Here is a 128,476-nt window from a genome sequence, read left to right as displayed (position 1 = left end):
CTGCCAGGCTGTAATAACTCCCCAGGCTTGCTTACTTTGCTGCATTAGAAGACCAGATGATAGTGAATAGAATACACATTTTATTAATCTCTTCCTGCCTGTTCCAAAGAACGCATCTTATTTCAAATGATGCATCTAGGAACAGAGGACTTCCATTCTCAATTAATAACAACAAAGAAAACCCACCTGTGCTGGCAAAAATCTTTCAGTGATCTTATGATCTACTGAGTCTGTATAAACTTGAACTGAACAATAAAATGCACAGAAGAAAACATTGGCCATGTTTTATATAAAGCTGTGTATATAAAATCTGTAGTGAAAAGGGAGTAACACTGCTTTTGAAAATGCCTGTATCGAAAGCTCAAACTCTATGAGGAGTTTGTCCATATAATTCATATTATAGTTGTAACTGTATTCCAAAATGAGGTAACTGAAACAAGGACTATATAGCTTCATTTTTTTATTTCCAAGATTACATTTGATATCTGTTTAAATACAGTTCTAGTTCAGTTATCAGTTTTCACTTGAGTTAAACTAGTTTCTCTAAACTTCTCCTGTGTTCTAATGAACTAAATATCTCTGTGGGAATACTAACTATGTCCTACATCACACTTTCAATATTTTCACTGAGATTTGGAAGAAAAAGAGAAAAACAACCCAAGACTCCCAGCAAGTATAATCATCCAGGTAATGGAGTTCAGGAGTATTCAATTAGGTTAAAGATAGTACTGCCTTTGAAGATAAGTCAATACTTTCATGTGAAATGCTATATTTTTTACATCAGGGAGGGATAGAGTTTTTGAGTTAATTTGTACTCCTCTTAACACATAGGTTACCATAAACTTCAGGGTTTAAAGTTTCATTACTTGCAACTTCAGACAGTCCCATCTCAGCTTTTAGAGATGATGGAATGTGACAAGTACACAGTATGCACAGACAGCTTGAACAAACCAAACTAATTAAAAAAACCCTGAATGTTACAATAAAAGTCTGCTATGCCATATCAAGTCACTATAGGCATCTAAGCTGAAAGTACTCACTAGATTTTTTTTTTTTTACTACACAAGCCACAGACTGATTAAAAAAGTCAGAATTAACTAAATAGCCCAAGTTTATCTTTTTGTACTTTGAATATGACTTCTTGCCCTAGGTAATCTCTTAATATCTCCCTTTCTTTGCTCATTTTTCTAACATAGCTCTGTTTTCATAAGCCATTAAGCCACTTTTTAATTTATGTGAGTCTTTGAGACAGAGCATTTATCTTGATCAGTGACAAACAGGAAGGCTACCTAGCAGCACAGTATAGAAAACTACCAATAATACATTAGCTGCAAGCATTACTACCTTTTTTTCTGTGCAAGACTTACAGACTAACATATTCTTAAGTACAACCACAGGATAATTTCCTCTCTCCTCAGAGCTAACTACACTTTTCAGGTAGAAGTAGACAAACAATATCTTTTATTAGCAGGAGCATACATATCAGAACCACTCAGCTGTAAAACCTCAGAATCAGGATTTTCAGCATCCAAGACAAAAGAGCAAGTTTACAAACAAAAAAAAAAATCCCTACACTAAAATAAACAAAACCCTCTAACCTCCTTACATTAGGTAACAATACCTTTTTTAATAGCTTACCATTTGAAATAAGTAACAACCCCCTCTTAATAAACTATCCCATCCCATCCCATCCCATCCCATCCCATCCCATCCCATCTCTAAATAGGCACAGCTGAAATTCAGGGCCTTGGTTTCTGTCACTTGTCTCTTTTATTCTCATCAAGCAGATTAAGTTATCTATTTAAGGTGGTTTTTTTTCACAATACCACTTAGAAGACAAGAGAAGCAGTAAAACAAGGTAGCTGTTGTACTTATCTGCTGTTTAGATGCCTCTATACTAAATGGGTAATGTAGATTAGAATATACCTGTAAAACATATGGAATGTACTTTGGTTGTGATGAAAAGAGAGTTGGTATTTTCATTGCTGTAATGTTCTTGTATAACTATGTTAATTGTTTAAAGTACTTCAATTTTAAAGAACTTTTAAAGCCCTAATATTTTTATTATGAGCTCTATCACTGTTACAGAATTCATATTGCACTTTCCTATTTTACCATCCAATGGTGCTCAAGAATACAAGTGGAACTAAAATTGAAGAACAACCTAATTCTGTTCTTTGCCCTCTCCCAATGGTTGCTACCCCATAGCAGGGAAAACGGAATTTTGTGTAAAACCGGTATCCAAGAGCTATAGCTTACAGACTGCCATACTAAGGTCAACCATTACTTAACAGGCAGTGTTACAAACTGTATTAGGCCAGAAGATACTTATCCGTGGCTCAGTAGCACTTCCCCCAAGGCTGGGACAAATAATCAGGGTGGAATTATTTCTGCTGAGTTAAGTCTACCTATGCTTATGAGTCAATGAGGTAGCTGATGGACATCACTGAAGTGATTGAAGTATCTTAGGTGCTTTCAGTGAAGCAGGTGCTGTTAGTAATCTGTGTCTGAGATAAAGAAAGTGCTTCATCTGCTCTGGGTGTCAAGATGGTGACCCAGGTGGTGTTTTTAGTTCTCTTCCGTGGAAGACTTTTGTCTTCCATAGACACTGATGTGTACATAAATTATATGGAGTGAAAAAATAAAGGATTTTTTTTGTCATGGGAACTCAGGTAGAGTGCAAGCTCCCCTTTTGTTTCTCATGGATGGGGAAGCTGTGATTCACTTCTTTTCCTTATTCTATTTTCTACCAAGCAAGTTTTTGTACCACTGTGATAGACTGGAAGGAGAAAGCTATATGTGAAACTGTACTCAAAAGGACAGGAAAAAAAAATAAGGCCCTTACTACTGGTATCAAAATAAAAGCATTTGAATAGAAAAATAGATCTGGGAGAGTTTTTCTACATGTTAGTTTTCTTTTTAATGTAAGCTGTATTTATGATTATGTGGCCGTATTGCAATTTTTCTGGTGTCTATCTCTCTAGAACAAGGGCACTACAGTTCCTTTGTTCTGGGTCAACCAGAGCACCCTCCCCTGGTTTCCCATACTTCATGGTAAACACTGCTGTGTTTGTGGCAGAGGGAAATGTTGTGTGATAGGATAAATACCACTCCTTGTAGAGTGGTGTTCATCTGTTAGTATTGGGTATTAATTTTCTTACCTATTTGAGGAGAGACTTTTCTTTCAGGTAAGTGCTCAGCCTTTTTAGGGAACTGCTAGAGAAGAGAATAGGAAAAAGGATAAATACCTAGCAGAAACACAATGATCATCCTGTAGTGTGTTCTTAACATCTTAGGTGTAGCTTTCAATTGAGGCTTTTGTTAAAACAACAATGCTTTTTTTTAAAGCAATATTTACCGTATACCTCAATTTTAAGTCAGGCTTCTTGCTCAGGAGGAAGAACTCTTCATTATGTTCCTTGCATATGAACAGATTAAATCCATCTCTTTTCTTTCCCTGTGTAATTACCATTGGATAATTACATAATTTCAATATCTATGGAAAAACTGATGTTGTATTTCTCTTCTCCTCAAAACCTAGCATTAACAGTATAGTTTGCAGTGCAATTAGGGGTTTTGCTAGCCTGGAAATGTAAGGTGTTACATTGTGGTTTTGGGAGTCATGTTTTGGAAGAACAACTGTATAGCTAGTAATGATGCTTAAAATAAACGTGCAGGACTCTTTCAAGACTATGCAATTTAGCCATGTTAATAATAATTGTAAAATGAATGCAAGTCATCTTTATTCCCATACCTGGTGCTGTGAATTTTACATAGAAGTGGTCTTTGGAGGGAAACAATGCAGAATTAGTGATCTGAATACTATGATTTTTGTATAGGTTTGGTTTGTTTGTTTTAAGTATAGTCTAACTAGTATTGACCTACTTTCTGAAGTTGTTCTACTTTAGCATTTTCTTCTTTCGACTCTTCTCCAAGTCTCCCTCAAATCTGAAAGTCCACATCTAGTTCAGGTATTACAGAAAGAACAATATGTAATAAGTCACAGCAGATGAAAACTCAGTCCTAATTTCTTGGTAGGTAAACTCTGTGTGAAGGATTGCACTGGCAACTTGCCAAAATTTTAAGGCCTACATCTAACTTGTGATAAAGAAACTGTGTACAATAGCATTTATTGTACCTTCCTTATTAGAGGAACAGTTGTTGCTTGTTTTAGTCTCGCTAGCAACAGAAGCATGAAATTTCGCTTTGCCCGTGACTGATTCCTTGTATTCCAAGTCCAGCCAATCTTTTCTCAAATAGATTTGAAGAGAAGTCCTGGGGAATTGTCAACATCAGTTACAGTCATGCAGAGTCTGGTCCTATAATTGGATGCCACTTTGTTCCTTTATGAAAAACTTCAGAGGATTGCTCAGGTCCATGAACTCAAGCAGACAATTTGATGTTAGATTTGAGAAGAATTACTGTACTGACTTATTAGGACCAAATTTTGAATTAAATGCTTTTTCTTTGATTTTTTTCTTTGTCCAGAGAGCATTCTAGAATAAGGCAAGCATGTTGAGTTAGTGTGGTGGTTTTGGCTGGGGTAGAGTTAATTTTCTTCCTAGTAGCTAGTATAGGGCTATGTTTTGGATTTCTGCTGGAACAGTGTTGATAATACAGGGGTGTTTTAGTTATTGCTGAGCAGTGCTTACACAGAGTCAAGGCCTTTTCTGCTTCTTACACCACCCCACCAGCGAGTAGCTGGGAGGGGACATAGCTGGGACAGCTGACCCCAACTGACCAAAGGGATATGCCATACCACATGCTTAGCATATAAAGCTGGGGGAAGAAGGAGGAAGGGGGATGTTCGGAGTGATGGCGTTTGTCTTCCCAAGTAACCACGTGACGGAGCCCTGCTTTCCTGGAGATGGCTGAACACCTGCCTGCCAATGGGAAGCAGTGAATGAATTCCTTGTTTTGCTTTGCTTGTGTGTGTGGCTTTTGCTTTACCTATTAAACTAAAACTTGTTGGGTTTTTAACAGACACAGAACTTGAGTTTTTCTTTTTTTGTTGTACTCAGGTCATCATTTGTCACACTGCCATGAGATGCCATCAGGCAGAAATGACTAGTGCCTGGGTTCCCTTTATTAGAATTACTGCTTTAATTACAGGATTGTCAGATCTTATTAAGCAAATACAGGTGCTGCAGCTGACAGATCTTATGCCTGTGGTTATCATGCACTTTATCCATGTATAGCCTCAGCCTGGTTACATTATATTACAGGTTCAGCCCTACCTGATGCTAAATCAAGGGGTTCAGAGTTGTACAAAGCAGCCTGAAAATTCACCAGTGGTAATGACTAGGAGCTTTGAGAGGCCAAAATTAAGACTGGAGTCCTGTCTCTGTATGCTGAGTGAGAAGCGGTCATTATCATAGTCCTTAGGTGACTAGGACTGTGACTGAACCAGAGAGTTCAGACTGTGAGGAAAAATTAGAGAGGAGGAAACCAAGGCATTAAAATTAAGAAAGAGAATGGGTTTACAAAGCTACTAATGGACTGTTAGGTTCCCATTTATACTTTGTATCATTTCTCTATAAATGACTGGGAGGAGATAATGCAGGATATGTCTAGCAGAGGTGGTTCATGACTTGCATTTATTTCAGCAGAGCTCTCTATGAACACAGTGATTGATGGACGAAAGCTGAGTTCACAAGTTTTGATCCTCAGCATGCAAAGCACACCAGGTGTAATCTTGTTATTAAACCAAAGCAAATGCATGTTGGAATACCTAAACTGAATAAAAATAAGTAAAAACTGTAGCTGGTGTGCAAATCTCTTCTTAATAATCTGGCTTGTGTTTTGATATGGCATATACAATTAGTACAGTAGAGCAGTATACAATTAAAGGCAATCCTTTATTAGTCTAATAAATCTTTAGAAGAATAGTGATTTTTTTTTCTCTTATAAATCACTGCCAACTGTGGGAAATGGAAGGGGGTGATAAGAGGGCTTTCTGAAAAATAAATGTGCTTAGCTGGCCTGCTAATGTTGAACCACTTCTTTTCAGCTGCATTGTTAAAGCCATGGTGTTGGAGAGGATGTACTGTTTTTTGGGAGAGTCGAGGGTGAAAGATGGTCAACACCTGTGGACAAGCAGGCAGGTACAATCTCGCAGGTTTTTATTGCAAAGCACTTTGGGCAAGCATGGTGGGGAGCTGCTGGTTCCTGACTGCAGGCGAAAGTGCTCTTAAGAGTGGTATGGGGAGAGGTATTTGTCTGGGGTTTATTTGGGCGAGGGGAGAAGGAGCACCAGGGGCAGGCACGCGGAGAGGCAAGAAACCCCATTTCCCTCCAGAAAAGAGAAGTGTGAAGACACTGGCTGCCCGGGGGAACGCTCTTTCCCGTTTCCTCCCCCCGCGCCAGAGACGGCGCTACCCCGGGGCCGGGCCGGGCTGCTCCTGGCCCGCCAGCCGCCCGCGGGGCCTGTTCCTCCCCGCGGCCGCCAGGTGGCGCCATTGCGCCGCGCCGCAGCGGACCCGGGAGCGGCGCGGCCGGGGCGGGCTGGGTCCGGGGCGGGCGGCACTCCCTCCTTCCTGGGGCTCGCAGGGGCGAAGCGAAGCTGGCACTTCTGGGGTTGGAGTGGGGGGATACTCCTCTCTGAGGAAGGCGTGGAAAAATGCTATGTCTCCCAGGGAAAGGGCCGGGGTTAGGCAGCCCGCTGTAAGCACCGTCTTGAACGATGAGCAACGGGACAGCACGACGTTTGCTGCTTTTGGGGACGCCAAGCACTGAGCTTGCTCTCGGGGCTGTAGGGCTGCCTCCATGGAGAACTGACTTCTAGTGTCTCAGGAAAAATAAAGCCTGCAGGGCTCTAAATGCAGGCTAAGCCCAGAGCTAAAACACAATAATGCCTTTTACCAGCAGCTTTTCCACTTCTAAAACTGCCATCAGAGTTACTCAGCTCTCAGTTTGCGGCTGGGTGCAGGTTGAGTTATCTGCTGCGCTGGCTTCCTGATAGCTTGCAACATCTTGATCAAGCTCCCCAGAACTCGGTCTCCTTCATGAGGCTTTTGAAGAAAAGCTTTGATGGTAAAGAAGCATGGCACAAAGTTGAGAAGATACTACAGGCTGTGGCCCAAAAAAGTCAGGAGACAGGAGTGTAGGGTTTTATAAGCTGTTTAACCTGTGAGGTGGCAACTGCTGGTGCAAATTGTCCTTTGGGGATGCTGTTGTAATGCATTTAGTAAACACTGTCAGCATGCTAGGAAAACTGAGGCTCAGGAAAGCTTTTCTCAGAAACAACTCTCTCAGTATCTCTTATCTGAAGGACATAAGAATAAATCTTAGTACTTCTCTGTAAATGGATTTTAATACAGCAAAAACAAGGCAAGATTGCATTTGAAAACTTTTTTAAACTCAGGCAAAAGTTATTAATACATTATGCTTTTTTAATTATTTATGCTGTTTGTCAACTTTTTGCATTTCACTTATTTCTGTACCATCACCAAAGTGGTTTTAGATCAGACATTCAAGAGATTGACATTTTTGCAGATTGTAGGTTAGCTTCTTGTCAGTTTAATTATGCCTGAACAGATGCATATGAAGCTGAAATGCTGAATTTGGTCATGAGTGAACGCAGTTTTTTGGCCACTAGGTCACATACCATATTTCTGGTATAAAACTCTTGTGTAAGTGTTTTTAAATGATATAATCTTGTTTTGTGAATTTTGCAAAGTAAGCATAAGACTGAGAAGGATCGACTGGCTCACAACAGTTCATTCTACCAGTGGCTGGGCTCAGGTCTGGAGAGATAAGCTTTATTTTTCCTTTTTACATCTTGTTCTGGGGGGAATTTGAAGAGGTGTGTCTTTAAAGCATTATTGTAACATCGCTTTGCTGTTAAGTTGAAAAGCTCCACGAGCATATCCAAACCTTGCCTCTGCTGTGCCCTACTGTGCTGCTGAATGTATCATTTTTAGCAACTTCTGAGTGACTTGGGCTAGCTCTGTCTCTGCTTAATGAGAGCAATTCTTCGACTAATGCATTCACATCAAGAACAGATCTGATGATACAAAATGTTCCTGAATGTTAACACTCTTGTAGGAGTACTATTACCTAGGCAAAATAATCTTTCAGTTAAGACATGAAGAGTATACCAGTGCTAGTTCCTTAAGGCTTGCCCTTAAAGAGAGTGACCAGTATAAAATACATCGAGCTTGACAAGATTATTTCTGCTGTGTTGCTTTTCTAAAACCTTTGAGAGTCAACAGTCCAGATCTTACAAAGTCTTTAAAAAGCTGACGAAGAGCTTTTGAATACCTTATTCCATAAGTTCTGACCAATATAAGTTCTACCTGTTATTACTTACTAAGAAAAACTGCAATTATCTGATTACACTAAGAACAAGTCTTAGAATAAGCAAATATAAAGTTTCTCAGTGTTTACATCCTTGTAGCAGTAATATTTTTCACCTATGCCTCTGTAGTTTTATATGGAGTTGAAGGGCTATATAGGCCATATACCTCTCATTATCTTACATTAAGGCTATAAATGCCCTTAAGAAGTCTAAGTTTTAAGAGCCTGAGAGTTGAAGGTAGACCATACTTAGGGATATCAAGCATGGCAAAGCATACCTTGTTAGCAAAAGGTATTTACTTAAAAAGGCTAGGTGGATTACAAGTTGAACTGTATGAAAGCTAAAGCAAACAGGGTTGTTCTGATTATAGTGTGAAGTAGATATCAGTGTTTCTACAGAGGCAGTATGAACTTTTGCTTTCTATCCCCAGCCATGTACCTGATTCCACTAGTTCAGGTATCAGTAGCCAATGTGTTGTTCCCAATATTATTTTATGCAGTCCTGTGTTTAATGCTACAAAGTGGTGGTTGCCAGGGTTAACCAGAAGAGTGGTTTCTTGTGTTTGGGCAAGCACAGCCTTGGACTAGGAAACTGTAGCAATTGCATAAGGTTTTTTGTTTGGTTTTTTTTGTTTCTTAAAATGAGTTGTTTTCAAAGTGAGTTACGTATTAAACTATATTGGAGGGTTTTTCCCTCCAAATGATAAATTACCATAGGAAAATGCAACTTTGTACCTGTTTCAATCTATCAACAAAAAAAAAAAGATTGCTCCTGTATTTTGGCTTTATAAATAAAATAAAAACTTCCCTGAACTTCACAGAATACTTTGCACATACTTTCTGGTAACAGCCTCTTCCCTGGTCTAAGATCAGAGCTTCAAGTGAGCCAGAGAATGAAATGAACAAAAGTACCATACTGGTTTAACTAGACTGTTTTGAGGACCACTCAGATCTAGAAAGCATCTTCTTGCTTTTGTGCTTGCCAAATTTAAAGACACACCTGAGTGGAATGTTACTGCTAAGCTCTGCTGGACCTGAGCCAGCCAGCTCCCAAGACTGTTATCTCCTGAGCTGAATTCTGAATGCAGGGATCTGCATCTGGAGAGTTGAGTAGCTGGGATGAATGAGAGGAGCTAATTTCCTCCTGGGGGCTGCAAGAGTTTGGGAAGTGCGGTGCTGGCATGCCTGAGTAACTGCATCTGTGTCAGCTCAACCCAGCTGAGTTTAGTAGCTCTGACTGAGCACTGCCTGTGCTACAGTTTAGGTGGTGTTTTGCAGAGCCACACAGTACTTGTAGTTTGCCCAGCTTCTCATTATCTTTCATAATGAAGAGCTATAACTATCTTGACACTCACACACACACACATATATATATTTATGTAGTTAATGAGAGTCAAATAAGCATCAAGTTCAGAGTGTTAAAAGTAACTATACTCAAGTGGCAAGCATTTCCCTCCCTGGATGGAGTTTACAAATAATTTTTGTTAGTTACTCTCTTGTGCTAGTAATTGGCTGAAAGATAACAAAGATGTGTAAGGAGTGTATGTCTGTGGACTCCTGAATCTTTTTTGATAGGTGAAGGATTAAGAGGTATTTCTAGACATTATTAACCACTTAACTTTAGTGAACAAAGGATTCTGCACACACTGGAGGTGTCTGTATTTCTTCGTCAAGCTCCATGTGTGCCAGACTATCATCTCCTGCTACATCAGGGATTCTGCTTATTCTCTTCTGCCTACAGTTTCAAAAGAGGAGGATACCTGGTTGACCTGCATACCCTGTGATTTTTTTAAATATCTGCTGCGCAATTTTCTTTATTAAATATTTGTATTGTCTTTGTCAGCATGGACAGGTAAGTCTTATTCTTGGAGGAGGAAGAAAGGGATTTGCCAACATTCCTTTGGTTTAGTTATGATCTACCGGTCTTACAGATGGTCTAACTAATAGCGAAAACTAGTCAGCAAGTGCTTATGCCTTGCTTGAAGCATACTGATAGTGTTGTCTAATAACATTCAAGAGGGATGATAATTTCCTCATGCAGAACTTGAACATAACACTCAAGGAGTCTCATTTTTTTTGCTTGTTTTATCCCAACCATATATGCTTTAATTGAATTAAGTAATTTTTATTAGGGCATCTGGAGAGAAATCTGAGTGTTGACACAAAAAGCTAACTGCCATGCCAGGAAACATATACTATTTCAAAACACAGTTAACAGTGTAAATCGCAAATATTGTCTTTCTAGTAATTGTTTTCAGTAAACGTTTTGGGATGGGAATATAAAAGGATAAAGAAAGTATAACTATGTAAGTTTCTTCTGCAGAAGTTGTAAGTAGCCAGTGATTTTTTTCCAGGATTTTCCTTATCACCCCAGGTAAGGTGGTGGCTATTTAAAATTCCTTGGACTTTTATGCTGGCCAAAACCTTGCGCGTGTACATTAATCATCTCTGTTCTGCTTGTTTCCATTTAACTTTTCTAGTGCAAGGCTTTTATTCAGACTAACCTGTTCTTTTGTAAAGCACAAGCATGTTTTTGGGAAGAAAACAGATTTTCTGTATGGTCTGTGCCACCGTGGACTTCTGGTCTCTCCTATTGCTCTATGAATTGCTAATGAGATAAGCCTCACTGTCCAAGATCTAACAGAGGAAGTGAATGAGAAGAAATTATTTACTTCGCTAACTGGAATTACTGTTTACTGAAAGGGAATCGAAGAGATAAGAATTCCACCTTTTTAGACAAAAGACATGCAATTGATATGACTTGCCAGAAAAGTTCTGAAACTGGAAAAATCAGGCTTAACAGCTGAACATGATGAGAAAACTATTAGTGATAAGAAGGCACATTTAATCTCTGGGGACTTTCTTCCTCAAATGTTTTTTGTCAGTAGTCGATTAGGCATTGCAGGCAGACAGGTTTAATCAGTACGAAATAAACCTTGGCTATTTCTTCATTGCTGATCTTCTACAGACTTTGGTAGCTATCAGAATACAGATGCATGTGGTGAGTCTGGACCAACTACTGCAGGAAAACTTGTCTGGTTCCATATATGTGGAAAGACCTACGACTAGGAGATCTGCCTACTGATTTTATTCTCTTTATTGGGGTATTTCGCATTCTTACTTTTGATAGAAAAAGTTATCTTAAGCGTTGGCTAAAATTTTTATTTCATGTCTGTGTAGATTCTTTTAAGATAATGAATGTGATAGTCTAGGTCTCATTTGTTAAGCTTGAAGCAAATAAAAAAAAGCTTGAACCAAAATTTCTCATTTTCCTACATTATTTGCTTGAAACAGTAAAGAGAAATAATGGAAATTACTCTTAGTGCACTGTTCTCACTTTTGTTATGCTCTGTAATGAGATTGTCTTAGTAGACTGGGAGAGGGAACTCTGGTTTTGCAGCCTTGTCGTTGCAAGCTGGTGATTTGGTATGTCTGAGCAGGATAGAAAAAGTAACATAATGTGAAGGAATGATCCCAACTGCTGTTGGAGGTCTGCTCTCTTTGCTGCAGCCTGTATGTCAAAAGGAACATGAGCCAGCTCGTAAGTACTTTTTTCCTTTTTTTTTTTTAATTAAAAAGTATTCTCAGTCCATCATCTCTAATGTTCTCACTTTGGGCTTTTTGACCCTAGGTTTGCTTGTTGCTCTACAAACAGCACCACCCCAAATAAGTATCTTTTGCTGCTTATAATGTCTGAAATTTATCAATGAATCCTCCTTGAATTTTCTTTTAAATACTGAAGTATACTTTTGAAAGTTTTATTTTTTAGTACTGGAATTGAATTCTTCAAGAAGATTTCAGTACACATATTTTTATATATATCTACTGAAAAACTATGTATAGTTGTGTTTTAGTTTGAGATTCCCTCAAGCAAAAAATGGATATGCTTGTAGTTGGAATTGGATGTAAAAAATTTGTCTTTTACAGTATTTGCAAACTGAGATCATAAGGATGTTCTACCCTTGTGGTTCTGATGTTACATTAAAATGAGATAAGCATGTAATAATTGCTGCTGCAAAATCATTATCTGACCTTTATTTTAAAAGAACTGTCTTGTTAGGAGCAGAACTAAATGGTGGCTATGCAGCTATAGGAAACAATGATCACTCTACTTTGTAATTGTACACTACAATCAGAAACAGGATTCAAAGTTCAAACTTCAAGGCTAGAACCCCATACAGAACAAGAACGCATTAGGAAATGCTTCCTGTCTAAGCTTATTCTAGTGATGTTGGAAATGCCACAGTAGGTGTGGCTTGTATTGCCAGCACACTTGCATCAAGTTATCCAAACCTCCCACAAGTAAGTCTGAGAAATGTTACTTGAAGGTAATTTCTAAGTCTCTCTGTAAGTCTTCTGCTTTCCTGATAAAAGCAGTTCCCTTTGAAATCAACATAGACTTACAGAGTGTGCGTCCGAGAGCAGAAGCTGGCCTGTAAATTAAAGCTTCAATTGCCTTTGAATGCGTTTTTCCAATAAAGCAGACATCAGGTGATTTCTGTGGTGGTGTACTGAGAGTCTGACACCATCATGCTAGGACAAGTGCAAGAAATTCAGAGTAAGTCAAGCTTGACCAGAAGGCACTGCTTAGTAAATTAAGTGGGGTTCCCCATTATCAGGCTATCATGAGCAATGTGGTTACAAATACAATGGTTCAAAATTTCTCTTACAATCTCTGAAACTCATAAGTACTTGAAAAAAAGAGCTCCTTATGTGAACATATGCCTGTAACAAATTCAGGAAAAGTTCAATAGAAAATTTATGTCTATAATTTTGGTTACAAATTAAGAGCTTTTATAAGCTCTTAACTGAAAATGCAAATGAAAAAGGAAGATGAGGTAGAATTAGTGAAGAAGGACAGAGGAGAGAAATATGCTAAAGTTCAGTCAAAAATGTATGCAGCTCTTTGAAAATGCACTGAAAAATTAAGTAGAGACTGGCAGTGTGCATGGAGGATGACTTGTAACTGCATTCAGAAAAAGTGTGGAGAGAGTTATTGCAAAGAAAACTTAGTGACATCCTCTTACCTGAAGCTACATGTGGCTAATAACAGATCTACTTTCCTCTGTTCTCTGTGCTTACTGGAACACCAGCTCTCCCTCCTGACACTTGCATGTGGCTTCTTCTGCTGAGAGGAAACAACTGGGAATTGCTCGCTTGGATGGAGGATTTCTTAAGGGCATTTGCCAGCATCACACTTGTTTGATCTATTGAGTCTATATTTGGACTTTTCAGAAGTAGGAAAAAGGCAGGCATACCTATTTTATCTTCTTTTATGGGAAAAAACCTCACTAAATAGCAGATTAGAGATCTATTCAGTGTTGCTTTTCTCCCAGAATTGCAAAGCTAGGTGTTTGCATCCACACAGGACGTGTGCCCCATCGTTACAAATCTCTCATATAATTCATTGAAATGTTGGAAAGCAAGAGGGATCTTATTTGGAAAAATTGAAGTTTCTAGTATGAGTTTCGGCAGTCGTGCAGAACATTGGAACCACAGAAAGCTTGTGTTGCACAGCAAGCTGTCACTCATTCTGCTCCACAACACAATGAGAAATCTCCCAGCTTTGGTATGTTATGAGTAATAGTGCAAATCATTGAATTAGACAGTCTCGTGGGGCAAGGTGGCCTTGCCCCAGAATGAGCCAGTGTTTCTGCACTAATACTGTTTTGATATTACTTCATTTGTATGCTTGCTTAATTTAGAACATTTAGGTATAATCAGAGATGTATTACAGTATTTATTCTGTAGCCTATTTCTTATTTTGGATGATAGCTATCTCCTTATGAGATCAGGGATAAAACGCTACAGGCTTGGGGAAGAGTGGCTGGAAAGCTGCCCAGAGGAAAAGGACCTGGGGGTGCTGGTTGACAGCCGGCTGAACATGAGCCAGCAGTGTGCCCAGGTGGCCAAGAAGGCCAATGGCATCCTGGCCTGTATCAGAAATAGTGTGGCCAGCAGGAGTAGGGAGGTGATCGTGCCCCTGTACTCGGCACTGGTGAGGCTGCATCTCGAATCCTGTGTTCAGTTTTGGGCCCCTCACTACAAGGACGTTGAGGTGCTGGAGCGTGTCTAGAGAAGGGCAACGAAGCTGGTGAAGGGTCTGGAGCACAAGTCTTATGAGGAGCCGCTGAAGGAACTGGGGTTGTTTAGCCTGGAGAAGAGGAGGCTGAGGGGAGACCTTATCACTCTCTACAACTACCTGAAAGGAGGTGGTAGCGAGGTGGGTGTTGGTCTCTTCTCCCAAGTAACTGGCGATAGGACGAGAGGAAATGGCCTCAAGTTGTGCCAAGGGAGGTTTAGATTGGACATTAGGAAAAATTTCTTTACTGAAAGAGTGGTCAGGCCTTGGAACAGGCTGCCCAGGGAAGTGGTTGAGTCACCATCCCTGGAGGTATTTAAAAGACGTGTAGATGTGGCACTTAGGGACATGGTTTAGTGGGCATGGTGGTGTTGGGTTCACGGTTGGACTTGATGATATAGAGTTTCCATTTCAACCTTAATGACTTTATGATTCTATGTACTGTGCTCCTATACTTTTTTCTACTGATGCAATTAAATAGCCTTGTTAAAAGGCTTTGTTACCTAAATTCTTTAAGTGGTAAATATATTTGTTTAAATGTTTATTACAGACCTACAGCAAACAGGCTAAATATGGGGGGAGGGGAACCACTTAGTTTCAAATTCAGGCTCTGTGCTTTTGAGGTCAAGGCTTTGTGCATATATCTCTAAGTGTAAATCCTACCCCTCCTTCTCTGGTTTCTCCTTTATTCACTCTTCCCCTTCATTCACTGGAATAACTTATGCTTCTGGAATAAATATTCTGGAAAAGCAACTGCGTGGAAGTTTTGTGGTCACTTTGAGGCCAATTTCAAAATCGTTTTTGCAAAGCTTTTTCTTGTGCAGTGTGGTATTCCATCCATTTTAATAAGGAAAACTAGACTTGCTTCAATTTCACCTAAAAGGAAAGCTACCAGATCCTGGAGGATTGTTTGTAACTACAGTATTTCAGTAAGTTTTCCAAAGGAGTACAAAGCCAATAGTTTTACCAGTTACTCTTGTAATACAATGAATCTCACGTAAAGCCTCCACAATAATTTGAACAGAGTTGTCTCTTCACATATTATTTACTCTTAATTCCCACAGGAAAAGAAAGAACAAAAAAGGAACAGAGGCCTTGTCCCTCCTGGTAAGTATAGTGTACTTCTCTTAAATTATCTGTGAAGGGGGACCGGTTCTGGCAGAAGACTGCCAGATGGTTGCACTGAGCTATGCAGTTCATACAGGAACAGTGTTACTCAGCTTGGAAGGGACCTTGGGAGCTCTCTAGTCCAACCTCAGTCTCAAAGCAGTCAGCTGTGAGCTCTGAGTGGGTTACTAAAGTAACCCAAGGGACCTTGGAAAGGGATGGAGACTGCACAGCTTCTCTGGAGAACCTGCTACACTGCTTGGCCATCTTCATGACGGAAAAGGTTTTCCTTCAGTTATGTCAGAACCTCCCCTGCTTTAATTTAAGACCCCTGCCTCTTGACCTCCTGCTGTGTACCTCTGTTAAAGTGCCTTATTCAATTGTTTCAGAATGATCAAAAGTATTAAGGAGCCTTATTCAGCCATTTTACTTTGCAGGTATTGGCTGCTACTGGGTGCCCTTCCTACCCCACGGACATCTTTTTTTCAGTCTGAACAGACCCAGTCCTCGCAGCCTCTCCTAACAGGGCATGTGCTCTAGCCTCCTGACCCTCTTGGTGGCCTGATACTGGAACAACAGTGATTGCTAGAGATGGGCTTTTTCTCAAAATAAGCCTGTTGGGGGAGTGGAACTTCCAATTCTGTTTGTACAAGACTTAATAATCTCTCTTGTGTTTCTGTAAAAATGGAGCTGTAGGATTCTGGGTCTGCCTCAAATGCTGGGGTTAATTTATAAGTTACCTTGTTTGTCAAATAAAGCACGCTTCAGTTTGAGCGTTCTGGCCCGTAGCAGGAGCATTCACTGTCCATGAAGAGCCCTTGTGGCTCAGGTCTGAGGAGCGCTTGTGAGGGCAGGAGCATACAGTCTATCCAGAGCGTGGCCTAGAGTCTTGGCTGGAAAATAATGAAACGCAATCCAGATCAGAGCCTAATTCATACTGTCATAGCTCTGCTGTGTTGGGAGAGTCCGAAGAACATAACTGAGCTCTGGAAAAACAGCAGCTAAAGACAAATCCAAGGTTTCACTCTCAACGCTTCTGAGCTCCTTGAGGCTCTCCCTGATGAAGGTGAGTCACATGGAGACTTTGTGTTCGAGGAAACAAAAATGCATGCCCTAGAAGCAAGTCCTGCTCTTTGATACAGCTGCTGCTGCTGGGATTTCTCATCTGAGTGAGTTGTTTGTGCTTCAGGGAGAGGCAGGTGCCCTGCCGGGCTGGCATGGAGGTGGGGGATGTGGGTAGCACTGCTCTTCACAGGGAAGTGCACCCTGTCAAAACTTAACCTGGGAATATGCCCTGGGTAATGAAACAGTAATGGTGTAACGCCTGGTGCTGGGCTTGGAGCCTTTTTGGTGTCAGATTGTCAAGTTACAATATTCATGTAGGAAATGCACTAGGACTTGTCATTGACTTGCATTACAATTTTGTAGTTTTTCTCCCTTCCTCTTGATAGATAATATTCTTTGCTAATTGCTTGTCATCCTTTTTTATCACGATTTTTTTGCCTTTCTGTGTCCTGCTGATTCTTTTTCCTGTGGTTTTTCTTCAAGCCTGCATGCTGTTCCCGGTTTCCCGGGCGGGCCTTGCTGGGAGATGAGGCTCTGCGGGCAAGGTGTGAGGAGACGAACGGTCGCCTCCCTCCGGGGATCAGCTGGAAACGACGACAACGGTGTCCCGAGAACTACTGGATTTGCCCCCGGTGACGAAACACCGCGGCGTTCACCACCTTGTTCCCGTAACCCTTCACTTCACGCCCGCTCGCAGGGCCGGGCCGGGGGCGCTGTGCCGGGGAGGCCGCGAAGGAGGGAGGGCAGGAGGGAGGGAGGGCGGGCGGGGCGGGCCGCCATCCCGGCAGCGCCTCTGTGGCGGAGGGCGGCCCGGCGGGCGGGCGGGCGCTGCCCGGCAGGCGGCGCTGTAGCCGCCTGCGCCGCTCTCGGCTCCTCTCGGAGCTGCGCTGCGAGGAGCCGCCGTGTGTCCGCCATATTGGCGCCCGCGCCGCAGCCGCTGCGCGTTGTTCCTCCATCTCCTGCCGGCGCGGCCGAGCGGAGCCGAGCGGGGGAGGGGACGTCGGCGCCGCCGGGCGGGAAGCGGGGCGAGGAGGCCGCGCGCTGCCGGGAGGAGACGGAAACGAGCGGGGCCCGCGTCCCTCCGCGCCCGCCCCCTGCGCCACCCGCCATGGCGAGGAGGCCCGGCGGCCCCTGAGCGAGGCGCACACGCACACACAGACCGAGACTAGCCCCCTCCCGGCCCGGCCGCCATCAGCGGAGAGAAGCCGCCCGGCTCCCGCCTCCGCCGCGACATGGAGGCCGTGAAAGCCTTTAACAGCGAGGTGTGTAACCCCCTCCCCGCTCCTTCCCCTCGGGGTCGGGGAGCGGGCGGGGCCGCGGGGCCCGGCGCCTTCCCTGCCCCCTCCCGCTGCGCGCGCCTCGCCGCGGGGAGGGGGCGGGAACCGGGGGGGCCTCGGCGCGGCGGGAGGGTCGGGGGTGGGGGAGCGCTCCCGCAGGCAGCCCCGGGGCCCGGGGGCTTCCCCCCCGTGTTGGGCGGGAGCGGGCCGTTGTCACCGTCCCTGGGAAGCGGGAGGGGGGAGAGGGTCATGGAGACGCACACGCCCCACACACACACACGCACGCACACACTCCTGCTTCCGCCGTGAGGCTGGGGGAGACTGATCGGAGAAGAATAGATCTGGCGGCGGGCTGAGGGGAGAGGAGGGAGCGGGAGGAGGCCGAGGTGGAGGAGGCCTCGTTCCTGCGCTTGGCGTGCGGTGGGGCGGGTGATGCCCGGCCAACTTCACGCAGCGGCCGGAGGCGGCTGCGCGGGGCGGCGGGGGAAGCCTCCTGGATCGCCAGGCGCGGGGTCTGTGCTCTTCCCCGCGTCCCTCGCCTCTTCTGCCACGCTCTTCCTCCCCGCTCGTTAAAACGTGTGCCCACACCCCGCCGGTGCGCACTTTAACGCCTCGTGGAGGTATTTTTAAAATCTGGAGATGGGAATACAAAGGCCTGGAGGCTTGTCTCCGTTTGAGAATAGTATGTTCGCTGTGGTCAGGATGGAAGCAGACCTTCCGTGCGTGCTGCACAAAGCTCAGGTACTGCACCAAAGCGCTGTGCTGAGAGGGGGCTACGGCACCCACAAACACACACTTACAGGCTGACGTATTGATTCGGCATCTGGCTTCTCTTTTGTGCCGGTAGTTAATGCCTATTTTATTGTAAGATAGTTCTTGTGGCAACTCCGCTTTGTTCCTCTTCATTGCGAGTGTTTGTATGGTTTGTATTTTGAAATTAATGTGAGAGCAAGGGAAATACCTATTTTTTTTATCGGAAGTCGTATGTCTTAAAAAAGTAGATTTTTACTTATATGAACCGTAGAAAGTATCAGGTCTGGTTACAATGTATACTTCTACAGGCTGCTCACATATTGAAGCTCTGGGTTGCCCTCTCGCTACCCCCAGTAGGGATGTGGTACGGTTTTAATGATTTTAGGTAATACAGTGTTGGTTTGGGTTTTTAAAATGTTAGTTTGATTTGTAGTGGAACAATGCGCCAACCATGTTGTTTCTACAAGCCACGATAAGATTTTAAAATGGGCAGGTACTTTCTAATAACTCAGCAGCAGTTGAACAGCCATAACTGATGTGCAATTCTTTATGCAATTTGAATTCTGAAGTGGAAGAAATCACACTGTAGCCACTAGAAGAAAAATAAATACTAGAAACTATTTTTCCCCCCCTGTTTTATTTTTTGATTGGCTATGTGCTATATTTTTAAGTGGGGAAAAGGAAGAGTCTAGTCACAAGAACAGAAAACTGTAAGTAGATTAGAACCTTTTTCTCGTATATACCTACTAGTGTGAGCAGAAGTCTTTCATATTGAAAAACAACTTCTGGCTGACTTGCTGAGCACTCAGGTATAAATACTGTAAAAATAATTAACTCTGAAGACTTAAGATGAGAACTGTACTGAAGAGGAGAGCTTTAGAATATGCCTTAAATCTTCTAAATGCTTGAAAAACAGTAAACTTTGGGTTGTCGGAAAAGAAAATGCACAAGATCAGGCAATGACATTAATCAACTTATTTCCTATGGTATAAATAGATAGCACCTATGAATAGACTTGTTTTTATGACTTCTTTTTCAGTTTTGTTTTAAGCTATGTCTCTGTATTTGAATGCTGGGCCACACTGATAGGAAGATTTTAAAGATGCTATGACTAAACCCCTGATCTGGAAGTAAGTGGTATAAAACTTGCTACGTTTGGGGAGTCCTGAGTGCTAGCCACTCTCAACACCTCTGTACCCAGTGCAGAACTTAACTTTCCACCTTTGTCTCTGGTATAGCTGGCCTTTACACATTTCGCATTTTAGAACTGTGAAATGATTAATAAATATTTAAAGTAGCTGAAGTGTATGGATCTGTAGATTGTAGTTTGTGCTGTACATAAATGCTTTTGATTAACTTACAAAATATTTGTTCTTTACTTCTAAAAATCCTTTTCTTTGTTTATATTATGTTTTAAGGTCATGTTATACTCCAGAAATGATATCAGAGTTCTGTTCTAGAGATTTTTGGCTTAAACGAGATGTAAATTAAATTTAGCAGCAGATGAGAGAGACTAAATTTTAGAAAAACTTTCACCATACTTTTATCCAGTTCGCATTCAGTTAATAATTTTACAACAGTTTGTGTAACTTACTGGTGAAATCCAGACGATGCTTTAGAAAGAACATTCCAAATACATTTAAACACTTAAGTTTGCTGGTTGGGTACTTCTGGGGTTGGGGTTGGTTTGTTTGTTTTTTTAAAAGAAGGAGTTGTGTTTGGATTCTGCAATGAACCTAAAATAAAGGCAGCTGTCCATCTAGGTAATACAGCTTACTCCAAATGTGTGTGTGAGCTGAGCAATATCCTGTATTATAGCTATCCTATATGACAGTCAGAATTGAAGTGATTAACATAGGCGTGTCATTAATTTGATTAGAAAGAAAGATCTCAAGTTTATTTGAACTCTGACTGCTGGAAGTAACGCCGACTATTGTGGAAAGCTGTTCCACGTCTAGCAATGATACGTGGCCTTGTAAGTGCTGTAATTAATCGTATATATAAAATTAGCCCTAACATTTAAAGTCTTGGGAAAGATAAATTTAAAGATGAGAAATAATCACACTCCTAAATAAAACATGCTCGGTATCGTTTTCATGTAATGCTTGATGCTTTATTATTTGATTAAAACTGCTTGGCAACTGAAAAATACAATATTATACAACGGACTTAGTATACCGTTGAGGTAATTGGCCATGTTTTCTACCACACAATTTATCATTTGCTACAATTGACATCATGAAGGCTAACCATTGCAGAATCATTTTCCTCCAGGTCTCAGTTCAGGCTCTGAGCTTTTTCTGAAAAGCACAACATCAAAGTCAAGAACAGGTCTTGACAGAAGAAAATGACTGAAATGTTAAAAATTCTTCATACGTCCTATAAAATGTATTTTATTAAAAAGGAATTGAAGTGGACGAGAGGCAAGCACACGTACCGTCACTCAGATGGTAATGGTTTAATTGCAAACATATAATTAAAACTCAGTATTTGTTATGTAGTCAGTTCAGCGTTAACGTCTTGCTGTCAGCTTCAAATCTAGCCGTTCTCACATTGGTTTCAGGTACTGTACCTGAATTGGTTTTGGGTGCTATAGTCCCCAGAGTTGTCTTGCAATACTTGCCCTTTTTGCAGTGGCAAGCTTCGTATTTCCAAATTATTTTTTACTTTATGATGTGAAGAATGTATGCAGACAAGGAGACCGACGGATACTTTAATTCTGAAACACATTTAATTCTTTTTTAATTTATTTTGATATGAATCTGTAGAATAAACGTAAATATGTAAGTAGTTGTAGGACTAGAACTTATTTTAGGGGAAACGGAGATCATGAATTAGTTTTAAATACAACATAAACTGGATATTTGAAGTAATACTCTGTTCAGCCATGTTAACTGCATCTTTAAGTATTGAATAACAGGAATCTTGAAAGGACATTTATTTAAGTTTTAAAAGGCAAACTCAGCTTAGATGCTTATTTCTTTAAAAACTGCAATAGTAATTCATGGATCTAGTTCAATTAAACATAGCATTTCTATGCATTTAAAGTTTCTCAATATCTTTAGTCACATACAGGCACACACCTCTTCATGTATGAGCTTCGTTAAGTCTTGCTTAAGTCCATGATGCTGCCCTTACTGTTTGGTTTTTTTTTTGCATGCTCTTTATTTAAACACAAACCAACAATATCTCATGCATAAGCTGTGCACGCTTTGGTAAAATAACTGAAAATTACTTGTTCTTTATAAGTTGCTAAGACTGGCATCTGCAGTTTTGAACTACAGCCATTTAGGTTAGCAATGGTAAAACCTACTTAGGGCAGTTTGATAGCTTAAAAAAATCTGAAAACATGCCTAGCTGTAGAATTTACATTGTTGAATCCAGTGAACAATAGTTGTTAGCATCCAGTGCTACAAATTTGAGCTGAAATGTAGTGGAAAAATTACAGTTTTTGTATTTGGCAGGCAACACAATATATATTATATTGGAGAGGCAATTGTGAAAAGGGCGATTATATATTTAAAAAAAGAGAAGAAAGAATAAGGCAAAGCTGCTCCCTTGAAGCCCAGGAACAAGAAGGTCATGTGTCTTCCAATTCCTTTCAGAAATGCCATGTTCATTTGAATGTGTTTTGTATAAAAAGTTTAATTCCTCTTCTCTGTTGATTGGGTGCTGATCTTTTAATATACAAGGGAATTGAATGGAAAACTCAGTGTCATCATGGAGATGTGGAATATGCTCCGTCTTAAAAGTGTTTCAAGATGAGGATGCACATAAAGATTAAGGTAGTGATTAGTTTGCTGAAAGAGTGATGTGGGTTCCTATGCCTTTTCTCTTGTTAATCTGAATGTCTTCTAGGGTGTGAGAGTCACAATTAAAACTTCCACACCATTGCTAGGCTGGGGTTCAGCTGTTACTAACAATGAAAACGGTTGTCTTCGCATAGCTCATCATAAAGTGGAGTCACAGTGAGCTTTTGGTGTGCAGAATGGTCGTGAGAGCCACGTAAGATGATAAGAAGCAATATTTAAAGTGATCATTGCTGCTTTTGGGTTAACTGGTTCTTCTGAAATTTGTCAGTGGTAGGGGCCCCATAACAGTCACTGATCATTTTCTGGCAGTGCTGTTGTCTATATACTCTATTTGCATTTCATTGTCTGTTGGTCACTTTTATAATGATGTTTCTTTAGAAGGTCTGTTTTGAGTGCCAGAGGGGAACAGTTCAGTCGACTACAATTTCAGAAATCTGACCCTTGGAAATAACCCACATTTTAATTACTGAGCATTGGAGTATAGGTGCACAAAACTACAGACGTGTAAATCAAATATTCTGTTTTAGACTACTTTATTTACATGGCATATTCTAAGTCACCAAGGTGGCTTTTTCACGAAAGAATGCCAGTTGATGCTAAAAAAAGCTCAATGGTATGCCTCATGAAGATGCTAAGTAGAGATTGATGCTGAATAACTGGGGAGAGTGAAAAAAAGGATGCTCTTTGAAATGAGGAGCCAGGGCAAGTAGTGATACTAGCATTTACATATGAGGAACGGTGAAACGGCGTATAAGCTACTCCCTGGCAGATATTTTTCTTAGATTCTGCTGCACATTTCACGTTGGCTGAAGCACCTGAAACATTTGCAGAGCTTTTTTCCTAGCTGCTGAGAAAATGAGAACACTCGTGTCTGTTTCCTCTTCTCTCTCACTAATATTTTACCAGTCATAAAAAAAGTGCAACCTTCTTTCATATCCTCTGCTGTTTTGAAGGGTTCTGCAACTACGATACGTTTAAAGCTTTCTTCTTTTTTGTTTATCTGGTATCACATTTATGGTCTGATATTTGTAAATTTTGTTGTAGCAAATTGGGATGAAAGCTTTTGGTTTAACTCTATTCTTATTTTTCAGAAGAAAAAGTTAACTCAGTGATATTTGCATGTGCATGTGGACACACATACATCTGAAGAGTTGTCTCTCTTTCATTAACTCTGGGGTGGACGTGGAAAAAGTCTTCAGTTTTATTTTGCTTTATAATCCCATAGTGTTCCTCAGAGAAAAAACACCGAACTTTATAAACTATATGAATTCCCTTAAGATACAGCAAAGTATGTAAAAATTTGTTAATTTCCCTTTTGCTGTCAGGAACATTAAGAACAGTATCAGTGAAATGTAAATATTGCACTCTGTTGCGTCCCAGCAAGAGTTGAACTTCGCTGACTCTCAACTATTTGCTTTTTTGTTAAAAGGGCATAGGGAAAGAAAGCCCTTTTCTCTTCAAGATACAGTAAATATTAAATTGATGTTCACCTGATTAAATGTCTTCATGTGTGCTGAATAAATATTTACAGTTTTAATATCACATTTTCAAAGACTGATCTGACCTCAGACTTTCACCAGCCACAGAAACTTGACTTCTGGCCTTGTAAAGACATGATCATGCAAGTCTGGGTGAAAGGCCCAAAATGTTAGCGTTTTTATTGTGCATATCTTGCTCAAGGACCTAATTTCTTTCATGAAGTAGTATAGGACAGACATTGATAATTTTTCTGCCCTTCGATACATACACTTTAAATTGCTTCTTAAACTGTGGTCTAGATTAGATCCCTATGAGCCTGGGAGGGTAATGTAGATCTCCGGATTCTACTAACACTCTTGAGTTGTAACTGGGTAGTATGAGTATCGATCCTGCTTGCTACTCATTCAGAGAGTAGTGAACCATTTTGTAGTTTAAAACAAATGCACTTCTGAACTCGCATGACTTCAGATCCTTTGATTTTCACTAAGACCATGTCTGGGGCTACAATCTTTGGCAAAGTACTTGAAATTATCTTAACAAGTCTTATTTGAGTTTGCCATCAGCAGTGTGTTTTCCTGTGGTAGTTGTAAAAGTGGAGTCTAGTAATCCAAATGGCTTTCTTACAGGGGGGAAAAAAAAATCAGAACAAAAGTATTTGATAAAGCAGGTCTTAAAATACGGTCTAGACACTTGATTACTTTCATGAGGATTGTTTTCACTTTGGAAGAGGCCCACTTTTTTTCTTGTCTGTAAAATTGGTCCATCATTCTATCTGTGGACAGCCACCAAGAAATTTATCCCAAGTGGCTGATTCAGCCTTGGTTAGAGCCCACGTCCCTGGCTTCAGCAACTGCTGGTGTAACTCCGTTGTGAGGCCTGGTGTGTAATTGTCTGTTCACGTGTGCATCCAGAGTTCAGTGAGCTTGGCTTTGAACTCAATAACAGTATTAGTCCTTGTTCCTGTATCAGAACTTTTCATGAATTGCAAGTGCATTTCTTTACTTCCATTTCTTCGCTTTTTTGGAGCTACTTTTCTGCAGTATTTCTCTGGGACCATTGACAGTAGCAGCAGTCAGTTAGGTAATTTTATTAACCTTATTCAGCAGCTGCTTCTACACAGTGGGGTACGTGTTCTTTAAGAGAAAAAGAGGATCTTCAGCTACTGCTGTACTAGTTCTTGTCTTCACCTGTCCTTGCCAGTTGTACTTTCCAAAAGGAGACTTTTTTTTAAATAGAATTTAAAAAGGAATTGTTAAAATTTGGAGGAAGTAAGAGGAAATGAGTGCATTGCCACCATGACCCTCTGTTTATTCCCACCATAAACGTGTATTTCTTGTAATAGCCTGCTCTTTGTGCTGTTAGGCTTTTGGCAAGTGAGCTACCATTTGTACAAAAATGGCAACTAAGGATATACTACAATTTATCATTTTCTTTCCACTTTTTTTACAAGAGTTTGCCTACAGAGCTTACCTGGTTTTGTTGGGTACAGTTTTTGATTCTATGAGGGGTTTTTTGTTGGGTTGGTTTTTTTTTTTTTTAAAGTTCCAAATGAGTAATAGCAGATTGCTATCTTTTCTCCTAGCTTTGTGATTATACAAGCAGGTAGCTGATGGGCATTTTTCTGATGCTTTGACATTCAGAAATACAATGCACGTGTTTAATATAATAAAATACACATGTGGAAGGTAAAGCTTGGCACCTTTGTTACTGTGTTTGCTGTTGATGGTTTTTGAGGGTTGGCAGAGAGTGCTCTGGTTCCTGGTTACAATGAGGGCACAAAAGAAGATGTGTAAAAGTGGAGGGCAGAGCTGAGATCCAGGAGGCAGTAGTAGCAAGGAATGATGGTTTGGGTGGATGGTGGCTGAGCAGTAAGAGAGTGTAGCGTAGCAACAGCTGAGAGATTGAAGGCACCTGTTTTGGTAGCTTCAAGCTTGTTTATTGTGGAGTTCTGTCTATAACATTAGTTTTCAAAGATTGGGGTAAATATTCTTTTATAAACACTGATGACAGCTGCACAAGGTGTTTTAAGCAAGGCAGTGAGCAGCTGTCTTATATGCTTGAATTGGAATTTATAATTGCAATAGCATGCATTTTTGGGGAAGATATTTCAGGAGATCCATCTTTTTGTGTTGTTTGGCCTAGGGTTCAGTGTCTCCAAATACTCATTCATTTGGAGTTGAGTAGTAAGGGTTTCCTTGTTTTTTTGGATTTTGGTTTTTAGTATTTATTAGTTACTTTCAAAAACTGAAGTAGAATTAATTATGTGTGTCCTTTGCTTTCCATCCCTGTTATTCTACAGCTTGTTTTTTCCTTAAAGAAGTACAAAATACTGTAAATTGCTGCTCATTATAAAACTGTTGGTTTAAAAATCTTGGCCTCATGGCATGACTTCATGGAGCTCTCTTGACGGTTAATTTAGAAATCAGTACAATAGATAAAAATATAATTCTAATATTTTGATATTAATGTGATTGCAGTTGTAAAAAGAGAAATAATCATACTTATAAATGTCTTTGGATTTTCCAGAGGTTAAGTCCAAAGAGGTTATAATGTATTAACCAGATTGTTGGAAGCCTATGGAAAGATCTGATCAGATTGAAGTTTTTCAGAATACCGAATATCCTATACATATTAACAAAATAGAACTTGTTCACGTGAAAAGGAATAGGTTATTCTCTGAATCTGCTCTAAATTACAGCTTCAGATAACATGTTGATCTTCACAGCTTGGTTACCAGATATGCAGTAGTAGCCACTGCTTCTTAATTTTCAGAAGTGTGAAGTGGAACACTTAACAGGAAAGGAGAAACATTTATATAACAAATATATTGGTTGGAGAAATCCACCCACTATAAACCATGATTTTTAAAAACTTTTAAGTCATGAGGTTTCATTGTGAATGCAGGGAATTTTAAACCATATCTAAGGAGAAAACGTTTTGAAATCAGTAAGACAGGACAGCTTTTGTTGTAAGCCCTAAAACCAGTTGGCAGAGAAAATGTGTGAGTCTTCAATTTTCATAACCTTTAGGATCTGTCCCTATATTTCATATCTCAGAATTGTAGAGGTGTGATTGTATTTAGACTTCTCTAAGGCATTTAACTCTGTGCTGCACCACACTTTGCCAAACCAGTGCCTTGCAACAAGAACAAAGGGCACTTCTGCAGTGCGGGCAGCCCACGGGCTCGCCTCTGGAAATCTGCAGAGACTGACATTGTGCCTGAAGCTGATCGATTTTCCTGTTGGTGATCTAGAATTAGCTATAAAATCATGATAAAATGTTCATGATGGAAATTAGCCATATGTCAGGAACGATGAGAAAATTGCAGAAAGTTAAATACCCCTGTTATATTCTTTGTTTTCTTATGTGATATGCTTTCAAAGATCATCTGGACTTTTTGATCAATCTTTCCTTTCTGTTGTTGGGAGTTTGGGCTTTGGTAAAGCTCTCAGTCTTGCCTAGCTATTTTATGTGGTCCATTTAGTTTTTTCTAAGCTTTTTGTTCCCATGCAGTAAACATCCTAAGTTACTATGAAGAGAAAAAGGGGAATTGTATTTTATGGCTTGTAGAGGGCTAGGAGCAAATGAAGTATGTTCTGGAGGCTATTCCGAACTAAACATCTGTTGCTTAGTTGCATGCAATTCAGGAGACTAGAGTTGAATCCAGGTGGTTTCTTTAAATTCCAGTTTTATGTTCATAGTCTATTTGTACAAAGCAGGCTGTACCAACAGAACTTAGAAGCTTTCTGTGAAGGTAGTAATGAAGAGGGTTTAGAGGAAATTGTAAATAGGCTGTAATATGCTTTTTGGCTCAAATATATGAAAACTAAAATGGAATGTTGTCATTCCAACTCAATAAATTCAATTTCAATAGGTTCAATAAATTTAAAAGTCATAATTGTGCTTCCTCAAAATGAAAGGGGTGGAAGAAGGACTGAGCAAAGGCAGGGATGGTAACACCTGACTTCTTCGTGCACTAAAATGTGATGGGGTGGAGGGACTGCCGTATTACCTTTGCATCTTATTTCACTTAATTGCTTATATGCTCAGTTAGGATGAATATTCAGATGTTGTCTTTAAACATAAACACGTGTGAAGAGTGCTGTATAATATAACTGATGTGTAGGGAGCAAGCTTTTCATGCAAGTGTTCTTGGTTGCTTTTAAATATTTTATAAATCAATTAAGTGCAACAGTAAAAAGACACGCACTGGGATATCAAGCATATTGACTATTATTTTATGTTTGTTAATTTAAACCACATGTCATACACTTTAAGTGTTTGAAAACAGTTGTATTAAGATAGTTACTGTTGAATTGCAACCCTCTCTTGTTCTGTGCTTTTTTTTAATGTTGGATTTTGGCAACTCGTATTGTCTTGGTTGATTACTGGAAGAAAAGAAGTTTTCATTGTTTTCCCTCCAAATTGAAATACCTTATGCAGAATGGAGCATCTGCCATTCTGGTCATCCTACATACACATCTTTGGTATATATTTTAAGGTTTCTGTGCAGTGCAGAGAGCAACAAGGTGCTGATTGGGTTTAAATAACAGTTCTCAATGGTAGGTCCTAGTCAGCATCAAGGAAAAATCCTATTCACTAAGGGATGGACTCATGTAATTTAAGTAACTTTTCCTAGAGATTAAATTTCGGGAGAGTGTGTAAAATGCAACATAATAGAAATTTGTTGATTCTGTCCTTTTTTCTAAAGCAATGACTGACAATACTCTTTTCTTGTTCTTTGCAGTGTGGTGATATAAATATTTGGTAAGCAATTCAGTGACTATTTCTGTATATACAATTGGATTTGATTTATTTTAATGCTATTGAAATGTGAAAGAAATTAACCTAATTTGTTAAGGTAATATGTATTAGGCTTGACTTCTAAGTATTTATTTTGTCTTTTGCACATTGGAATTGCAGACATTTATTATTATATACAACGTCTGGTTAGTGTTGTGTCTTGGTAGCAGCCAGAGAAAACTATAAAAATATTTCAGTAGAGATATGTGTAATTGATATCCCTGATACTTCTTCTGGTCATAATCTCATACTTAGAGATTGGTCTGAGTCCTAGAGCATCAGTATCAGAATGTTTGTTCCCTTAGTTGCTGTAACAGTGTATATAGATGAATATGTGTTCCTTTGGATCACATGAGACCGGAGGTGTTCAGCGCTTTCAAGCCTTCCAGTGGCAAAATTAGTGTTATATGAAAAATTATTTCTTAGCCACTCTTCTCTTGCCTTTGTAAGATGTGGCCAGAGCTTAGCATTGTGTAGTATATTGCCTTGTAAATTACACCTGTTTACAATAGGATTAACTTTTTACAGATATTTACAAGAGAGTTAACTTTTTAAGCGCTTTTTGAATTACAGTTGTAATGATAAATACATTGTTTGCATTACGGAACAATCAAAACTTGAAATATGCCGATGAATTCCCATACCTTCAGTAGTCCTCCTGAAGACCACTTTTCTTAACAGAATTAAAAAAAAAATACAGAGCAGAAATTCAATGCTTTATCTATAGCATCAACCTGACCTTTTGACTTTCCCTGATTCCCAACATATAATTATATAGCTCATTAAATCTTTGAGCAAGCCCATGGTTTTTTCCCCAAAGTTTGGAAATAGGACTTAGTTTATTTAAAATTATTGGGGAAAGGGAGTATAAATAGTGCGGTTAAGCCTAACTGTTATGTACACTGGAATATTGCCTTTTACCTAGTTTCTTAGGTCTCAACACCAGTGCTTTTTGCTGCACAAATCATGACGTTGTATCAGATAGAGACAAATACAAAATTGTGACTATAATTGGCTTTATTTGCCAGCCTGATCCTTTCTTGGATAGGATACTTAGATGCACATTTATGTAGTAAATCTATGTAACTTGTTGCATTTGGAACCTGTTACTTCTGAAAGAGATGCATGAGGAAATGACACTTTATCCGTTGTCCAACAAATGCATACAAAATCCCTGTGAGGACAATTTCCCCTCTTTTCCAGATAATATTGATTGACTGCAATGGAGAGGGTGATACAGAAGAAATGCTTGTTTTAGGATATGATACTAAAAACTGAGTCTTAAGGCTTTTTATTTAAACGAGTGAACAGAACAGATACCTCAATTGGAAGTGAGAAGTAGCAGAATTTGAATTTGTTTGAAACAATGCACAGGTGAATATCATAAAATGAGGAAGAATTGGTGTGACTTTTATGAAAGAAAGTAGTATGTCATGTATATATGAGAGTTCTTTGAGAGAATTAGCTAGCACATGGACAGGGACGAACTGAGTGATGTTACTTGGATTTCCAAAAGTAGTTAAGAAGGTCCATCCCCAAAAGTTTGAGAAGAAGCCATGGGGAGTGGATCCTTACATTGATAAATGACTACTAAAAGGGGAGATGGGAAAAAGTTCACATGTAGAAATAAATTGTCTTTTTTCGTGATGGAATCTTATGTTGGCTTGTGCTGGGAATCAGTGCATTTCAATGTATTCATAAATGCTGTGGAAAAGGGGTAGAATAATGAGGCAAAAAAGTTTGCTGACAGTATTAAGTTATTCAGGATGTTGATACTAAAGGGCTAGCCATGAAGGATTGCAAAAGGACATTGCTGTACTGACTGTTAGATGGCACCCTGCAATTTCTTCAAGTTAAATGCGGTAATGCAGGCTGGGAAGATAGTATGAAAAAGACAACCCTTGCTTTATGTACACAGTGATGGGCATTGAAATTATATCATTTGGTAATTAATAAGATCTTGCAACTGAAATGAAAATGTCTGTTCAAAGTTCAGCAGTAGTCAAAATAGCAATCAGAATCCTGGAAATTAGGAAAGAAATAGAGACTGGTTATACTGCCATTACATCTTATGCCACGTGCAGTCTAGTTTGCACCTCACAGGACCATGTTGGCAGAACTGCATGTACAGAGAAGGGCAGAAGGGAATGGAGCAGGACTGTATGAGAAATTACTAAATATTAATATTGGTTTTGGGCTAGAACAAAGATGACTGCAAGATGATGAGATAGGGCTCTATAGTAATGGTGATATAGAAGAGGTAAATCACTGGTTTTTTCCAATGCAGAAGCAAGGTAAACCCAGTGTTACTGATGAGCATGGGTTCAAATCAAGAAAAAGGAGTTTCTTTGCACAAGTTTTGATTGAACTCTGTGCCTTTGCCAGAAGATGTTGGACATGCTAAAGATTCACATGTATTAAAAAATAAATAAATTTGAATTCCCTATATGGAGGGAATTCAGAGATTTTATGAAAAAGATCAGTTGGTGCTGGCTCAGGAACCACTGAGCTGTGGGTTGCTGGTGACTAAAATAATATGCAGAGAAAGTATCACTAAAAGGGCAACTGTATATTACCTTCTGTAAATATCAACTACTGAATGCTGTTTCTATTAGTTTTCTCTCATCTAGTGGTATGCATCAGTAAATGACACATTTTCTATCATGCCCTAGCTCAAAGAAAAGGAAGAGAGGTAAGGAGGAAAAAAAAAAAAGAACAGAAAAAAAGAGGAGGTAAAAATAAATTATTATGAGAAGGTAGAAAGGTGTTAAGAATAAAAAGAGGGAATCAGAGAGGGACAGAGAAAAGCAGTCCTGACAGCAACCATTACTTCTTGGTGCGGTCCAAGTAGAAGTGGGTGCTCCTTGGTGATGCTCAGCCCAGAGGCATGATTAGACAGGGAGCTTGAAACAGTTGCCAGGTCTCTGTTGTCAAACTTCCTGCTCTTCCTGGCACTTGAAATGGCCAAGCTGGCTAGGGCTGAGTCAAGTTTGTTAAGAACATCCCAAGACTTGGTGAGGCTTTGGATGTGGAGGGTAAATAAAAAATTGAGTGTATATGCAATTTCAGGAGATTCTGGAGGAACTGGAAAAGGAACCTGGCATATTTAATATCTATATGGTGAGAGGGTCTTCCTCTCACCATGGAATGGGCATGAATCAGGATCCCACGAGCACATCTGAGTCTCTGTGTCTCAACCTCCTCTGGAGAATTTTCCAGCTTACATTCCTGTTAAGCAATAGACTTGCTTAACAGTATAAGCTACCACTCTGGGGTTTTTCACCTTCTTATGGCAGTAAGTCATGCTACTGAATGTTTTAGTGTGACACAAGGCTAATGAGTTGGAGGAGTGAAGCACAGTTGGATAGGGAGGTTTTTTGAGGCGTGATTTCAAGGTGAATTGGTTAGCTGTTATACACCCTACTAAAGAGGCATGGGGGGGAATTACTGATAGTTTTGGAGATGTGATGCAGGTTTGACCCTCTGTCTCTCTGTTACGTTTCTGTGCAGTTGTGTTAGGATAAGAACTTATAAAATAGCAAAAATTATTTTTACAATTCAGATAGTAACAAAACAGGTTTAAAGATAGTCTTATAAAACAAGAACAAATATCCACCCTTAAAACTACCTATTTCTTTGATCATCTTGAAGACTTTCAGTGCTATCTGTCTAATAAGCTGTTACATGCTTACATGGCCATTTGGCTGGCATCTGATTCTTACTTTGCAAGATCATTACCCTGGGAATTACTTTCATTGAGACAGATTAGGATTTGGTGATAAGTGTATCTTTGTGGACTCATTTTGTCCCTGAAGTGCCATTCAGATTCAAGCCTTCCCTTTAAGGATTTCCTGTGATTTATATTCAGTGTTTAATCAAACATGCAATCTTCTGTCAAAGGTTTATTGCTTGTCCCCACCTAATTATCAAAATGGGGTAGTGTGTAGGGCATAGCTGGATGGAATCATCCTACAGCAAAGCAGTAAAACAACTTCGCCCCACACAAATTCACTGCAAATTGATCTGGTGTTTTCTTTAGCCATAAATGGAATGGGAAGATAATGTTCATTTGTATTTTGTAGTTTCCAGTATTGTTTGCAATGTGTTTGGAGTTGAGCATGTTCAGTCATCTAGAATACTTGAGATAGGCAGTTCAGAGTCTTGTCCACAGCTTTCTAGAATAAACAGATAAAACAGTAAATTTTCATTGACATTGCAATCAAATGTATACTACTATTAAGTGCACTGAGTTGAAAAATCACTGGCACTTCTTACAGTAACTTGAAAGTATTCTCTTTACTTTTGCTATGCTTTTTCTCACAGAGGAAAATAAAATTATTCCCAAAAGGTCATATGGAAAGCCTGCATTTAATGTTCTTTCTAACTTGATTATTTAACACTTGTTTTTTCAAAAACTGAGCCAACAGTTTGGAAATGGTTTCTCTTACCGGTACACTCAGACTCCTCGTGACTTGTCTGATTGTGTTAGACTTCCCCCTCGCCCCGCCCCCCGCATCAAATTCTGTACAAGTTTAGTCTTTGTTCCTTCTTAACATTTGTGTTCTCTGGAAGTCATTAATTTTGTTTTCTTTAGCATCAGACATGCAGTTTCTTTCTGTCGCTCAGTTAATTTTGTGTGCCATAATGCCATCTACCTTTAGAGAGGGAATGTTTCACCTTTAGTTTTCCAAGCGATCTGCCGTCGTTCAAGAATGGACAATACAAAACAAAGCTTTGTATAATTTTGTAATGGATTTTTACAGTTTTTTATCAGGGTTTAACCTTTCGATTTATTCAAGTCAGTTGGTTTTACTGAAGCATCATTCTCCCAAATGTTGTATTTGTGTTGTGGTGACTTTGCTCTGGATAGCCTTTGTGTCAGAATGACTCTTGGGTGAATACACAGCTCTTTGCAGCAGTGCTCTTTTCCAGGCAAATATCAGTAGACTGTTTTTCCCCCTTAGATATTAGGATAGTTGGGAGATGAATATTGGTTTTGTTTAGATTAGCATATTCTTTTTAGTTTCTGGTGCACAGTCAGTTACTAAATGAATGGGAAGAAGAAATTGATCCAACAACATGTGAGGTGGCTTTTGAATTGGATTTTGATATGTATCTATATCATCACTGGTGATAGATGTGCAGTGTTTGGAGAGAAATTTTTATTCTCTTGGAGTACATTTTAAAAAGAGGCTCCAAACTGTGGTGCTCACTGTAGCAGTGCCTCAGATTTCAACAGCAAGTTTCTGTATTTACTGGTTTTTCACGTAAGAAATTATGCAAATACTTCACTATACAAGTCCTTCCAACTGTGAACTTACGAAAATAACTAGAGAAAACAGGTTTCGTTGGTGGTCAGATATCTATGAATAGCGATCAGATGCTTAAAGAAATACCGATCAGTTTTTGGGCAAGTGTTTCGTATGAGTTGATGTTTATCCAGAAAAGCGGGTAAATGACTACTGAATGGAATTAAGAGAGATTTTCTTCATAATTTACAGAATCATATAGTAGCTCAGCTGTAAAGCATGTTTTTTGACATTTGCATAATGGTTTGTGTGTCTGCTCCTTTGCTTGCTTCTTCTAGCTTGTATTGTAAATGTGACTAGCATGCTTCAAAATCTCTGAAACTTCTCCTGTTTTTTTTCTGCCACTTGAAGATTACAGTATTTCACTTTTGACCTTCTTGAATGAACTGTTTTTCTATTGTGGAAAAAATGCAGCTGCCTGATGTGATAAGGCTCAAACTTCACTTGAATAAGTTCTTTTAAGCTGAGCGCTGCATTTTGTACTAGCATACAGATAGCTAACTGTATTTTATACAGTTATTTAAAAGAGTGGGTGTGTGTCATTGTGATATCTGGGCACAGACTTAGCAAGTTGGTGATAACAGTTAGGAGTGAGTCAGGTCCCTCCGAGGCGCACCAGATCTGCCCTCCCAGGCTGAGGAAAACCACATCGGGCTGTCTGGAGCCACATCCACCAGCCTGGCTCTCAGTCGCTGCCTGCTCCTCTCATTTGGTGCACTCCTCCAGTCCCATCCTTCCCAGTTGATCTCCACTACTGAGATTGTGTTGACATCTGCCATCCCCTTAATAATCCTGTTTGCAGGCTGAAAAGTCCTAGCCACCTTTGTTCTTCACTTAAAACCTTCTCCATAGTTTTCATTATCCCTAATGATTTCATGACAGCCCTGGAGATTAGAGGGGAGGGCAGAAATTCCAGAAGTGCTGAGAGGTTGAGAGTGCCCTGTAGGTTAATACAGTTGCCTAAATAATGTTGTGGTTCTAAAAGTCTGTTTGCAGCATTTACTACTGAGATTTTTCTGGTTTACTGTTGAGTTGATGCTTTCAAAGAAATGTCTCATGTATCAGCAGATCCTGTTCCTGAATGGCAACAGTCAGCTTCAAAGCCAGTGTCCACTACTTCATGTGTACTCATGCTTAATTTTTCTGTCTTTTTATTACTTGTTAGTGTCACTGATGTTGCTCTGCAGTTTTTGATAGTCTGACTTTGTCCGTCCTATCCAGAATATACATGACAGCACAGGAACAGTCCCCAGCATAAGTATGACTTTATTGGGACTTCCCTCTACTATAAACAAAGTGACTGTTTATTCAAATTGTTTGCTAGCTATCTTTACGGAGTAATTGGTCAGGTTATTTTTCATGCAAGGACCTGTTTAGGAGAGCTTAGTTTCTTTGGAGCCATTTGTGAGAGATCATTGGTAAATGTCTTTCGGTAGCCCAGGTGGACTATATGAGTGATTTCTCAGTATGCTCCGCGAGTCTTTCAGAGGAGGACAGTAAACTGAGATGTGGCTTTTCGTTACAATAGCTGCATGGAATTATCGGTGCACCCACTAATTCTTTTCTTTCGAGTAATTTATACAGATTTTTCTGGTACAAACATTGAACCTAACCGATCCGTTGTTTCCTAATGCTCCCCTTGAGCCCTTGGCAGAAATTCATGTTGCTTTTCCTGTCTCTTAGAGCTACAACATTGAGACTGTTTCAAGTGAGAATTCACGAATCACAGCTAGTAGGTCTTTCATTCCTGAGTTCTGTTCTAGCACTTCATTATTTTTTCACATTGTGAGCTTGTTCTTTACCTTCTTATAAACACACTTGAGGAGGATTCTGGTATGGGAAGTCTCCACAGTTTTTCCGCAGTGTGTAGATCTAAGAAGAGAAGGGGAGGGTTCTTTTTCTGTAGGACTTTATCTCCTATGAGTTGTCCTTTATGTGCTGATTGTCTTCTGGCCCTGGAAGAGCACTCTAATACATCTGCTATTCCTTCTGTCTTCTGAAAATGGCTTATTTTTGTGCTTTTTCCTGTTTGTTTCTCAAAATTGATTGCTGTATTTTTTACATGTACATTACCTGTTAGAACTTATGGTCACTTTTTTTCCCTCCCCTTCCCCTTTTGGATACCACTTCTGATTTTCTGAAATATATCATTTTACTTCAGATAGTTTCCCTGACTTTACTGTTTAGCCATGCTGCCATTTTTTCCTAGTTTGTTTAAAGGCTTCTTTTATGTGAGGGCAAGCAGTTATCTTCTGCCAGTGAGCCTTACAAAAGCATGATCAGGAAATAATTATAGCAAACTGTTTTGGCTAAGCATTTGTACAAAAGGGCATACAGAGAAAAATGAGCCAGAATATAAGCACAAGTTTTAAAAACAAAAATAATATATTTTTTTTTTAACTCTTTATTTTCATATTTTATAATCCTGAATAAGTTGCAGTTATTTTGCTTTAACTAGATTTGAAGAATATCTGATTTCTTTAAATGCCTACTGTGTTAAAAATCATCTATGCTAGATGAAAAAACAAAGTTTTCATTACTAGAGAGGCAACCAAGTCTTGCTTCTCTAGCCAGCCTAGCAGTAGAGCAGATGGGTTTGATAGATGGACTATTCGACGGATAAGGAGTTGGCTGGATGGCAGCATCCAAAGAGTTGCAGTTAATGGCTCAATATCCAAATGGAGATCAGTAACAACTGGTGTCCCTCAGGGATCCATATTGGGACCGATACTATTTAATATCTTTATTAATGACATAGACAGTGGGATTAAGTGCGTCCTCAACAAGTTTGCAGATGACACCAAGTTGAGTTGTGCAGTTGATATGCTCGAGGGGAGGGATGCCATCCAGAGGGACCTTGACAGGCTTGAGGAGAGGGTCCATATGAACTGCATGAAGTTCAAGAAGGCTGACTGCAAGATCCTCCTGCACCTGGATCAGGGCAATCACCATCATCAGTACATGCTGGGCGTAGAATGGATTGGGAGCAGCTCTGAGGAGAAGGACTTGTGAATGTTGGTACATGAAAAATCGGACATGAGCCAGCAATGTGCGCTTGCAGCCCAGAAAGCCGCTTGTATCCCGGGCTGCATAAAAAGAAGCATGGCCAGCACATCGAGGGAGGTGATTCTTCCCCTCTATTCCGCTCTTGTGAGACCCTGCTTATATACCGCATCCAGTTCTGGGGTCCCCAGCACAAGAAAGACATGGACCTGTTGGAGCAGGTCCAGAGGAGGGCCACGAAAATGATCAGAGAGCTGGAGTGTGTCTCCTATTGAAGAAAGGCTGAGAGAGTTGGGGTTGTTCAGCCTGGGGAAGAGAAGGCTTCAGGGAGACCTTATTGAGGCCTTTCAGTGCTTAAAGGGAGCCTATAAGAAAGGTGGAGAGTCTGTAGTGATAAGACAAGAGGTAACAGTTTTAAACTAAAAAGGAGTAGGTTTAGGTTAGATATAACAAAGAATTTTTTTACGATGAGACACTGGAACAAGTTGCCAGAGAAATTGTGGATGCCCCCTCCCTGGAAGTGTTCAAGGTCAGGTTGGATGGGGCTTTGAGCAATCTGATTGGGTGAAAGATGTCCTTGCCCATGGCAGGGGGGTTGGAACTAGGTGATCTTTAAAAGTCCCTTCTGACCCAAACCATTCTGTGATTCCAAGTGGAGAGGGATTCCTGGTTGACTATTAATAAATGTAACGTATGAATTTGCTGAAAATAGAGCAAAGAACATGTGTGCTGTCAGTAGGTATTCAGGAAGATGTTGGTGCGTGTTAGGATATCTGTATTCAGAAAAGTGGGGATTTTTTGGCCGTCTTTCATTTGCATTAAACTATGCTGAGGATGTCTATGTTTTATGTAGTTAAAATTCTGTTTAATACTAAAAGATTGAGTTAAGAAATTTTAAGAAATGTCACATTTCTTAATTTTGTAAGTGAAACTTAATTTTTTCAAAAGCAAAAAGCGAGTGTTGCATTAAATGTTGCAAAATTGCAAGTAGGTATTTCACACTGGGCCCTCACTTTGTCCCTAGTACAAATGCTGCTGCTTTGGGCTTCTGCCATGCACTGACAGACCTAAATCACCAGTTTTCTAAGTGAATGTACTTTTTAAAACAAAATGTATTTATAGGAAATTAAAAGCTTCTTAAAGATAACTAAGAAAAAATAATTCAGAAGAATGATTTTTTTTTTTTTTTCCTTGGCTTCTTCCAGGTACTAAATTTGGGATTTGTGTTTTCTTTTAAACGGCTCTTAAAACCTGGAACAAGTGTATCCATTGTCCAAAAAGCCTATCACTACAGAAGTATGTTCTTAATTTTGCTGTTTCTTGTGGTTCTTTTTTTTTCTTTTTCTAGCTTGAACTATCTGTCCTTAATGCTAAATTTGGCTCTCTGCTACCCAGAAAAAAGTAATGGGATGCTAGCAACAACCCATATTACCCTGTTGTTTTTTGGCATATTGCAAATATGTGGTACTAAGATACCTGACTGCACGCAGCTGGTGCTTCAGAATCAGTTACGTGCAACTCTTCCATGTTTCCCAGCACTGTGTTGTAGCTTTCTTGGTGCTTTGAACTGCCCCGTCCCCTGTTTTTTCCTGATCATTTCAAAGCTGATGGACTGGTCAGGTGTGGTCCCAGCATATCTACGTGAATCAGCAGTTATGCCTCCTCATAGCTGTCATAGGTGAAGGAGCTGCTGTTCCTATCTCTTCTGGGACTGTTTTCAGATTGGCAAGGTGGCTTCTTGAATCTAGGCTGATTTCACATTCGCTCGCATATCTGTGAATTGCTTTTACTAGTATTTTGGGCTTTGAGAGTGCTGACCTGTTGGAGCCAGGTCTGCTGACTGACTCTGCTAAGCCACTGCCTGAATGTCAGCAAAATGTTTCTTGCACTGTAGTGGCCCCAGAAGTAGTTCAGCTGTAGTTGCACATCATCCAGCCAAGCCGGTAGCCAAGGGTGAGTGTCCCACGGTCTGGTCAATCACCTGTGAGTAACTGGAAGTTGAGCACTGAACTATGAGTATAAAACAGAGAAGAAACTGAAACTCTTGATTTTCTGCCTCTCTTCTCCCTTTCCCCTGTGGTAGTGAAGAGCATTTATGTATTTGAATTCTAGAAGCGTATTGCTTTTTGTTGTATAAGAAGCACATAAGTAATTCAGAATATTTTGCAACAGCAATTAGCATTAGTGAGAAGTAGTAACAGTTGCTTTAAAAGTGGATGTCTAGCTGTGAACTGGTTATAATTTCACGGTTTTAATGGAAATCCTTTCAAGCTGAGAAGACTGATACTTATGCTTGGACAAACCAATTTTTTTTCAGTTTGTCTTTTGACAGCTGTGCAAAGTTTTAGTTAAAACTGGTTTTGACAGGAAAGGGTAGAAAAAAGCATCTCATGTTTGCAGGGAGAAGAAGTCTTTGTCTCTTGGAAACTCAAATATGACTGAAGAATATCTACATTAGCTTCAGAGCGAAAAATTATTATAAGCAACCTGGGGAGCATGACCTATATTTAAGATTGTCTAATCCTTTCCACTGTGTGATCCTGTTTACTGTTGCATTTTACTTTGTTAAATGTAAACAGTTCTGAGTTATGTTTTCTGAGGTAGCAGGTTGCTGAAAGTTGAATGAATCTTAGGAAGTTAAAGATATTGTTTGTATCTTTATGGATATTAATCTAGTTCAATATATTGCATTGCTCAGGATGTTAGTAAGAGAGGAGAGGGGTCTTCTGGTTTTGTTTCTCTTTCAATGAGCATTTTATGGAAAAACTCCAATTCTTCCTGTCTCTAAGAAGGAAATAAAAAATTGTCTTTGGATGGTCATTCCCATTATCAGGGCCCTATTTTTGAGCTAATGTGCTTCTAAATATGTGTGTTGTAAACAAAAATACAATGTAAGTTAAGTCAAGAATACCCTTAAAACTGGTTTGGCATTTTGTGTCTGGTCTTTTTATGTATGAAAGCAGCAAATACTAGACAGTCCCTTATCTGTTAACACCTAGGGTTGAAGGAGAAAAGAGCAGCATTTTGTTCAAAGCCATATATTGTGAATAATCAGAGGTTTTCACAGCAAGTAAATAGCCTTGGATGATGGGAGTCCTGACTCAGTGTGAAGGAAGTTGTTTCCAATTACCGCTTATCAGTCATAGCTATGAATTAGTTAATGTACAGTTCTCACTATGTAACAAACTTCTGATGAATATATGTCATGCTGGATTGCTTCTGCTGGGAGATGTATGTACAAGTAAAAAGAATAGAGTTATTACTGCATCCTGGGAGAAAATTGTTGCAAAACTCCACTACTTGTGTACTGTGGCTGTTTTGGTGGTTAGATATTAATGAAGTTACAAAGCTGTGTTAAAATTGAGAACCCAGCTGGATTTTTGCTTAGGCATTTGTAATACTTCTGATACATTATTTCTCTGAGTTAATGTAGTGAATGAAGGAAATCTATAGTTTTTCCAAATCTGCTGTTTTAAGTGGCAAAATTGCTACATGCTTTTTCTCACTGGCCTGGATTTTTTTGTTTAATGGAAAATGAAAAGATTTGATTCAGCAGGCATATGATGATGAATGTAGTAAGTATTTGGTTAAGCATCTGTTATGATTCCATAAGGGTAGTCAAGTATATTACATTTTTTGTCCTAGAAAGAAAAACTTAATGAGAGCTACCGTATTTACGTATCATATGTATTTCTTTTGTCACTTCACCTGCAGGTGTCTGCTGTATTTAGTGCTAGTAAAACTAGGTATATAGTGACCATTGCAAAGAAAAAACTGTTATCTTTTAAGCATTTTGGTTCTTACATTATATTTCATTGGGCCTTTTTACTTTTTCTTAAATGGGGATGCCTTTTCTGGTGCAATATATACTTAAAATCCGATGAAAATTAAAAGTGGCATTTTCTTGTGGAAAAATAATGTATTTTTATACTGCTTAAAACTGCAGAATATATTTCTGATAACTTTTTTTTTTTTTGCAGTTGTACTCGCTAAATGATTATAAGCCACCCATTTCTAAAGCTAAAATGACACAGATCACCAAGGCAGCAATCAAGGCTATAAAGGTAAGAAATGGGCTAACTTCTTTTGACTTCTTTTCCATTGCTCATCTGTGTCAAAATAACTGAATAGCTTAAAGAACTTGCCACAGAACTTTCCACCTCCCTTGTTCTATGTACAATTTCCAAGTTATGATCAAATGTGATAGTGATGGGATTTTCAGGAGTGCAGTGGAAGGCTTAATTCTTAATTTGTTGTGTGACTTTTATTTGCTGGTTGTCATATAGAAAGAATTCTACCAACTTGACTCTTCAATCAGATCTGAAAGACAGGGTTTTTTTCCTCAGTTTAAAAAGGAAACACTGACATTGCCTGAGAACAGATGAATAAATATAAAACTACAATTCCCTCCTCCACCCCCCTCCGCCCCCCCAAAAGAGAAGATATGCGTGCCTTTGGATCAATACAATTGTTTAAGTTTTATTTTATTTTTATAGATTCCTAGCATACCTTTTCATGGGTGTTGTTCTTAGGTTTTATTTTTGATGTTACTTGCCAAACAGCAATGGCGCAGCAGAAAACAGCACTGAAAAACGATGAAGGAAAGAAGTATGCCATTAGTGTTAAGTATTAAAACAAATGGAAGCTCAGTGAAAGCTGGAGAGGTGAAAAAGAGGATAGGATAAAAGCTAAAAAGCCATGAACTTATGCTCTTCCTATCTACATTCCTCTGATGAGAATCAGATACGTTTTCAGATAATGAAATCCATATTGGGATTTTGTGTGATTTGCAGAGAGAGCAATTTGATGACAGAAGGGTGAAATTCACTGGCTTTCTTAAATACGCAAAGTCTATGTAAATTACAGCCTATGTGTTGCAGTATAATGAAAATGCTAAAAACTTGTATTGAACATAAACAAGTAGTAAATGATAGTAAATGGTTTTATAAATTAAACAATTAAATGATACCAAAATGTTTTATCATGTGTTTTACTTGGAAATCCTGCTTCCACTCTTATCATTTCAATAAAAACATTTAACTGTGTAGAGCAGTTACTGAGCTGGTGTAGAGCCATTGTGATGATATGTGAGATTTTTTTTTTTAAAAAAAGGTCAATTTCAAAGAAAAAGTATTCAGTAGATGTTATAAGGTCTTCCTATACTCATGTTTTTAGGTTATTAAAGTGGACACTTGGAAAATAAATGAAATACAGAGAAGTGCTATGCTTAGTAACATTAGGCTAACATCTTCAATGATGTACAATGAAATAACAATATGTTTTCGAAGGAACAATTATATTATTTTCTTAGCTCTCACTAAATAAGTGCATGTTATTTTAAAAAATCCAGCGTAAAAAAACCTTCAGAAGGCAAGAAAAAGTGAGATTAGCTTTTTTATACACTGTTAAATGTTCTAAGGAAGACAGCATACTCAGCTGTAGGTATTGGATTGCTGGTTAATCAACCAAAGTTTCTAATTCAGTTTTTACTATCAATATTGCATGACTTGAACAAGTATATGTATCTTCAGATTTTCTCCTCTGTTGAAGTATTATTTTATTTTCCAGTTCTACAAGCACGTCGTACAGAGTGTTGAGAAATTCATTCAAAAGGTAAGTTGGTCACGGGTATTTTGTGTTAGCACTGAGAAAAATTTCCTCATTTTGGATTACAGAGTATTGAAGGCCATTGGGTTTTAGGTACACATATGGATTAATATTTTTATCACACGTTAGTTTATTTCAGTTTTTAATCATGTTCAGTTTCTGCTAGTAATGAGTAATCTCAGCTGATCATAACCCATGATGCAGAAAGACAATTCCTTTGTTCTCATTTTGTAGTTATGATATACTTTGATCTGAATGACCGTGGATACAGTCTTAGAACTACTTCTCTGTATGTATTCATTTAACGTTGAAAGAGGCTGTCAGTGTAGCCCATGTGAACAGCGAACAGCAAACGAATTGACAGTGGTTTGGCGAGTGACAGTTGCTTTTGCTTTTCTGTCAGGTTTTCCCATAGATTTTAAAGCTGAAGGGAAAATGACCATTCAGCCTCATCTTTTGTGTAGCAGGAGATGTAGCATTTCAGTTGGTGGTTCCTGCTATAATTTAAACCACAAAATATTTATATGGCTAGACTGGAATTACTTTTTGGGAAGATGCAGTATTAATTTAAAGATTCTGAATAACAAATAATTTTACTGCGTTTTGTTTTCTTGCAACAGTTGTTTATTCTTGGGTAAAACTGCATTTTGTCTCCAGTTGGAAATGCATGGATTCCAATTTGTGAGTCTTTCCTCCTTGTCTGCATTGTACTTGATTGTTCAGTTGATCATTTTGGTCCTGAATTTCTTCTCCTTTTGTAAATAGGAGTAAATTATGACCAAATTGCCCTTTTATTTTGACAAACAAGCTAGAGAAGTTAGTCTGTTGATGTTGCAATGTTGGATACAAGTTTTCTTTTGTTGTCCATTTGACGAAGCAGTCTAGATTGCTCTGTGTCAGTAACCTGTCTTCCTCATTACATTTTATTCCTTGGTGCCCAGTCTATGCTGCAGTGCTTTTTGACATTGGTTAGACAATGTAAACGGGGTTCAGCTTCAGCCTGGTGTTTTTAATTTCTCAGAACAGTTCATGAATTAATTATTTAGGTACTAGAACATCAGTCCTATGTGGAAAAGGTGTCATATGTATGTTTCATGGCACTAGTAAAGACTGGTAGCATAGTATACTTTACCATCACTGCTAGTGTTTTGTCAAGTAGTTGTCTTTGCCAACGTCGCCTCTGACTTTTTTCCACCTCTGATCCCTGTTTAATACTACAGGTGGACATAGGAGGATGAGAGCAGGTGTACATCTTATCCATCTCTGATCAGTAGCACTTCGCAGTTTCATGTCCCAAAATTAATCCTGAATTGCCAGAGTTCCAAATACTGCTTTTTAGTTGCAGTGGCTGTGACTGACAATTCTGTATTCACAGGCATGAGAGAAGATTTATCCTTTGAATGAAAGAGTGGTAGTTTGTCAGGAATTGGACTGGTTGTTCGTGACCCTTCCACAAACTACTAAGAGTATGGCTTATCTTTGCACATTTGTTTTCGGTGTCCGGTACTACTTGATAAGGGACTTCTGCACTGTTCATTGCCAGTTAGAGAAGGCAGATGTATGTTGTTATTGATAACCTTGTTAATGATCACTCTGGATTAGATGTTTCCCTTTAGTGGGCTTGATGTGTTTTTTTCAGTATGTCATAAACGATTTAGTGAAACACGCAAATTATTAATAATGTCAAATATTAAGTTCTTCTTTTAGTAGAATTGGAGATAAGCAGATGAAAGCTCTTTTCTAGCCATTTGATATTTATGGACTTAAGTTGTATGTTTGGAAGATAATTGGATTATTTTTCTGGAAGCAATAATTTCAAGTTAAAGCTCAAAACTACCGAATCTTTCGTTAAAATCTGCCATAGACTTGTCCAGAGTGATGTCAGTGCCGTCTCAATTAGTTTACTGTTGGTTCTTTCCTACTCCAGTATTTTCTTTCTTCAAAATTAATCTCATGAGGTTACTGAAACTTCAGGTGAAGTGATTGTCTGTGACATTCTTTGTTTTGTGGCACTTAACTCACTGGTCTATTGTTGTTTTGATTGACTCTTTTATTCTCTGGCAAAACATCACTTCAGGGGTCAAATGACCGCATTCTGTATATTAAGGATATTCCACTGTGAGAGCAAGACTTGAATAATTTCTTGGAGTAATCAAATTATCTTATTGCTTAGACTCACTAGGAAGATATGTGAACATTTGTTGTGTAAAAACTCATCTCATCTTGGATTGGAGATACACAGGCTCACTGCCCCAGCTGTCATTCTTGATTAAATTTTTTATTTGTATTTTATTGTCTTTTCCATTTTTACCATCTGTATTATTACATTAATTATAATCTTTTCTTTCTTTCTGTATATCCACCTAGCATATTTGCTGAGTTTTCTTACTAAATATCTGCGATTTTTATTAATTTCAATTATGTGAAAAGTCATATACCTGTCTGTTCTGTATGCAGAATACTCTTACTTTTGGTAATAATTTAGCTAAAATTTGAGTAGCTACAATACATTCAAGTGATTCTCTGAAGACAGTGTATTATATGCAATTAAATTTTAATTTCATGATTTTAATAATGCACATCTATTCTTAAAGGGATGCCACACACATTCCTAAATGAAGAATGCCTTGCTTAAAAACACTGGACCATGTTTAGAGCCTAAATAAATGCTTTATTGAGGTTGCAAATGTTAGTAAATCAGCACTTTTCAAAACAGGAAGTTTGTATCTAGGCTATGATAAAATTAGTAGTCTGAAGAGTTTGTTTGGCACTGTATTAGAGATGATGAATTTAGTGTGTTACGTAGTATGTTTATAGACTATCTGGATCAGAGAGGGAATGGGTGCTTTCCCATGTTTTCCATAGTACCTTGTGTGATAAGTGTGTACAACCAATATTCATAAGGTGAATCCATGTCATAGTATATTACGGTGATGACTTCGTTATATTTTTGTACCGCTTTTCATTCTGTCTTAAAACTGGTTGCACTAGTCTGGTGCAATTACTTTGCAATTAAAAGGCAAAAAATTTAGCTTTAATTCTTAAGTAAGTAAAATTACCTAAGTAATTAGTATTGTAGTTAGCAGACATGCTTTATAAATACAGTGCTGTTTGTAAATTAAGCAAGTTTTCCACAGTTTTAAAATAAGTATCACTGGTATGTTCTCAACCACACAGATGTCCACATAAATATGTTCTTGTTCCGTTGGGAGCAGGATATACCACATGCTACTTACAACAATGTAAAATAAAGTAAACAAATGTTAACTTTAGTGTTGACTTTGATCATAAAGAAGGACAAAAATATTTTGAATTGTATTTACAACTAGTCCCAATGTACTACTAAGAATTTGGTCATGCTTTATGCTGTTCTCTTAAAATAGGTGTGTTCATTTAAAAAGGGTATGTGGTTCATGTGCTAATTTTTAATAGCTATATTCTAAAAAGTTTTTTAGTGGTAGTAAATTGATTTTAAACCATTTACATAATTGCAGAACACATCTAGATGTGATAATCAAACATTAAAGGTTAGCTATTTTTGAGAGAGTTTCATTTTTCAGGACAATTTGTTAAATAGAGAACATCTTGGTAATACTTTAACCCATTTAAAAATTAGAGAGAACTGTTCATATTTACTCTGCCATTAATGGTTTCCGGTATTTTTCACATATGCACATTTTAAATTACTATTCTTTGTAGTGCAAACCAGAATACAAGGTACCTGGTCTGTATGTCATTGACTCCATTGTACGACAGTCCCGGCATCAGTTTGGACAAGAAAAGGATGTATTTGCTCCAAGATTCAGCAATAACATCATCAGCACTTTCCAGAACTTGTACCGTTGTCCTGGGGATGACAAGGTAAACCACTTATTATAGTGTTTTTCTAATTAAAACAATCTTTAGTATGTTATCTTTAAAGAATAAAGATTTTGATTTCACTTTTTGCTTGCTGAAGTGGATCTAATTATAGACTTACACATTTATATGTATTTCTTTTAATTTTGCTTGTCTGAGTGTAGGGATAGGGCAAGACATATCCAATTAGATTAATTAGACTTTTGAAAAGGTTTTCAGGAAGACTGGATGGATTTGTGTTAATGTATTTTGATGGGAAAAAAAATTAAGCAGGGATTTGGTAGGACAGGAAGTTGTAGTCAGTCTTTTACTGTGTTCTTCCTCTCTTCAGTGAGAAAATTAACGAGCAGGTTTTGTATAGTATCAAGGAACAAATAATCTTTCTTGGTAGCATTAACTTCAGTGCAAACTAGTGTGTTTTGGACTGAAGGAGCAATAGAAAAACAGCAAAGTATCTTAAAAGTTACTTTTCCTTTGATATTGAATCAACCAAAAGCTGAATAAGGCCTAACTTGAACAGTTTGACCCAATAGTTCAGCTGTTCCCTTGGACCACAGTAGTCAAGATCGCTACTAACTTATCTTTATAATAGGTTGGCTGGAAATAGCAGAGGGTGCAGGCAGTTTATAGTCTGTAAAGCTCCTATCAGGTTCATTTCTAGGATATTTTTCACCTCAGGTAGAGAAAATGTATTTTGCAGTCTGAAGTCTTGCTGCTATGTTGTGTATGGATTCAGTATTATAGGAAGGTGTGCTGTGAAAGTAGATACCATAGATCTGACCCAGCACAAAATTGTGCTGTCAAAGATACCAAGGTTATGTACCTGTTTGTTTGTTTGTTTTAAAAATCAAGCAGAAGTATAGTAGCATTTCATTTAAAGTAGCAAAAAAACCCCCACTGATTCCTGCATCTGGCTCAGCCATGGAAAATGCAAGGGGAAGATAGATACTGAGGCACAGAAACAGTTTTATATTCCTGTTCTGGATAGAAGAAGGAAGTTAGGGCCTCTGATGGACTTGTTGGAGACTGCCTTACAAAACAAACTTTCAAAGAAGAAAGTCTCGCATACTGTAATGCTGAATGGAAGCCTTCAGAGATTTCTTTAAAGCAACACTAAATTACATCTTCCATGCAGTGAAAATTCAGCACTTCTCTCTATTAAATTTAAGTATCCTCTTGGAATTCTGGGCAAACAGACATTTCTTTTCTTTGGTTTAAACACTGTGTGGTTAAGTACTCTATATTCATGTTTTATAGAATTTAAATAATTAAACCATCTTCATGACAGCAAACACAAGATCCTATGGAGAACTTTCTGTTCTTTATAATACAAGTAATTTTTTTTTTCCCCTCAAATAAGCAAAGCGTCTTTTTCCATTACATACATTACTATCCAACTTTTCAAGATCAAGCAAAATCTTGCCTCTGGGTAGAAGTGAAGCTTAGAAAAGAAAAGATTTGGGAACAGATTAAAACAGTGGAATAGATATGTATTTACAAGCTGAACAATGAGTTACATCTGATGGAATTGTATGAAGTCTTAATTTTGATTTCTTTCCTTTCCCATGATCCACATTTTTAATATTATTACGTAATTTCAATAGGCAGGGAATTGTATTCCAATTTCAATTCCTCACTTCTCAAGAGAGCTTTCAAAATATTGAGCTACTTTACTACTAAAAGTATTTAGCAGTCTTATTACTATAAACCCATTTTTCAGTGGACATAAGTAATTTTGGTTCATAGGTAGATCAGAATTGCATTCATCTATGTTGACTGTAAAAGTTCAGGAAACGAATAATTCCTTGCTTCAATTATTAGTAATGCTTTAAAATGTTTCCTTAAAATAATATTCCTTCCATACCATGTTCCAAGAGTAAAGGTATAAAAGTGTCAGATACATTTGTTTTGTTTTTGTTTTGTTTTACTATATTTCATTTTCTGCTGAGAGAAGACTGTCGCTATGTGCATAGTGTGTTTTTGCTGTTGCCTAGGCATCTTACATAGGTCAGCCTCAGGTTCATAGGTTAGACATCTTTGGTATGACCCAGTATAATCGTTCTTACAGTTCTTACTGTTTGTAAACCTAAAGGTGCTTCAATCTAGACAGATTGACATTGCTTGTTAATAATTCCATAATTGAAAATAGCAAGCATGACTCAGGCCTTTTGTTATCCTTTCTTCATTTTAGAGTAAAATTGTTAGAGTGCTAAATTTATGGCAGAAGAATAATGTGTTCAAGAGTGAAATTATTCAGCCTCTCTTGGATATGGCAGCAGGAATTCCTCCTCCAGTTGTGACCCCTGTCTTGCCCAGCACTACAGCTGCTATGAGCAACAATACACCAGGTAAACAAAAATAGGTTAAAATCATACTTTGAATCAAAACACTTGTGTTAACTTTGGTATGTTTGCTGTTAACATGCTGAAAAATCTCACTGGTTTCCTTTAGACAAATCAAATGAATGCTAGAAAGAAATAAATTATAGCCAGTGCCCAGATCAGGGAAATAGCAAAACCAAGAGGCAGCCTGTTGTGTTAACTTTCCAACTGTATATTATAAATATATTTAGGTTGAGTAACAGTGCACTAAGACCTGGTTTTGCATTCGAAAGTCAAAACAGTAGATCACTGACAGAGTTAAAAACCCAATACAGCACTTAATGCAATCTTTGTTAATTAGTGGTGCCACAATTGAGAGAAATGATACTCAGTACTACTTTTGCTATCCATAGGATTGAGCTTGCTGTATCATGTCAGACAGTGGTCCTTTACTTTTGCTGGCTGACAGGCAATGATTTCAAGGGGGAAAAAACATATTGACGATATAAGCTGCAGCCAGTGACATACTTCCCTCTCGCTCGAATCTGAAGTATGTGGGCCAGAAATCATGCTGGAGAATCACGTGGGCAAAAAACGGCTCATGGAGTATGTCTCAAGTTAACAAACCCTAACATTATTATACATGCAGACTTGATAATTTTGTGCTCTAAAGCATCTTTCTTACTTATGTAGGTAGATGGCAGGGAACTGGCTTTTCAACTTTTTTTGTTTGGTGGAGATTTTTTCGGGATTGGGATATATGGGAAATTTTACATATAGAAATTGTTTTTTAGCACATATGGACCTGCTTCTGTCACCCACCTTTTGCTGATTTAATTGTTTTTTGGCACATGTGGACCTGCTTTTGTCACCCACGTTTTGCTGATTTAATTGTTTTTTGGCACATATGGACCTGCTTCTGTCACCGCCCTTTGCTGATTTCATGCTGAAAAGCAGTTAGGTTGACAAATCCACCTTATTTTTCATTGGAGTCTGTAAATATGTAAAAGTTCTAGCTCTTGGATTGGACTTACTGCATCTTCTAGCTCAATATTTTTTATTTTCATTAGTTTGATTACTTTAAATTGTTGAAATCATAGCTTTACTCTAATGCTTTTTTGAACTCTCATGCAAATTGTCTTTTAAAATGGTAATCTAGTCATTTACATTAGTGTTCATCAGTATATCTCTACTTCTGAGCTAAAAGTAGGAGTATTTTCAGGGTTGGAGGATTATTCTGGATTATGGCATGAAACTAATCATCAGATTGCTGATTTAGTCTCAGTGTTCCTCTTGAAAAAAAAATGATAAAACGGGTAATCCTCTTGAATCCAGCTGCTACAGGTTGAAATTTTTAGTAGAATCCTTAAGGCTCCTCCTGGGGATAAAGTGCAAGTCCAGTGAGTTCTGGACTAGCAGACGTTTCTGAGTAGACTGCTAACAATTATCATTTGGTATATATTGTTTCCACTAAATGGTTTGGATTACTGTGTGAAACATATTTATTTTGCATTTGTCAGTGTTCTTGTTAGTAGTTCCCATAGGTCAATAGTGGAAAGAGCTGTGAACTACACTTACGCAAAGTAATCCTGCTACTTGAGGAATGTTGATGTGAGTCTGTGTTATTTCTGTGTACTCTATGCGTGTGTCAGAAAAACAGTTTAAATTGATGTTAATACAGTGCTTTCTCAGTATTTAATAACTGGTTTTGATGTCCTAGGAAGATTATAGTATATTTATAATTTGATTTCTTGCAATCCAGCAATCTTTGCTGGAGAAAATAAACAGAAATGTTCATGTCTAGCTTATAATTTCTTTTTACAGCAGGTTTTTGTTTTCCTTCTCTAACACTATTTCTAGGTCTGTACGTTAAAATATTTTGGCATATTGGATTTTCTCTTTTTTAGGAACACCTGTGACTCCAGTTACTCCAGCCAATGTGGTGCAGAGTTTACCTGATCCTTGGGTATCTCAGATTGCTAATACAGATACCCTTGCTGCTGTTGCACAGATTTTACAGAGTCCTCAAGGCCAACAGGTAAATATTTTGTAGACAGTTACACTGTACACTGTTTGATACTTTGTGTCTTTAAGGTACACTAAAGGAATACTGCTTTCATGAGTATTTCTTAGTTTTGTGTCCAGTATCCATGTTAACTATCCCATGAGGTCGTTCATCACAAGTAAGTTCCAGGTGAACTAAAACTTGTGTTACCTTTTGTAACCAACCCTGTTTGTTCCTTAAAAGTATTGCAGAATGTGACTTGAGATAAGATGGTCTGTAATACATACTTTTCTATATAGTATTGCAGTTGACTAAATCAAGAACAGCATTAAGATTTCATGGATATAGGTATAAAATAGAATGCCAGTTTAAGTAATTTCTCGGCTGGATGCCCCAAGAAGCTAAACTTTGTACAGAATTATATAATGGGAATGTACTCATTCTGGAAGTGCATTGTATGTTGATTCTTTTCTTTAGCTTTCCATGAACTAAATGTAGTTTTTATTTTGCAGCATTCAAAATAAGGTCTTAGAAGTGACTGTGTTCCGCAGTTTCTAAATGCTCAGCTCCAAAAAAGTGGCTTGATGTGCAGCTTGCATTGAACTGCTTATCCTCTTAACCCACAGCCACATAAGTTGAGCGCACACAATCAGCTTTCTGTAAAAATGTAGATCATTGTTTTTCAGTTTATGCTAGAACTCTGGCACCAGCATAACTTTGGCATTATGATTTTTATTTGGACTGAGGAGTAGGGTGCTTTACCTGCTGGGGTACTGAACAAAAATCCCATGCATATGAATGAGAAGCAGGCACCAGTGAGCTGTTACAAAGTACTGATGCTGACAGTAACAACAGCTTTACTTAGAGAGATTGTTTTACAGTGTTCAGCTAAGCAGAGTCATCTGTAATTGTTCATAAGTCAAGCAAAGGGAGTATTTTCATCTGATTACACTGAAATTGATGGGTCATTGAAAAGCAGAGCAAAATGAGTTTGTGGGATAGTTTGTGAAATGTGGAGGAAAGATAGTGGAATAAACAAGGAAGGGATGGGAAGAGAGAATGGGAAATATATGGAAAGTCAGTAAGGTAATTTGAAAGATTATTACCTAGAGAGTATACTAAAAAAAAAAAAGAGAGAGAGAGAAAAAAAGGATGAAGCAAAAGAAAAAGGTTATGAAGATGAGAAGGGAATTAAGAGTTTCAAAGACAGCAGATCACAAAGAAATAACATTTGGATATTTAGCTCAAAATGGTAAAATGAGGAAGAGAATGGGTTTTGGGAGAGGGAAAAGATGGCCTTAAGCAGAGATATGGAGACAGACTGAGTACGCAATAAATACGTACATGCAGATCTCTAGGATTCGTAGATGAACTGCAACATTTGCTTCTATCCTATCCATCTCTTTTTTCTTCCTGTTCTCCAAGCCACTCTACCTGCCCCCAAGCTCCAAAGTCCTTGATTTCATCTTAAGATTGTGTTTTATGGGTGAGAATGCATGCAGGTAAATTGAGAGTCTAGACATAGGAGAGGGCAGAGTAAGAAAGATGTGACCAACAAGAATGTGAAAATAGCTATAACGGTGACCACCCAGGATTTTCTCACTCTAGGGCTTCCATCTCTGCTTCTTCAGTTTGATTCCTTCCTACTCAGAGCAGCGCACAAGGTGGACCAGTCATGTTTGCTCATCTTTTGTGGATCGGCCAAAAAGGGAGGGGGGAGCTCTTCAGCTTTGCTTATTGCAGTAATCAGTGAAAACTCTTGGTGAGGTAGAACAATAATTGAAGCATTTTCAGAGGCTCTGCTGTATAAGGAGTCTGTATAATTGTTTTGAAAGAATAGGAAGAGTTGTTTCACATTATCAGAAGGTAACTATAAAACAATCTTGGAAAAGGGTCATACATTTTTTATGCACTATGGAAAAGAAGATCAACCTAATCAGCTTATGCAGAGTTTCTAGTGAGCCCTAGTAAGAAGGGAGGGATTGAACCCTATGAGAGTTCAGTGGTGGGCCCCATGAGGAGGTGGACTATGAACGTGAAGATAATCAGGGACTTATGTCAGCATAGTTTGAACTACCTGGATTTGCTCAACCTTTTTTCCAGAAATACCCAAAGGTAAGGCTCCAGGGGTTTACCTCATGGAAGGTCAAAGGACTGCTTTCTGTAATTCCATGGTGCTTTAGGACAGCTTTTTTCCATAGGAATAGTTTTTTTTCCTTTTGTGTTAAGGCAAATCTGTACAATTTTATGGGAGCATCTCTATTCAACAGATGAATAGATCTGCACATGAAAAAGCCTTTTATTTCCTCATTGGGACAGCTCCTCTTCAAAAATTGTGTACAAATAGGAAGTTGGAGTAAGGAAATTAAGATACACCAGGCGATTGGATTGTACGTTTGTTCTAAAAAAAACTATGGAAGATATTCTATTTTTCTTTATTTTCTCATCTAGATTTGAAGGAAGAGACTCTTAGGGTATCCTGATATACTCTGATGAAATGTCTTGGGTCCATTCACTACACTTTTTAAAGTTTCTTTGATAATATTTAGTACTCATTCCAGTATAATCCTAGACCTCTCCTGGGTTGCGAGAGGAGTTGTTTAAACAAAAAACAAACAAACCACCCCAACCACCACACCACACCCCAAAACTATTTTTAAATAGTATTTGAAAACCCAACGCTATTTTTTAAATAATATTTTCTAACGTCTGTCTTTTGGCATTACCCATACTTTGTTTTTACTGTAACATACTTTGTTGTTACTGTACGTCTTGTTGCCCCAGAGTTGCTGCTTCTGGTTCAGCATTGCATCTAGACAATTTTTATCCTAAGATAGTGCTGCACAGAGCCCAGAGTCTGTGCCACTGCAGGAAGTCAAATTATATTCTCAGTTCCTGGTTAATTTGCTTTTTACGTTTTGTTAACATAGCAAGAGAATTGCATTCTATCAGTGCAAACCTGAGTTTCAGCATGAGATTTTCCTTGTGACTAATCCAGAGGCACTAGTGCAAGCTCTTTGTGTAGACATGTTGCATCAGCTTGAAGTGGAGTTTGCAACAGTGCAGTTACTTTCTCTACCGAATGTTGTTACAGCATACAGATTTTCCTAATATAGGTGGGCCCTTAGGAAGCTGGAGTAGGCTAACAGATTTTTTTCAGGTCAGAAGGAATCAAACTGGAGAAACAGAAGAGGGGGAACCCCAACACCTCAGGAAATCCTGAGTGGTGACTGGTCATCATGCAACCTGTCAGAGCAAGTTAGGAGGAAGAAGCATCTGCATGTCTTATCAGCCACAGAAAGCAAATTAGCCAGTAAGTGGGAACAAAATTTGCCATAAATGAAAACAAATTAAGATGAAATAATAGCCATAGGTTAGATGATACTGCATTCCTGAGGTTTTTTTTCTCCTAATTGGAAGGGCAAAAGACTAGTTTGGTTTTTGGTTTTTGCTTTTTAAAAAATTTTTCTTGTTTAATGCATTTGTTATCTTTTCTCTTCTAGCTTCAGCAGTTGATACAGACACTGCAGATACAGCAGCAGAAACCTCAGCCTTCACTACTTCAAGCCCTGGATGCTGGTCTTGTCGTTCAGTTACAGGCCCTCACAGCACAACTTACAGCTGCAGCTGCTGCTGCTAACACACTTAATCCACTGGAACAGAGTGTCTCTTTTAATAAGGTAGAAGTAGAATAATAGAAGTTTGAAGAAATATTTATTGTTAAAATACATGTAAGTGAAAGAGTCTTCTTTTGGATTTTATGGTTTGACTTCAGAGATTTTAAAAACATACGAATATACTATAAAGTGCTCTATTTTGAAAATTTAAAAAAATATCTAGAGAGAGTAGTATAAATGAAAATATTAGTTTTATATGAGTTTAGAGCTAAATGGCATTTCATAGAATATTTCAAGTTGGAAGGGACCCGTAAGGGCCATCAAGTATGAAGATGGATTTGATTTAGCAAAGTTAAGCCATTGTTACACGTTTTTCTTCCCACTTTGTAATACAGTGGTGAGAATGGAGCATGTCTAAATTTCCCCTTCCTGTGTTTATGATCTGAGGTAGGAAATGATTTCTTACAAGGTAATGAAAAGGAGACATGCAGAAATTTATATACACTGTTTTCCCGGAAGAGTAAAACATCATAGGGCTTGTAATTTTCTTACATTATAAATGCCAAGAAAACTTCTCATCTTAGCCACAAAGTGATAATAAATGAAGAAGTAAGTTTGACTGTAGTTAAAACTAGTCGTGTGATGCTTTTTAAAGGATGTCAAAATGTAAAAAACAAACAAACCCTGTAGGTAAAGAAACTTTGTGTGTGTTGCAACATATGTGCCTATCTTAAAAAAAATTAAATAAATACAGAATGCAGGAAGTTAAGATGACTAATATAATTGAATGTCAGGTAGCAATAACCATGCTGGCAATGACAGTAGTAATAATATAATATCAGTAGAATAAAAAAGGAAGAACAACTACTCAAAGATAAATAAATAAATCTTGTTCCATTATCTTTGAAAGAAACAGCACATGAGTAGATAATCTCCATAGGATTGTCCTGGAGTGAATAAATAATAAGAATAAGGAAATCAGAGAACCAAAAAACCTATTTTTCCTAACCCAGATAATCTCTTTTTCAGGCATTTAGCTGCTCAGAACTTGACAAGTGCCGAGTTTAAAGTTTTGGGACAATTTATCTTATATTTCTAGAATTTGTTCAGCTAAACTCAAATGTCTGAAATAATAGAGAGTTGTTATTACTAATGAAAGTAATGCAGCTGTAAAAATAAGTCAGGAAAAAAGATGGCCTGTACTCATGCTGTATCACAGCTCTAACCCCAACTCGAGTAGGGTATAATCACAGGGAATGAATGCATCAGTTAATAGGGACTGTTAATATTTAGATACAAAAAGTAATTAAGAATAGGGCATCGTATTGTGGTTTATTCCGCAGACTTCAATTCCAGCGTTTGTATGGATAGGTGTACTCATAGGTGTGGCTGTCTTGGATGTTGGACAACTTAACTGGAGCAAACTGAAGGAACTGACATTCTGATGAGGTGTTTATATACCTTGAGTGAGTCCAACCTGATACTCTTTAGTTAGTTTATGCCATTAATACTATGCAGGAGTCTCGTTGTCATGAAGGCTGTCAGCAGAGTGAATTTCTGAGTGAATTGTGAATTGTGATTTCTGGGGCTTTGAAGGTAAGTCTTGTGGAAGGAATTCTTGTGGCAGTGTAATAATTTACAAGCTTTCAGTAGGTATATAGTGTTGATTTGTTCTTGTAAGCTGTGGAAGAGTTGCATTTGTAGTATGTGATCTGTACCTCAGTTCTGCATTATACAAGTAGTGTTAGATTATAATACAGCTCAGATTCCTTGTTCAGGGTTCTATAGCATCTCTGTGAATGGACTGGTAATGTATGTCTTGTTAGTCCATTGAGGCTTTTACTCAAAGGTTATTTAGGCTGCTTTGCAGAAATAGCATGTCAGTTTAGAATTTTCTTTTTTTTTTTTTTTTTAAATATAGTGTTGGTGCTACCATACCTATTTTCTCCTTTTTCCGAGGTCTGAGGATTCCTGTATCTAGGTATTATAGAAGAGTACATATTAATATATACGTATTAATGGGCAATCTTATGTTTGCAATGATAAGTTTTGGGGATAATAATTTTCCTTGCTTTTTTTAATGGTTTCTTGGCACCAATATCACCTGCCACCTGAATCCCACTTCTCAATAGCTGAAGACCATGAGTCATAATGATGTAATTCTATTTGTTAGACTCTTTACTTCCGTTTTATTACATAATTAATTGTATAATTTTTTTACTAGACATGGCAGCCTTAATAAACAAAGTGTTAAAAAGGCAGTGTTTTCATAGGAAGCATACAATCATAGAATCATAGAATGGTTTGGGTTGGAAGGGACCTTGAAGATCATCTAGTTCCAACCCCCCTGCCATGGGCAGGGACACCTTCCACTACACCGGGTTGCTCAAAGCCCCATCCAACCTGGCCTTGAACACTGCCAGGGATGGGCATCCACAACTTCTCTGGGCAACCTGTTCCAGTGCTTCACCACCCTCACAGTGAAGAATTTCTTCCTTATATCTAATCTAAATCTACCTCTTTCAGTTTAAAACCATTACCCCTTGTCCTATCACTACATGCCTGCCCTTGTAAAAAGTCTCTCTCCAGCTTTCTTGCAGGCCCCCTTCAGGTACTGGAAGGCTGCTATAAGGTCTTCCCAGAGCCTTCTCTTCTCCAGACTGAACAACCCCAACTCTCTCAACCTGTCTTCATAGGAGAGGTGCTCCAGCCCTCTGATCATCTTCATGACCCTCCTCTGGACTCGTTCCAACAGGTCCATGTCCTTCTTATGTTGGGGGCCCTAGAGCTGAATGCAGTACTCCAGGTGGGGTCTCACAAGAACAGAGCAGAGAGGGAGGATCACCTCCCTTGACCTGCTGGTCACGCTTCTTTTGATGCAGCCCAGGATACGGTTGGCTTTCTGGGCTGCAAGCGCGCATTGCTGGGTCATGTTGATCTTCTCATCAGCCAACACCCCCAAGTCCTTCTCCTCAGGGCTACTCTCAATCCATTCTCTGCCTAGCCTGTATGTGTGCTTGGGATTGCCCCAACCCATGTGCAGAACCTTGCACTTGGCCTTGTTGAACTTCATGAGGTTCGCATGGGCCCACCTCTCAAGCCTGTCAAGGTCCCTGTGGATGGCATCCCTTCCCTCCAGCATGTCAACTGCATTGCACAGCTTGCTGTTATCAGCAAACTTGCTGAGGGTGCACTCAATCCCACTGTCCATGTCGCCGACAAAGATGTTAAACAGTGCTGGTCCCAATACCAACCCCTAAGGAACACCACTCGTCACTGGTCTCCACTTGGACATCAAGCCGTTGACCTCAACGCTTTGAGTGTAATCCAGACAGCTCCTTATCCACCAAGTGGTCCATCTGTCAAATCCATGTCTCTCCAATTTGGAGACAAGGATGTTGTGCCGGACAGTGTCAAATGCTTTGCACAAGTCCAGGTAGATGATGTCAGTTGCTCTCGCCTTATCCACCAATGCTGTAACCCCGTTGTAGAAGGCCACCAGATTTGTCAGGCCTGATTTGCCCTTAGTGAAGCCATGTTGGCTGTCACCAATCACCTCCTTATTTTCCATGTGTCTTAGCATAATTTCCGGGAGGATCTGCTCCATGATCTCCTGAGGCACAGGGGTGAGACTGACTAGCCTGTAGTTCCCTGGGTCTTTTTTCCCTTTTTAAAAATGGGGGTTATGTTTCTCCTTTCCAGTCAGTGGGAACTTCACCAGATTGCCACGACTTCTCAAATATGATGGATAGTGGCTTAGCAACTTCATCCGCCAGTTCCCTCAGGACCTGCGGATGCATCTCATCAGGTCCCCTGGACTTGTGCACTTTCAGGTACTTTAGATGGTCTCAAACCTGATCTTCTCCTACAGTGGGCTGTTCTTCATTCTCCAAGTCCCTACCTTTGCCTTCTGCAGCTTGGGCGGTGAGGCTCTTGCTGGTGAAGGCTGAGGCAAAAAAAACTCGTTGAGTACCTCAGCCTTTTCCATATCCCAGGTAACCAGGTCTTTCTCTTCCTTCTGGAGAGGGCCCACATTTTCCCTAGTCTTCCTTTTATCACCGACCTACCTATAGAAGCTTTTCTTGTTGCCCTTGATGTCCCTGGCCAGATTTAATTCTATCAGGGCTTTAGCTTTCCTAACCTGATCCCTGGCTGCTTGGACAATTTCTCTGTATTGCTGCCAGGCTACCTGTCCTTGCTTCCACCCTCTGTAGCCTTCCTTTTTGTGTTTGAGTTTGTCCAGGAGCTCCTTGTTAATCCATGCAGGCCTCCTGGCGTTTTTGCCTGACTTTCTCTTTGTTGGGAAGCATCTACATCAGTGTTCTGTTTGAATCAGGAGCTTGCTTTTGAGGTGAAACTTTTGATTGTTTACATGTACCGCACCTTGTTTCACATTGCAGAGCAATCTTGAATGCATAAAGTAGATTCATTTGGATTAAGCTAAAGCAAAAGGTATGCTGTAACTGCTAATGAGCACTCAGTCAACAGGGCCAGACTGGAGCTGCTTCAAAGGAACTAGTAACAAAGTCCAAATAGCATGCCCAAATAAAATAAAATAAAATAAAAACTATAAACCAAATTTTTTAAGGGGAAAAGTTTTGGGAATGCTTTGTTTCCTGACAACAAATCTAGATCTTTGTTAGTGATCTTCCAGGATGCTCTGAAGTTCTACAGTTTTTGTATGCATTTTAGAGAGCTTGCAGTAGTTTTATATTTAACACAAAATGCCTGAATTGCAGGTGACAATACAAGATACAAGTATCAAAAACCAGGGTGTCAGAACAGTACAATGAACAGCAACACTAGACTGTTAACAGCCTTTCTTTGAGTACCAGACATACAGTTGCTTAATCTCTGGGGTTCTAGTCTTTATAAGAAAACCAAGTTGTTAACAAGTATACTTATAACAACAGAGCATGAGCCAGCAGAGTGCCCTGGCAGCAAAGAGGCCCAACATCGTGGGCCATGTGAACAGGAGTATAGCCAGTTGATTGATGGAAGTGATCGTTCCATCTAGACATCCCATCTACTCTAGACTGCATCTAGAGTATCACATCCAGTTTTGCTGCCCCCGCCCCCATACAGGAAAGGCATTGACAAACTGGAGTGAGTTTAGTGGAGGAACACCAAAATGGTGAGGTCTGGAGTACTGGAGCTGGTTCAGCCTTGGGCAGAGGCAGCTTTGGGGGAGACCTAACAGCAGCTCCCCCCGGCCCCACCCGGCACCTATGGGAAGGTCAGTAAGAAGATGAAGCCAGGCTCTTCAAGCATGGCATAGCAGCAGGATTATAGACAACAGACAGAAATTGAAACAAAAGGGTTCAGAGTGGGTATAAGGAAAACGTTTTGTCCCATGAGGACAGTCAAGCACTGGAATAGGTTGCTTGGAAAGATTGTATAGTGTCAGTTGGTGGAAACTGACGTTTCCAAGACTCAACTAGATAAAGCCCTGAGTCACCTGACCTGACCTCACAGCTGAGCTTGCTGTGAGCAGAGAGTTGGACTGAGACGTATTGAGGTCCCTTTCAACCTGGACTGTCCTGTGATCCTCAGACTTATGAAGAATGGGGCAGAAGAGATACTGTCATCTAGTGGAAATTGATGAAGTATTCTTACCTGAGGTACAGTGACCAGTCCTGAATATCTTAAAAAAGCTGCAGCAGCAAAATTAGAGAATCTAGCAATTCCCAAAAGCAATAATTAAAAATATTGAATAGTTTCTGTAGAAGATACTGAACAGACTTGTAATGGAGTTTAGAGAATGGAGGATGGGACCATGATGTGGATATAGAAATACTTACATGGTTGAAGGCAGTGTCCAAAAAGCAAATGTTCTGAGTTGGCAGACATAAAAAAAAGACAGCTTTTGTGATACATAAGCAGTAAGCATCGTGAACCAAAGAAAACTGTGAAGCTTAGTTCTCATTCCATGATACAATATGATGGTGAATTGGATAACAAATATAAATAGTGCAGGAAAATATTTCTGATGAATACATAAGTATCCATCTTTTTTAAAAATGCCTATTTTTAATAAATCCAGCAGTTCTTCCAATCCTTTGTTTCCAAGCTCTTCAGCCTCCGTAGTACCTTGTGGTAATAAGTTCCGCAAATTAATATGCATTACGTTAGAAATTCCTTTCTTTTGTCAACATCAAATGTGTGTGTTTTGTAATCTTGCTACATGACTGTATCCTTGTGTTATGGTAAAGAAAGATTTTTGACCCAACGTTTCCTATACATTTATGTCCTATTCCTTTTATTTTAATTTCTAAGGAGAATATCCTGATCCTTAAGAAGAATTTTGTTTCCTTTGGAATAAAAAACTTTTTTCATGTCTTTAATCATACCCTTTGCTTTTTGTGAACATACTCTCTTCTCAGGTAATTAAAGTAACAGCTGTAGCATTCATGGAAAGTTCTGTACTTTTATATGCATGTGTGTGGTGGGTTAACCTAGGTATCCTAATATTTAATTTGTTTTAATTTCTATTGTTTTATTGTAGAGAGTATTCTGTTACAATTTATTTAAAAATCAAGATATTTTGGTTCAGATTTTTTCCTTTAATATCTACTATGTTATTTAAAACAAATGTAAACAAAAATCATGCTGCACATTTGCCTATCTTGGCTGGAAGTTCTTTGGTTTTTCTCTGGTCCCAGTTTAACTAAATAATTTTTTTGCATGTCATAAATTGTTGACTACTTTCCATTTGTTCCTTTTCTCAGATGATTGAATAGTACATATTCTGTTATCTTCCTTTCTACTTTGTCATGATGGAAGGTACATGATGATTAATAATATTTTAAAGATGAGACTCGTTGTTTTTCTAAATGCATATTGTTTTCAGAGCAGCAGCATTTTGCAAATGCTTTACTTGAAAATACTCTAACAATATGAAAATACTCTTATTACCTTGCTTTAAATGGATTAGATATACATGGTGAAAGTTATTCTGGATTTTAGCATCCCATCTCACTTAAGCTTGATGGTCTATGTCTCTGCTGTGTTTTCTCAGAGATATATTTAGTCCTGCTTTCATACATATTAGATTATTTCATTGGGAAAATAATTCTAATAATTCTTGATTGATCAGTCTCTTAGTTAGCTTATGCTTTGTTCTTCTTGCTTGACTTTGACTCCAGTAATTGAGAGTAAACAGAGCATCCTGAGAAAGAAAATGGGCTACTGAATCATCATGGCTTGTTACTGGAGACGTTTTTGCCTTGGTATTTCAAAATGTCTGCCCCGTGTTCTCATCCTTTTGTTTTTTTCTTCTGAGACCAGGGTTTGAGAGCAAGTTACATCGGTTTGTAGTACAGCGTTAACTCTGCTTTTCAGAAAACTTCCGATGTGTAAAGATGCATGGACATCGGTTTGATAACACTGCTCTATCAATGCGTAGTTACTGAAAAAAGACAATCTCAGTGACAAATAACGTTTGTCCTATTTCTTCATGCTTGTTCTTTAGTTTTGTCTTCAAGAGAGTCAAATGCTGTTGAAATGCTTCTGGGCTGTTTAAAAATTAATAAACAAAACAGACTTTTTTTGTTCAGCAGAACTACAGCATATACATCTTTACAGATAAAACAGGAAGTTTATCCAAGTTTTTCTTTTTCGCTGTCAGATATCTTTCTTTTTATCCCTCTGGAGGCTTATTCCTCTTACATGGTAACTGCTTACTTTGATTTTTTTCAAACTATTTGAGAAGTTGTTTTCAAGGAGCAGTATATTTGAAGGAATTCAGGTTGTCTAAATGACACGTGTGTGAAAATACAGTAATTCTTTGCGAAGTAATCAAGCTGTAGGTCTTCTCTTGATATGAGCAGAGCAGTTTGCTGATTGCCAAAGGATTGAATAGTTGGCCTCTTCATAGTAATTTCTTCTAATTAAAGATACCATTACGTAAAATTAATATTTATTCAATCCTTCCTTCAAACTAGCTGTTATTTACTATGGAAAGAACATGTGGCTGTACTTGTAACAGCAGGCAGCGCTCAAGAAAGGCATGGACAAAATTTGGTATTTGATACATTCTAGAGTTTGGTAGCAATAGCAGTATGATGTTTAATTTTCTATTCAGGTTATTTGCGAAACTTTTTTTTTTTTTAAGTTGAGAAAAAAGAGCATTTTTCCTTTGAGAAGTAAATATACATAAAGGGACATATAAGGAGTACTCAGTAATGCTTATTTTGCTTTCTCCTAGAAGCTGATGGACAGGTTTGACTTTGGGGAAGAATCTGAACAAAATGAAGAGCCTAAAAAGGAAACTCCCACTTCCCAACTGTAAGATCAAGCTATGTTTCTTATGGAAAAATGCTAAAATTTGCCTGACACTAGTTGAACATTAGGGTTAAATAGTAAAGAAAATGTTGTTTCTTTAAGAGCATAAGTATGCTAAAGCAGTAGGAAGAGAAAAGACAGTTTACTAAATTAATGAAACATACACATTTTAAAAATATTTAATACAAGTCTGTGTGCCAGAAGTTTTGTTGACTTCATCTTAAAGTTAGCACGTTCTTTGCTTTGTTAGTTATATTCTTAGTGTAATTGTGATAATGATGATAACAGAAGGTGGAACTAGCTACATTGTCTTCATTATTTTACATTTTTAGTTAAACTTGAAACTCAATTGTGAAGACCTGTTTACCAGCAGTTTAAACCAAGGAAAAAACTGTTGTGTTTTTTTCATTTAAATTATTTCATTTTAGGCCTTTAGTGCCAGAATCTGTGAACAACTCACTTTTTCACCAACTAGCTGAACAGCTACAGCAACAAAATTTAGAACATCTCAGACAACAGCTTCTGGAGCAACAGCAGCCTCAAAAGGTAAGAACCCCATCTTGTGGCTGTTGTAATAATTATGTTCTTCACTGATAAAAAATTCATACTCCAGGACAAAAAAATTGTCTTGTTCCTGACAATTCTCTTATAATGAAGGTCTTTGTCACTAGCTGATCATCTAACAGAAGCTTGCAGAGTAAGTGGAATAAGTGGAAGAAAGTGCTTAAAACAGAAAAAAAATACAACCAAATGTGTGGGGTGTACCTTTTGCTTCTCTTAGGAAAGAGTACCCTTTAGCTGAGTTACAGACTGACTGTGCTTTGGTTGTTCAGCTCTTTGTGTGGGGGGAAAGAAAGCTTTTTCCCTGCTGTCAGAAGGAAGAAGGTGGGCACTGAAGTGATTATGCTCCTGTCTGTGAAAGGAGAGCAGCGTGCAAGCTGCTTCTGCAGAACCATCAAAAGGACAGAATAGAGATTGGGGGTAACTTTAACTTCCCCTACCAAGCTCTAAGTCTTGGCTAAGGTATGTCTCATTCTGTCGAAGAATCTGAGCTAAAGAATAGGGTCACGTATTTCCTGAGAAATGATTAATTAAGAACTGATGCTTGAGAAACCCAAGATTCCTTCTTAGCTATGTGAATTGGGTCCTCTCTACTTTACATTGAAGTAAATTGGCTTATTTCTCCTGAGGTTAGTCCTCGGTATTTAGCTGCTCTTTTCCCCTCCTGATCCCAATTCCCGATCCCATTAGAAAAAAACCCAAAAGTTTATTCTGTCTTGATACTGACCAGATATAAAGTGGACTTTCTGTGAAGTATTTGGATCTAGTTTCACAGTAAAATAGAAATCTTAGATTGAAAGAAAATCTAAGGGACCACAAATTTAACAAACATCTGTTGGGGATTTTAGTTTAACCTGTGCAAAGGTGCAGTCGCTCAGCTTTCAATCAAGAACGTCATTTGAGTTTTGAATTTGTGACTTTGAGTTTTTAATTTTTTAGAAAAATAGTAATTTAATTTTTACTAGATACTATTTTCTTATTCTACTTCTTTATTTTATTATGTTTTATTTTCATTTCTCATTTAAGTGCAGTAACTGAGAAAATTTGTATGACATAGCTACAGACTAAATAGTTTTTGATGTTGGTGGATATCTAGCAATTTCTGGCTTTAAACATTAAAAAATGTTGTAAAGGAATACAACTTTGAAGAGTGCATCTGTTTTAGGAGCTTTTGATGTGATGTATCTAAAAGTAACTACCTAATTTGAAAATAAAAATGCTGAATGCCTACCTTATTGTAAAATAAGCAGAATTAGAGTTTAAATTAATTTTATTTATGAAATTAAGTTATAGTGCATTTATGGGTAGAATGTTCATATGACTCACCCCTTATTATTTGATCTTCTATTCCAAGTGCTCTTCCAGAAGTTGTTTCCCTTCAGGTCCATTCAGTTTCTTGTCTAGTCAGTATGGAGAGGAAGTTTTATTTTCACCTTGATAGCAGCTGAAAGATACAAACTTCTGCTGGAACTACTCTGTAATGACTGCAGTGTGTTATGAGGAAGATTTTCTTAAATTCCATGTTTAAGCATCAGTGAGAAAGATTAAGGGAAAGAGAAGGAAAGATAAAGCACAAAACAAAATTATTAAGCATCTGATTAGGAGCAGAGGGAGAGGAGGAGAGGATAGAAGACAGAGACAGAAGGAGCAACAAGAAATGTAGGAATTGATATCAAGAAACAGATTGCTGAAGAATAATTAAATAAAAGGAAAATGAGACAAAACAGATAATGTTAGAAGGAAAATGCATTAACTGAATTATAGTAGAATTTTTTATTTTTCTGCAAACTGTCATTATAAGCTGTTTAAAAATATAAAGATAAAACAAAAAAACCCTTGGTACTACATGTCGTTCTGCTAACTTTCTGTCATTTTCCTGTCAGATAGAATATCTAGCGTTTGTTTAATTAAAGTGAAAATGTAATGAGAAACACTGAAATGTTTACCTGCAATACCGGAAAATAGGTTTAAAATTACTTTTCAAAATTGTCCAGATAGCATTTCTGAGTATTTTCATTGCATTTCCTGCATTTCTTGAATTTCTTTCATATCCTACAGATATTTATTCCAAATCTGTACTTTCAATCCAATGTACAGGCCATTATAGTTTTTTCTCTAGAAAATCAACAATGCATTTAGTATTTTACATTTTTTAATTTTTTTTTTTCAGAACTGCTTGTTTTGTTAGGTCTCCTAATTGACATGCTGACATAAAGGACACAACGCCCTCCTTTATCTTGTAGTAATTACTTGTCTTAAATCACACACTGTAAGAAAGTTTGGAGTTAAATGTAAATTTTTTAACTAGTTCAATTGGTATTGCAAATATTTTCATTATATTAACAACAAAATATAATTTATTAATGCATGTTCATAGGTGACCAATGGCTATCTTTCAGTGTCACTGTACATGTGGCTGCCATCACTATGGTTTGTCCTGTGAGTTTTTGTTTTCGAGCCAGCCAAGTTAAGCAACAAATAGCATGCTTTGGTTTTTTGATTCAGCAAATAAGTAGTAATTTTTTTATAGTCAGGAATATTAATTATTTCAAAGTTTTGTATTTAAGGATGATACAAAAACGGGAATAGAATCTAGTTCAGCTTTCACATTAATGTGAAGTGGGAAAGTAAGAGAAACTTGATAAATAGTTTTTCAGAGATATTTGAAAAATTGTTTCATGTAGTATTACTTTTTGACACAGTAAGCGTTTTGAATTATGAGGCTTTTTATGATATATTATTATTTGTTATTTAGGCAAGCCCTGAGGAGAATCAAGAAGGAAATTTTGGTTCAGAGCACTCTGCCTCACCATCACAAGGGAGTAGTCAGCAGCAGTTTTTAGAAGTGGAAACAAATGTAGATGATTCAATGGATATTCAACAACAGGTAAAACTATTTTCGATTTGATTACAGAACTAGAAAGGAAAACACATACTAACATGATTTCAAAATGGGTGATACGGATGTATGCTTTCATATAGTCGTACATATTGTGAGTATGTTTATTAAATGTTATTGAACATCTGTTATGTCTGACCTCAGGACATGGATATAGATGAAGGGCAGGATGTTGCTGAAGAAGAGATTTTTGAACAAGAAGAAAAGAAATCAGCTGTTCATTCAAGATCAAGAACTCGTTCAAGATCTCGTTCAAGGTTTCATAATTAACTTGTATTAAGTAAATGAAGGTTTTCTGAAACAAAGTTGCAATTTGCGATTATCATTCTCAATTCAGTATTTTCCAAAATTGTCATGAGCAGTTTTTGGCAATGAAAAAAAAAGTGTTCATTTAATATTTGTGTTAGATGCAGACTTTCTGTATGACAGTTCGTTTTGCATATCTATGGTCTACTTTAAATTTTTTAAGACCTGTTCAGGTAACAAAAATAAATAACACTAGCAGCTGGTCAGGTTTTCTATGCCAGAAAAATAGACACTGTTATGGAACTCTTTGAATGTGTTTTGGTTTGTTTTAAGCTCAAGTTGTATGTTCTCTTCCTCACGCTCTCACGCTAATGGCATTAAGTTTATTTCCTGAAGCAGTTTGAATGAATATAATGGAAATGTTTGTATCATGTTTAAAGTTTCTAGTTAAAAGACAACTAAATTAGAATTTTTTTTTTTAACACAGCATACTGAAATTAAGTATTTTGTAGGTCACCAAGAAAACGAAGGTCTAGATCACGGTCTGGTTCTCGTAAGCGTAAACACAGAAAACGTTCACGCTCAAGATCAAGAGAAAGGAAGAGAAAGTCATCTCGGTCATATTCCAGCGAACGAAGGGCTAGGGAAAGGGAAAAAGAACGTCAGAAAAAGGGATTGCCTCCTATACGGTCAAAAACACTAAGTGGTAAGTGGTAGCTGCTTACGGTTTTAATAACGTAGTATTAAAGGGAAAAAGGGCTTTGTTTTTCATTGAAAGAACAAGATTTAGCTTAAGTACTGTTACAAAATACAGTAACCATAATATTTTTTTGTAAGTTTCATTTCTGATGTTTCTTACAACTTAGACAGGTACCTCATTTCATCTCAGAGGAAAGCAAGTATCATACTGTTCTACTGATGATTTTACTCGTACTGTTGCACCAATGATTTTACTTCTGAACAGAGAGCAGCAAGGGCTATCCCTAAGTTACAGTCTGCTTTCTCTTTGATGCTGTCTTCTATGGGGCATTTGAAGATGATCAGCACTTGATCTGAAAATTGGTATGCTGATAAGACATTTAAGTATGTGGTACACACTTTGGACACTTCGCTGAATATCTTAAATAGAGGCCAGTTTTGTTAAACTTCTAGAGTGCTTTTTAAATAGGTTTTCACAGGAACATAAAGCCAAGGCTGGTGGAAATGTGAAACAAGTAATTTGCTATCATAAGACAGACCATAATGGCGTATCTTAAGAAAGTATCAAAAAAACAACTGGATTTCAGCTTCTGCAGAGCGCTGCTGTGCACTGCTGTTGTTTCTACAGAGAATTTACATACCAAAAAGAAGGAAGGTAGCAGGGGGAAGGAGAACTTTCTCCACACAGTTGCGTAAATCAAAGGGAATGTATTTTGAGACGAATGCTAGAAACAATGAAATTGGGTGTAGTCATCTGCTACTGTATCAGTATATCCCATTGCTGCTGTTAGCAGGACTCTGGATTCTTGGGATGCACAATTGTACTTAATTTATTTTTGTAATAAACTTGTGTTCCTGAATTTAACTTTGTTTACATAGTTTATACACAGTTTCTGATGTAGTTTTGCATTTATTTTGTGTTTTAAAACTGTATCGTCCATCTGACAAGTTAAGCAGTTCAAAATCCATTTTTGCAAAGGAAAGAGTGTTCTGTTCTCTTCACATTAAAGCCACCTTGGAATGATGTAAAATATTAAACTCAGGACTTTACTACTGTTTAGATGTATATTTTTTCTTCTCTGGCTTTTCACATGAAAAGAGGCAAATGAGTTTTATGGTGTAGATTTCTCCCAGTAGTCCACAAAGCAGGGAGCTATAATCAGAATGGATGGGAACTGGGAGGTAAGGATATTAAGTAACCTGATTGAACAACAGCAGCAATTGAGGTCCTGTGAAGTGACCTGGCTCATGGAAAGGGGATGTTAAGAAGGCTAAGTGAAGTGTGGAAACTTTGGGGGTGGGTAAATAAATAAATAAATAGGTAATTCACCTGAGAAATGTTTTACTTCATGAAATTTGTTCAGTGACAGTCACTGACAGACTGCTGAGGTCTGAAGAATTGTTTCATAGAGCTTAACACCATGAGAAACAAAAGGGCCATCTACAAGCATGTGAGGAATAAGTTTTGTTCAAGAGAAATCTTAAGGCTAGTCATTCTCAGTACTACTGAGTACTGCTGTCAGCTGAAAATGTCAGTAGACAGAGGAACACACAACACTGGTGTCCAGTTTGGTGTGCCAAGATTGATATAGGAAAGACGTGTGATGTATCAAGATGATTATGAAGAAAGAATGTTTCCTTGGTTCAGGATGGGGCAGGCCCAAGAGATCCAGGTTGTCTGGTTTTGTTCTGCCTTAGATCCTTGAAGATCCTGGGTGGATTACTCAGGGTAGTAAGATATTTGAAGAAAAACACCAATATTGGCCTAAACTCTTGCTGATTTAGATCACTCTGTGTTAAGTGGAAATAACTGCTATGAGTTTGTCAAGGCTTGCACACATAGATTAGGTAATATTTGGATGACAAATGAATTGGAACTATGTACATATGGGAGAAGGAAGTTCAAGCTCACAAGTGAGTGTTTATATTTGGCCGAGGGGGTCAGGGGTAGGCATTTGGGAGACAAATTGCTTGGGATCTGGGCTTGTGGTGGAATTGACAAGAGTCAGAAGTATCATGGACATCTTCAGCTCAGTGGTGGGCTTCAGCCAAGTTTGTGTTTCTGGGATGTTCCCAAAGTAAAAGTACAGTTTCCATTTCTTTCAGGTGAAAATGCAGTGCATAATACGGCAGTTAAGTTACTTCTGTAATGCACTTCTAGCCAGTTAGTACTTAATCTTACCTTGTTAAAACTGACTTTAAATCCTACAGGCATAATTTTTATGGAATATGGAATAAAAATGATTAAAAATTTCTACTGCAGTTTACCTTAGCTAATAATTTACAGAATTTTATTTTTTCATTTCTTTTAAAACAACTGTTTTGTTTAAAACAAAATGAAACAAGAAGAATGCACACTTGTACTGAGTATCCGTTCGGTGTCTTTTAACCTTTTAACATTTTTGTTAATGTACTTAATCTCTATATAGTAAGTAATAGATTTACTGTTCTTACTTTTTGATGAGTGATTTCTGTGCAGTTCTAAAGCCTTTTATATCTATGCTCTAGAGTATTTTATAAGCTAACATTCTAGTACTTTGATTGACATGAATCTATCTCTTGACAGTTTGCAGTACTACTCTTTGGGTAGGTCAAGTAGACAAGAAGGCTACACAGCAAGATTTAACTAACTTGTTTGAAGAATTTGGACAAATAGAGTCTATTAATGTAAGTAAGCATGTTATCAATGTATTTTCAGGGATTACAGACTAGCAACTTAAACATGCTTATGCCTCTGAATTCCTTTTAGCAGCCTAAGCTTGTATTTAGGAAACTGGGTTTTTTTATCACTGTTTAAAAACTGTGGCTATGATATTTGCTTGTTGGTTTCCATGTACTGTCTTTTGAAGCGCTAAAGATAGTGCACTTCATGGTAAAATGTTTTTTCCCGAGCACTAACAATTTACACAATTTTGTGAACCAGGGTCTTAACAAATAAAAGTTTTGGTTTTTCTCTTTTTGTGATGTGGCACAGGGCAGGTATCATTTTTCCTTGGACTAATGGACACAAACTGATGTGTATCCACATTGCTCTTGGTTACGTTCCATACAGAGGGTTACTTAAGTGGAAGCAATGTGGATAAAACATTTAGAAGAAAAGAAATTGTACTGTAAACAAGTGTTTACTCTAAAATGTGACAATTAAAAAGATGCTTATAATTAGAAGATATGTTTCTCATGATTTAGAGTCATTTAGATGTAGACATTTAGAGTTGTACTTCAGTGTTGCCTATAATTCAGCTTAAGAGAAAGTATTTTTCTCCTAAAATAACATATCTAGATGAGAGAAATTTGGATTTTTGTCTCTTGCTCCAGCAGTTTTAAAGTGCTTCTCATGCCATTTCATTCATTTCAGATAATATTTTTACTATTTTTCCTATCACGTTAATATATTCAGATATATAATTAATAAGGAACAGTTTTTGTGGCATTACAGAATCTTTTAAAAAGCTTCACAAGTCAAAAAAACCCCATAGCCTGACATTTAAGCCTCATTTTGATTTGCAGGGACTAGCAATTCAGAAAGTTCAAAGGAAAGTAATGTAACAATCATAATGTCCCAGTGCCTGTTACATTTCAGAGGCAAACCATATTGTAAATAGTTCATCCTATGCATTCCACAAAGCTTTAAGTACCTAGGATAACATTGTTGTGTATCTTAAACGTATTTTTGTAACAACTGCATTAAAACGTCACCTTAAATATTTTTGTTAGTTATGTTACTGTGTGCTCCTAAACGACATAAAAGCACACCTATATTTTACAACTTTTGACTAAAACTAAAATAAGCAGTTGTCATACATGATTTGCAAACTTCCAAAGGTTACATGCCACATCATACTTTTCTTTACTAAATAGAACATTAAAGCTAGTGGAAATCACACTTCAGGGATGAGGACTCTATCCTTCAAAAATGCAAGATACTTTTAATCACTGATTTGCATCTCTGTGAAAGGTTGTTGCTCAGTTCATGGTGAATTTGGAGCTTAACAATAGGTAGCAACTTCTGCTTTTCTGAAGGTGTCATAGTATAGCTCCCAGTTCTTGCCTGCTCCATGTTGTTCAAATCTTTCATGTCATTTTTAGCACCCATTCTTCAACTTGCTGCTGCTTCCTGAAAATGTTATAAATGAAGTACCCTGCCAATATCACTCTTAAGTTTTGCTGATGCTCAAAATCATTAGTATTGCTGATTAAAGTAACGATTGTTTACAGTGTAAGCCTTTCCTTTTTTAGTGTTAGTATTCACTTAGTGTTGTTATGTCATCTGAAGTACTGATTTTCCTACTTTTTAAGACTATTGCTTTTTTTCCATAGATGATTCCCCCAAGAGGTTGTGCTTATGTCTGCATGGTTCATAGACAAGATGCGTATCGTGCTCTTCAGAAACTTAGTTCTGGGTCCTATAAAATTGGGTCTAAAATTATTAAGGTGAGTTGATTTTAATCTAAGGATGCTGTCCGTTTCAAATACAGTACAGTTTTAATATGATTTGTCATTTAGCAGCTGTTCATTCAAATGTACAATATGGAGAAGAAAAATGAAGCAATAAGGTGTAAATTGTTTTCTTTCCTCTCTGTGTAAAATGCAGCTTTTAACAGGCAATATGGAAGACAGTAAAATGAAATTATGACTTGATCCTTAGGAAATACTTGGAGAACATTTTATGTACGTGCTAGTGATAAGAGTACAAGACTGTAAACAACCCAAGTCCTGTACCTGACCAGGTGGATCACTTAATGTTAAATTTGATAGTATTCTCATAGAATGAGAGTATAAGTATATGATTAAATGCTGTGTTTTTTTCTACTTTCTTTGATGCTTTAGGACGAGTCCTTGAAATACTGTATTTTTAATTTCCCCATATATATGTTAGGATTAATGTAGAGCAAATGTAAGATTTTTGATGTAATTAAACTTTCCACATACCTGTTGTTGCAGAGGGCAAGTAAACTTCCTACAGGTTCATTTAAAATTAAAAACTGAAGATTGATCTGCAGTGACAGAAACATAAAGGAAATGATCTGAAATATTCTGTTCACAGGTTATATGATTTAATCAGATTCTCTGGTTGGGTTTTATTTTCAGATTGCCTGGGCTTTGAATAAAGGTGTGAAAACAGAATATAAGCAATTCTGGGATGTGGATCTGGGAGTTTCATATATTCCTTGGGAGAAAGTAAAATTGGATGATTTGGAGGGCTTTGCTGAAGGTGGCATGATTGACCAGGAGACAGTAAACACAGGTACGGCCATTAACAATGATTCTCCTAGTAAGAAAATGTGTTTATTTTGGTAATTGCAAATCCTCAGAAAGTTTATTGTTTTAGGTAATACATACTCTTTTTCAATTTACAGAAATTTTACTAGCTACTTGTTTACAGTATAAATGGCACTGTAATCATGAAATCTAGATTGTCTTTGTAGATGAGTACTAATTGATTGTCATGACAATGAGGAATTAGTGACAAAGGGGAATTAATTTAAGCAAGTTAATAGAGGTTAGCATTTTTTTAAAACAGTTATGAATTTGCTGTGTACTCATTTCCAAGTACGTAAAATATTAATTTGTGTAGAAATTATGATCTGCTTGTGATTGAGAAGAGTCTTATATTCAGGTATAAGACTTAAGTTGGAGTTGGAACTTGTTCAAATAGGTGGAGCTTAGCCGAACCTTAAGGTATTTCCTCCATAAAGTCAAAGAGGCAGGAAAGCAAGTAATGTTAGACCTTACTCTGAAACCCAGTTAATTGAGAGTTTTGTTAGATTTGTGAAAGATTCACGAGTACTGCGTTTTCTTGAAACGGATCTAGCACCAAATGACTGGACTATACCGAAGTAAGCAGTAGATTAAAATTGTTTTATAATAGCAACAGTAATTTTTCATCAAAATGCAGTCTTGCTTTGAGTAAAAATTGAATATAAATGACAGAAAAATTAAAACATGAAACATTACCAAAATACATTCACTATGTTATACTTGAAATACAAAACTTTTTGAGGAAGTGGCAGAAGGAAGAAATGGGGGTTGGGGTGAAGTTTGTTTAACATGAGGATTCTCTGTCATTGTACAGTAGCCAGCTGATAACACAGATGAGTTGACAACAGCAGTTTTTAGAAAACTGGAGCATACTCTATGTTACAAATTATTAACAGAATGATTGGTGAAAAAACTTGGCAAGTTTTGAAAAATCAGTTTGTATACAGGCATAATTAAACAGAGTATTGCAGGTGATTAAAAATTCGTTACATTCTTTAAAATATATAATAATAAATAATTGCACTAGCTTCTTTTCATAATAAGTTTGGGAGTTATTTGTAATGACTCTATATAGGTACCAGATTAAAATTTATTGTTTAAGAAAGAAGAGCACTTTTTAGTATTCAAACAAAAATAATACATGAATTTTCTTTTTATATTAAAAATATACCTTTTTTTAAAGAATGGGAAACAGCCAGAAGCTCAGAAGCTGCTAAAGAAAATACTCAAACTACGCAGAGTGCTGCAGTTGATAAGAGTACAGTTATTACAACGCAGACAGAAGCTTACACGCAACCAGTCACTATGCTGCAGGTTTGTATTGGTCTAAGTTTGCAAAAACCCCACAGAACTGGCGGGCAAACTTTTTATTCAATGCAAATAAACTTTAATGCTGAGTTAAAAGTACTTAAATCAAAAATACTTCAGTCCATGTGTGTTTATCTCTGAAGTATTTTAGAGTATTATCAGTTGCTGTGGTTGAGCAAAATCTTTACTTTCATGTAGAACGTATCCCAAACTTGTGTACAATCTGAAATGAAGGCTTAAATGTTGAAGACAGAGCAATTGTTAAAAAAAAAAAAAAAGGCACGTTAGTTTTTTAAGGAGAAATTAAAATGAGCTTACAGAAGTGTTTTGCTTGTAGAGCAAAGCATCTTTCTGTAAGCTAAGTGGTGCAATAATCTTTTTTTCACTTGTGCTTTTCCCCATGTCAGCTTTGAATATGTTTAATTGTTTTCTCAGTAATTCTGGACAGGATTTCATAGGGACAGTCTCATCTTTAAAAGATCTGATTATTCAAGTAGTGTGCTGTTGCACTCTATATGCAGTAATTCATGAGAGTCTCTGATTCTCTGGTATATTTTTTTTCCTTCTGCTAAAACAGAGAATTTTTATTAACATCCAATCTGTAACAAGGTATTGTGGAAGGCTAGAAGAATACAGTGTAATTTTTCCTGAGTATACTACACTACACATGTTTATCAAGTATACATACAAATGCTTTTTGTCAAACTCTTTAAATTCTTTTTATAATGACCATATGAAATTGTAAAATGAGAAGCAGTTGCTTAATACAAAATTTTTTTATTCATATTATTACTGTTTTACCTTTCCTTAACATGTATAGATATTTCTAATACTTGAGCTGACATAAAATTACTATGAAAGTTAACATATTTGCATTTACTTGCATTGAATTTTGAGCTTTTTTCTTTTCACAAAAATTGTCTTCATTCTTCTTATTTCAACTGTCTCCTAGTGTACACTGCGATCAGTATATATGAAAATATACATATATGTATGCTTTTATTCTGCTGCTAATTACTTGTAATTATGCTGCGTTGTATCAAAACACGTAGCTCAAACAGAAGTTTGAGAAATGTTAAGTAATTTTCAGGATTCCATCAGGATCATTAGCCTTATAATTACATGCACTAAACTCAACTTTCCAGTACTGTTCTAAAATATGTAAATTTTTCTAATGAGAATAGAATCAGTGTTTTCTAAGTGCTCTCAAATTGCCACACTATCTACATTTTCCTTCCTTTTCTCTCTCTCCCTTTCTCCATTCATCTCTCCCCCATAGGTAAATTTTTATTCTTGAATAAGTGTAGTGTTTAACCGTGTATTTTTCTGTTCTTTTTAGAATAAAGAAAAGATAGCATAGGATTCTTCCAGTGACCTTGTTTATCTGTAGTGGATGTACCATTTCAGAATGCAATCTAATTCTTCAGGGTGTTCAGAATATATACAAAGCCTTTGGTACATTTAGTGCTTAACATGAATTGCAGTCAAATCAGTTTATCCCTCTTTTTATGTCATTGACTACTGTTAAGTATTGAAGTTGCTTGTTTTTTCTTTCCATGAAAAAAGATTCCAGTAGCTCCAGCCGTGCCTGCTGTTAGCTTGGTTCCACCTGCATTTCCTGTCACAATGTCTGTCCCTCCTCCTGGTTATAGCGCAATTCCTCCTCCACCCTTCTTGCGAGCAAGTTTCAACCCTTCACAGCCACCTCCAGGTAAGTTAGTGAAAGTGAAGTTGAGTATGTAATGAGTATACTGAGTTTGTGTGCTTCTATGTACATCATGCTTTGTATAGTTTTCCATGAGCTACTGGTTACTCTTTGAGCCAGTTGACCTTTGAATCTTTAATTTTAATCTAGTATGAAATTTCTTATGTCTAACTTAATATTATTTTTACCAGTGTATTCTGTTGAGAATAGGAATCACAGCAGAATTTTTTTTGAACTTTGATAAAAATGAAAATTTAAAAACCCTTAAGATTAATCTCCTTTCTTTGGAAAATTTTGAAACTCTTAATTTTTTTCTTGGATATTACTGGCAGAAATCACTTTTAAAGATGCACATGCAGATCATCTGCAGTAAAGATGGGGTTGTTTTTGAAAACAATAACCATCGTTGTGTCTTCCAATACATTTGTTGTTTGCTAGTCTTCAGTGATGCAGCTTTTCAGGATGAATAATGTAGACAAGCTTTTACTGCAAAACTTTATTTGCTTCCCTTGTAATAACTTGACTTTTTTTTTCCCATATAGGTTATATGCCTCCCCCAGTTCCACCTGTGGTCCCGCCACCTGTGGTCCCACCACCTGTTGTCCCACCAGTTGTTCCAACACGTAAGTTTGATTCTTCTAGTAGTTGTTTGTGTGTTATGAAAAGCTTAATTGTTTGATACACTTGTTATTTAATCAAAAGCGAGTTAATCCTGTTTAATGGAAAATAGCAACACAGAAGTTTTTGTTTAGCTGGTTTAAGCAGGTATTGAGAAAAAGATTTACAGAGCTTTTCAAGTTGACTGAAAAATGATACTTACTGTGGAGTTACTGGAACAAAAAATTATGGCAAATTAATTATTTATTATTTGTATGCATAGTTCAATATTTGAACCTGTCTGTAACAGATGTATCTGTAACTTGAGCTATTTGGTGTTAGTCACTGAATAATTTATAATAATTTATTTTTGTTTAGCCTTTTAACTGTATTCATTTAACGTTTACAAATATCTGTTAAAGAGTACAGATTGCATAGGTTGCCTGCAGTTCCTGGTCTCTACAAAAAATTTAAATATTACAGTGCTGATTGAGGATAAGAAATTACTATACAAAAATGTAACACTTTAGGGTAATTAATTTCACTTATTTTGATTTATCAGCCTGACCTCTGCCAAACTAATCTTGAAGGCTTGAATATATGATTACTGTGATACACTTCTGTTATTTCTCTACAGCTTTAGTACAGCCTCCATTACCAATTGCACAAGAGACGATGAAGGATGTTCCTTTTACTAGCCTTGTTCTACCAGTTGGCACAGTTACTAGCAATCTAGCTACTCCAACGTTATCTGCTGGAAGCATTTTTAATCCTCTGCCAGTCAACAAACCAGAATCAGATGAAAAGGGATCACATCTTCCAGACCTTCAGATTTCTTCCAGTGAAAACAATAGATCTGGTAGGAAATGTCTTTATTGTCTGATATGATCGCATACAGGAAACATCATACTTCGAGGGTCTTTTTGCAGATCGTAGTCCATTGCACTTAATAACTGCAGAGTAGGAAGTTTTAGGCTGAGTATTGTTTTCAGTTTAAGTTGGAGGAGTGGTGGAAACCATCTTTGTCGTCATCTGATCATTGATTTCTAGTAGCTTACGCTCAGGCATGTTTTCTTCGAGAAGTAAAGCTGAGACTGGGAGAAGACTTCTTAAAACTGCGTTCTTGCTACACAAGTGGCAATGGAAAGGAGCAGGAGAGAGGGCAGGATAGTATAACATTTATAGAATTACATCAAAGATTTTAATACCCTTTCATAAATTGGGTGATGGCTGTGGGGTTTGTCAGTTTTAAGGTGCTGTATATTCTTTACTATGTAGAGACGTTCATTTCTGTGGCATAATGTCTGTTGATCACCAATGTGATTAAGATGATGTATGTTCGTCATAGAAACTGAGACAGACCTTGTGAGCAGTATCATCACTGAATGCATTAACTGAATATGGATTAAGCTGCATTTTGTTTTGAATGCTATGTGTTACACTGGCATTTTCTGTTAACTGTTCTTCTTGTTGCTGCATTTTAGTGCAAAGTGATGTCTCGAGTAGCTCTGGACTTGTTGGAGGAGTGCAGCCACCCAGCGTCTCAAGCAGTTCTGGGCTTACTGGAGAAGGGCAGCCACCCAGTGTCTCAAGTAGCTCTGGACTTGCAGGGGGAGTACAGCCACCCAGTGTTTCAAGCAGCTCTGGACTTGTAGGAGGAGTGCAACCACCAACTGTTTCAAGCAGTTCTGGTCTTGCAGGAGGAGTGCAGCTACCTACTGTCTCCAGTAGCTCTTCTCTTGCTGGTGGAGTTCAGCCAACCAGCGTCGCAAGTAGCTCTGGACTTATGGCTGGAGTGCAACCACCAAATGTCTCAAGTAGCTCAGGGCTTCTAGCTGGAGTGCATCCACCCAGTGTCTCAAGCAGCCCTGGCCTTCTGACAGGAATGCAGCCACCCAATGTCTCAAGCAGCTCAGGAGTTCTGGCAGGAGTACAGCCACCGAGTGTCTCAAGCAACTCTGGGCTTCTCATAATGCCACCACCCAATGTTTCAAGTAGTTCTGGACTTATGGGAGTGCCACCACCAAATATTTCAAGTAGTTCTGGACTTCTGGCAATGCAGCATCCAGCTGGGGTTCAAAACATGCCTCATTTAAATATTAGTAGTCAAAGGATGCCGGGAATGCCTCTCATAGATATCCGTCCAGGCTTAATGCCCCATTCGCCTGGACCAAGGTTTCCATTAATGCAGCCAGGAATGCCACCGCAGCGTAGTATTCCTCCTCCAGCAATCCTTGATCCATCTCTTCACCCACCACCTCGAGGTCCTTTTCCTCCAGGAGATATTTTTAATCAAACAGAAAGACCTTTTGGGACACCAGGAAGACAAAATATCGATAGCATTTCTAATCCAGAGAAAAGACTATCACTTGGAGGCGATAACATTCAGCAGGAAGGAGACAGAGATTATCGCTTTCCTCCAGTGGAAAACCGAGATAATCTTAACAGACCATCTCCAGTGGATGTCAGAGATTCTGTTGGACGACCACCAGTTGATCCAAGAGAGGGTATAGGAAGGCCTCCAGTAGATGGAAGAGAACACTTTGCAAGACCACATGTAGACATGAGAGAAAATTTTGGAAGACCGGGTATAGATAACCTTGGTCGAAGGGAGCATTTTGGTTTCAATTCAGACAAGCACTGGGGACAGAGAGGAGATTATGATGAAAGAGAGCACCATGCCTTCCCTATTTATGGTGGTCCTAAAGGCTTCCATGAAGACAGAGAGAGGTTTCGGCATGTAAACTACAGGTTTGATAGTAGAAGTGGTCCCAATTGGAATAGAGGATTTGAACAAGATGCTCACAGAGATTTTGATGACCGCAGAAGACCCTGGGAAAGACAGAGGGATAGGGATGACAGAGATTTTAATTTTTGCAGAGAAATTAATGGGAACAGGTTTGGAAGAGACAGAATGTCAAACAACTGGATCCCCCCTCCACATCCACGGGTTTTTGAATATTTTGATGGGGCCACTTCCCAACGCAAAGCTGATAATATGCCCCAGGTAAACGGTGAAAATACAGAGACAGAAAGTCAGCCACCAACTGCACAGGTGCAGGACGATCCAGAACTTTATGAAAAACTGACATCTTCCGTCGAGATAAACAAAGAGAAGAGTGACACAGAAGCTGATATAGAAAGTGAACCAGTGGTAGAAAGCACAGAAACTGAGGGGACATAATCATCACTCAGTAGGTAAAAGATACCTTTTGTAAAGTTGTCATCTCTCTGTAATAGATAAATGGCTGACTGGACCGTAGCAGTTCACTTTTGTCTGCCAGAATTAAGTTAATCTGATGTTCATGTTCATCTTTCACTTAAATAACTGTACAACTGACTTGTATAGAACACTGTTCTTAATTTGAACATGGTAGGTAAACATTTTTTTTATTTCTCTGGTAAAGCATAAACTTGCCCCCACTTGCTTTTAATTTCACAAAGATAAAATAACAGCTTGTCAAACAAAGACTTCCTATGGAAGAAAATGGAATTTTTTAGATACTACCCTTAGGTTGGCTATCGAAATTGTTATACTTGAAAACAGGTGCTGGTGTATCTTGTCCGTGTTTTTAGGCTGCTGCAGAATTTTAAAGTATAGACAAAGCTGTGATATTTTATGTTCCTACAATTCGGCAGAAAAAGAAATGGCCCATGTTATTTAAGGAGCATAACACAGAGATTAAAAGTGATTTTGTAAAATCTACACTATAGTCTCTGTTTTCTCTAAAGTAAGTGTTTGTGATTTGTTCCTCGTACTGCAGTGGGTTTAAAAAAATGAAAAAGTACATTTTAATGTTGGGTGCATTTTGTTTTTAGATGCCAATAAAGCATATTTGTTTGATAACAGTGTTCTAGGTATTGTATTTTTTTAAAAACCTGCAAGCTCTAAAAACTTGGAATCAGCTATGATATGTGCTTAGCTAGTTGTTGCAAAAGGTTTATATTACTTTTGTAAGACCAATGCAACAGTTATATGTGCAAGAAGCATATGGTTTTTACATCGAAAATCATGCAGTCATATTAGTTTATGTAAAAAACATATGTATGTAAATATTTGTGTAAACTGTTTGTAGATACCACTTTTTCTGTGCGTGCCTGTGTATGTGCACGCACTCACAGAATATTGTAGACAGTTCAATAAAATTGAAATGAAACTAGGTTGTAAAAATTTGCATTTCACCTTCTTTAGGTAGTAAGATAACAAAACTTATTTCACTGCAATACTGTCAAGCTTATATTTACCTTCTCATGCTCATTGTTAGGATGTTCTTACTACTTCTAGAAGGTGGAACATGATATACTGTAAGAATATACAGTAGGATTTTAGCTTACTTTTTAAAATGCAGATATGCATGAAGCCAAAACTTAAGCAAATATTTGCATTGTCTTATTTTGAAATATATTTGGTATTCTGGATAGATAGTTGTAGTGTTCAAGTACTTTGTGGTCATTTGTTTCTAGTGATTCAAAGTCCAGAAATGTTGCATGAAAAGTAAAAAGCTGTTGTTGGTCTAAAAAACCCTACATGTTTTTAACAGAAATTAGGGGGGGCTTTGTGTTTTGATGGCTTAATATTGAAGTAGAATCTCTTGTTAAATTGTTGAGATGAATTGGCTGCTTAGGTAAATTAGTAGCGCTATTCTCTCCTGTTTCACCTACTTTGCTGCTTGTGTATCCTTTAAATTGGTGGTGAAAGATTTGGCTATAGGGTAATGTCAGGTTTTTAATTTGTTCCACTCAAGTGCATTTCACCAACTTCTTTCAACATAACTTCTGTTAAAATTCTGTGTCTGAAAGCATCCTTTCACTCAGTTTTGAGAAAGTTGTTTTTCTCTTGCATAATAGGATCCAAGGGTAGATTCTGTTACATGAATGCCCCTTTGGTAGAAGAAACATTTTTAGCTCAGGTTAGAATTTTGATCTTTTAACATTAAAGTGTTAACATGCAAGTTTTAATTCCTCTTCTGCTTCCCCCAAAGGGATGAAAGTATGAGAATGTCATGTGAGTGTAAAGCATAAGCATGCCTTTGAACATAGAAGCAAGTTACGCATGTGTGTGTTGCCCTCTCCCTCTGGGTGGTGGGGTATTTTTTTATGCTGTGTCATGGTTCAGTTTTTCAATTACAGGGACTTCTATTCTGGATAGTAAACAAACTGTCAGCTTAATGAAGGTAGCCCTTTGAAAGAGTGAACTTGAATGAATGATTCTTTATCTACTGTGCAAGTAGTAGTCATTAGGATGTAGTGAGGTATTGCATTAAATAACTATTGCTTTGTAATAGACCTTGCTGATGTGTTTATTACGAGAACGTGTCTCGGGAGTTGAGATGAACAATGTTTAAGGTAAAAGTACCTTCATGGGCAGACTCTGGCTCAAAGAACTTGACTGATGCTGCTGCACTACCTACTAGTAGTATTCTGGTTAGGCGGATATGGTTGTGTGAAAGTCCAAACGCACAAAATAGCTATAAGGATACTTCATGAACTTAAGGGATTTTCTTTATTTCATTTTAATATGTGCGGTTTGAAAAGGCTTTAGTCATAGACCACATAAATACTCAGAATCAAACACATATTGGCAGTAGCTTTACTTTTCAAACATTTTGTTAAGTGCCTCTTTAAAACTGAAAGTTAATCTGTTTTTCTAAACTGGGACCGACAATATGCTAAATTGCTCATAGTATGATGGTTTAGGTAAATTACCAGGAGAAAGATGTTAAACAATTTGGTTGGTAGTGGTATAAAACAATGTATTATTTAATGATTTTTCATCTTTGTTAATATCTTTCAAGCATTAATAAATTGGCTACTGTACATATGTGTTATACCATCCGTTTCTAACAACTATTTTATTTTTTTGTAGAATAAAAGTTTGTTGTACAGTCTTCAGTTGCATCTTGTTTACAGCTAGAACTTTTCCATTTCTTATTTTATTAACGTAGCATGCAGACAGATACTACCAAAATAGTCATATTCAGAAACTCAGAAGGGACTTAATATTACCAAAACTGTATGGTTTCTTGCCAGTAGGAATTTTTAAATCTTTGAGTTCGAGTGAAGACTTTCCTTTCTCACTGTAGATTAAGTCATCAAAAGCCAACATGTGCACTGAAAGGAGCTGTCCTGAGATCCAGACCAGTTCTTTGATGTGGTTCACGGTAGTGACATGTAATTTTTGCTGATGCAAAGGAAAGAGTGAGAATGGGACAGAAAGAAGATGGGCCAGGTGTTTGAGCAGCAGTTCTGGCTTATGCCTGTTTAAAGCTTGCTGTAGTGATGAAAGGTGTCGATTCTAGCAACTGAAGAAGCTGATCTACTAATTACATAAGTAACATACATATGGAAAAATATTTCAGGTAGCTTTGCAGGCAACACTATATTTAGGCATGCACATTTACTTGAAAACCTTATGCATTAGTAAGTTGTTTGATGTATTTATTACCTTATTAAACAGCCTGTGATTCTGATCTTTCACTGTACTGTATTTGAGCAGAATGCTACGTCCATAAAGATTACAAAGATGAAACATAGCCTTCATTTGCTATAAGGACATGATTTCTTTGCTGAAGCCTTTTTCTGTGAAATATCGGTACACTTTCATTTTTATATGTAGTGCTTCACGTTGTTATTACAAACTCAAGGGTATAGATTCTGTTAGATTCCTTTGCTTCAGTAGAGTATTATACCATTCTTCAAGCCATTTCAGTGATTTAAATGGCTTTATTTATGAAGTTAAGGTACTCTTACCCTGGATAAGGCAAGACAGGAATTCTGTAATCAAGCCTGTAGAGTGGCATGCATAGGCATTACTTAAGCACAGTTGGAAAATTATCAAATAAACTGTTTATAGAACGTATTTATAAAATAAGCCTATTTATTGCAGAATTTTCTCAAAATACAGTGTCAGCAGTTTTGAACACGTGCAAGGATACGTTATGCCAGTCAACACTTAAAGTATTCATTTTCTTGATTCATGTTCCCCTAACTCAAATCTTTGAGTCATTTGATTTGAAACTAGTAAAAATGGATCGCAAATTTCATTCTTTGTATTTTCATAATGTATTTAAAAATAACACAATAATAAGGGTGACTTTTTTTGTCTCTTGATAATGGCAGCTGAACAGATACTCTGAATAGGTTTTAAAATTGTATCAGGAGTCATCAGGAGTAACTAGGACAATTTTTTATTGTTAATTCAGGTAATGAAAAGATCTTTCTTTCCCTGTGGACAGCTATTGCTGATTCTTTGAATTTTACATTAATCACATTTTCCTTTTAAGTGCTGAGCTTTCACAAGTAAGCATGTACTGTAAAGCTATCTACCTGTGTAGATGAGAGATTGATTTAAAAGGCATAAAAGCAGGATATTCTTTTTTAATTTGAAGCTGTTTATTTGAACAAGAATGGCAAAAGCATCTTTCCACCATGTTGTTTTACTGTATTAATTCGCATCCGTAGAAACTTTGCAGTGGCAAAGAGAGTATCATATTGCAAGACTTTCTTGATTGTAACTAGTCTTACGTTTCTCCTTGAAGGGTCGTCGTAGTGATGTTATTCACTCCATTTAGTCTGTACAAGTTCTTTGGGTACTCAGTAAACATTTTGAATTTTATTAACATATGTACATGATATTTCATAGTCAAGAAAAGTCAAGTAGAGCTACTAAAAAGAAAGTTCATGACATCTCTTTAAGAGTAATTACTTCCAGCAAAGGTGTGTAGGATCTGAAAAGTGATTCTTGTCAGTGATGGGATGGTGTGAAAGTCTGTCAATAGGGTTTTTGTTGAAGTTGGTAAGCTGTAAAATTGTATTTGCCATAATTCTTGTGTTCCTTTCTATCTTGCACAAACTTGATGAAAAATATTGGATATCCTACTCTTAGTATCTTTTAGATGCTCTGCTACCAAAGATTAGAGGAGGGGAAGGACTAGTGGTCTGTGCACACTTAAAAATCAAGAGGTTGTTAAGATATGTTGTGCAGTTGAAGATGAATGTATTTTCTCTTTTTAAGAAGTTTAAAATGCACATTTCAGCAGTTGCATAGTAACAGTGATATTAGTGGCATCACTGGTTTACTAATCTTATTCTGTACTTTGACATTTTCTTTTAAAGTTAACTCACTAATGCTAATTTTAAATTTTCTCTTCCTATCAGATGAAATCATACTAGTGCCCTCAGACAAGGGACTATTGTGTGCTTTACAAAAAAAAAAAACTGGTCAGAAAGTATTTTAGCCTGTAAATAGGTTATTTGAACATTTTTTCCTTTCTGATTTAATGCTTTAATGCTGCAATTTTCCTCTTGAATTATTTTCTGTATGCATATCTGTGTTATAACGGGTATGTGTTCACATTAGCATGTATCAAGCTTTCTGTTGAAATGCAGAAAAATTGTGAGATTCTTTAAGGTAGATGACTTATGTGTTTCTAAAACCAGGGTAAACTTCACAGCCATATTGATTTGTATACTGGAGCATTATAATTGTGTTGGAGTGTTATAGTTGTGCACAAGCTAGTGCAAAAAAAAACCTTAATAGGTGAAGACTATTAAACAGATATAGAATTGTTAACTCGGATGTAGATTGGTAGGATTCACATAGGCCGTAAATGCACGGACTTTGGATCTGAATGTCACTTCCACACTGAAGGAGAGACCATATTATAATTACATCTGGGAAAATAAGAAATGTAGCTTTTTCTTGAAAACAGCAGGAATTAAGTAGAAATAATCTTAGCGTTTAAAGTCCTTTCTAAAAATCCATCCACCTTCGTCTGGTCAAAGGAAGCTCTGGCATTGTCACTTTAGTTGATCAAGGGAAAGAATTACTTTAGGTTTATGCTGTTTCTTAGGTAATCAGATCTCATTCAGCAATACAGTGAAATGCAGTTTTAAGTGTGCCTTAAGTTTTTCCCTCTGACAAGGAGCATATATTTCAAACTTTAGACAAAAATGTGGGCAAAATCAATAAATTTTTGTCTGTAGAATTTGAAATGTAATTTTGTGTTCAGTGATTTTCTTCAAGAAAGTCTTTGTCATTTCAGTAGTCTAAATGCATAAATAATAAATGGACACTCAACTTTAAAAATGTTTACTGAAAGTTATACCAGTCTGTCCAGTTCCTTTTTCATTTATTTTCACATGCTTGCAATACATTATTTTGTCAAGTGGTGCCATCACAGAATTCCTCTTACCACAAATCAGAAATACCTTTGAATTACATAATTCAGTTGCATAACTGAGTTACTTAAGTCTAGGACAGTCATAAGTTTTTCTCTTCAAACTCACGGATTTCTTGTACAGTATGACTACCAATATAGGTAATTCGCTACTGAGAACTTTATTGTTCAAGCTATCTGTGATTAAAAGTAAAATACTGAAAACAAATTGAAATGCTTGCTGATTAATTTGGAATTTTTTTATTTATTAAAAGCAAGATAATGGCATCTTCTCAAATTTCATGTTGATTAAAAAGCTCACCATATTAAAAATATGAAGTTGATGGGCTGCGGTTGTATGAATTGATAAAATGAGTGAGGGACCCATTATTTTTATTAGAATGTAAACCCTTGAAGTGATTAGGATAAATACGTTATTCATACAAAATACTGAAATGTAGTCTTTTGCGTTTTGTGTGCATACTGTCTGCAGTTTCTGTGTGTACACTTTATACATGCTTTACACCTGCATAGAACCACTATGGAAAACAGGAAAGTGGCGTGAAGTGGTAAATTCTAGCAGACACCAAAAATGCTGTACAGATTGGATCTATATGTAAACCAGTGGATAGATAATGTTGTTTCAGAGGCAGTAGGTTGTTAACCTGATTTGAAATCAGGTAAAACCTCAGTTACAAAGCATGAATAAACCTTTCTTTTTTTTTTTTTAGATTTAATAGAAGTTAATCACATGTTCTAATTAAATATTCACTAATTAACAAGCAAGCATCCAAAGATTTTAAGTAGTTCTGAGCATTTTTCTTAATGTTGCTTGTACCTTAATTAAAAACAAACAAAACCCCCCCAACAAAATAAAAATAAAAATAAACAAAAAAAAACACCACATGCAAAACCCAGGAAGGTGTAAATGTTTGTAAGATTACAAGGTTCTTGGAGAAATAACTTGATGCAAATGTTAATATACCTATTTGGGTATTTTTAAGTCGTAGATACTGCAGAACTCAGGTAAAAGCATGATAAAGAACTATCTCACTTGCAAGGAATGTGCTGAACTGAGGTGTTGGTGTAAAATCCAAGGTTTTCTGTTCCTCGTTTGTGTTATCTCCCAGTCCAAATACTGACTTTGTTCAGGGTTCCACTCTGAATGCTGATTAGAGGAGATTCTGATTAATGCATATGTATTTTGTCTAATATGTAATACATCATATGTAATCACATCACTGTAATACAGACACAGATAGCTAGTGAGAAGTTGGGAGTTACGTTGTTTGAGGCAACGCCATCGGAGAAATCGAAAGAGGAGATTACTGAATTATGTGAACCACCAATCTGAAACATCGCTGTTGAGGAATATCTGTTTAGAACAGAGATAATTACTGATTACTTTTAAGTATCTCAGTAGTTAAAAGGATGCATTTCACAATAGTATCCCAGTTTGGAAAGTCCTAGCTACAGTACTGTTTGCTTTCTGCTATCTGTAGAAAATACAATTTTCTTAATGAAAATTATTACATTACCTTTCATGTTATTTCTAGAGACTTTAAAATAATGCTGCTTCAGTCTTAGTACTAAACGAGTATGTGATATACGGCCTCACTTGTTTACCAGTGGGACATTGCTGTTGGTTTCACTGGATCCAGAATTTCAAACGCTTTGCCTTGTGTGTCTCAGTTTCTTCTTCAGCAGCCTTTAGAAAAGCGGGGGGTAGAAGATTATCTGGTTCTAGTTTCATTGATTTTTCTACAAAGCTTTCTAGGGGATAATTTTTTTCTTTGAAAACCTGTTCCCCTGTGTAAGTATTTATGAGTAGGCAGCCCTAATAAAGATTGTTTCGACATTCTGAGAGTATGGTGGAATAGATTGTACAAAATGTCTGAAAAAAATTGCAAGCACTATACTTGTCTAGTTCCTGTGCTAGGAAGTTCAGGGAGTGAAGGAAAGCAAGCAAATTAAAGCTAGTTAAACACATTGGTCTTATCTTCTGGCTCTCCCAAGATGATGGTACTTTCTAAGTAGATCTTTTCACTGCAGCACATAGAGCAGCTCTGTGTTACACGGTCACTGTTCTTTGTTTAGAATCCATTATGTCTTCTAGCTTTCTTTTCCCTGTCTGCTTACCGCTTTTTCGAAAGGTTGTGCTTTATTTAAATAGCATTTTTTTCTTCAAATGATTTAAAGGAAAATGAATGCACTAGGTTAATAAAGTTTTCGTATTTCATTTTAGAATGCACTGCCTAACTCTCCTCAATAAATTTCCTTCTCCAATGAAAAGTTCTTACATTTCTGTATTAACTAGAATAGAAATAAGAATGGATGACATGTAAAAAAAGAAATAAAATTTTTATCCAAAATTACATATTTTGTCATGATAGTCTGGTTCCAGCATGTTCAAGAACATAACTAAAACGGCATTTTTCACACCGCCTAGCAGTTTATGCTGTCTCTCATACGCAACTTGAAAAGTTACGCACAAGTTAGAGCGACCTCAGGATCTGTCCCATGCAACACTTGCACACTGTAGTGAACGCCAAGGTCTTGCATTTCCCTTCTCCATTCCTTATCTTGTCACCAGATATTTTAGTCTGTCTTATTCACAGTGAAGAAATTTAACCAACAAATCGGCTGAAAATGATGAAGAATTTAATTTTTCCCAACTTTGAGAATTAATTTGTTCTAAATGTCTCTCATCTTGATACAGAAAAGCAAGCAAACATAAATCCAAAAGGAACAAATATGTGAAAGCAATTTTCTAAACATTTCTAGCATTTTATGGGTAAGAAAATAAGACCCAAGGAAAGTCTGGTAGAGAACCGGGAAGTTTTTAATTCATGGTTTGTTTTACCATCTGATTGGCTTTTTTTGGAAGCCACCTATTTGAAAATTAGACTTTCTTAGAGATCCTTCCCAAGAAATGTCTCTATTGTTCTTTTGTCTCATTAATTTTTTTCAAAACCGGGACCTGTTAAACATCTTATAATGCAGCTTTGAAATTATACATCTTGTCTTACAGTAATTGTCTAGCATTGACTTGAGCTACATACCGCAAGATACACAATACATTAGAATTTATTATTGTTCAACTATTTGATGTATGTGTATATATCCATTTTATGGAAGCTTCTGGAAAGCTTAGTCACAGTATTTACAGTCTATACCATATGAAAGGAAACACAAAGTACAGTATGAACTCTTCCTCTTGCTGTACAACACTCATGGTGTTCCTGCAGCTGACGCATCTTGTTTTGTCTTCCAGTCTTGCTGTGTCAAAGGAGTCAGTTAGACATGGGTGTGTTCACGTACGGATTTAAGTGCACATCATCTCTGAAAATCAGGTGAATATTTAAAAATCTAAATACTAAGTTAAGTTCTAAATTTAGCTTGCTATGAAACATTTGGTTGGTTACACCAAATTTTTGCATCATTTGGTGGTTAGGATCTTATTTTTTTGAGTAAAAAGAAACTAAATATTGCTGCATACGTAGGAAAGGTTCAGTCTCGGTGGTGATCGATTTTGTTACGTGAGAGTACAAAGTTCCCAGCCTTATACTATAGAGAATGGTGCTCTGGTGGATTGTGACACTGTAAGCCTTAATTACTCTGGCACTTGACTGGAAAAACCACCTACCGCAACTTTTCATCTCAGGCTGTGAGGCAACGCAGGGAGGCAAACTGCTGTGCCTTACAGGTGCCCAGGCGGACAGCTCGAGGGTGGGCTAGCCTTGAGCCATATAGATGCATGGCTGCCACTCGCCTGGGGATCAACGTTTTCTTTTCTGTCTGAGCCACAATAACAGTATTAACTACAGCAGGCAGCAGAATAGTCTTTTTATACTGAACTTTGTCATATCGTTAATATTTATAAATAGGAGAAGTATTTAAAGTTAACTAATATGTTTTTCAAGTTAATCATTGCTGGCAAGTCAGATTGTGAGCCAGGTGCTCTACCTGAAAGGAACTCTGCTACAAGCAAGAAAGAGAGAGAGGATTAAACCACTGTAGGTGCTTGTTTGGATTGTTCTGAAACAGAATTGTATCTGAAGATATTATAGGTGTGTGATTCCTACTTCTAGGTCTCACTTTCTGGCAAAAAGCCAAGAGTTAAATCCTGAAACTTTTCAGGGTTCTGACCCTCTGAAATACTAGCAGGAGGTGGATACCTCAAATACACCATTCACTTGCATTTGCTTTCCCATTCCTTGTGTGGTCTTGACCATGCTTGGTAACAGCTGGCACAAAAGTGCTACATCCCGTCATCATCACTGTTCCTAACCAAGATGTTCTCAGGTCTCCTCCAGTGGCCTTTTGAATCCTTCTGATGCCATTGTTCTCCATTTCTGAAGAGTTTGAAATAGGAAATTTGGAGTGTTTTCTTTTGGCACAAAATCTCTTCTGGAGTGACAAAATACTTCCCCAATTTGTATTTTCACTCTCATTTCTTTTCTTTGCCAAAAGCTCTTTGCAGTGAACATTTCAAAGCATGGTTTCCAGTGTCTTCAGTCTGAAAGTGAAGTTTTGATGGGTTTTGAAGCAACAGTTTCCATATACTCTTGCTATTCCTTTATGCTTTCCCCACCTACATAAAGCAGTGGTGTCCAGCCAGCCACTGCAGCCTTCTTTCTCACCTTCTTAAGAGGGAGGGTCCAGTTTGTCCCCAAAAGATATTTGCAACTTCTGTGAAGAGCAGCTCCTTAAGTTACGTGCATGCGAAGGAGCATGCGGAAAGAGTGAGCCTGCCTTGCCAGGACACCTTATCCACTTTTTGAACCCCTCTTTGCAGCAAGCCTTTGGATATAGGAAGACAAGAATGGCAGCTGGATGAGTTGCTCCCCTACTTAACTACCATCTGTATGGGGCTCAGGGACCTTACATGAATTACAAGGCCAGCAGCTGGCTATCCCTTTCATGAAGTGTGGCCAGTTCTGACGTACTTGTTCAGAACACTTGAAATACCAAGCAAAGCTCTCAACCCTACTGTTACCCGTGAAGTACACAGATGCTGGGTATTGCTAGGTCTTGTCTGTGACGTGAGGCAAACGCTCCCTTCCACAGGCGCCTCTTTCTGTCTCTTCTTTAAAAACAAAACACTATCACTCTTTCACTGTTTGTTTCACTGTGGTGAGAGGAGTTGCGTATCCCCTGCTCACAGAAGTACCTGATATGGTGAGGATCCTATACTCTACACTAGTGCCATTAAATTTGTTGTTTTCAGGTGGTGATTGAATCTTTCTTGGTCACAGTATTTCTATAAACAAACACGTATGTTTTGGCTGTACAGACTGCAGTATAAGAAATTTGAATTCGTTTCTTTTTATTCTTTTACCTTTTATCCTTTATTCTTTGTATCCTGTATCCCTGTACATTGCTTCTATGTACAGTGGGCTCCTTGAAAACATTTATTAGTAGTTTATTCACTTTCTTTTCTCAAAAATGATGTTTTCTGCATTTATTTCCATCTGAGTGTATCACAACATAATGGAGTGTTAGGAGAATGCAAAAATGAGCAGCCAAGCAACAGCAGACTAGCACAGGAACTGGGAAATCTGTTCTAGCAGGACTGCGGAGTGAGTTGTGTGCAGGAACAGGAGAGATCTTTGAAACTCAATCACCTTACCAGTGGTTAACGATGTAATATTTTATTCTGCACTCTAAAATGATGAACACTTTCATAATCAAATCCATAGGCAAGCTGTCACGTGATGGAGTATCATGGGATTTTTCTTTCAGGAGATCCTGGGTTTGTGAAAATTAAAATTAAATGGTATAGAAGCTCCTCTCTCAAAGATGCAAAATGCTGCATATTCTAGAACATTTTCTAAGCACTTACTGGTTTTGTTAGTGATGCAACGAACTGGAGATTTGATATTCCATTCTTCAGTGTTTTAGTACTGATTAAATACGTTTTTAGAAGTGCCAGCAGTGACCAAAGGGAGATTACTGTGGTTTTGAAGAATCGTGAAATTAAAGGATTTGTGAGGGATATTAAATGAAGTGACTGGGGTTTACGTGTGTGTTCACTCGGTTATAAAGTAGAATTGGTGCCTAACTAGCTGGCTGCTGTTGAGGTTAATACTGTTATACTTTGGCATTTTGTTTTGCTTTATGTTTTGGTAATTTCAAACATGCAAGAGTTTGGGTTATGTTGGCTTTACAGACCATGGAGGGTCATGTGTAACCCTGTGAACAGTCAAGAGTCATCTTGTAAACTAAGCAGAAATGATCATTGCAAGCCATGATGTTTGTAAAAGCTGTGTTAAAGGGAAAAAAGTGATTGTGAAAACAAGAAATGTTGAATCCTATGTTTATGAGAGTAGGGTGTCTGTCTTAGTTTGATAGAAACCGTAATGAAAAACAGCTGAAATAGCTGGTAGGAAAATACCTGGCTTTCTTTTAAAAAAAAAGAAATGTAATCACTGACTTCAGTTTCTTTGCTAAGATCTTTAAGATTAGTCTGTTTGACTTGTTCTCTTGAAAAAGAACAGAATACTGCAATCTAACCAAATGCTTATTTTAAAGTCTTTTTGAAAAATGCAAGTAGACTTAAGCAACTATTAAGAAGGTACAGTAGAAACACAGAGCCAGTAATTTCCAACTTGTAACAAATATCTTTGAGCAAGGGACGCTACCCAATAATTCATTTTCTTTTTGTAATTTCAAAATAAAAAGGTTTTGCAAATATTTATTTCTTTTAATTTTTGAAAGTAATTTTGGTATCTCTTTTCACTATTGCTTGCAGTTAAGATGGCTTTTCTTCCCCGGATTTTGCTTCTACTTTATTAAATTTATGTCCTGAGCTGTGGCTGCTTGCTGCTGTGAAACCAGCAGAGGGTGCACGGAACATACTTAGTCGTAGCTGTTTCTTCATAGTCCGCTGGGTTGTTGATATATGGAAACCAGATAGCTGCCCTCTTAAGCCCTATTCAGGTGAGGTACCATATGACTTGAATATGATTCTCAATGTAATTCACCGTTGTGCTTCAGTGCACTGTTTTCCATCCAATTCATGCCTGTACATGCACGAATTTTTCCCCTCTGTTGTGTGCCAGGCTCAGGGTAATGTACCAGTTCCTACGCACCTGGCCTTTAAACACCTGCTATAATTAACAGGGATTACACAGTCGTCATTTTCACAGATCAAAGCCTACTTTAAAAAATGTTGGTGAATCTTAGTTGTTTATCACCACGACATTTTATGAGAAAGGTCTATGAAAATGGATGGTTAGGTATTTCTCTGCTTTTTTGACCATAAAAAAGCACTCCTGACACTAACCTGCGTTAGCACGGGGGCTCTGCTGATGGCTGCCACCCTCCCTCCCCACTCCCACCAGCTAGCGTTGCCTGCTAACTCCCAGTTTCTATCTTATCTGGCCCATTACAAAATAGTTCAAGGATTTAGATAACTTTTAAAAGTTTGTTTTCTTTTACAAGTCCTGGACTCCTTTTTGTTAGAGTGCTTCTGCTCTACTTGATCCTGAAACACTTCTTATTTCATTCATCAGAGAAACATGGTCAGGAGAGCTCAGTTAAGAAATGTAGCTGAGGGAATCTGCTTTTCATTATCTTTAGAATATTTTTTTTTTCCCGCATGTAGAGATGCTTTATTTAACTACTGGTTACTGAGTTTTGTTATGGTGAGTACTCTGGGTTTTTTTAAAGCGTGTAATGTATCATGTCTGGAAGGGGACCAGCCAAGTACACCTCTGGAAAGAACTGGGTAAAGAACTTTTACCTAAAACCATCTGGGGGTTAGGATTTGAGGTGCTTTGCAGATTTGTCACAGCTTTTAGTAGGATGATTTTGATCCTATCATCTTTTGTGTATTATTCCCCTATATTTACATAGACCCTCAATGAGATCAGTTTTCTGTGTAATGTTCATGGGCTTGCTTGTATTTAGATAAACGTATCTGATCTTCTCTGGACATGATTATCGGAGTGTTCTAACCCAGTAAAATACTGATAAAACTTGTTTCCAGACTATGAATGTTGTAAATATGTTCATAAGTTTTTGGTATTTCTGGATAATGTGACTCTGGCGAATGATACAGTTCAGCAGATAGGTACTTGCGTTGTTTTTAGACTGCTCGTGTTGTTTTATTATTGGCTGTGTAGAAGTCGGTGTGCTGACAGGTAATCAAGTACTGCTCTGGAGGAGATTGGCAGCTCTCAGTAACAGCAGCCCCCCTTCAAATCCTGTCTCTCTGACAGGGATTCCCCTTCCCCTGGCAGCCTTCTCCTGCCTCCTGGCAGGGCTGCGGGTGTCTCGCCATTCCTTGAGAGTTGTTGCAGTGCTTGTCTCTGCAGACCCATTTATCTCTTGGTTTTGATGTCCATCCGCATAGCCTACCAATTGCAACAGTTCAGAAATGGGAAAGTTGCTGTAATCTTCCATTTTCAGTTATAAACTAGTCCCTAACATCAGTCCTGTGAGAAATACTATGAATGCTTTTAAAATTTTTTTGCATAGTGTTTGGTCATTTATATGATGAAGTCTAATGAATAAGACAGTCCTTTGGCTTTAATCACTTACAAATTTGCTCAAAATGGATAGTATTTATTTTACTACACTCATCTGAAAGATTTCTTAATGAAATCATTGCCTTTATGTACTCTGTTTTAACAATGAATGTATTGTGATAGTGAATGTATCATACAACATGAAAATTATTTATATCTATGTGTATTAGTATTTAATAATAACGTATTCAATACTTTGAGTATATTGAAAACATGAGCACATTTTATATATAGTTTCAGTAGCTTAATGTAAAATACATCACAGGTACTATTTTCTAAGACATAAAAGGAGTCTTTGTCAGTTTAACATGTAGGACCATACAGCTGTGGCACCTAAGCGGCCCTAATTTAATTGCTGTAAGAATTATCTTAAGGAAAGGAGGGAAAAAACAATCTGTAGTTTAGTTACACAATGTATATTAATATGCATTTATCATCAGTATGATACAGTTGCATAATACCACTTTGAAGGATTTTTTTGTCCCACACTGAAGCACTTTCACCCTGTATTTAATTTTACCCTTATGTCTGGCTATCTGAGTTTCTAATGCTTGGTTGTTAGAATAAGTGCCTAATTCTGTGAATTAGCCTGCCATAAATCACTGAAATACACTCATTAGCTCAATTTCCTGTTAACATGTTTCTGCTTTGTAATTGCTCCTATTTGTAACTTTTTTCAAAAACATCTTGTTTTTCCAGGATCTTGTTGGAATCAAGATCATTGTATCAAATACAACTTGATTTTTGCTTATTTCTAGCAGGCCAAGCTCATTTCTAGCTGAGTCACGCTGTAATTAAATGTCTTACTCTGGATCTCAAAGCTTTAAAAAAAATTTCTTTGTATTATTGCTTGTAAGAAGAGTCTTTCATCATTCCAGTTGAGTCTTATTTTTGTAGCTCTTCGGTGAAAACAGAAAACCAAAATTGCAGTTGCCCTAAAAACCTTTTCTTGTGGATTTACAGGCATCATCCTATGCTCTTCCTCTCACCCTCCAGCTGATTGTCCTTGTAGAGGTAGGAAAATGTCAAACCAGCCCTAGGGAACATTGATTTAGATAATTGGTGTAGACTCAAGTTTTGAAGCTTCTTCGCCTCCTGAGATCCCTCAAAATGTTTTAAAGTTAATTGGTCGCTTTAATGTCAAACAGCAAATTTCAGCCTACTTGTGGTAGGGTTTGCTTTCCTTACGTATTTCTTTCCTCACTCGAAACCACAGTCCATTGGTGTCTGGGATGCACAGGCTGGAAAGCCAGGACTTAGGCAGCTCATTATGTATGTAATGCCGGCAGTTCTTTCCTTTCCAGATTAACACCATTTCTGCCTCAAAGAATGCTCAGATGCTGGTAAAGTAACTAAAGCCTGTGAAGTCTCTGACTCTGGGGGCTGTTCTTACAGAACAACATGGGTTCTGCAGGGAAATGCAACGTCTAGTTGCTAGTATAATAGGTTTGGAGTATAACGTTATTTGTATCAACTTATCGTTAGTCTCATTGGTACTGGCTTGCAATGGTTGGGAGGAGGGGTGATGAAAGGAGGTTTGCATCTAACAGAGCAAGTGATTTGAGGTCTGCTTTGGTTTACTAAAATCGTAATCTCATTCGTAATAAAATTAGTTTGAGTACAGTTTGGGTCAGTTGAGATTTGCCTTCATGACAGTTGTATCTACTTTGGTTTCCTTAGTCCAGTGTTACCTTTAATACGTTGGAATGCTAGTTGGATTTTATATTTCAGTTTTTTCACAGTGCCTTGTACTCAGTTCATGAAGAGCAACACACGGTTTACTCTTATAATGTTGAAATGTGAAAGGAAATGACAGAAAACTAGAGATTTTCATGTGATAACTTTCGTTGTGAGTGACTAATTTCCATTCATCTCTTTATTAAGATCTTTTGCAGTTCTTCTCTGAAGTTCTAATTCTTTCTGGTTTTTTTCCCCCATACTACAGTGGATTACAATATCTTCTCACTCTGTTCAAGAACAATGTGATTGTAGTATTCTCTGCAGCTATAGAGTATGGATTAAATGATGTTCTTTACTGTGAATTAAAGGAAAGAAGTACTGCTCAGTGAATAGTATCAGTTTCCAAAGGTCAGCTTTCTTAAAGATACTTCAAGTATCAAGAAAATACTTCTTTTTCACATGCTCATGTCATTAGGTTATGAGCCACCCACCCTATTGTTGCTCATCGCCAGTGGGCATGCCTGTAACAAAGCCCCAGCAAGGTGATGTTTCCCAAAGGAGTTTCTCTGAAACACAAAATCTCAGACTCGTCCTGCTGAGAAACAGCTCTCCTGGCAACTTGACAAACCTTAAAAAAACTGCTGCTTCTCATTTTATTTTACAGCCCTCCTATCTTTCTTTTAAGACGCTTATAAAAATGTGAGAGACCCGGGAGAAATCATAGTATCATTTGGAAGGAGTCAACAAAATTACTTATTGTTATATCCAATTCTCAATCTCTAACTTGGCAAACTTTTTACTGCCTAGAAAAGGGATTAGATTTTGAGAGCAGGAACTACGTACGTCTTCTGTAAAACGTTCGTATTTTACACTGTTACTCTGCAAATTTGAGCTTGCGTATGAACGTATGAAAGGAACTGACACAGAAGAGGGTCTGCATTATTGGGGTTTTTGTGGTTATCGGGGCATCACGGTTCCCCATCGTTGCTCCAGGCATGTTGTATATCCCTAACAAAAATTTGTTATTCGAAAGCATATCTTAAATATACAATGCTGACACAACTAGAGACGCTAACTTACATTAACTCAGAGGTCACTATGGAAAGCAAGGCTTAGTTATGATAGAAATTGTCCCCAGACTGGTGAGATGTCTACCTCACCTGTTTCCCAAATTCCTGCTTGATGTCAAATGAAGCACTCGGTAATCTCCTGTGATGCACGGGGCCGTCGGCTCTGGTGTCAGGAGCAGACACTCGTCCTGCTCAGCCAGCCCCCCGAGAGGGTGAGGAAGGCACCCCTCAAACCGGCCGAGGAGCTGAGTCCAAGCTGTCGCCTCTGCCTCACGATCAGTACCCGTCCATACTCATTTCAAGAGAGTATAAAGTTAGTTTTAATAATAAGAAAAAAAAATATACTGCCCAAGTATATAAATAGGTAGATAGGAAAATAACCTTGTGGTAGAATTTAGTCAAAATGAAGTATTTACGTTTGGATTAGGTTCTCCTTTAGTAAAGATGGTTTTAAAATTATTAGACCTGTCAGGGGGCAGGTTGATGAATTTAAGAAAACTTATGACCGGTTCCTGCCAGTTCAAATTATGCTACTATTATAGAGCAGATAGCATGTTTTTTTCCTTTTATCTTATGTGTAAGCTGATGGCGGATGGGGTGTTGTTTTGGTAGCTATTGATTGCACAGTTGCTTTGTGCATCTAAGGTTTCAATAGTGACCATCTGAAAGCAATAATTAAACATTACTTGAATATGGTATTTAATTTAAAGCTCTTCTGCCTTCTTTTGTACACTTTTATCCTCGACAGTTTTCAGGATCAAACCACATTTGAAGAGATTGCAGGGCAACACCGACAGAACAAGATAGCGTAAAAATAATCCATTGGAATACATCCATTGGAGATGTGATCAGCTGTGAGAGTGCTCATTTAGACACTCAGCAGTGCTTTAACTGTTATAATAATAAATGCCTTTGATTTCTCATTAATACTTTGAAAACTGGATTGAAGAAGATGCAAAGACATGATTTGTATAGAAGTTACTATACAAAATAAAGCTGCCTTGTAGTTGCCTCCAAAAGTCAATGTATCATCACATTAAAAAAGGACTCCTCTGCCAAAACAGATCATTATTGCTTTGCAGGATATGAAAATGCCATTTTATTTTTTGCTCTTGAAAAATCTTTTTTTCAGCACAGGAAATGAACGCTTCTACCTTTATCAGGTTTCTTTAGCTTATAATTGTATTACTATGAAAAGTAATCAATTACAAGACATGGCAATCTGGCCTTCAGTACTAAAGATAAAATAATAATTTCAGTCTCAGAGGTTACACAAGTCCATCGTTCCCTTCCTTGGAGGCATCTGCTCATCCTGAGTGTGATACAGAGCACAGTATAAAAGCACAAGTTTTCAAAGAGACAAATTTTGTTCCCCAGCAGGTGGGTGTAAATCGCGATGGAATTGCACCCGAGAAGTAAAGCAGATTTTGAAACAAAATATTTGATAGTTCCTGGAAGTTACGCTGAAATCAGCCTATCTAGGATTAGATTATCACAGAATAAGCATTCTGTGCATGCTTGTAAATATGCACTTACATAGTCTTTCATGTTGGATTTTCCTGTCTCTTCCCACGAAGTGTAATGTCTCTTATGTTCAAGCTTCCCGTTATTCTAGAACCGCCCTGCTCTTGCGCACACCATCACCTCCTTTCTCAAGGCACTTAAGCCAGTACTTAACTTTGTGTCCAAAGATTTTAACTTAAAATAGTTGAAGTACAATGCTGAAAAAGGCTGTATTCTTTTTGAATCATGGCCAGTTATACAAATGTGCTGTTTTATCTTTCAAGCTCTCATGTTAAGATATTTAAAGTCACAAAATACGGAATTTTATGGTGATGGTTAGAGTATTGTGCCTGCTGGTTTTCTGTAAATTCCTTCTTCCTTCTCCTTGTTTTGCAGAGGTCAGAGGAAAGTACAATATTAACTTCCATGAACCTTGTTCCCTCATTGTATCTTTATTTTTCTCCTTCTTATTGTATCTCATCACCTGAGTATTTTGACTAACACGCTCCTGTTTCCATGCTACACACTCCCCATTTCAGATGAGAAGTGTCCCCGCTTTATTTCTTGTTGGAAGGGATCTGGGCCTCTCATTTAAACACATCAACAATATGATTTCAGAAAAGTCAGGGGAATCAGGCATTTCTATCTGTGTTGACACACTGTCTTATATATATCGCTAATTCGTAGGAATATTATCCGTTATATGAATTATAGTTTAATGGGAGTTGGATTGAGTGCTCTAAATTTAAGATCTCCTGTGGCTTATTGTAGGCTTTCAGTGTGATACTGACCGAATTGCTTCATGTCTCAGTGTCTTGGTTTTCCATTCATGATAAAGGGATGACAGCAGTATTTCCTTTTTTCAATTCTTTCTTTTATCTGTTTTGAGTGTGATCTTTTAGCTGAGGAACTTTTTTGCATGTGCTGTGTTAGGTTTCATAACAACTGCTAGGAACTGCCGCTACTGGTAAAGGGAAGTTTTGTGTTGCCTTCTCATTTAACATCCTGTAATGCTTTCGGGGAGATTTTGACTGAACTGTTTAAGACAGACAAGGATGCTTTCATGTAATTTGGGAAGTTACAGGCAACTTTTCTGTCCTTGGAAGCTCATGTTTCTTTTCTGTATCCTCAGTCCCTAGTTAGCGTAGTTTCTTCAGTGTTTATGCCACCATAAATGTCTGTAATAATTGTTCAACTTGCAGCAATCTAAAGATGACATGAAACATAGCAGAAAGAGGAATATTTACTACATTCATAGCATTTAGCTGGTGCCGGCATTCAGTGGAGAGACTAAAGTAGATGCCCGATAGGGCAATCTTACAAAATGAAGAAAAGCAGTCATTTTCTGGAAATTGATGATGTCCCACTTAGCCACATCATTTTATAGAGGACGCACCTTCAGAATTATTCTTCTTCATGAGTCATCATTACCCATGCAAGTGTGGTCTGCAGAGGCTCTAGAGTGACTGAGGAATCAAAGGAGGAAATAATTCTTAGGAGTGTTGCTTTGTCGGTCATTTCTAGAATTACAGCGCACCCTCCAGAAGTGGTTAAGGGTGAAAACAATTTAAGTTTAAATGAATTTTAAAGGGCATTAGGCAATCAAATATTAATGTTACCTCAGTACATTTGAAAAGGAATAGAGGGTAAACAGGATGCATTACAAACATTTCTGTATCAGTATTGTACTATTTCTTTTATATTGTTTTTTTTCCTTGCAGGGACCATTAAAACATTCAAATCTGAATTTCTGTAAACTGTGCAGTCTCCTTAGTTGTCTACACTTGTAAGTAAAAACTAATGTAATTACAGTAATTTTGACATCATACCAGGAAAATCATGTAAATCATCATTAAAAATGGTTGAAGTATGAACTTATTTTTTTATTCTAACGTGAGGAAGCTTTTCAGAAAGCTGTTAGGCTTGACAGGAAAGTAGAAAGAACAACTGAGTAATTGACAGGATCCGTTTAATCCCATTTATCCGTGATTTTGATTTTCCCAGGGCAAGAGCTACAGTCTGCGTTGTCATGCGAGGAGAAAGTTTCAGTGTACGCAGTGCATTATCCAGTCTTTACAAGCGATCAAGCGTAAGAGCAGACTTTTGGCTATGTTTGCATTACTCTCCTTTTTTTTTTTTTTTTTTAAATGGAGAGTAGCTTGGTTTTTATAGATAATTTTGTTTAACGTTAAAACACTGACAAGAAAAGTGGAAATGTTTCGCTCTGCACTCTTGATTGCGCACGCTGTAGTTTGGAAAATGGATGTGCTCCTCTGGAAGGGCTTCAAATCAAGGCAGGGCGCTTTACGCCCGACGCGCTGTAGTCAGGCGCAGGTGTGCGACTGTAGCACCGGGAAAAACCCGCGGAGGGGCCTGGCGGCACCGCGCAGCACCCCCGCACGCGTACCCCAACAGCACCTTCTGGCTGTGCCGCCTCTCCCTCTGCGAATCGATGAGCCCCGCTCGCCAGCTTACACACGGATTCATATTGGAAAATCCCTGTTAACTTCAGTTCAATTCTACGCTTCTTAACAGCAACAAAATAAATACTATTAGTAGTAAGAGACCTGTTGTGAATCCACCGGTGTACAGGGCGAAGCCGCTCCGAGGGTCTGCCCCTCTGTGAGGGGGTAGGACCTTTCACACCCTTTTCCCCTGATCTCTACTGCTCAGACTCTTCTAAAGGCGGCAAAACTCGAGGGCCTCGCCCCCTACGTTCCCCCGCTGAAGGCCGTCCTCCCCTTTCCCCATCGTACTGGGGTTTCTGACCCTATTTTCCCAACCAGCCGCGAACCACAACCCCGCTGGTGGCTGGGGCAGCCGGCCCCTGCGGCACACGGGCCTGGCGCAGCAGGGCAGCTCGCGGCGGAGATTCGGCACGGGCGGCTGCCAGCTGTGCCCCCGTAGCGGGAATCTCCACGGTGCAAGCCCTTGGTGTGTCACCCCTTTTCCTCTGCACACCATTTGCCTTCTCTAGGCTACTGCCTTCATCACCAGCCTCGGCCCTGCCCATTCCTTTTAAAGCCTGTTCAACTCATTTCGCCAGTGGCCGCGCAGTGGTGTTTACCTAATTACTCTATCAGTCCCTATAAAGCAGCGAAAAGGGCTGTTGGCAGCAAAGGTGGAGTAAATAAAGGTAGGACTGGGCATGAGCATGTTAAACAAGTAAAAGAGCACGGAGTGGTGACTGAGCGGGTGCTCTCTGCTACTTCCAGCCAATTGAATTAATTAGCTAAATGGATTTGGGAGATCCATCCCTTGTCCTGCAAACCCTGTCCTTCCTGGCAAGCATCTCGAGACAAATGACAGTCATGCACGTCGTGGTATTTAGTCTCTTTGATGAAAAGCTTTGATCTGTGTCTTGTTTCTGCGGCCGAGCGTGAGGCATAAGGCTGGACGGGATCTCACGCAGGATCGCTGGGCTGTTCGCCTCAAGCATACCTCCCCTCATCTTGACAGGAGTTTCTCTCAGCTGCTCCCATCGCTTCCTGTGACAGGATTACATGTAATACCTATAGATAACCTGCTGCTGGGCTGATCCTCCTTGTGTTAGAAAGCTTTTCTCCACCACTGCATAATAAGTCTTGTCTTATGCGTGATGGACGTGGAGAACAATTAGTCACCATCCTCTTCTCATAACAAATTTATACATATTTTAAATATGTTATCATGTCTTCTCTTAGCCTTCACTTTTTCTAGACTAAACAATCTAATTCTTTCAACCTTCCCTTGTTCTACATCTGTTATCATTTTTTGTGGCTTTTACCTGGACCCTCTCCAACTGTCTCCTTCCTCCGACAGCCCAGTAGGCAGAGCTGGACACAGTAATGCAGTTAGGGCCTTGCCACTGCTGGTGGGGGAAGAATAACTTGATTTGTTTACAGTATTGCTATGAATGTATATCAGGCTGCCTTTTTCTGCAACTGGATATCATTCTGATTTATAATTTCCTTATAGACCGCTATAACTCCCCTGCAGATCCTTTTTGCAGTACGGTTGCCTAGCAAGTCTCCTTTCTATACTTGAATTATCCTTCTATGGTAATTTGCACTTCTCTTTGTGGATCTAATGCATTAATTTCAGGACATTTATCCAAATTACTGTGATCATGGTGAATTCTAATCCAATCTTGTAAACTGCTTGCAACCTCACCCAGTTTTATATCACATCAGATTTTGCAAATTTCTTTTTTATCACCAAAGTACTGGATCCTTAAATACACGAGGTATCAGAATTACAACTAACTTGTTTTGAGAAACCTGATGAAAGGTCTTTGTCTGGTTGTGCCCACCTCTCTGATGAGCATGCAGGAGTTATATTGTAGGATATAGTCAAACTTTGCTCGGCTCGACCCAAGGTAACTGGCATTTCAGCCACCAAAGGCAACACTCGGATGCTAAATTAGCCTGTGTGGAGCTCCAGGTGACGGTAGAAGTATTCTCTCAGGCAGAGCTTATTTTGAGCTAGCAAGATTGTTCTATGCTGCATTTCTTTTTCTAACACATTTGCAGGCTTTTTTCTTATGCTTCATGTTCTTGCTTGTCCCTGTGTCTTTGCATGGTGAATTCTTTGCGGTTCTCCCAACATGCTAAGCTGTGTGTACTTACCAATACCTTTTGAATTACTCCTTTGGGGCTTCGAGGTAATTAAATATCTCCTGGTATAGTGTACTGCTCACTTACTCTGCACTGGGTTAATTTGCTGCTGTGCCGTTAGCACTGCCCTTCTGTAAACTTGTCCTCTCATCTGAACTCTTCCCGCCTTGGATCGCCTTTGCCTGGGGGTGTCCTGGATTAGTCCCTGGAGCTGGCTGCGGCTGCATTCTCTGCAGTCCCCTAGCATTTGCCTGTTCTTCCTTTCATAGGAAACATGAAATCTCTCGGTTTATAATCACTTTTGTTTGATTTTCTTTTCATCACTAAATTCTTAACAGTTCTTCTACAAAGGCAAAGTTAAAGCTAGAACCCCACCACCTGTGCAATGTCTTTTACCACTTTATGGCCTGCCAGATTACTTTTTGAGCAAATACCCGAGTATCTTTTCCTCTAGGAGAAATAAGAGAGTGTTTAATTCCCAATTTTGTCCCTATTCTAATTTTGAAAGCCTTTTGAGTTTTCGTGTGCTTTCATGGAGGAGTTCTTCCATCCAGGATGCCAACAGAAGACTGTTTCGGAGGTTATCTTCACACCTTGAAGTAGCCGAGGGAATATTTTTATGAGCTAGTAATCTAATCCTTTCTGCAAAGCAATTGCAATTAAAAAACACAGCCTGCTCTGACCTCGGAAGCTTAACATTGTTTTAAAGCGTATTCTGCAGCTTTTTAAAATATGTCTGGAAGAAACTTGCTGACGAAACTATGAGGGGTGTTGTGCCTCATCAGTATAATGGCAGCCACAAAGAGATGAGGTATAACCAGCTACGACCTTACCCTTGTGACAGGTAGCCAACACGCAGCATAATAATCTTCCCTGAGCAGAGAACAAAACAGAGCTAAGTCTGACAGGCACTTCTGCAACCTATATGAATGTGAAAAAAGAGGTGAACAAGATAAATCCTATATTGGTAGAACACCCAATGAGAGTATTGTCTCAGAGTGAAAACTTCATGCTTGATCTGTCTCTTATGGGCCAAGCCGCAACCCTAGTTCTGCAGCCTTTTTTTCCTTTAGGAAAGGATGTATGCGGTTCAGCTATTTGAGCATGTTTCTTGTTTTCTTTGTTTAAAAAATGTTCTGTAATAGTTATTTCAGACCTCTGTAAATGGATGACAAATAGCCGCATTTTAGTTAAACCAGAACTTTCTTTACAGCCATTTCTTACCCTGCTGTCAGTGCTATTTCAGTAGCTCTGTGGGTAACAACAGTATTTTTCTTTCTTCGGAGGCTCCAAATATTAGAATTATTTTAGGGGAGTGGTTTTGGATTCATACTGATGGGTTATATATCATGTGTATTATATAATGCCTGTAATTTAAGAGTCCATAAAGAAAACAAAACATTTATTATATTCCGAGGCATTTCCAGGGAGTGAATAACTATGATTAACTGAATAGGCCATTAGCTACCACTATTGCTCTGCTCAAATGCAGCTGAAATAGCATTTCTTTAGTGGTAAAAATATTTGGCAGCACTGCACTTGCAAAAAAAAAAACTTTACAAATTACATTTTTGGAAAGTCCTCTACATTCTTAGGAATCTCCGAAGAAGTTATATTTAAAGGCACCAGACTCAATTTTCCTAGGCTGAAGCTGTTCAAGAAATATAATAAGTATATACTTATCGGTAAATATTATATTTCACCAATCTTATGCCCACATATGTAGGAATTCAATAATTAAAGTAGCTATGGTGATAAAATTTTCTTTGGATTTATTAAGCCTTCTCACTCAATTATCTTCATTATATTGTACATATTTACTTCTGGTCAGATGTGTTTGCTCTCCCCAGTACATATGTTTTCCAAACTATTTATATCACTGCAGAAACACGTTCTACAATTAGAGAAAAAACATATGCTGTTCATTTTATAATAGCAGAATTACTAATGAAATACTGATAGCAAGATTTTTCTATTAGTGATATAAGCCAAAGAGCATGACCTAACAGTTAATGTTAATTACCATTTTTTTACTTCTGTTTTTTTAAAAAAATGCTATTTTGGCATTGAGATAGATTGTTCTTTTTAGTACATCTTAACCACCTTCTATTGCACTGCCTTGTTTTATTTACTAGAAGTTTTGCTTATAGTAAAGGAATTTTCCTTTGTGCTGAATTTTTGTTCAAAAGAAGAAACAGAATATGTCTTCAAGGTAAAATAAGGGTCTTCAGATTATTTTTTAATTTAATATTCTTGACAGCTTAATCTGATTGGAAACCAGCTATCCTCTGAAGTTTCTTTATCGTCCTCTGCCTCAAACAACTTTTTAATATATTTTCATGCTTTGCATAATGTCAGATCTCTTCAGAAATGCTGGTGGTAGTTACAGTAAGAAAAGATTATAGTAATTAGCAAGAATGTTTCTGGTTTAAGTCCTTTGGTGAACAGGAATTATATGAATTTGGCTATGTTGCTCTTGGGAGACCCTTGGCATCCAGAGCAAGCTGCGTTCCTCCGCTGACAGGAGCTGATGTATAACTTTCTGTAGATTGGGTGGTCTGTGATGGAGCTGAGGAACAAAGACTCTAGCTCTAGTGAGAGTCTTTTTTAGAAAAAAATTACTGTCTTTGCACAACTAAAGTAGAATTTTACTTTGATTTTCCCATTTCTGAAAAAAATTGCGTCTACTGACAATAGTATGTTTGAAAAAGCTAAAGATTTTTAAGCACCTAATATTGAATGCCCAACAACTTTGAAACTTCACAAGATTCTAGAAGTGGGCATGTGCAAGAGGATTTTAAAAGCAGTGGTATTTAGCAAATGCAACTACCATTGTTTAAAAACAGATCGAGGTCTTTGTTTGTCAGACTTAATGGAGAAGAATAGTGGTGATGGAGATGTTTCTGTGTTGACGTGAAGAGTGCCTGGGTCTGTATTGTAGAAGAGAAAGGTAGGCTCAGGAGCTGGTAAAATAATAAATTCTCTTGTCTTCTCCATAAAGATTTATTTTGGTTCTTGCAGTGGTGTGAATAATACTGTTTACTTAAGTATTTTGCTAATTATCATAATAACAGAACTATTTCAGTTGTTTCTTATTAAGAAGAATATTAAAGATTATTCTTCTTTTTTACAGAGCTAGATTTAGGCATTCTAAAATGTCTAAAATGTAATATGAGTGAAACAAATATTTGTAGAAACAAAATCTATTGAACAGTTCATCCAGTTAAACCTTCAGTGTGGATTTAATAGTAAGTCACTGAGAGACCGTAGCTGGCGTAATAGCGGCCAATAGTCTTCAACAGGTGCAAGAGCCTTGCCTATACCCTGAAGCTCTGTCATCCCATAATGATTATCTGAGGCATTTTTTATATGTTGTGGTATTTGACTGGGATATCTGCAATGGATGTGCGGTAACACCAATATAGATTCAATCAGTTTTTTAGAATTTGCAGAGAGACAGCTGACTAGCAAATGGAGTTAATGATCTGAAAGAAAATGACCTACAGGAAGAGTATTTTCTGCTTATTTAATGCTGGACAGATCTACCATCAGTACAGAGACATTTATAGAATACCAGAGTAAGAGGCATTCTGTTTACATGATTTATAAATTTGAATTAAAGGTGCCAAAATGTTTTTAGTGCTAGGCCCAACAAGACAGAATCAGCCCTGGAATTACTGGCTTTCTGATCAATAGCAGCTAAGGTCACAGAAACCACAAGTAATGACAGATAACTTGTACTTAAAATAAAGTTATTTAAGGCATTAATGGAAGCTAAATATAAATAAATACATTTACATGTAGACTGATATTTTCAAGCAATTTTCAGGATCTTTAAGAGAAGCTATAGGTTTACCTTTCTTGGCTATTCACACTTTTCTAATTCACCAGGGAGACAATTCCTGCACTGCAGCTATTGGAAATGGTATTTCCACTGCAGAGCGGAATTGCGAAGGGCATGTGGGAAGGAAGCTGATGGTCTCCACTGTGTGGCTAAAGCCAGGCAAAAGACACAATTCTTAGACAGCAGAAGAGCATGCAGACACGGCAAACACATTCATTCTGCAGACTGGTAAAACCTTAGCGGATAACTGCAGACGGGTACCTTTCATCCAAAGGAGATGCTGAAAGACTGGGATGAAATTTAATAGTGCGAATATAAAGTCAGGCATTTAAAGAAATAAACACAGCTTCTGCAATTACTTTTTGAAGACAGTAAAGTGAGGGAAAAACAAAGTATGTTTATTAGTTGTGAGATGTCTCTGAGCCATTGGTGTAATACAGCTGTGTAAAAAAAAAGGGTAAAATGCTATCTTAGGACATATCAAGCAAGGTATCTCCAGCAGAGATGGTGGAGTTATCAGTGCCTTTATAGAAGTCCTTTGTAGGATAAAGTACATAAGTCTCATCACCCATGTTTAAGAAAGATTAAATCAAACTGCAAGAGACTCAGAGGCAAGCTAGGGGAAGAATAGGAAAACTGAGAGGCAAGACGATGCGAACAGATGTTGACTTAACCTAGTAAAAGGAAGCCTGGGAAAGAGACTGTCGTCACGGTCTCTCTAACTGCCTTCAAGTAGTGCACACCCGAAAAAAACAGAAAATCTGCTTATTGTAGAGACAAACCTCAGGGATATGTATTGGTCATGAATAAATGTAAGCTGCAAATTAGAAGAAAAAGATTCTAGCCATCAGGGCAATGAATTTCTGGAAGACTAAGCAAAAAGATGTTAAAAAAGAAAAAAAAAAAAACAACTTTTAAGGTAGATCTTGGCCAGTTAATGGAAATGAATAGGAGGAGCCTGCACGCTGAGACCTTTCTGTCTGCTGTTCCCCTACTTTGTCCCCCTCCTATTCCACATAGCAAAGGACTATGGACAGTTTTGTATGCTCCTGAGATTGCCTTCGGGAACCAGACACTCGTAAGTATTCAGTGAGGTGGGACGCAATAGGGAAAAAGCAAGAAGACACTTCAGCTGTGAGAGAGAAGAAAAATCTAGGTTTCTTGGTTGTCTCGGGATCTCCGCAAGCCGTCGGTGTGATAGAGCCCTGACAAACGCTCAGAGCGGTGTAAGAGCTTCAAGTCCATTTCAGGGTAGGGATGCTGATTTGGTTTCGGCTTCCTTCCTTCACGTTGTTGGAAGCCCAGCCATCAGTTATTGCTTTGAGACAGTACAGGGGGCTGCTCTGTGCTGCTGGCAAACAATTTGTTAGCTGGTTCCAACTGATACTCAGTGATTGTGCAATGACTTTTTATCTATTTTGTCCCAGTGCAACCAGTTATGGGAATGCAACAGCCCCACAACTGGGAGGCAGCGGCACCTGACCTGCCTGTTGGGCGAGAGAGGTGCGGGCGGTGAGCACCGCTGGCTCACGCTGGGGGAAAGCAGCAGTTTGGGACAAATTACATTCACCTGGACGCTGGCAGCAAGCAGCTCCCTAAATCAGTCACAGCCACCCGTAGGCTGCCCCGGCTCCTGCAAGGCGAAGATGTCCAGGTTAGCTTAAGGCTTATCCCGCAGGACTGACGCAGCACGGGAGCAGTCGTGCTGTCGGCTCCCGGCTCTCCCACGGGACGTGTGGCTGTGTGGTGGGGGTGCTCTCGCCATGCATAGTGGCTCTCTGAGCCTGTGAGCCTGTCCTCACTGCTTCAGTGCAGCGCAAAAGGGTTCGCTTGAACTGCCCCTGCCATATTTATGGATATGCCTTTGCCTTGAAGCAAACCAGAAGCATTCCTGCAGTCAAGCCCAGCCGAGGAGAGATTAAGGCTGCTCTTTGTTAACACCTCAAAGTGTTGTTTGCAGTTTCCAGCTCACACCCTCTGCCGTACTGTAGCCACCCCGATGAGCACTGCTTGGCTTGAATGTAATGGAGTGTTCTAGCAAATATGTCAAGAGTTGGCTCGTGGTCAAGATTCAGTCAGGTAACTGTGTAGACGTACCCCAAAAAGAACATAAATCTTTGTCTCCCTCATGGCAATGCAGAGAGGGATAACTGCTTCAGCCTGCAAAGCTGGTGGACAGCAGATTTGGATGTTTCTTGGCTTGAAAAAGTCAAACATTCAAAAATTGTGGCTTCAGAAATTATGAGACTGTCTTTAAAATCTTGAAATCTTAAAATTAAGGCTCTGGAAATCCCTTTTATTTTGCCTTCTGTTTTTCTCAGCCTCTTCTGAGTCTATCAGTACTTAAAATCACATTTTGCACCTTTTCTTTGCCTCTATGAGCATACAAAAATAAACTAGAAGATGAAAACTCACATTGTGGCATGAGCAGCTCTCTTCAGAAGGAGAAGCTTTACAGAAAAAGATCACGTCATGGAGCTTACGAGAAACTGTCCCGAGTTGACAACACCGGATTTAATAAAGCCAAGGATTGAGTTTGGCCAGAGTTTGCACAGATGCAATGAGGATATAGTTTGGATTACAGAATTCTTGCTGAAGGAAGATATGTATGGAGCAAAAAAAACCAGGCGTAGATGACCTGAAAGGAGGGGAAGAAAGTGAAGAGGTCAGAGGTGGCTACAGTTGTTGGCTTGTGCAGTGCAGTACCTGCATTTTCAGTCATACAATAGGGAAGCCGCTGCAAGGCTGTGAAAGTCCCCCTCCAGCGCAGAACTCACCCCCTCCCATAAAATGTTACTGGGTCCCAGGCTGTATTTCAGAGGACCGGCAACTGGATTATCACTTGGTGCCCTATTCAGATCTGAACTACAGAATGCAGTATGCCGCTGCATTCTGTTCATTTCTAACTGATAGCACATACACCACCACATTCAGTGCAGAAAAGCTTTTTTTTAACATTTTATATGGGATTCTTTCTAATGGTTTTATATTGTTTTAAAGATGGTATATACTACTATTTCTGTCTAGGTGAGAATTTTCTCGTATTTTAAACTGTTTTATGAGATTGTTAAACTGGCAGATTCTTGTTAGTTTTAAAATATATATCTAAATAAATTCTTTAAAAGCTTAGAGATTTTGTTATCCATTGTAATTAAGTGTAATTTGAATTTAGCACATTGTAGCTTCCCCTTATGATATCAAGACTCTTAGATATATTCTAATACTTCTGCTTAATGTTTCCCTGTTAATTTGTTAAAAAAAAATCAACTATGAGAATCTTTTTGTAATACAGGTACAGAAATAGTACAGCAATTCAGATATTGAACATCACTACTCATTTTTTCCAAAAAAAACCCCTTAGATTGATACCCTCATATAAAACACCATTATAGTTTTCAAATTTCCTACTGCCTGTTTAGATATGACATCAAAATATGCAACATCACATGATGTTTGAAATATTATTATTACCTTGATAGTGTCTTCTCTAACATCAGGGACAGGGGCTTCATAATTTAATTCAAGTGTATACAATCATCAGCATTTCCTTACTGTAATGGCTAAGACATTTGACTTCAAGGAACAAACAGATCAAGATATTTCATTATCAGTAGTCTACTCTCTACCCATAAACTTTCACTGAAATTTAAAATCAGTTAAATTATGTAGGTTTTATGCTGCTTGTTAACATCAGGAAAAGTTTTGCATTTGCTATTAATCTCTATTTGGTAACTTCAGTCTTAATTACATTGAATGTTACTAATTTTCCCTCTGTCAATCAACATTCTAACATTACACTCTTTTATATGCAGACTCCTATTTCTGCTCTTGAAAAAAACGCGTGGGACTCATCTCGCTTAACTTTACCCTTGCAAAACATTTACACTGCAAAGCTGACTGTTTTGTCTCTGTAGTATAGAGCGAGCACCAAATAGTGGGGGTGGGACACCCACACACCTCTCAGGGCTGCTCCTGCCACTTGTGTCAGACAGGCAAGCGTGGGACAAATTCTGCTCCCATCATTGACTGGCTCCAGATAACTCTGGCTGGGTACATGACATTTATCATGGGTTTGCTTGCCTAAACAGTAGTCTCTAGTGCCATTAAAGATGTCCTGATGGTTCCCATGCTAATGAGGCAGGAAACCTTTAGAGCATCTGAAAAGGCATTAGAAAACTGAGTCCCATCCTTGGGTACCCAACCCATTCCACATGACTGGGGTTGCTCCCTTAAACGTTGTTTGAGGTGTAAGAAGAGATTTTCTGCGCATTGGAACTGCATCTCTGTGTGCAACTTCAGCCACCGCGGAAAAGCAGCAGTCACTCAGGAAAAAAATGCACTGGATGTTTCAAAAACATGCAGCAGTATTATGCAAGGGGTTTGGACCACTCTAGAATTACTGCAGAGGAATTGTCTTTATTCCCAGCCTAGATGGTTTCAGGTCACAGTAACATCAACTCATCCACTTTGTCTCTTTTGCCCATGGATGGGATGCACCTCTGATGTCACGTGTCCAGCTTCACCTCACGCGTTGCAGGCTTTGGCTGTGCTCAGCCTGGCCTGCCCTTGGGCCTGTGAGACATATCCCGCTGTGGTGGCAGGACCCACCCGCTGCCAATAGGCAAATACCTCTCCTCTTCCTCCCTTTTCCCCAGAGGGGTATCATCAGATCCGTGTTTCTGGGTTGGGAAACTCACTCAGGTGACCTCATATGCAGGTTTCAGTGGTCTTGGAGGAAGGAAGCAGTATCCTGTCCACATGTTAGAGCTCAGAGCTCTTCAAAGCACGTGCAGCCCATTCCCGTGTCATGGGCAAGATCTGCATAGCCACACAGAGAGGGGAGAGTTCAACCACCGAGCGGGACGGTGCAGTCCCCCTCGCCTCCCTCTCTCTGCCGGGAGATGGCTGTGCTGTCATGCCGGTGCACAGAAAGCAGGGTTCACCCCTTAGCATTTCACCTTTCCTTGCCTGCAAAGCAGACAAGCTGAGCAGATTTTGTTTCTGGATCGCAAAGAGAACGACGATGATCTCTTAAGAGAGAAGTCGCCATGACACGTACATCTTTTCATGTCAACAGAGTATCAGCTTTTCTGCTCCTGAGCGAGCTGCTGCCTGGGACTTCTCTCAGCTGTGTTTCTGACTGAGCAGTTTGTCTGTCTTTCCCTTTCACTGTTAGCAAAAGTCTTGATCCCAGGAAAGATCGGAAATCCTAGCCGTGACTGACAAAAAGACAAAGGTAATTTTGGTATCTGGATGTCTATGATTCTCAGTGAAGTTTCTTAAATCCTTGTAATTTAAAATCCCTAGAGCTGGTCTCAGAGAGGCGCCGACATCTGGTTTATCTCAGCCTGAGGACTTTGACTTCCCATAATAAGCAAGTTTTTTGTGGGAATCCTTCTCTGCTTCGGCAGCTAGACAGCGGGCTGTATGTCATGAGCAGTCCTGGGTCAGGCTGGCTCGCCCGTCCTTCCTTCTCCTATTTCCGTCTTTTCCACTGGAGAAAGTCAAAACTCTTTATGCTGCTGTCTTTCTATAACCACGCACTTTTCAGAGGAATGTCAGCCTCTCTCTTCTTTTCACTGGAAATCCAATGGGATATATCCCTAAATATCAAATCAAACCAAATTTCTTGTTAATTGAAGGTGGGCTTTCTGTTGTATTTACTGACTAGTTTGTATTTCAACTTCTGCTGGCCTCCAATTCTTCCAGTCCAGAACTGAAAATACAACATTGTACATCGCTGGGAAGGAACTGGGGGCTCTGTCTCCACCTCAGGAAACAAGTTATTTCACTTTTGTGAGTAGCTCAGACAGCATAAACAGAATATATCATAGAGGGAGAAGTAGAAAACGTCTGCCAAATAACCCAAATTAGGTCAGAAGAGTGATCTGTGCCTCCTGTATTTGTGGAATTGGCTTGTATCTCCAAAAAGATTAATGTAAATGGTAATCCTTTCTTTGAAAGGCTCAGTATGATCGGTCCTGTTGGTGTTAGCAGTCCTCATTCAGTATGTTTCTGATCAAGAACTTATGCAAGATAAATAGTAAACAGCAATTTTGCAGCTTGGAGTTTTGTGAAGCTGTGCAACTGATTTATTTCCAAAGGAGGTATTGTAGTGGTATGTCTTTGTTGCATTCTCAGTGGAGGTTTCCATTGAACAGAACTCAATTTTAAGAGGCTATGAAAGACTTCCATTAAGCCAAAATTGAACAATATTCCAGTAGAGCACATACATACTTCATAAAGTAGCTATATGGATGTAAAATCAGTTGTCAGCAAGACTGTATTCTCACTTGAAATCTTTTCTCCATAATGCTTTCATTTTCGAAGCGTATACAGTACCTCATTTTAAAAGATATTTACTAGTATTATCTGCTTTATTTGAACAAGGCTATATGGCAGAATATTTCAGTTATTATTCTCATGTGTGCTAGGGAAACTGGGCTAGAATAAATTATTATTATGTGAGTGCATAAATGATTTGGAAACCATATATAGAGAGTAGTTCTCAATGATACACCATTAAGTGCAGTTCTGCAAGTGTTTTTCCTTGTTCTGGTACTATTCAGTATTCTCACTGATAGCTTGGATGAAAGGTTAGAAAGTACGCTTAATAAATTCATAGAGCAGAACAAGCGTGTTGGAAGCAAGGCAATTGAGAATGACCTTGATAAAGTAGCGGAGTACCCTAGAAAATATCCGCTTTCCAGCAGTTAAATTAGAGCAAATGCAGAACTGTACATACAGCTCGACTTAATCAGCTGCACATAAATGCAGATGGGAAACAACTGGCCAAGCAGCAGTTCTGCACAAAAGACCCGGTGTCATAATGATCCCAAGCTGAACATGCACCAGTGATGTTGCGCTACTGCAAACAAGCGCTATTGTGGGCTCTAGGAAGGGGAGTAATAAAGCATAAAATGTAATTATTTTGCTCTACATAGCACTAAGGCCTCAGTGGAAGAGCCGTACCCACTTGCGGGAACTGCAGCTCAGGTAGGATCCAACAAGAGAGGAAACCGGGCTCAAAGGTCTAAAACACTTGGGCCTTCAAGGAAAACTTGAAGGGTTGTTTAGTCTAGAGATGAGAGGAGGAAAGGAAGACATGATAGCAGCCTTCGTGTAGCAATGGGTGACTCTAAAGAGGAAGGCATTTAGCTGCCATGAGTGCTGTCGGTACAGGAAAGCAATAATAGGCTAAGATCTCAACAAGGATGATTTAGTATAAGCATCAGGAAAAAAATGTAAATGGTAAGGAAAAGTGGAGCCCTGGAATAGGTTGTTTAGGGGGAATTCGTGGAAACTTCAGCCTTGCAGATGTTTAAAAACAAGTTAGACAAACATTAGCAGGCATGGCATAGGTCAGGGATGGGCGAAGCGATCTCCCAAATCACCTGCTAGCCCTATTCCTTGAGTGATTTCTATCTACGTGATAATGATAAGGATAATAGTTATACATGCAAAATTTCAGGGTATGTAACAAAAAGTTTAATGTTAGTTCTGGGATTTATTGCATGATTTCTGTATTTACATTAGATTGAAGCAATTATACTTTTTCTAATTTCGCCCGTGTCAGAATTGATTGAAAATTACTAGGGTCTGATGGCTTTGTGAATGGACTTTGCGAAATAAGTAGGTGAACATAGTCAGATATCTGTGGTAGGATACAAATTCTAGCACTCAATTCTAGCTATAAGGAAGTTTGGTGTTTAGTCTACTTATAGTCCATGGAAAAAAGATGGACACCTTTTAGAGATTACCTAAGGAGTGGGTGAATCACCCTCCAGAGGTACCTCTGCCTCACGTTCTACCTATTCTGCAGCAAATATATATTGGAGGCATATTCTTGGCCTTTCCTTTTCTCAGTCTGTGATACTAACAGTTTGGTTTTCTGAGAACCAAAGTGCCTGGACTATCTGGAAAAATTATAATTGGCAGGAAATCAGATTAGATAATCTAGCGGTCTTTTCTGACCCTCAGTTCTGTGAAGCCCATTCAAGGACTCATTTATGAAGGATTTACAGTTGTTATGATTAATAGTTCTTACCAATACATAATGGACACAACCAATATGTGTCTGAGATAGTTCTACACAAAATTTACATAATCCACTTATTAATCTGTTGGATTTTTACTCGTTAATTGTTTACTAATCCTCTAAATTGTTTACACTGTGTCTGGTGTACAGAGTGTGTGAGAGACAATACAGCACTTTTAGCCAGAAAATCTGCTATAAAAAGTTATTCTTTACAGAGATAATATTTTAATGAAGATTTCGAAGTACTAAGCTGCTGGACACTGAAAAGGGAAATTAATAATATTTTTTAAATAATGGTGTGTTTAATTCTGGATAATATTTTAGGAACCATGCAGTATAAGACACCTTTCTCCGTCATAAGCATCCTGCGGCTAACAGAGAGACTGTAAACTTTATCCCAAATCTGTTATTTATGAAACATTTGCTATTGCCTGGTAAAAAAAAAGGTCTCATTTATAGGGCCTTTTAAAAATTGGAATTACGCTCCAGCAACCAGTGATGACTAGTTATTGTTCCTTTTGTCAACAGGCAAGATGAAGGAGGTTCTGGCAGCTTCCCATGTCCCGGGCTCTGCAGAGTTAAGTGAGAAGGGCGCCCATGTTCTAGCGTGCATCACATCGCATCTTGGGTCTGAAGTGCCAGAAGGATCCCAGCGCTGCAGACTGAGACGGCTCTGAGCACCTCAGTACCCCGTTTCTGACAGAACCCAGGGATGGCAAACTTACATACCAGTATTACCTGTCTGGGGCAGGTTTAATTTTATAAATTAAAAACATAAACTCTATGAGTTTCTAGACCATATTTCTGCTGTTGAGGATGATCTGCTCAGATGAACAGTTTTGCGTCCATCGGAGAGACAGGTTCTTCTGCTGGACCAGAAGATGACAGTGGACTGTATATTGTAACTAATACCATTTGTAGCATCTCCTAGTGCAAGTAATTGAAGAACAGGTTGCAAGAAAATCCTGTAGGGAGTAAGACATGCTTTGTTTTGATCTACAAATTTTAAAAAATGTTTTGTTTTTTTAGAGATAACCACTTTTACATAACACTATGTGTGCAGTCTATGTGCAGCTCTTCACTGTGGCTATCTATATTCCAGAGATGATGAATTCCTTCTGAGACACCTGAACCTTTTTAGATTTGTGATGAATCCTTAAATTATGAGAGTATCATGAAAAACTAGAAGGGAAAAGTTCCAAGGCTTTTATTTGACTAAATGTCTCCACTTACTTCCTGTTAGTGTCCTGAAAGGAGGAGGAAAGGGCAGGAAGTAGAAATGAAATACAAAAAAATACATTGCATTTCTTTTTTGGCATACGCATCTATCTGAATGTGTGTTTGACCTAATAGCCAAGAGGTGAGAAACAGCTAAGTTAGCTGAGACATGAAAGGTCTGCGTTTTCGGGCAGTATTTGCTAATTTTGTCTCTTGAATAGCTATAGAAAAGAAGGAATATGTATTTGCCTCACCATATGTGAAAAGGACATGCTTGCCATTCCTTTATTTATTTTTGCTCTTTCAAAAATTAAAGTGCCAGTTATTTGGAATGCTGTCTGTGGTCTCTTTACATTTGTTTAGTGAGATCCTTTCAGCAAGATCATTCCCATTACGGTGTAACTGCATGGTGACCACAGCTTTGGGCCTGTATAATAAAGATCTAAATTCAAAGTTTTGTTTCTCATCATTTTCTCTATTTTTATGTTGTATCTACAAGTCTTTGATTGGAATTCTGCTTATTGCTGATCACTGCTTAGAAGAAGATTTGGCAAAAAATGTTAGAGAAGAAGGTATTTGTATGGTTGGACCTTGTTCTTCTTTGTATCATTATTTACAACAGGTTAAAGGGCAGAGGGATACAAAATGTTAGCAAATCAATAGATGCTTAAATGCAGTTTGCACACGAGGCCCCAGGGAAATAAGATTAGGCTCTTCGCATCCTGGATTTAAGGCCATACTAAAGTATTTGACATCTGGTCTCTATTAATTAGTAATCCTGGAAAGGTATGGGAGGAAAAAGCTGCAGAAAAGCTGAGTCTAAGCTGGCTTTGATTTGCTGTGTGTGTGATATATTGTGCTGAGCATATGTACATCAGAGTTGAAAGGCCAATTAGACTCTTTTTGCTTCCTCCTTCTTATTTTCTTCTTCAAAGGCAAAATTTTAAACTATAAAAATGTTCTTCATGTAGCAATTAAGTTTGTGTGAGCAACGACTGCACATTGCATTTCAAAAATTAATGCAGTCCTGACAAGGCTGCCCTAGCCATGCTGCATTATAGGCAGGGTTTTGTCCCGCTGACGCTACCGTTAGCTTATAGCAAACATCGGAGTTCATGTCAACAGAGCATCCCTCACCTTCGAAACCTCTTAGTCGGGCGTCACCACTATCCTGCATCTTATGTAGTTGCATACGGATGGCAGAGTGCTCACTGCTGTGAAGTCCATACCAGCACATATAAGCATGAACGGGGGCAGACCACAGCGTCTCAGTGCAGTTTCCTGATCAATTTAAGCTAATCTAATTTAAGCTCCTGCTCACAGGGGGGAGTCCTGTCTTCCCTTTCTGCCCCTCTCACACCTTCCCACTACCTCCCTGGGGGAGCTGCACGCCCATGAGGCTTCCTGGTCTGATTGAAAACATCCTCGTGTAAGAGTTTAGCTCTTGGCCCAGCTCTGACACCAAGAAGAGGGTGGGAACAAACACCTTTTATCAGCAGTTTAGTTTTAGGTCAGCTTACACTGATGGAGGAACCGTGCCTTCAGGTCCCTCTAGCTGTCAGTTAACTAATTTTATTACCTAAGCTTTCTATTTAAGCACGTTGCTTTCTTATGGCTAAGACGTATTCCTTGATTCAGTGACACCGCAAAGAAAATAAAGCACTGGAAATTAATTAAATCCATAGGAAAAAAAAAAAGAACCCACCTTTAAAGTTATCTGTCAGTGGCAGTATTTCAGGTACAAGAAAAATAAATACATTGCCATGAAAGGAATAGATTCTTGCCATTCAAATTACTCTGAAGATCAAAACTTTTTCAGAAAAACAGAAGTGAAAGCTTCTGGTATGCCGGAGCAATACCAGGGCAGCGTAAGTCTCCTGTGCTAGCAGACCCTTAGCTATTGGTGAGGTACATGCTCCGTATGTGGCCAGCTGGACCCACCAGAACTGTGGATGCTTGAGCTTGACCATGGCACCATTTGAATTTGAATGTCAAAACTACTTGCCCCAAGAGCAGGGCCTGTTTTAGAGAAACAGCTTTTTCTCTGTGCTGTACTGGGGGCTGCTGGAAGCTTGACTGTCCTGTTGGGTGAACTTTTCTGATGAGATGCGTGACTGTTGCCCATCTGTTGAAGGAATGATTAAAAAACAACAGACAACAAAACAGGCAAACCTCCCGGTGCTCTGGTAAGGGCAGAGGTTGGAGCTTTTTCTTCTTGGGATGAATCCCCCTTTGAGAAGCCTCCCCGTGCTTTCCCTTGGCATCTGGACAAGCCCTTCTTTGTGAAGGGACATGAATATGGAGAGACCTGCAGTGCACGCGTCTCTTCAGTCAGCTTCAAATGAAAGTTTCGAAAGTCATTTTTTTCTGGCAACTTTAAACATGTGAATTGGGGTAGCACTGGCTTTACAAACAGTATTAGCTAACTTTGATGACTCGGAGCAATTCAATATTTGCACAACTAGAACAAATACTTAATGTGGACTATGTGGCTTAGCAGGCAAGGGTGTTGGTCTTGCTAACTGAATGTAATATGTGACTATGTAGTTCACATTCAAATAAGATGGTCTTAAGTCATTTCCCTAGCAGACAATAATCCATTCCAAGAATAAGAACATCTGTCCAGGGCTCTAAATAGTAGGTTTAGAGACAGGTCTTTTGTCCAGTGTTGTTTGGGTATTAGACATCTAAGAAACAGTTGACTCTTCAGGTCACAGCTGGGATTTTGATGACAAAGTATGAGCATGTCTCTGCTACGGCTGACCACACCAAATCTTACCTTTGACTGCATTTCTGTTCCTACTGCCAGTCTGCATTGCTGTGATAACACGGGCTTTTACAAATACCAGCTTGCTTTAGATTCCTTACAGTTGCATTCCCTTATTTTTGAACTCTGTGTGTGTGTACGTGCTGCTGTTGATTCATACTGCTCATACATGGGAAACCCCAACAGCTGGCTATCAAGTTGTCATTTATTTGTAAGTTACTACTCAAAAAAGCCCAAGTTTTCGAGAAACTATGACCATATTTCTTAAGCAATTATCTATCTTACTCTTTAAGTTCTCTGTTGCAACCTTCATCTAGAAATGTCCAAATACTTGTCAAATACTAAATAAGGGAGTCTCACAGAAGTTTGCAGGCAGCAGACATTTTATTCTAATGTATAAGTAGATAAGCCAAGTCACTGGAGAGCTAAGTAATTTCACTGATATTTCACAAGAAGTTGCCGCACTGCAATCAACAATAAACAAAAGTAATGATAACCTTGTAAGGAAGCTAACATCTTAAAAAGTTATTAGCACAATTTTTCTCACTCCCTGTTGTGTTTTGCTTCTATGCAAAGAGACCCCCTCAGTCAGCAGCTTCACTTCACCTCAGCTTCTGCAGGAGCTCTGTACCTGTCCCCTCTCCATCTTGCAAGAAGCAATTAGGTCGTATTACTCCATATGATATCCTTAATTGCCTCCTGGGAATCGCTGTGAAGGGTCATCTTCGTACTTTGCGTTGGGTCAGTTTGTGGCCAATTTCGAGGCTGCCTTCTTCTCTGGCTTGGCTGGCACCTTTCCTTCCTAACGATAAACGATGCTCTTGAGGTCATGTCTGGTTTTGAAGTTAGTCTTTGCTGATGAAGTCAGAGGGAGAGAGCACACTCCTGGCAACGTTATAAAGAAGGAGAGTTTCTGTGGTGTGTCACTGGGCTCTGCACAAGGCCCTCCACAGGTGGTCACGTGCAGCTGCTCCGGGTGTCGGATATGAGGTGCAGAGTTAATGAAATACTCACCATCAGTTATGAGTTTATTTCCCAGATGTTGTCACTGTTTTCTTAAACCCCAAGGCAGAATTGGAAGTTGAAGCGGATGGGCAGAATTAACAGAGCGCTCATAAAGGCCGATAGCGAGCCCGAACGGGAAAACCCCATCCATAAGAACTTCCTATGCGCTTACTTAGGTTAAAAGAGGAAAGGTAACCAGGCACTCTCTCACAAACAAACTTAAACAATGAACTGGTGAAGTCAGAAAATTGCAAAGCAGCACTGAAAATGGAGAATGTGCGGTTCACACCAGTTCTGCTTTTCACCAAGGCTCCCTATTGCCAGCACAGAGCTTTAAAAGACTTTCTACCTTTTCATTATTACCACTAAAAATAAGCAGAAAATGGTTTGAACAACTTGAAAAGAAAAACCAGTGTAAAAAAAAGTTGCCACCTTCCAGCTTACAGGGAAACAGGTCGATTCGGTATTAACTCAAACAGCCGAATTAAACGTCCCGGAGTTTGGAAGCAGGAGGCAGCAGTTGCTGCCGGCAGCGGGAGCCGAGCCCTGCCCGGCCGTCCTGCAGGGAGCTGCGGCCAGTGCTGCTGCGAGGCAGAAGGTGCTGCCCAGCCATGGCCCCGCAAGGCACATTTCATGGCAGATGAGCTTTGGCAGGAGAGGGAAAGCTTCTCCTACCTGGTCGTTACTCCCGGGGACAGCACAGCCATCGTAGTGACAGCAGGCACTGAATGGCAACTGAACTGAAGCTGGATCAGAATGACCCGAAGCTCTCTGTTCATCTAATCCCAGGCACCTTGCACAGCTACCACCCTCAATTTACTCCAGTAATCACTTAGTGTATATGCCCTAGAGAGTTCACGCTCCGTCTCCGTGGGAAGCTGGAGGCGCGGAGCTCTAACCATCAGCGGGTGTCAGGAAAATAGCAATTTCAGTTGTGCCTGTGGTAGTCGGCCAAACAAGTTTTCCTTAAAACCCCAAATATGTAAGCCCCTAACCCTTATTTAGGCACAAAGCTTCCTGTTAAATCCAGTTTTAGAAACTAAATATTCAAAACTGTGTCACCTATCATCTTTAGTAAAATTCTGGAAGCTAGCCAAAAACACAAGACTGTTTACTTGTTTGTGTACAAGATGTTTTCTTTTGAAAAATAGCCTAAAATATATGTGAGATCCAGATCAGATTCTTATCACATAAGCGCTATAAAACATTTCTGTTAGTCTTGCGTTTGCTGCGGCAGCGAAGTGTTCTGTGCGATACAGATTTGGATGGTTTCAGGAATTATCCTCCCAACTCCCTCATTTACAGCAATTTTTATCAGGTGGGTTTCTAATCAATAACCCTCACGAGGCCCAGACTAGGATTTGCTGTTTGGTTTATTGTCATTTTGTTACGATTCTTCGTTAACAAAATAATAGTCAGAATTTAAAAGTGAGTCCAGGTAAGCTAAGGCAAAGACCGTCCTGGTTTCCAGCTGGGAGACCCTGCCTGATGCCACACGTACCCCCACTCCCCAGCAGCAGGTATATTAAGCAACTGATCAGTGCTGCGCCAAAGTTTCTCCGACGAAAGCCCTGCCCTGCACAAAATCGTGCTTGGTACTACACGGCCGATGCGAGGTGCTAGGCACCTTGGCTGTCTTTAGCTTGGGTAAGAACTGAATCACTGGCAGACCTGGAGGAATGGCCTCTCTGAAGAAGTCAAGCCATGAGTTGGCAGAGATGGGACCTGTCATTTATGTTTGGTGAAAGAGCTCCTTTGCGCAGCAGGAACGGCCTCTAGCATAAGTAAAACCATCCCCGCAGAGTTTGAACAATTATTGTCATCTATATCTGGATGACACTCAAAGGAAATAAAACATCTTTGTTTTTTCATTTTTACAGTGCGTATTCTGTACATCAGCCAGTGCTTTTTTCCATGGGCATTCTCACAGCCTCCCTGTGTTTACCACAGTGACAGAGTAAGAGGAAGACTTGTTAGCATAGCTTTGAAATTTTCGTAATTTCTTCGCTCAGTATTGCAGCTTAACTTCACATAACTGATTTCAAGTACTGTTACAATAAGAAGGGCATGGAATTTACTTAGCTGTTAAGGTGATCTCCAAAGAGAAGGATATTCATTCCTATGCCAGCTCCACTTCTCAGGCAGCTTTACAATCAACTTCTGCAGGGAATACCGGAGCAATGATTCATCGTTAAGGGCAGTCCATCCCATTACATCTCCAGGCTAGAACATTAGATTTCCCAAATGTCACAGTTTATGAAATATAGTCAGTGACGAGGCTCCGTTTTCTGTGCTGTCATTGTTCTTTTCTGTGTTTGTTTTTAAGATTTTCCAACCCAGAGACAGTGGTTTTTTTCCTCTTTATTCATAGGCATAAATTCAGGCGCTCCAGGAGCTCTAAGCAACACATATTAGGTGATGAATCAAAGCAGTCTTGGAAAGCATCATGTGCCATGGCAGAGGCAATCAATAGGAGAACCTATACATAGCAAGTTAGTTCTGTAAAGAACTGCTTTCCAGGTCCTGGGCCCTTCTTGTATCTAATCATTTTGTTATCTCTTCCCGTAATAGTACAGCATATGTGCCTCCTATTTTGTAGGATATATTTGTGCTAAAAATTACAGACTGAATTCCTGTAAATCAATTGCCTCTTGAAGTCCATGGCAAAACTTGCACAAACTTCCATGGCACCAAGGCTTGGTTCAGGATGGTAAACACGTTATCAGTGCACAGCAGAGACATAAACTGCTATGCAGAAAACTCACAGTTCTTTGCCACATATGGAAGCTCTTGTCTACATCATGATGATGTGCCTGTGTAACTGAACTTGCTGTGAGCCAGGGTAGACATAGAAATTCAATGGAGAAAAGAGTGCCTTGCATGACGAAGATATCCATGTCATGTGAGTCTGTTCAGGTAGCAGGTTCTTTCCCAGTTAAGTCAATGGGAATTAGTCCTATTTGTCCTAGATTTAAGGCTAGCAACAACTGAACCCAAAAGAAACTAAAAGCAAGCATAGAAATACAGAATGGCACAATGCATTTTTCTGAAATAATTGTATTTCTAATCTTTCAAAAACCCCAAAGGAAAATTCAGTTACCATTTTAAATAAGTCTCCAGCGGTTCCAGGGGCACACTAGGCTTCGAGGGCAAACAAGAGCTCTCTTGTCCCTAAGATTCCTGGTCTTTAGTCAAGAGCAATGAAAAATAATAGAAACAAAGGAAAGTTGAAAGATGAAGCCTCTTCAGCAGCGGTAGCACTTCAAATGATAAATGCTGCCATTCAGGTTTGGAAAGGTACCTTCAAAGTCCAAGTGACATGTTTACCTGGCTTGGTCCCCTGTAGGTCCTTCCTCCCAAACTTGCTGTGTTTCTATTTGTGCACAGGGAAGGTAAAACCATGCTCTGAGTCATGGCCATGCAATGGAGTTGAAGTCAATGACGAGTTTTGCTTCATTAAAACTATAATGAGTGTTGCTGATCCTGGAAATGTTGGTCACTGCTTTGTGGCAAAGTGGTGTGCATCCTTTCAGGGCAACTGGCCACAGCAGGGCCAGTGTGAGTGTGTGGCCATCTTTGATCTTTTGATGCGCACTCCACTGCCATGTTCCAGGATAAATCGAGGAGGAACAGCTGAGGTCAGAGCTCCAGCAGCACAGCAAAGCAATCTGATGTCAACAGCTACTGACCTGCGGCAGCTGGGAAGTGTGGGTCATATAACTTTCAAATGCAGATGAATAGGGCCTTGTAATAGAGCTTAACTTCAGTCCCAGGCTTTTCAGATTATTAAACTATATGAAAAATACAGATTCTTTGCCATTCCCTTTGCTACTACATGCCCAGTTACATATAATTCCAGTCAGCCTAACTCTTTTTGTCTGTCTTCTTAAAAAGTCCAGGTTGCTAGCACCCATTTCATATTTATTTCAGAACACCTTTTTAAGTATCACACATGCTCTGAGTATGCTTTTCAATGCCAGCTTTATGTTCTTAAGGGTGAGGACTGTCACTTAGGTGGGCTTAAGAGCAGTATTCTGCCACGTTCGGCACTTTGTATCCACAAGGTCTTTCCGGGGCAGCTTGTGCCCCACCCCCCCCCGGTCAGGGGCAGGGTGGTGGAGGGGATCTTCCTCTCCCAGCTGCGCACTTGCCATCCTTTCTGCTGTGGCCCATGGGCCGGGGTGGCAAGTCACCCTCGCCAGGCCCAGGAACGGGTGGCATGTGCTGATGGGCTTGCCAAGAGTTAAAGGGCTGAAGCAGAACCCGAGAGCTGGGCTGTCGCCACTGCAGACTGCAGACTCCAGACGGGAGGGATCTTTGGCAGCATTCCTGGGTCTCCGCATGAAGGCGAAGGGAGCCAATTACTAGCTTAAATGAAATTATATATTCAGCCGAAGTTTAGACGAGACAGAGTAACTGATTGCATTCCTTGGGAGACTTGAATAAAAACACCTCTCAAAAGAGCTCTTACTCAAAAGCGAGGGCTGTTTGCCCAAGTACGTTTTCCTTCTGACCGATGTAAATCTAGCGCATTTTTTTTTCCCTGTGCGCTGTTAAACCTTTTCATCCTTTCAGAATCAAAGGGATTTCGGACTTGTTTGCTTTCCCTTTATTTTCCCCTGGCTCACTTTCCAGGTATTCGGCCCAGGGTGTCCAGCGCCACGCACAAGCAGCTCGTTTCCCCAGATCACCAGCCGGGCCCCTGCCCTCCTCCGGCCCCTGCCGCGGGTGCCCCGCGCACCGCCGGGGACCGGGTGGGCAGCGGGGGCTGCGGAAAAGCGGCGGCAGCTGGCGGCGGGTTTTCCCCGCAGCCACCACGGGAGGGAGCCCTTGGCCAGTCCGCCAACGCCGGGGCCGGGGCCGGGGCCGGGGCCGGGGCCACACCCGCCCGAGTGACCGGGGGATGCCCGGGGGACTTGCGGGCTGAAGAGGTTGTTCTCGGTTATTTGTCCGTCCTCGCAAGAGTGATGGTTTCCTACTCGAAACTATTTCAAATAAAAGAGAAAAATACAATCTGGGGGAGGTGGGGCGGTCCTCACCGCTTTTGCACTTCAGAGGGCTGGGGCGGAGGCAGGCAGGTTACTGCTTTCATGCTCCCATCAGCACTTTCCTGCGTTATTTGAGGAAGCCTTTCACGCAGCAACGGGAGGGAAAAAAAGTCGAAGAAATAAACAGAAAAATGTCATTTTGAGTCTGGCCCTATATTTTACAGCCCATTCTATCATTACTTCCATGGGAAATGACATATTCTCCTGCAATGACCATTATCAGTTTTATTGCAGAAATTTTCTACGTTCCTCAGGATTCAGCTGCAGTTGCGCCCATCTGCAGGCTGCCCAGCGGAAAGCAAACACCCGCACATGTCTGCACACTGAAGCTGGGTCTGGAGATTAGCAGCTAACTAAGAGATTAGCTTTTATGTCCAGGCACTGGTGCGTTCACAGCACTTGCTACTTGAACCAGCCTGCGTGGTTGGGCAGGGAGGAATGGCTTAATGCAGAGGCCAAGCCAAAAAGTAGGTAAACTAGCCCCCGGCTTTCCATAGCCATGCATAAGGTGTGCCTGGGAGCCCTGTCAGCTGGCTTCCAGCTCTGTCTCCACTTCAGCAGTCAAACCCAACGTGGGACCTTGCTGGTGTGAGCAGAGCAACAAAGGTGCTTTCTGGCAGGACAGCTTAGCCCAAGCAGAGCTGTGCACGAACATGGCTGCTACCGTTCCAGTTGCCTCTGAGCAGCATGGTCGGAACTGACTTGGCATCGTGCTGTGCAGATGTAGCTTGACCGAAGATCCTATTTTGACCATGGATCTTCATATGGCAAGAAAGTGAAATGTACCTGGCCAGTAAGGAGTTGAAATTACCTTTGGGGTGGTTTGTAAAGGAAGACTGAGAAGGGATGTGAAGCTAAATCCTTCACCCATCAGCACTCTGAGATGCCACAAAATTACGCAGTGGTTGCAAAGCACACGAACGCTTACGGAGCATTTGAGAATGAGCAAAGACGCTCCCTGAAGCGAGGGCTATGGCTGTGCGTAGAGAACTTTTATTGTCTCCTTACTGTCTGTGTGAAGAGTCAGAGGTGGGGAACTGGGAGAGGGGTTACTGTACACAGCTGTTCACACTGGAAAAGGGAAAAGCAACTTGCCCAAAAGAGAAAACGCATCTTATCTTCACACGGTCTGAGGACCTTTATGCTTGGAGAAGTGGAAGTCAGTGTGAATACTGAAACTGGGCAGGCTGTAATGTGAGCAGTGAAAGAAAGAGCTGCAGTCAGGCAGAGACAGGAATGTAGGTCCCTGGCATACTGGTTAGCAACTCTGTGTTTTCAGGCAAGATTCAATCCAAAGATGGATTGAAATAACAGACCATCCAATTTGATTGTAGCAGGAGATGAGAGAGACACAGAAAAGCAGACAAGGAGATCTATTATAACGCAGTCAGACTAGAAGGGACTACTGAGACCTCCTCCATCAGGTGGGGTATTTCTTGTCCCAGATAGAAAGCCTCTACCTTTGGCACTAAACCTGAAAGTCCCAGAAACATCAAGCTGCTGAAGCCAAAGCAGCTAAGCCTAGGTTAAACAGCTAACAGAAATGCCTAGAGCCGAGGTGGCAGCCAGGGTAGTAAAACTCATTCGCTTGGACAGATTTGTCTTTTCTTCCATTTAATCAGTGGCTCTGTCTGCTTCGCTTTATGTTCCTCGGCAGCTGTAGCACACACTTTCCACGCCAGGGACAGGCCAAGGAGCAAGAAATACGGTGGTCTCCTTCATGCCTTAGCAAGAGCAAGACCTTGCCCCGTCTTGCGTTCCTTCCTCTCTGCCCTCTTCAACACACTTCTCTTTCCAGCCTATTGTACTGTCTTCTTCTGCCACACTCCTGCTCCTCCATCTTTATACCCGATGCCCACATTTAAAGCATTTTGAATTTAAATTGGCCTTCCCCTCTCTCCAGAAACAGCTTTTCTCAGTCCCCTCATTTGTGGGCCTGTGCGTCAACTCCAAGGAGGGCTCATGAGTATGAACTCTTTGATTGCTTTCCATGGCTCTTGTACAACATGATAGCTTTCAGTATACAGGTGTATTGTGCTCAGTGTAAAAACCATCTCTTTCATCAGTGAAAACACAGCCCCTGAGCCTGCCCTGTGGCTTTTATTGTGTGTTATAGCGGAGGGATGGCTGCAAGCAGATAGGCATGAAGGCAGGTTCAATGGATTTTTCAGCTGTGAAAATATATCAGCAGTCTCCTTCAGGCCCAGGAAGATTGAGTACAGCCACAGAGCAAGTTCTCTTCACGTGGGTGAAACCCCTCAGGCTCCCCAGAGCTCAGCCTGGCAATGCAGGAGCACCCTAGGGGTAGGGGTTTCCTTTCACCTGGTCCACATGTATTTTTGCAGGCCCACCGCTGGTCTGAAGCTGGTGGCCCCAGCATGGCTGTGCTTTACCAAGCCCCACACGCACATTCTTGAAGGCTTTGTGTCGCCAGAAGGTGCCCGCAGCCCCCTTCCAGGCAGAAGGAAAGGGTTACATGCGTCATTAACAGGCCGTGTTTACACAGAAAAAACAAAACTCTTCAAAGAACGTGATGTATGCACACAGTGAGGCCAGTTGCCTTTTTTAAAACACAGTGACACACTTGAAGGCTGCCAGATTCTGCAACTCTTACATGGTATGCGGACAGTGAATTTTTTCATACTATTCAACATTTGCCTAAGTCTGAATTTAATTAAAAACAGATTGAGAAGCTGGGGGGGGAAAAATAAAAAAAGAAACCAGAATTAGGAATTATAAAAGCCAAACACAAACCTTCTGATAATGGTTGCTGCTTGGGGTTACAACATATGCAGAAGATGGCAAAACCGCTGTCAGTGAATCACAGAGGAATGCGTCGATTTGTTTAACTCCCGGGGAGTCGTGACATGACTCATTCCCAACCCAGAGACCAAAGGGAGGTTTTGAAGGGAAAATGTCGGATAGAGCAGGCTCCTTGCAAAAGTTTTAATTCTAGCCTTTGAGATCTGATTCACTAATGCTCCGCAACGTGATTGCAAAACATGACCGTCCCCATTTGGCAACATCGGGTGCTCTTGTTCAGTGGCGCAAATTGGCTACACGTGGCCTGGACAGTGCTGAGCTGGACCTTATTTCTGTCACTGACAAGTGCTTTCTAATATTTTTATGTGTTTTTTCGTACAGTTTTGAAAACCCAGTTTTGAAATCAGTGTGACTAATTGACAGACAGGGTCCTAAAGCCATCAAAAGATATTACTCAAAAGACGGCATCTTCTTTTCCAGTGGAGATTTGTCAAGCATTGCATCTGATTCACATGGGAAAAGAAATTTTAACCGTATGAGCCACTTCAGTCTTTGAATACTTAACAAAATGCACGGTGTGATTTGATGCATGACTAATGCATTTGTGTATTCAAAAGTCTGTGGATGCTATGGAAGTTACAGAGCCATATCTAGAAAAGAAGACACTTCAGAGTATACTGGTTCATTAACTTTCATCTATACATAATCAGCTGCTATTTTATAGATCTGAAAAATTCCTTAATGCTCTGTATGTTTTAGGACTGCATTTTGAAAGTCCCCTACAGTAGGTCTTTGTTTAAACATCCCGCTCATCTACCATTAACCATCTTATTGTATTTTATTTCAGTTCATTTGCAAAGCCTGTGCTCTATCTAATTAATACAAATTTTCTGGCTTGCTGGGAGCTTCCCTTCTCCAACCTGCCACTCCCAAATACGTTCGCGAGAAATTTTATCTTCCTTTTGTTAGTAGCATTTGTGAAGTGACCTTCATTCTTTCTGGATACCTTCATTATTCACAGGTACTTACTAAGTAACCCATACAAATGCTGCAGGCGCTGCATCTCTTATTAAGAGTTGCGCTCTCTGGCTATCCAGCATTGGGACTGAGGGCCCGAATCCTCTGGTATTGGCTCCACCCTCCATTTGAAAAGGATGCTTGTGAACCAAACTTCTTGAAACTTTTTAATTAACAGGGACTTTCTAGTAACAAACTGGGCTTGCAATAGCAAGAAGAAATGTAGAGAAAAGTCCTTATATTCGTCATTCTCTTTAACCAGCAGTTTGCAAGAAATAAGTGA

General features: G+C 38.9%; 1 protein-coding gene across 9 annotated transcripts; it reads left to right on the top strand.

Annotated features, from left to right (window-relative positions):
* Window positions 1-17,434: 17,434 nt before the first annotated feature.
* On the top strand, window positions 17,435-115,925 carry SCAF8 (SR-related CTD associated factor 8). Of its 9 annotated transcripts, XR_012673022.1 has the most exons (22): window positions 17,435-17,814; window positions 40,969-41,052; window positions 42,557-42,601; window positions 46,295-46,456; window positions 48,645-48,801; window positions 50,682-50,812; window positions 54,283-54,459; window positions 62,603-62,682; window positions 63,108-63,225; window positions 65,996-66,127; window positions 66,284-66,396; window positions 66,898-67,091; window positions 69,651-69,751; window positions 71,402-71,515; window positions 72,173-72,329; window positions 73,527-73,657; window positions 75,218-75,362; window positions 75,899-75,979; window positions 76,591-76,812; window positions 77,438-79,151; window positions 99,620-99,684; window positions 114,904-115,925. XR_012673022.1 is itself a non-coding variant. In XM_075146111.1 (21 exons), exons 1-20 carry the CDS (start codon window positions 17,785-17,787, stop codon window positions 79,135-79,137), a joined length of 4,074 nt encoding a protein of 1,357 aa, XP_075002212.1. In that variant the 5' UTR covers window positions 17,435-17,784; the 3' UTR covers window positions 79,138-79,151; window positions 114,904-115,925. The 9 variants fall into 9 exon arrangements, 8 of the variants coding, with proteins under 8 accessions (XP_075002212.1, XP_075002216.1, XP_075002217.1 ...); XM_075146111.1 differs by lacking the exon at window positions 99,620-99,684; XM_075146115.1 differs by lacking the exons at window positions 99,620-99,684; window positions 114,904-115,925 and adding an exon at window positions 38,194-38,284 and having other exon boundaries at window positions 77,438-79,800.
* The last annotated feature ends 12,551 nt before the right edge of the window (window positions 115,926-128,476 follow it).

The sequence above is a fragment of the Calonectris borealis genome, chromosome 3 (genome assembly GCF_964195595.1).
Source record: "Calonectris borealis chromosome 3, bCalBor7.hap1.2, whole genome shotgun sequence".
In the NCBI taxonomy this organism is placed as follows: domain Eukaryota; kingdom Metazoa; phylum Chordata; class Aves; order Procellariiformes; family Procellariidae; genus Calonectris; species Calonectris borealis.
Note: the sequence above shows the minus strand (reverse complement) of the source record. Positions and strands in the feature narration are given on the sequence as shown.

Bases quoted from the DNA above. Each gene is read 5' to 3' on its own strand.
- SCAF8 (XM_075146111.1), top strand. From the start codon at position 17,785: ATGGAGGCCGTGAAAGCCTTTAACAGCGAG. The intron at 17,815-40,968 runs GTGTGTAACCCC...TTTTTTTTGCAG, and splicing joins TGAAAGCCTTTAACAGCGAG to TTGTACTCGCTAAATGATTA. The intron at 76,813-77,437 runs GTAGGAAATGTC...GCTGCATTTTAG, and splicing joins CAGTGAAAACAATAGATCTG to TGCAAAGTGATGTCTCGAGT.